The sequence below is a fragment of the Salmo salar genome, chromosome 12, assembly GCF_965601325.2.
Source record: "Salmo salar chromosome 12, fSalSal1, whole genome shotgun sequence".
Lineage (NCBI taxonomy): Eukaryota > Metazoa > Chordata > Actinopteri > Salmoniformes > Salmonidae > Salmo > Salmo salar.
Window position 1 is genome coordinate 82,254,022 of NC_138302.1, and position 144,179 is coordinate 82,398,200.

The 144,179-nt window shown below is 44.5% G+C and overlaps 5 protein-coding genes across 7 annotated transcripts in view; 3 read left to right on the top strand and 2 right to left on the bottom strand.

Moving 5' to 3' along the window:
• Positions 1 to 9,359: 9,359 nt before the first annotated feature.
• On the bottom strand, positions 9,360 to 20,701 carry LOC106565805 (RNA-binding protein 38). Its single transcript, XM_014133360.3, has 4 exons — positions 20,197 to 20,701; positions 17,351 to 17,489; positions 15,376 to 15,430; positions 9,360 to 11,019 (listed from the first exon to the last, which is right to left on the bottom strand). The coding sequence occupies exons 1-4, from the start codon at positions 20,407 to 20,409 to the stop codon at positions 10,704 to 10,706; spliced, it is 723 nt and encodes a 240-aa protein (XP_013988835.1). The 5' UTR covers positions 20,410 to 20,701; the 3' UTR covers positions 9,360 to 10,703.
• A 42,901-nt stretch (positions 20,702 to 63,602) lies between these two features.
• LOC106565804 (bone morphogenetic protein 7) lies at positions 63,603 to 79,607 on the top strand. The gene is made up of 7 exons (XM_014133359.3): positions 63,603 to 64,161; positions 76,294 to 76,483; positions 77,580 to 77,734; positions 77,893 to 78,099; positions 78,286 to 78,362; positions 78,565 to 78,675; positions 78,939 to 79,607. Exons 1-7 carry the CDS (start codon positions 63,762 to 63,764, stop codon positions 79,086 to 79,088), a joined length of 1,290 nt encoding a protein of 429 aa, XP_013988834.1. The 5' UTR covers positions 63,603 to 63,761; the 3' UTR covers positions 79,089 to 79,607.
• On the bottom strand, positions 79,578 to 86,140 carry LOC106565947 (uncharacterized). The gene is made up of 3 exons (XM_014133638.3): positions 85,795 to 86,140; positions 82,738 to 83,991; positions 79,578 to 82,428 (listed from the first exon to the last, which is right to left on the bottom strand). The coding sequence occupies exons 2-3, from the start codon at positions 83,812 to 83,814 to the stop codon at positions 82,072 to 82,074; spliced, it is 1,434 nt and encodes a 477-aa protein (XP_013989113.1). The 5' UTR covers positions 83,815 to 83,991; positions 85,795 to 86,140; the 3' UTR covers positions 79,578 to 82,071.
• Positions 86,141 to 88,247: 2,107 nt separating this feature from the next.
• Positions 88,248 to 110,999, top strand: LOC106565802 (dysbindin). Of its 2 annotated transcripts, none has more exons than XM_014133351.2 (4): positions 88,248 to 88,605; positions 108,478 to 108,630; positions 109,878 to 110,021; positions 110,194 to 110,999. In XM_014133351.2, the coding sequence occupies exons 1-4, from the start codon at positions 88,563 to 88,565 to the stop codon at positions 110,451 to 110,453; spliced, it is 600 nt and encodes a 199-aa protein (XP_013988826.1). In that variant the 5' UTR covers positions 88,248 to 88,562; the 3' UTR covers positions 110,454 to 110,999. The 2 variants fall into 2 exon arrangements, with proteins under 2 accessions (XP_013988826.1, XP_013988825.1); XM_014133350.3 differs by having other exon boundaries at positions 88,252 to 88,605; positions 109,878 to 110,027.
• A 22,355-nt stretch (positions 111,000 to 133,354) lies between these two features.
• Positions 133,355 to 144,179, top strand: part of LOC106565801 (transcription initiation factor TFIID subunit 4) — a 13,638-nt gene continuing 2,813 nt past the window's right edge. Inside the window, exons 1-11 of one of the 2 annotated variants that reach the window (XM_014133347.3) lie at positions 133,355 to 133,895; positions 134,025 to 134,828; positions 136,023 to 136,177; positions 136,324 to 136,470; positions 137,060 to 137,173; positions 137,412 to 137,534; positions 139,788 to 139,877; positions 140,023 to 140,217; positions 143,568 to 143,703; positions 143,794 to 143,914; positions 144,021 to 144,179. The exon at positions 144,021 to 144,179 is cut by the window's right edge and continues 11 nt beyond it. In XM_014133347.3, coding sequence (XP_013988822.2) covers positions 133,424 to 133,895; positions 134,025 to 134,828; positions 136,023 to 136,177; positions 136,324 to 136,470; positions 137,060 to 137,173; positions 137,412 to 137,534; positions 139,788 to 139,877; positions 140,023 to 140,217; positions 143,568 to 143,703; positions 143,794 to 143,914; positions 144,021 to 144,179 — 2,516 coding nt within the window. In that variant the 5' untranslated portion in view covers positions 133,355 to 133,423. The remainder of the gene's footprint in view (positions 133,896 to 134,024; positions 134,829 to 136,022; positions 136,178 to 136,323; positions 136,471 to 137,059; positions 137,174 to 137,411; positions 137,535 to 139,787; positions 139,878 to 140,022; positions 140,218 to 143,567; positions 143,704 to 143,793; positions 143,915 to 144,020) is intronic. The other variant, XM_014133349.3, reaches the window with a different exon arrangement.

Genomic DNA, 144,179 nt, shown 5'->3' on the forward strand with positions numbered 1-144,179 from the left:
TCCCACACGCACACACACACACACAGATGTGCACACACACATACATACACACACACAAGCTAATTTTTGCATATAACTGAAACAATTATAGTCACCATAGGGTGCCTAAACGATCCAGGAGGTGGAACAGAGTGGAGATGCCTGTCAAGGGGGCAGTAGAAGGACCCATGAGAGGTTGATAATACGTGCCCTGTACTGACTTTCTCCATCCCACCAGGCCTCTGGGAGGCACAGCACACTGATGGAGATTTTGATGACAGCCATTGAAGAGCTCCCAATATCCCAGCTAACAAGAAATATTCCCAAAACATTAGTGAACGTTCCCTTAAGAGTCTCATTAGGTCATTAACTAACATTTTCATAGGAATGTTCTTGTGATGTACAAGGAAAGTTTCCAAGAGACCATTCCCTTAATGGCAAATATAACTTACTGAGAACATGGTTACCATGTTCTCAGAACATCAGATATTAATGTTCTAGACACGTTTCATGGGAACATTGCAAGAACATTCATGTGTTCAGTTTTCTGTTAGGAGAATATTCCATCAACCTTCCACCAAACATACACAGAACATGAATAAGTCAAGGGGTATAAATACTTTCTGAAGGCACTGTACATATTTACCTCAATTACCTCGTACCCCTGCACATCGACTTGCAGTTGTTGTTACTCATTGTGTATTTATTTATTGTGTAATTATTTGTTTTTTATTTTTCTATCTGCATCTTTGGGAAGGGCTCGTAAGTAAGCATTTCACTGTTAGTCTATACCTGTTGTTTACGAAGCATATGACAAATACAATTTGATTTGCATTCACCCTATTGCTTACACCTATCAATTTGTTTAATCTACATACACTGAGTGTACAAAACAATAAGAACACCTGCTCTTTCCATGACATAGACTGACCAGGTAAATCCAGGTTAAAGCTATGATCCCTTATTGATGTCACTTGTTAAATGTAAAAAATAAAAATAAAAAGTGGAGGAGACAGGTTAAAGAAGGAGTTTTAAGCTTTGAGACAATTGAGACCTGGATTGTGTGTGTGCCATTCAGAGGATGAATGGGTAAGAAAAAATAATTAAGTGCATTTGTACAGGGTATGGTAGTAGGTACCAGGTGCATCGGTTAGTGTAAAGAACTGCAACACTGCTGGGTTTTTCACACTCAACACTATACAGGGCCAAACTATCCTGGCCCAATAAGTGCAGCCCTAGAAATATCTGTTATTGGGACAGTGGTTGGTCGTTAGACATTGGTGCTGGCGGCTTGGGTTTGAGACCCGCTAGGGGAATCACCCTACTCCAACGTTCTTAGCAATATATGTCAATGTCAGTATTGGCAACAGTTACAACTAATTAGATCAGATGGGTGTGTTGTCACTGTTGCCAGATATTGACATGATGTTCTGCTAAGAATGTGAAAGTAGGGTGATTCCCCAAACGGGACTCAAATCCAGGCCATCCATACCAATGTCGAACACCCTAAACACTGTCTCAATAAGGGATGTCTCTAGGACATGTACTTATTGGGCCAGTATTGTTAATAATATGCTGTCCAGCAGAAACACTACCCCTTCTTCCATACACACTTGTGTAATTCTGAAACAACTTGATATGCACTTTGAAGTAAATCTCATCTCTGTTAAAAGTACTGTACACTCAAAAAACACTTTATTGATCATAGTGATTCAGGAGTATTATTAAAACAGGTTAACAAGCCCCACCAACATTAGATAACTATTCTGAAAGCCCTTAAATTGCTCAAATAAATAAATGAAATCATTGACGAGAATTGTCAGAATAACCAACACGTCTTGGACATAGTGGTGTAGCAGGAAGATTGGCATACCTTGGACCAAGAGGTTGTTAGTTCAAAACCTAGGTGAGAACTGTTGACTAATAATTAGTGTATAAATGAACATGCACAATGAGCACAAGTGTGAAATATGTAAGTTGAAAACACTGTATGTTAAAAGTGCTGTGTGTGAATATCCTTAACCTTGCAGAAAAAGAGCTATGAATGGACAAATGGTTCACCAATCAGGGCCTTGCTTGCTTTGGCAACAGTAATAATATGTAATGAAAACATTTTGGGGGGGGGATAACATTTCTTTGATTCCATCAGGCGACGTCCTGACAACTGATACACAGAAATGTTCTTGCAACGTTCTCATGAAACATGTCTAGAACATTAGTATCTTATATTCTGACAACATGGCAACTATGTTCTGTGTATCTTCGGTGGGACGTTGATGGAATATTCTCCTAACCCTCAGAAAACTGGACACTTGAATGTTCATGAAACATGAATAGAACATGAATATTGTATTTTCTGAGAACATGGTAACCACGTTCAGTGTATGTTCTGTTTGACATTAAAGGAATGTTCTCCTAACTCTAACGTCAACATGCTAAAACAGTTCTCAGAAGGTGTTTGCTAACATGGATAGAATGTTCCCCTAACTGACGGAAAACTGGACACATTACGGGTAACATTACAAAAACGTTCTCTCTTCCTAGGATTATAGGCTGGGATGTGAGGCACAGTGACACCCACTGTGACTATCTCTCTCCTCCTCTTTCTCTCTCACACTGTCTGCCTGCTCTGTTATTATCAACAACATTATTATTCTCCCTCTCCCCTCTGTTTTCCGGGAGGGAAAGGCCTGCCTGCCCGCCCACATGGCTTTGGTGGGATTCCTGACAGCAGCAGAGGGGAAAAAAGAGACAAGAGGCTCAATAACGTCTGTCTAAATATAGAGGCTTAAGGCCTTTTTTTCTCTCTCTTCTTATAATGAGCTGTGGTGAATCTGTGTGGAGTATACTACTCACTCCTGAGAGAGCAGAGCAGAGTGCTCCACCTCGGACTGGGAACACTGCCACACTGCCGATGCACATGATTTTTTCATGTTTTCTGTAAAATATCTTAACACAGTTTTTATCTTTACCTGAGAGAGGGCAAATAATATTAGGCGGAACATACTGCACTAAAATAGGAGAGGTTCAAGGGAGACTGAAAAACAATTAAGAAAAATAAAGGAGGGGGGGGTGTAAGGAGTTATGCCTCACAGAGGATGATACTGTGACAGATTAGGAGGTGGCCTTCAAATGAACTTCTGTCCACGAATACTGACCACGTATCTTTGATTCTATAGTCATGTTTGATCCTTTCTTATCTCATTTTTATCACCAAAACACCTTTCCCCTTTCTCCTTATTGGTTTATTTCTCCCTGCCTCCCTCAGTTGAGGTCACTTTGACTTTCCCCTAGTAGAATCTCTTGAGATTGAATCGAAATGGACAAATCTCACTTATAACACAGAGTTCTTGAGATAGTTGCACAAAACAGGTGAGAGAGACTAGATTTATTCTATAACCCCCCTCGCATCTTCACACTGTTCCTGTCTCTCAATAACTTTGATCAGTAATTGACTGCCCCGTTTTCCTCAGCCAGCTGTAGCATGGTGCCACTGTCAGCATGCAGCTGCTCTGTCACACCAGACAGTGTTATCTCAATCATCATTAATAACACAAGTGCCTGCTCGCTTATCAGCAGGATGAAATAAACACCCAGCCACACACACCCAAAGACACCACACACACACACACACACACACACACACACACACACACACACACACACACACACACACACACACACACACACACACACACACACACACACACACACACACACACACACACACACACACACACACACACACACAGAGACATATTGACACTTACATAGTGAAACAGATATTCATATACATGCCTTTACATACTAACACAGATGCAATATGGCTGATAGGTACCAACCTTACCTAACTCACAAAATACAACTCTTCATGCTGTTTCCAAGGGTGTTAGTTAACAACAGGCCATCTCTACAGCTGTCTCCATATGACAACAATGACAGCAGAGGGCCAAGATTCAGAAGTCACGGATGGACAGAGGGAGAGAAAATGCGTCATTGTGTGTTTAACATCCCCCTTACACCTGTTGCCTGCTCTCTCCTGTGGAGTGGCCACACACAATAGCCCTTATGAGAACACAAATACTGTAGAGCCTTCAAACATGGGTGGGAACTGATTGTGGAGCCTCCCTGACGCCCCACTGGGCAAAAAAACGGGTTGAATCATCTCTGTTTCCAAGTCATTTTAACAAAAAAACTCAATGTGAATCAACTTGGAAAACTGATTGGATTTGAAAAAAGTCATCAACGTAAAGGAATTTCATCTTTTTTATTACCCAACTTTTAACCTAAATCCAATGATATTGTGACAATTTTTGTCGATTTCAAGTTGAATTTGTGTTAGTTGACAACTCAAACAAATGTAAATCAAAACTAGACGTTGAACTGATGTCTGTGCCCAGTGGAACACGTCCGCATACACGAACATGCACGCATTCACATGCACACATATGCACACACACCCACACCCACACACACACACACACACACACACACACACACACACACACACACCTCATGCTGATATTGTACTGGCCGTCTGAAACAAGATCAGTTAGAATGCTTCAAAGGCCGGCCCTGGGAGGCTGAATAACATCCATGCAGAGCAGAACAGATAACAGAGACTCACCGTTACATAAACAGCCATTCCCTTCCACACTAACAACTCCACAGCACAGCCAGTCAGAGTCAATGTCAAAGTGTGTGTAAGAGCAAGTGTGTATATGTCTGAGTGTATGTGCATTTTCTTTTTATGTGTGTTTGTGGATGTGTTGGGGTGTCTGCCTGTATGAGTACATTTATGCTTGTGAGTTTGTGTGTCGAGTGTGTGTGCGTGTGGGCACACATCCCTGTTTGCGGCTGTGAATGACACACTGAATGAGGAAGCTCAGCTGTCAGAAGGCATCAGGCTTTCAGGCCTCTCTGTCTCTGTAAGTCCAGCCACAGAGCCTCTCCTCTCTTCTCGCTTCTCCTCTCCCCCCAAACAGTAGCTCTCTCTGGGGCGCTGCTGCGGGTTAGGGCAGGGGCCCAGCCCTGGGTGTATGCATGCTGACTAGAGATAAGGAAATCTAGCTTAAAATCAAGGAAACCCCCTTGTGGAGAGAACACGCGAGCGCCCTCTCACATTGTGAGTGTGTGGCACGGTATGGTTTGATCTTTAGCAGTAGAGTGTCATGTTTGGGGTGGGGAACGGGGGTTAGGAAGAAGCAGAGAGACACATGTTCTCTGATTCAGAGGGGTTGTGTTAAATGCGGAAGACACATTTCAGTTGAATGCATTTTGTTGTATAACTGACTAGGTATCCCCTTTTCCAGTTTGTTAAAAGCGAAACTAACAGTATCAGTGCATCCCCCTCACTCTAATCCTTCTTCCCTCCCCCCTCACTCTCTACTCTCACCCCTACTCACCCTAACCTTCAAGCCTCCCCCTCACTCTCTACTCTCACCCCTACTCACCCTAACCTTCAAGCCTCCCCCTCACTCTCTACTCTCACCCCTACTCACCCTAACCTTCAAGCCTCCCCCTCACTCTCTACTCTCACCCCTACTCACCCTAACCTTCAAGCCTCCCCCTCACTCTTTACTCTCACCCCTACTCACCCTAACCCTTCCTCACTCCCCCATACTCACCCTAACCCTTCCTCCCTCCCCCCCAACTCAAACCTATCATAAACGTTCACACAACTACACACCCCACCTCACCTCACCCTTCTCTTCTCATCCCTCCTCACGCTAACCTTTCACCTCTCATCTCCCCTCACCTTGTCGCTATGTGATCTCACCAAGAGGAAAGTATGTGTGCTCAGTCCATTCTACTGAGAGAGTGTTTGTGTGCATTGCTGAAGAGTGAGAGCATGTATAGCTGAGAAGTGAGTGAGTGTGAACCATTTAGGGCAGGTGAACAGCGCATATAGACTGGCGTGGTGTAAACAGAGTAGTGGACAGGGGAAAGATATGGAGATAAGAGGGTTTTGCATTCTTCGCCAGGCCTGGCCTGTCTGTCTGTCTTCTGGAGAGTGAGACAATGATTACACACTGATCCTGTCTGCCATCCCCAAGCTCTAACTGAGTGAGACAAACTCAGATCAAATTACAGGCCTGAAGACATGGAGGACCTGAAGGGAGAGAGAGAGTAAAACACAGACTCCACCACAAGGGTGATGGAGAGCACACACACACACTACCTCTCTCTCTCTCTCGCTCTCTGTCACACACACACAGAAATATATTTCATTGCTCTCGCTCACACTTCCTGTAAATTCGTTCATATTGACACTCCCAGGGCACAATCTGTGCAAGCAACAGTCTGTAATTAGCACCAAGATAATGAATATGTCCCAGTGCATCATGGATCTAGAATAAAACACGCATGACCTAGCAAACACCCTGCAAACACACAAACACACACATACCAATTAACCAACCTCCACCACCATTTAGTTTATCAGCCTTTAATGCACATGACTGACAGTATCAGCCTGCTATAGATACTCTGAATAGTAGCTGTCTTCATTATCACCACCCACCCATGCCTTTTAATGGCTATGAGTGTGAGAATCACACAGAGGTCCATTAGACCAACTGATAGGGAGCAAGCCTGTTTTTTGGGAACACACAATAACCCGCCACCTTCCCACTTAACGCTCTGCAGCCCCCTCTCCATCGCAACCTATCCTCTCCTTTCTAGATTATGTCCATGAAAGCAGGCTGCTCACAGGGACATCAAACCTCTCTGCCTTCCCAACAACCCCCCTGCCTGGCTACCCTCTCCCTCTATGCCCCCATCCCTATCCCCTGTTCCCAATACCGTACCACATATCAGCCCTCTGCCCCATCCGTATATGTTCCACATACCTATCCCCAACACTCTACCCCACTCCAGACATGTCCATGTAATCTCTCTGGGCTGGAACGGGAAAATGACACAGGTCAGAGCTGGATACTCAGCTCCCTCTGAGAGGGTGGGTAAATATAGAGCTGACCCTATCTGAAATGGCTGCTGATATTACCCAGGCCCCAGCAGGACCTCTTCAGACTGTTACACAGGACCACAGATACAGCTGGGTGGAGAGATGGACAGAGAAGCTGAATTTTTGTTTGGGGGAGGTGTGTGTTTACAGAAGAAACAGAATACAGAGTTGGAGTAGATGGGTCATTTTAATATTGCAACATTGCACAACATTCCAGTAATGGTACGCAATAGGATATAACAGAATGTCCACATTTTCCTGTTGGTGTTTTGCAAAGGAGTTTCCTTCAACCCATACTGTTCCATCATGAAGACAGTTAGTAAAAAATGTATTTAACAGAATACTGTTCCCTGAGTGTATAAAACATTATGAACACCTGCTCTTTCCATGACATAGACTGACCAGGTGAATCCTGGTGAAAGCTATGATCCCTTATAGATGTCACTTGTTAAATCCACTTCAACCAGTGTAGATGAAGAGGAGGAGACAAGTTTATTTTGTGTATCAAAAATGGTCCACCACCCAAAGAACATCCAGCCAACTTGACACAACTGTGGGAAGCACTGGAGTCAACAAGAGCCAGCAACCCGGTGGAACGCTTTCGACATCTTGTAGAGTTAATTCCCAGACTAATGAGGACTGTTCTGAGGGCAAAAGCAAGGGGTGGTGGTGTGCAACTCAATATTAGGAAGGTGTTCTTAATGTTTTGTACACTCAGTGTACATCTCTTACTCTTAAAAGCCCAGTCAAAAACGTGATTTTCCTGTGTTTTATATATATTTTCACACTATGAGGTTGGAATAATACTGTGAAATTGTGAACATTATAATGCTCTTCGAGTATAAGAGCTGTTTGAAAAGGCCGCCTGAAAATACAGCCTGTTTTGGTGGGATGAAGTTTTCGCCGTGAATTAGTTAATAGACCAAACCTCTGGCAATAGCAGCTAGTTTTCAGTTTTCCCCTCTACCCTAAAAAAAAAATTGCAAGAGACATCACAGAGTTGTAAAAGGTGTCTTGAGGGATGTTGTGGAAATTCACCTCAACATGAAAGATCAACACATAGTGAAACCAAGAGGGGTGAAGTGAGGGGGCAACTGAGCCAAGTGGGAAAAGTCCTTTAATTGGGAGGTTTGATGAAAGTGTAGCTGGGGGCTGATAAGACAGGACTGAGTTATGACAGTTCTGAGGAATCCCTTGACGTCAGAGGGGCACACGACTCAGAGTAGAGCGTGTGGAGTTAGATTTGAGAGTGCAGAGCAGCCTGCACTGTAGAATGTGTGTATGTGAGGCCTGATGGTGACTCAGCAAAACATGCTCCTCTGGGCCTGTATGACCTCGTTCATCAACCTGACACTCGGCTCTGTTCTCCCAGTGAGAGACAGTAAGGTGAAAGAGAAAGGGTAAGAATGAGAGGGAGAGTGTAAGATAATAACCACAGTGTGATGAGGAAAAACAGAGGCAATAGGAGGGAGGGAGCGAGATGAGGGAGAGTTCGAAGGCTGAGAATGAAAATGGAGAGTGACAATAAGAAACTGAGGAGAGTGAGGGAGCCAGACAATTGGGAGGAGAGATAGGGAGAGCAGGGAAAACAATGAGACATCCATACATTCACAGCACTAACTCAGTGCTCTCCAACACAGTAGTGTCACCTCAGACCACACACACTGGCCATAAACACCTAGGAAATGATTCAACAATGTAACTGTAACCCCTGAGACATCTATTCCATTACAGCACATTGCTTATTTAAATATGTATGAACCAGTACTGTTAAAATGTCCAGCATACTGCAAGAAAGCCATCTGGTATCCCTCTGCGCGCTTTAAATATACACATGGTCCTCCCTCAGATATACCTTCATAAGCCATGCCGGTGCTGCTTCACAACCTTGTACTTTACATGGTCTGCAGGTACAATAAAACACTGTGTTAAGGCCTCACAATATGCAGAAACCAAACCTTTTATATTTGACAACTAACAAAGTGCTTTTAACCACATACCAAACTCCTCCCGTTCTGGTTCTACAGTTCCAAGTTTCTCATCTCCCCAGCAACAGTGCTTGTGTTGGGTCTGGAACACCCCGTGCCCCTGGCAGGTTGTAGTGTTGTGGGCTGATAAAGCATGTGCCTCCTGCTCCTGACCCCCACCAAAGCAGACAGCACAGAACTGGGATAACAACATCACACACAGATACTGAACCCACTCACCCCAACAGGAGCTAGTTTGAAGCTCTTAGTTCACATTAGAAGTGACTAAAGGAGTCGACCCTAGAGATTAAGAACCCCATTCCTTTATACATCTATGGAATATGGCATTTACAAATAAGTATTTGTAAATGTTCTGCTCTTCATGAAGGTATCAAGTTTGAAAATGTTGCAAGTAAATCTCAATAGATCAGGAAATGAGTCAAGACTTTTTTTTATAAATACAAATTCTTTATTTTTCAAGATTTTTTTGGTATGGCTTCTTTGAAGGGCCTGGAAATGACATTTTTCTGAAAGTAACAGAGTCTGATCCCAGCCAGCAGCCGGAGAAACTAAAGCATCTAGAGTTGTGCATACAGGAAAACCCGATGGGTTCCCAGGAAAAATGGAAAACAAAAATGTCCATCAAATGAATAAAGACACATTTGTGGATTTGCACATACACTTACCAAGTTATAGGACTTCAGTGCTGCAACTATTTAGACCAAGTTACAAAAAACAATTAACTTAGAATTTCCTATAAATACCTAAACATAAATAGTATAATAAATGTACTTGATAATGGAAACATTTAAAAATACTGTACATGAATGTCCTTTGAGAGATCAACATTTGACAATCTTAGGTTAACAGTTGGACAAAATAAACAGGTAGTGGTTATCGGTGTCAGCTAACTGGCCCGTCAACGCCCAATGCTCTTTGACCCCTCCCACTTACTGCATATGATTATCTACTTCTGTCTCCAATAATCAAGATAAAGTGAGTCAATAGACTACAAGAGTGTCTGGTATAAATATGAAGAGCCCGGGCCATGTGAAAATTAGTGAGGACTCTCCCAGTTAGATCTGAGTTAAGGGGTTAAAAGGAAGTGTTTGTAAAAACAGGGGTTAAGGCCTCTTTAATAAAAAACAAATGTACCTCTAACGATTTCACAGTCTCGGAGGGGGGGGGGGGGATCCCAGAATCTCTGCTCTCCATTTAGTCCTTGATGAACTCTGAAAGGCCCAGAGAGAACCATGACCACCCATGGTGTAGGACCAGTATCAGACGGCTGAGTCCTCACCTCTGGTGTGGATGGAAACAGTTGGCACTGTGCCTCTCACCCAATGCCCAACCACTATGTATCCAAGCAGCAGTGCCTTCACTTAACCCATGCCCTGGCAAAGACGAGGGGGGTGAGGGGTCAATGTCCAGGTAAGCCCCCCCCTCGCTCTCTTCAAATACAAGTATGTAGCGTGGTTTTTGTTGTTGATTGAAACAAAATATAATTACATTGATAAGAGGATACTAACAACACTGATACAATAAAGATAGACCGTAATAATAATAATTTTAAAAAAAATCAAGTGTCTGCATCTGGAAGCCCTCAGTGACCACACGCTTAATTCTAGCCTTCCACCCGGTCATCAAAACCCTCCAAGACCCATGAGGGGGCTCATCCTGATGGTACCGTGCAATAGTCCCTCAGCCCATTCCCTGAAAGCCCTGGCTGTGGCATGGGCAGTCCAGGGTGACACCCCAGGCCTATAGGACTCCTTGCATCCTGCCTCTCCTCACTGCATGCGGTCTGGCTGAACATGCTGCTGGGGGGCGTACTGCAGGAAGGCGGGTGCTGGGCCGGCCCCTGTGGGGAGGGTCTGGTGAACAGTGGCTGGGGCGGAGGCCTGGGCGGTGGCAGGGCTGGGGGCGTAGCCGTAGCCCAGGAACCCTGGGGAAGCGGCGTAGGGGTAATGCTCGAAGGCGGCCTGGGCGTACTGGGTGTAAGCAGCACTGTAGTCCAGGTAGGGGGAGCTGACGGAGGACACCTGAGAAGGGAGCACCAGGCTGGGCTGAAGGTAGGCCTGGGGGTACACATACTGCTGGGTCAACCTAGAGAACAAACAGGACACAAGTTACATACTGGATACAATGAACAGGAGCAAAGAGAGCCAAGGACTGGGTTCTGTCATTTACATTCTCCAGTAGGGTTAGCAGGTCTGGAATATACATTAGAGTTGTGCTGTGTATGTGTCGTGTATCCACAGTAGTGGTGGTGGGCAAGAAACTGCCAGATGTCACACCACCCACTAAACGTGACAAAGCGCGAGGTAGGGAGAAGAGATCAACATCTCTCATCAGTTGAAAACCTACAGAACCTGTTAGGTAGGGCCCCCAGAGAGAAAGGGGGGGTGTGTGTGTGGTGGTGGGTGAGAGACAGCCGTTACTAGCAGGTTTTCAAGCCCAGACACCGAGTGTTTTAACAGCTGCTGCTCTCTTCACTCGCTGAGTACACACACAGAAAGTGTGATGACAGTAGCAGAGTTGTGGTTCCTGTTTTGTGCGGAAGTTACATTGGATATCAGTGGTAGAGGGCTTATCAAGGCAGGTTGCTAGCCAGTTGGGTCTGATGTGCTGTGCTCAAAACCCTCTCGTACTAGTGATTAGTGTTATGGAGTATGGGGACAGCTCATTCTCCCCCAGTCTGATGGCAGAGGAAGAGCTAGGGACCCCTCCCCCCTGCAAAACTGGTGCCGTTTAGAGACCCCCCCCCTTAATACTGCAGCTGGAGGGGAACAGACAAACTCCTCACTGCAAACAGCACACATTAACCAAAAACAGAGCTCAGGAGAGCGAGAGGAACTTTGTCACCCGTCTCATACGGAGTGTCTGGTAGGAAAAGGCAGTATGTTCGGTGAAAGAACATCAAGACAGTGAAGTCACAGCAGACAAATCAACACTTCTCAGCTGGGTTTCAATACTCTGATGGCTTCCTTTCCTTGTCTCCAACTTCACAGCCACTGATGGGTGAAAGGACCAGATGGGTTACCACCATGTTGTGTTTACCAGTTTCCATTCAGATCAATGGCCATGACAGAAGACAAGGGAATGAAGCGATGGAAGACTATTGAGCGGTGTCAACTCAAACACAGCAAAAAGGGAGAGTGCAGGGGTAAGGGGTGACAGGACCGACGCACAAAATCCAATTGCAACCTGCCTAACACACACCACACCCCCAAAACCTTCAGCCCCACACTGGAACGTTAAACAGCAACAGAAGTCACCACTGCAAACCCCAAACCATGCCATAATAGGAAAGAGAGGCACTAATCAGCATAACCTGGCACTCCAAGCCATTGCTGGCACCTTAGAGAGGGGCGGGATCAGTCACAGCTGCCTGCTACCCTCCTCCTGGGAGCCTCCAAACAAGGCAGCACGAAGCCTGCACCTCGGGTATCTTCACTCCCCCCTCCGGCATACTGTTCAGCTGGGAGTACAGAGCAACCATGAGGGGGTTGGGGAGGATAGTGGGGGTTAACAATAACATGCATTTATTATCAGATTCCTCATTAATACTATATTGGCGACACAGCACGAGATGGCTCCATCATATGGTGAGAGTGAAGCTAGTGGCTAAGCTTTTTCGCACCGTCTGAAGACATTATGCTGATAGGATACAGCAGTCTGTTGCCTGGGTCCACTCACATAGCACATATTTATTTGTGTAGGTAGGCATTGAATAGTTAGGACACTGTAGCCTGCTGAGTGGTATACAATAAGTACATGGTTGCTATAGATGAAGGTAATCGGAATCAGGAGCCCGTGGCAGAGGGAGCAGAGCAGGCGGATACGCACTGTCTACCCCTTTAACAGTCAGTTACTCACAAAGAACCATTCAGACAACCACCCCAGACGGATGACCATGCAAGACTGAGGCATACGCACATTCACATAGATGAGCCTTTCTGTGGCCTTGTAATAGTGTGGCCACAGGACTCTAGCTCTGACCTCCGGTTGAACTTTCAGGCACATTAGTAGGAAGTAAAACAAATTATGGGTCAACGCTGCAATCATCTTGATAGAAAAGTTAATAAAAATGACTAAAAGAGGATAAGCGCAGCAGATAGAAAAGGGAGAGAAGAGGAGAAGAAACAGGGAAGCAGAACAGAGCAGTGAGCTCTAACCTAACTGATGTCACAGGGCCTGTGGGGGTCTGGGGGACAGAGGTCAGCTGTTTTTTTGGATGACGGCCAGCGGGTGTGACACGTACCACTCGGCGGCTGGTAGGGCTGGTAGAGCAGAGGGACTGACGCCCCAAGCAGACAGACTGACTTCCTCTAGCTTCACATTTTAGTCATGGTGAACAAATCGAAGGTCTTCATCAAGTCAAGCTAAATGTAGCTATACGTTTGTGGTTAAACGACTGGATAAAACAGGTCAAGCTGCCCTTCATGGCAAATAAATCCACTGCCAATAAGTAGTTCCTACCTACATATGCAGAGGCTATTTTTCTACTTGTATTCTCGCCACATACCAGAACAAAAGGCTACAGTAAAACAAATTCTACAAAATGTCCTTATGGCATCTCAAATTCTGACCTGGAAGTACAATATAATATAAAAAGCGATCATGAATATTTTAAGGGAAAAAAAACGTGCGAATGCTGCAGGAGGTTTGGCGCCTGGTGAAAGCACAATGCCTCTTCAGAGAAAGCCCCCCTCCCCGTTCCCTCGGACTGCTGAGCAGAAGAAATATCAGCGTGCGCAGAGAATCACGAGATTAGAAAGTTGAATGAAGTTCAGAGTTTTCCCCCTTAGTTAGCACTATCACCGTTTCCTTTTACGGTGAGAATTGTGATCGAATAAACACAATATTAGCAACATACTGAAACAAAACAAACTATGCAAGAGATTTTGTTGTAGGCATGTTCAATTTTAATGGGATGCATTTTCCCCATAGTTTAAAAATGTTTTATAATGGTAGGCCACTCTGATAGGCCTACATTATGATCAACTAGCCACAGTAGCCTACTTGGCCACTGTCTGAAACTAACTTGAAGCAGGTACAGCCTCAGTGTTCACAGTAAACGCGAGCTGGAAGTTGCACAGAATTTTTACAACCGTGAAGTTTGCGCTCAGCAGACCTGAAATTTGCTCAGTGCCGTTAAATATGTTTGAGGGAACATTGCCTTCCCCAAACCCCTCACTCCAATCTACAGACCCTATTCCCTCCCCCAGTCTCACAGGGGTGTCAATTCAGTGTCCTTCAGACACCCAGCAGAAACGGTGTTCAAACAAAGCCCTGTTTCCTTTTCCTCCACAGGCAAGAGTGAGAGGGGAAGACAAGTAGACTACGGGAAAGTGAAGGAGAGAAGTAGTCCCTGGCCTCGGTAAGGGGCTCAGACACCAACAGCGTTTGCTGTACTTAGTACCTCTGAACGTAATTTGCAAACCGAGGGTGCACCAATTTTACATGTAACAGTCAGACATCTACAGCGGGTGGTCCCTAAAACGCAGCGCGCTGAACGCTCAGACAACCATTCACATTCAGTGTGATGTGTGCAAGCCCCAACCCTAACAGCTCCCCAGTCAATCTGCTGACAAGCAGAGGAAGAGGAGCACTATGCTACAGTCCAGTCTGGCCTACACAAATGCTCAACCACTCCCAACCATTCCACCACATGCGGTTTAAGGGTGTGAGCGGAAGGCTGAAAGAACAAGCGTGTGCTCTCCATCTTGGAGCAGCTTGTGTCTGTCACCAGCCCATATAGATCTCTGATCTCTCCTACTCGCTGGGGCTGCAGTCAATCACAGGGGATTAGGGGGTGTAAAAGGCTGTAATAAGAGCCAACACCTGTTACACATGCCCACAGAGCACGCTCCCCGGGGGGGGGGGGGGGGGGGGGGCGTGCCCGTTACTAAGCAACAAGCACATGAACAGAGGGGGGATTCTATGGACCCAAAGTCCATGGACACGATCTTATATTATTACATGCATGTAAGGGCTTGGACCTCTGGCTTACAGTAATTAAATCAAACCTAGGACTTGAGGGAGGGGTGGGGGCAGTGGTGTCTAACCCATTTCAGTGACATGGCCATTAAATGCCCAGCAGAGTGAGTGTCCTGGACACCCGTCACAGGCTGGCCTCCCTCAAGGCTGTTTCTACAACAGACAGACACTGCCCTGGTGCTTTGCTCAGTGAGAGAGCCCACTCAACCAGGTAGAAACCGAAGGGTCTAAAGAGGGGGTCGAGTGTCACATATGTCCATGGAATGTACCATGATACAACCATTTGAGAACAAAAAAGGGAAATTGTCCAACATCTGTAGAACGCTCACATAGATGTGCATGTCAGAGAAAACTGACATGCACGTTAAACAAGAGACCATTATTTGGCAGAAGTATGTGTAATTCAGAAGATGCATTACTGTGGTATAGAGGGCACAAAGAAAGTGCCCACTCACTCACCCATACTGCCTCTGGATGAGCGCTGGGTGAATAGGCTGCACTCCAATGGATATGCCTGGAAGACCGAGAAAACGACCCGTCAGACATTTGCAATGCATAAGAGGCAGCGAGACTAGAGTAGTGTGTAACTCAAGCAACATACTAATGATATAGAACACGTGCAGAGATGGCAAATTACACAGGTGTCTTTCACAAGTACCCAGTCCCCTAATATATACAGTTGAAGTCAGAAGTTTACTTACACTTAGGTTGGAGTCATTAAAACTCGTTTTTCAACCACTCAACAAATTTCCTGTTAACAAACTATAGTTTGACAACTCAGTTAGGACATCTACATTGTGCATGACACGTAATTTTTCTAACAATTGTTCACAGACAGATTATTGCACTTATAATTCGCTGTATCACAATTCCAGCGGGTCAGAAGTTTACATACACCAAGTTGACTGTGCCTTTAAACAGCTTGGAAAATTCCTGAAAATTATGTCATGGCTTTAGAAGCTTCTGATAGGCTAATTGACATAATTTGAGTCAATTGGAGGTGTACCTGTGGATGTATTTCAAGGCCTAGCTTCAAACTCAGTGCCTCTTTGCTTGACATCATGGGAAAATCAAAAGAAATCAGCCAAAACCTCAGAAAAAAACAAACATTTGTAGTCCTCCACAAGTCTGGTTCATCCTTGGGAGCAATTTCCAAACGCCTGAAGGTACCACTTTCATCTGTACAAACAATAGTAAGCAAGTAACATGGGACCACGCAGCTGTCATACCGCTCAGGAAGGAGACGCGCTGTCTCAGAGATTAACGTACTTTGGTGCGAAAAGTGCAAATCAATCCCAGAACAACAGCAAAGGACCTTGTGAAGATGCTGGAGGAAACAGGGAAACAGGTACAAAAGTCCTATATCGACATAACCGGAAAGGCCGTTCAGCAAGGAAGAAGCCACTGCTCCAAAACCACCATAAAAAAAGCCAGACTACGGTTTGCAACTGCACATGGGGACAAAGATCGAACTTTGGATAAATGTCCTCTGGTCTGATGAAACAAAAATAGAACTGTTTGGCCATAATGACCATCGTTATGTCTGGAGGAAAAAGGGGGATGATTGCAAGCCGAAGAACACCATCCCAAACGTGAAGCACGGGGGTGGCAGCATCATGTTGTGGGGGTGCTTGCTGCAGGAGGGACTGGTGCACTTCACAAAATAGATGGCATCATGAGGATGGAAAAGTATGTGGATATATTGAAGCAACATCTCAAGACAGTCAGGAAGTTAAAGCTTGGTCGCAAATGGGTCTTCTAAATGGACAATGACCCCAGGAAAACTTCCAAAGTTGTGGCAAAATGGCTTAAGGACAACAAAGTCAAGGTATTGGAGTGGCCATTACAAAGCCCTGACCTCAATCCCATTTAACATTTGTGAGCGTGTGCAAGCAAGGAGGCCTACAAACCTGACTCAGTTACACCAGCTCTGTCAGGATGAATGAGCCGAAATTCACCCAACTTATCATGGGAAGCTTGTGGAAGGCTACCCGAAACGTTTGACCCAGATTAAACAATTTAAAGGCAATGCTACCAAATACTAATTGAGTGTATGTAAACTTTTGACCCACTGGGGATACGATGAAAGATATAAAAGCTGAAATAAATAATTCTCTACTATTATTCTGACATTTCACATTCTTAATAAAGTGGTGATCCTAACTGACCTAAGACACCATTTTTACTAGGATTAAATGTCAGGAATTGTGAAAAACTGAGTTTATATGTATTTGGCTAAGGTGTATGTAAACTTCAGAGTTAAACTGTATATAGAGCAAGAAAGTTAATCCAGATTAATTTAAATGTTTGTACGATGTGGCATGAGTAACATATGGGATTTCTGAATGACCATTTACCAGCAAACATTTGTCTAAAACATGCCAATATGGTGTGTGACAAGTGTAGTGTTGGTGCATCCGGTGGTTGTACTCACCCCTGGTCGGCTCACCTATCTGCATACCGCGGGGCTTGGCGCCTATGTAAGCCAGGTTTACGTTGGCCTTGCGCCCGTCGATGATGGGGTTGGGGTCTTTACAGGCCCTCTCTGCTGCTCCCTGATCTAGCATTGTCACCTGACACAAAATCACAGACGTTGATAATATTAGCCACACACACACACACACACACACACACACACACACACACACACACACACACACACACACACACACACACACACACACACACACACACACACACACACACACACACACACACACACACACACACTATGAAAAAGTATTTCAAGGTTAAGGCCACCCTAACCCTACAAGCAGAACAACCCCTACTTGTCTGCCATCACAGAAATCTCCCTGTCCACCTTCCACCACTTAAATTCCCCTTTCTGAACAGAGGGGGAAACTGCACACAAAGCACAGTGATTATCACTTAGAAAAGACCCAGAACACTTGGTCAGCAGCTCAGTCAGAGAAGTCTGCTGAAATATGAAACAGTAATGAATAACAAGGGCTTATCCAATTAGGCAATAGAGAATAAGGAGATTGTTAGAATCTACCGCTCCCTCCCTCCCCTTTGAAGGCATTAGACAGCATCAGTCTGCTTTGATTGTTTTGGTCTTCTGCCAATTCAAGATCTCAGATGAGTACATATTGAGGTTTTATCCGAGTTATAGATCTATTCTAGCCTGTTGAGGGAAGTGTACCTCTAGACTAGAGAAGACGTTCTAAGCCCACTCCAGGCCATGCGTTGTGAACACACATGAGCATTGAGGCTGTGTTGACACTGGAACTCTATTGAAGGGGGTCTACTAATCCACCTCTGGAGTGTGTTTAAAGGTAAGCCTGGCTTTGGAGCCATTTTTCTCCTCCTGCTACTGAAGCAGTGAGCAACAGGATTATCGAGTTAGCCCTGTTGGGAAAACGCGGCTGGGCGTTTTTTTGCCCTCTGCTGCATGCAAGGTGGCAAACACCTCTTTCCCAACCTGGAACACCCTCATATGCCTGAGCCAGTCAGACCTGAAACACCAGACACGCTCAGCAGCAGTAACCGTTTATGACTGAGCCCCACTGTTTTTTTGGTCACCGCTGGTGTGTAAACAGAGTACCATTGTCTTACAGTTTTAAACTGGATGGGGAGTAAACACAGCCTCTTTGGAGACACCAGTTTTCCATTCCATCTTTGGCCTGTTAAATGCTGATTCACCTCTCCAAGTTTGTGGCAAATATTTGCATTTCTTCTGCTGTTCCTGTTCATTGTAACTATGAGAAGGTGGGTTTCTTTTTTTTCCTGCATCATACATACTTTGTTAATCTTTCCTGCTTGCAATGGCTGATTACCAGAGGGTCGTTAAGAAACCTGGCAGACAATCTGAATTTCATGAGCTGAAGATTTATTTTAAAAAAGTTACTTGAACCATCTATGGCGATAAAACCCCTCTGTGGTGATTGAAGCTGGAGACTCATATCTCCCTCACTAGCTTTAAGCACCAGCTGTCAGAGCAGCTCACAGATCACTGCATCACCTGTACATAGCCCATCTGTAAATAGCCCATCCAACTACCTCATCACCATACTATAGTTATTTATCTTGCTCCTTTGCACCCCAGTATCTCTACTTGCACATTCATCTTCACATCTATCACTCCAGTGTTTAATTGGTATATTGTAATTACTTCGCCACCATGGCCTATTTATTGCCTTACCTCCCTTATCCTACCTCATTTGCACACACTGTATATAGACTTTTTCTACTCTATTAATGACCATGTTTGTTTATAACTCTGTTGTTGTATGTGTCAAACTGCTTTGCTTTATCTTGGCCAGGTCGCAGTTGTAAACTTGTTTTCAACTAGCCTGGTTAAATAAAGGTGAAATAAAATAGGGAACGTTGACCCACTGGAGGGGGAAGTGCACCAAACTTCCATCTCTGACAGTTGCTACCACAACAAGGGGATGTGAGGTGTGTGTGTGTGTGTGTGTGTGTGTGTGTGTGTGTGGGGGGGGGGGGGGTCTGTACTTAGGCAGTGAACAGCAGTCCATCTTGGGATACAAAAGAACGACTCCCACAGCAGTTATGATTGTATAAACACCACTTGTAAAGCCTGAGTGCTTCGGTTCTTTACAATGGGAGGAGGGTCTTGGAGCGTCCCTATCGCGCCAAAATTACCATATAAAGCCAGCGAGGACAGCAGTTCGCACTTCCGTGAGTGCCCTTGCCGCGCTCATAAGCGATAAAGACTAGGTCGTTCATGGGCCAGCGCTGAGGGGTTGGTGGGGAGACGGTGTGTTCGTTCGGGGGTAGGCAGAGGGACATTAGACATGTGGAGATATCATCTTATCCGTCAACTAATGTGATCCCTCATCCTGATTAACGCTGTGATAGTCAGTCAGCAAGGCTAATTTTTTTTACTGAATTTGTGTTTAAGCAGCACATTATAAGAAAGGAATAATTTTGACATGGGTTTCAATGACCGCAATACGCAAAGTGAAACTTTGGCGACAGAATGTTATTCTGGATGGAATATTTCTAATTAAAAAAACACTTGGCGCAGCATCAAGTATTCTTATTTTCCTCTAGGCAAATAAGTCAGTTACATGTAACAATAACTTGGTGGTGGGAGGAAACGTGGCGTGCATGTGCCCAGAGACAGCACAGAAAACAAATAGTAGGCTATACCAACCATTAATCTTATAGGCAACTCAATTTCTAGCGCTGCCTATTGAGAATTATTCTCAAATGAATGCATTGGTAAGACACACGTGCTGCCACTGCAAGATGTAGGCTAATTGCATTACCGACAAGTGTCAGAATGTTACTTACAAAGCCATATCCTCGGGATTTCCCCGTCTGTCTGTCCGTTATCACCACCGCCTCGTCGATATCGCCGAAGGCCTCAAAATACTTTCTCAAGGAAGCATCGTTAGTGTGGTAGGGCAAACCACCAACGAAAATTTTTGTAAAAGTAGTGTCTTTTTGAATTGCTGTAGAATGCATCACTTCCAGGCCTCCGTTCATGAACTGATGCAAAAGCATTGGCGAGCCGGTAAGAAAAATTGGCTAAAGACTAGTGAACAGTTAGAAGATAGTTGGTTAACCAACTATTGATATTTGTCCAGCATTAAATGACTACGCAGCTGATCGGTTCAAGCGATGTCTTCAAATAGGCAACAGGGGTCTGTCCTCGCTTGTTTCTCCTTCCGTAATTCAGTCTTTGAACTTCTTGTTACAGCTGTATTTCAGTGCATTGCTTGCAATTATACACCCTGATCTTCTACGCCGTTAACTTGTTTGCTTCACTTGCCGCTACTGAAAAATTTCCGGGAGAGATTTTATACTCGCCAAGCCTGATCACGCCCATTTATATTTCTGGCCTATAGGCAATGATTCAGGATGACATTTTTTCTTCTTATCTTGTCAAGCCCTCCCATTCTCCCGACCCCACGCGTTCTTCTTGCACCTGCTTTTGTCCTTTACTACACAAAGACAAGTCACTACTGTACAGTCAGAAAGCGCGCCTCGCGCACATGTTACATTGTAGTAGTAAAGAAACAACTAGGCCTTTAACTCGTCTGTAAGATATCTTCAGTTTGAAACAATGGTGACATTTTCTATAATTACGTGGCGCATGTGATAATGATTTTAAATGCTCAACAATAGGCTTGCTGAAACGCATGTATTATGTACACACAGTATAACAGTTACTCGTGTCATTCTAGAATCTAGATACTTTTCATATAGTCATAAATGCCACATTACATTTACATTTTAGTCATTTAGCAGACGCTCTTATCCAGAGCGACTTCCAGAGCGACCACATATTCATTGTTTGGGCAATCCCCAGTAAGGTCGCAAGATAACGGTTTGCAAACACGTCATTCCATTATAGGCATGGCCGAAAATCTGATATCAACTTTGAACTTTTCTCAAGAGCAATTCCCGAGGGGGACACCAAAGTTAGTGCTGTAACACATAGCCTACGTTGTAATATGTTAAATGTATATTGAGGAATCATAATAACTACTACTGGATAATTGATAGTAGTTAACTGAAGGGTTGTCCCAACTTGTTCAAATGTTTAAATCATTATACTACTACTAATAATAATAGTTATAGCAGTGTTCCTTATCAGTCCAGTATGTATGCAGGTATTTTTATTTATAACCAGCAATATCAAGAAAAGCCAGTAGGTGGCGATGGTACTGTACACTGTGTATGGGTGCAGTTTTCGTAAATACAATGAGCATGGTGCGATCTCATCTAAAATAATCTCCATTGAGAACCATCACAAAGTTGCTCTCAGTATTGAATTGACCTTATTATTTTACTTTTCTGATACATGTATATAGTCATTAAATATGTACCACTGGCCTGAGTCTGTTACAATAGCTTTACAATAACAAAAAGCTCAAAATAAGTACAGTTCTAAAAGCGAAGTAACTACTTCATTGAATAACCGAAATAAATCAACCAAAATATCCTTCTAAAATACTTATTTATTGTTCAGTCAGTGTCTCAACTCTCCAAACAACAGCTATGGACAAGTATGTCACACAAAGTAAGCAATTTTAAATAAAATAACATAAAATAAATAATTAGTAAGTGTACTGTCATGTACTAAAAACGGAAAACGACTAAACAAAATAACAAATATCATACTTTTCAGCAGGGGTTCGCAAACAGGGATCCGTTGACCCCTAGTGGTCCCTGGTGTAATTGCAAGGGGTCCGTGAAATAAAAATGTGTAATGAACGTATTCAGTACCACAAGGTTTCCAGTAACTTTACATATAATATAGAGGGGGTGGGGGTCCCTGAGGAGCGCTCAAAACCTTGCCTGCCTTGCCTCAAAATATGTAGGGGTTCCAGTACCCCCAAAAAGTTGAGAACCACTGCTATACACACTACTGAACAAATGAACAAAAGAAACAAACATATGTTTGCGGGTTTCAATGGCTCCAACAAATTGCTGGCAGATATTTTCCCTCTTTAGACTGTCCAGACTGATTTTATGTACATTACAAACAACTACGCCGTTCAGTCTCTCTTGGTCCATGCTAGCCCGTAGCCAAGTCTTCAACCTGCAGAGTGCACTGAAAATCCTCTCAGCCTCACATGAAGACACTGGCACCACAAACAAAATTCTGATCAGCACCTCAACTTGGTCAAACAACCCCCGCACCTCCACTGGAAGCCTCCTGAGGACCTCTGCTGCCTCTCCACTGCTGCTACAGGGGTATTTGTTGCCAAAGAGAGGCAACTGCACTGAAAGAGAATCTATGTTCAGCTCAGGGTACTGATCTAGATACTCATCCAACTCCCCCGTGAGAAGCACTCTTTCCAATTTTTGCAGGACGTTTAGACTGTCCTGGTCAAAACAGTCGCCAAACTGAACCTCCACACCATCCAACACTTAAAACAATTCTGCCCTATAGTGATCCACTGCTTTGCCAGCAAATCGTCATGAGTGTGTCTCAATGGATTCAATGGATTCAATCTAGTCAATCAATGTTGTTGCTTTCTCATACAGTGCAAGGTAGCTTTCGTCATTTCTCTTGCCCCTAAGAGTTGACCGCACACACTCGACTGCAGCCTGCATACCAGAGACAGTCTGAGTTTTCTTCTGCTGTGGCTCTTTTCCTTTCACCACCCTCACTGACTCACAGTCTGTCTCCTAGAAAATAAATAAGGTGTTTGCCATACTCCTAACTACCGGTACCCAAAACTACCCAATTAATCACAACAGCAATTCCATTGCCTTTAAACAAATCTTGGTTCAGTCACCAGGTCAAGTTGAGATTGGGGGTATCCATGACATTGTCCAATTATGTCCATATTTTACAAGTCTAAAAAAGAGAGAACATTTCATGTTGCCAAACAAAGACTCAACAAATTTACCTGAGACTCCCTGTCTCTGCCAGTCTGTCCCTGCCTATCTGTCCCCAGCTCTGATGTCTGTGTGCCATCTGTTGCCTGCTCTGCCTAATGACATTATTATGAAACATTTCCACTTCTTTCTTATAAATTTTTTATCAACTAGTCTTTGAGATATTAGGCTACTAGGGTTCTTACTTTGCATTTTGGTGTACTGAAAAATGTTCTGATGTCTGTCTTTTTGATTTTTTCTGCCATTTTTCTACCTGGCTGGCTGGCTACACACACACACACACACACACACACACACACACACACACACACACACACACACACACACACACACACACACACTGTGTGCAGGTCATTTACAGTAGGAGATGGGCTTCTATCATCTATTATCTTCTATCATTCTATAATGAGCTTCGATCTACCAGGGCTTGACAGTAAGCTGCAACCTTTTGTAATTTTAATATACACTGCTCAAAAAAATAAAGGCAACACTAAAATAACACATCTTAGATCTGAATGAATGAAATAATCTTATTAAATATTTTTTTCTTTACATAGTTGAATGTCCTGACAACAAAATCACACAAAAATAATCAATGGAAATCCAATTTATCAACCCATGGAAGTCTGGATTTGGAGTCACACTCAAAATTAAAGTGGAAAACCACACTACAGGCTGACCCAACTTTGATGTAATGTCCTTAAAACAAGTCAAAATGAGGCTCAGTAGTGTGTGTGGCCTCCACGTGCCTGTATGGCCTCCCTACAACGCCTGGGCATGCTCCTGATGAGGTGGCGGGTGGTCTCCTGAGGGATCTCCTCCCAGACCTGGACTAAAGCATCCGCCAACTCCTGGACAGTCTGTGGTGCAACGTGGCGTTGGTGGATGGAGCGAGACATGATGTCCCAGATGTGCTCGATTGGATTCAGGTCTGGGGAACAGGAGGGCCAGTCCATAGCATCAATGCCTTCCTCTTGCAGGAACTGCTGACACACTCCAGCCACATGAGGTCTAGCATTGTCTTGCATTAGGAGGAACCCAGGGCCAACCGCACCAGCATATGGTCTCACAAGGGGTCTGAGGATCTCATCTCGGTACCTAATGGCAGTCAGGCTACCTCTGGCGAGCACATGGAGGGCTGTGCGGCCCCCCAAAGAAATGCCACCCCACACCATGACTGTCTCCTCTCCTTTGTAATCACAGCACTCCATGGTCATCGACACCAGAAACTCGGCAATCCTTCCCAGGACTATTAAGTGTCTATAATCAGCACAAGTGCTTTCATTGCGTATTGTTAATATTATTGAAATTACATAGTTATGTTTACAGTGATATATTGGGGGGGGGGGGGGCAAATCATATTTCTACCAGGATGGGGGGGGGTCATGTGTCTCCTGCCCCCCCTGGGATTTCCACCTATGTTTATAGGCTACGAATTACATGCATTTCAAGGTTACTATACAACAATAATGAAAGCCTTTAAGCCACATTTTACACTTCAGTAGCAATAGGTTAAACTTTGGCCCAAACATAGAACCCGGTTTCACAAGTTTGGACAGCACCGTACAGCACAGCAGAGACCAGTACAGTAGTGTATAGTACAATACAGTATAGTACAGTAAATAGAGATGGGCAAAAATGTCAAAATACTACAAAGATCAATGTATCAGAATAAATTACAAAATACTTATATTTTGTAATGTATATAATTAAAATATTTTTATAAAAACAATTAAATACAAATATATATTTGCAAGTAGCTGGCCCAGACAGCAACAACATTCTCAGTAAAGGTTACCTAAACGTTTTACATGCTATGAATGTTATATGTTGTTGTTATTTTCTACATTGTAGAATAATAGTGAAAAAATCTAAACTATGAAATAACACATATGGAATGATGTAGTAACCAAAAAAGTTTTCAACAAATATTTTTTCTATTTTAGATTCTTCAAAGTAGCCACCCTTTGCATGGATAATGACTTTGCACACTCTTGGCATTCACTCAACCAGATCACCTGGAATGCTTTTCCATTAGTCTTGAAGGTGCTTTTGCTTCACTCTGCGGTCCAACTCATCCCAAACAATCTCAATTGGGTTGAGGTTGGGTGATTGTGGAGGACAGGTCATTTGATGCAGCACTCAATCACTCTCCTTCTTGGTCAAATAGCCCTTACACAGCCTGGAGGTGTGTTGGGTCATTGTCCTTTTGAAAAACAAATGATAGTCCCAGATGGGATGGCATATCGCTGCAGAATGCTGTGGTAGCCATGCTGGTTAAGGGTGCCTTGAATTCTAAAGAAATCACTAACAGTTTCACCAGCAAAGCACCCCCACACCATCACACCTCCTCCTCCATGCTTCATGGTGGGAACCACACATGTGGAGATCCTCTGTTCACCTACTCTGCATCTCACAAAGACACAGCGGTTGGAACCAAAAATCTCACATTTGGACTAATCAGAACAAAGGACAGATTTCCACCAGTCTAATGTCCATTGCTTGTGTTTCTTGGCTCAAGCAAGTTTCTTCTTGTTATCTTCTTATTATTGGTATCCTTTAATAGTGGTTTCTTTGTAGCAATTCGACCATGAAGACCTGATTCACGCAGTCTCCTCTAAACAGTTGATGTTGAGATGTGTCTGTTACTTGAACTCATTTATTTGGGGTGCAATTTCTGAGGCTGCTAACTCTAATGAACTTATCCTCTACAGCAGAGGTAACTCTGGATCTTCCTTTCCTGTGGCGGTCCTCATGAGAGCCAGTTTCATCATAGCGCTTGATGGGTTTTTGCGACTGCACTTGAAGACGTTTTCCGGATTGACTGACATTCATGTCTTAAAGTAATGGTGGACTGTTGTTTCTCTTTGCATATTTGACCTGTTCTTGCCATAATATGGACTTGGTCTTTTACCAAATAGGGCTATCTTCTGTATACCAACCCTACATTGTCACAACACAACTGATTGGCTCAAACGCATTAAGAAGGAAAGAAATTCCACAAATGAACTTTTAACAAGGCACACCTGTTAATTGAAATGCATTCCAGGTGACTACCTCTTGAAGCTGGTTGAGAGAATGCAAATAGTGACCAAAGCTGTCATCAAAGCAAAGGATGGCTACTTTGAAGAATCTCAAATGTAAAATATATTTTGATTTATTTAACACTTTTTTGGTTACTACATGATTCCATATGTGTTATTTCATAGATTTGATGTCTTCACTTTTATTCTAAAATGTAGAAAATTGTAAAAATAAAGAAAAACCTTTGAATGAGTAGGTGCGTCCCAAATTTTGACTGGTACTGTATGTGGAAATGAACACACCAAAATGAAATGCAAAGCACATTGGATATTATTATTGTCCTTATTTCAGGACTGAACTAATTAGAATAATACTCAGCATGCTTTGGAATTGTTCATTTTTAAATATACAATCAGTTCACTTAGCAGACACTCTTATTAAACAATAGTGCCATCAGACTTCTGATACCAATGTTGGGTGAAAGGGGGGCACGAAGTTGGGAACCGCTGTAAATAAAAATGGTATAGAAAATATATTCTGTATTATGAAAATACAAATTACAGGTATTTAACGTATCTTCTTACAAAATACATTGGAGTGTAGTTCAGCCCAGTGTAATACAAAATAGTCAAATGTAATTGAAAGACATATTTAAAATACATGTAACAGAAATACTGCCCATCTGTGACAGTAGAGCACAGTAAAGTACAGTATAATGTACTATTTTGTACCGTACCCCACTGTACTGTTCTTTACTGTACTGTACTCTACTCTGTGCTCTACTGTACTGTGCTGTACTGTACTGTACTGTACTGTCAAACTTGTGAAATATAGACGTCTGTGATTGGTTCAGATTTGGTTTGAACTGTCCAAATGTGGTTTTGTTTGGGGGCAGAGTTTATTAGAATAATACCCAACATGCTTTGCTCGTGTTCATTTTTTACATGTACATTTTGGGCTTTTAGCAGACACTCTGATCCATAGCTACTTAGTGCATTCAACTAAGGTAGATAAACAACCACATATTACAGTCATAGGAAGAACAACTTTTCTGTTACCTTTACTTTGTTCTGTTATTTTTTGTTGTTGTCTAAAAACTTTGAACATGATCACTGCCAGTACTAAAGCTTTTAAAAAAGCTAACATAAGTGCAAGTGACAGATGGTGTAACGCCCTGGCCATAGAGAGGGTTTTTGTTCTCTATTTTTGGTTAGGCCAGGGTGTGACATGGGTGGGCGTTCTAGGTTTCTTTTTCTATGTTGGTGGTTTTCTTTATTTTGGCCGTGTATGGCTCTCAATCAGGAACAGGTGGAGTTGGTTGTTGCTGATTGAGAGTCATACATAGGCAGCCTTTTTTTCCTTTGGGGTTTGTGGGTGAATGTTTTCTGTCTAGGTTTGTTAATCCTGACAGGACTGTTTGTCTGTCATTCCTTGTCGTGTTTTCTTTTTGTATAGTGTTCATTCGTTTATTAAAATCCTTAATATGAACACATCCTCCGCTGCACCTTGGTCTCAATCTGACGACGGCCGTTACAGATTCACCCACCAACAACGGACCAAGCAGCGTGAGAGGAAGGAGCAGAAGGTTCAGGATTCTTGGCAGTGGGAGGAATTACTGGACGGTAAGGGACCATGGGCTCAAGCTGGGGAGTATCGCCGCCCGCAGTGGGAGATCGAGGCAGCGAAAGCTGAGAGGCGGTGGTATGAGGCAAGGGAGCGCAACAGGCACGAGAGGCAGCCCCAAAACATTTTTTTGGGGGGGGCACACGGGGAGTGTGGCAGAGCCAGGATCGAATTCTGGGCCAACTCCCCGTGCTTACCGGAAGCAGCGTGGTACTGGTCAGGCACCGTGTTATGCTGTGAAGCGCACGGTGTCTCCAGTGTGCGCTCAGAGCCCGGTGCGCTATAGACCAGCCCCCCGCAAGTGCCATGCGAGAGTGGGCATCGAGCCAGGTTGGATTGCGCCAGCTCAGCGCGTCTGGTCTCCAGTGCGCTGATTCGGTCCAGGCTATCCTGCGCCAGCGCTGCGCACTGTGTCTCCGGGGCGCTGGGAGGGTTCAGTTCGTCCTATGCCTGCGCTCCGTCCGTGCCGGGCAAAAGTGGGCATTCAGCCTGGAGTATGGGTAGCAAGCCTACGCACCAGAACTCCAGTGCTCCCCCACAGCCCGGTTTATCCTGTGCCTCCTCCTCAGACCAGGCCTCCAGTGGGTCTCTCCAGCCTGGTCTATCCTGTGCCTCCTCCCAGGACCAGGCCTCCAGGGGGTCTCTCCAGCCTGGTCTATCCTGTGCCTCCTCCCAGGACCAGGCCTCCAGTGGGTCTCCCCATCCTGGTACATCCTGTGCCTCCTCCTCGGACCAGGCCTCCTGTGGGTTTCCCCAGCCTGGTGAGTCCTGTGCCTGTGCCTGCGCCCAGAGCCAGGCCTCCTGCATGTCTCCCCAGCCTGGTGAATCCTGGGCCAGAGCCGCCAGAGCCGCCAGAGCCGCCCGCCAGTCCGGAGCCCCCAAATCCTTAATATGAACACATCCTCCGCTGCACCTTGGTCTCAATCTGACGACGGCCATTACAGATGGGGGCAATAATAACTATTCCATACTGCAAACTTCAGTTTGATTAATCTTCCCATTTTAATTTAATTGCATATTTTTCATGTGATATAATGCTGTCTTCATTGACATGTAGACATTAGTGAATGTATGTTCGGTTGAAATTTGGCCATAGAAACAATGACCAAAAATATACGTATTTTCAACATCTGGAAAATACTTTTTTTCAACTGTCTGGAAAATATGGCTTTTCAACTTTCATTCAGACCCGAAAATGAACCTGATTTCAACTTCTGGAAAAGTCTTTTGAACATCTTTTCAAAGTAATTTTGCTCACTAGTATAGTATTGTTATAGGCTCGCCACTGCAAAGAGCCCTTTATTATATCAACAATATGGTTTTGCCAAAGCAGCCCCATCACAAAACAAATGCTTGGATCACGTTTGAGTACAAGCGTGAAAACAGCGTGCCAATACCTCATAACTCTGTTTACTTAAACATTGCCATTTTATGCTTCAGGGGGAGTTCACAGAATCCTAAATGGTGTCAGAGTCAGACAAGGTTGTATAACCAGGTATAGGGAGGGGGAGTAGAGCTATCAAATCAAATCAAATTGTATTCATCAAATTTAATTTATCCCATCCAGGTCCAGCGCACAGTGACGACTGTGTGATCACGCTCTCTGTAGCTGAGTAAGACCTTTAAACAGGTCAACATTCACAAGGCCGCAGGGCCAGATGGCCAGACAGATTACCAGGACGTGTACTCTGAGCATGCGCTGACCAACTGGCAAGAGTCTTCAGTGACATTTTCAACCTCTCCCTGTCTGAGTCTGTAATACCAACATGTTTCAAGCAGACCACCATAGTCCCTGTGCTCAAGAACACTAAGGTAATCTGACTAAATGACTACCGACTCGTAGCACTCACCGTAGCACTCCACACTGCCCTTTCCCACCTGGACAAAAGGAACACCTATGTGAGAATGCTATTCACTGACTACAGCTCAGTGTTCAACACCATAGTGCCCTCAAAGCTCATCACTAAGCTAAGGACCCTAGGACTAAACACCTCCCTCTGCAAATGGATCCTGGACTTCCTGATGGGCCGCCCCCAGGTGGTAAGGGTAGGTAACACCACATCCGCCATGCTGATCCTCAACACGAGGGCCCCTCAGGGGTGCGTGCAGAGTCCTCTCCTGTACTCCCTGTTCACTCATAACTGCATAGCCAGGCACCACTCCAACACCATCATTAAGTTTGCCAATGACATAACAGTGGTAGGCCTGATCACGACAACGACGAGACAGCCTATAGGGAGGTCAGAGACCTGGCCATGTGGTGCCAGGACAACAAGACAAAGGAGATGATTCTGGACAACAGGAAAAGGAGGACTGAGCACACCCCCATTCTCATCGACGGGACTGTAGTGGAGAAGGTTGAAAGCTTAAAGTTCCTTGGTGTCCAACAAACTAACATGGTTCAAGCAACACCAAGACAGTTGTGAAGTGGGCACGACAAAACCTATTCCCCCTCAGCAGACTGAAAAGATTTGTCATGGGTCCTCAGATCCTCAAAAGGTTCTACAGCTGCATCATCTAGAGAATCCTGACTCCAATATAATATAATTGATTGATATAATTGATTGTACAGAGGAACAAACATCAGTTAGGGCTGACTAGGGTCCGGAGAACATGCCAGTGCAAGTACAATTGAACTGAGTGTGGGTCACCACCTTTACACCTGAATAAAACATGACTTTGCCAGTATATTTATAGCACCTCTAATTACTACAGGAGCATGGTACAGCCTATTGACTCCTATGAATAATTGACACAATGACAACCACACGGATTTATGAAAAGATGGCGTGGAGAGGGTAATGAAACGTTGGGTTCTAGTATTTTTGTTGTTGTGTTTTATTAGGATCCCAATTAGCTGTTGCTGACACAGCAGCTACTCTTCCTGGTGTCATGACGTTGCCCTCTTTGGACACTGTGAGCACCATCCCCCTACCTCTGCACCATCTCCCTCTGTCTCCTACACCCAGGCTGCTGTGGTCAGAAGAGGTCATAAATTCCTATGAGGAGATCCTCTCCTCATGGCCACAGTATCGAGAGAGAGAGAGTTTTCATAGACCACACAAAGGAATTCTTCTACCTCACAGAACTTGACAACCGAACAATATTCAGGTTCTTGAGAAGGTATAAAAGATCGGTGAAGAATCCAGCTATGAACTGGTCCGTTTGGTAAAATTTTGTGAAACTCATGAGAGACAATACGGCCACATTACCATAATCATGTTTATACAATAGCCTCAGCTATAAGACTTACATATAAATGGTTGTATAAAATGAATGAATAAGGATGAAGCTATTTGTTAGATGATGGGATGCTATGTGATGATGTTAATGTGAGAGAGTTGTATTTCTGTTTAAAGTTTCACTAAGTCCTTGGCACGCCCCCAGGGACACAGACAGGACCTGGCGTCATGAGACAGCCTTTTTCTGCTCTTCCGAATAAAACCCCCACCTTGGTTTTCTATCACCAGACCGAGCTTACCTCAATTACGAGATGGCTAAAGGTTGGAGACCATGCATTTCTCTTGATTAACTTTTAACCATATCACGTGGTTAAACTCTTAGACTATCGATACCGACAGAATAAGAACAAGTCTTTGATATTAACTACTAGTCTGCAGCTAGGAATTCGGTATCATTGAGCACGAAGACCGACAACCGCCGAAAACAGCTATTCTATAACGACATGAATGAATGTCACTCTGAACTACCCATTCTAACCACGACAGAGAGAGAGAGAGAGGGCGGACAGACTCTCCAACAGAAACAAACTTTTCACCAGAGATCCCGACGACACACTGAGCGTAAATATATATATTGATTGCAATTGTTCCCGAATGAGTGAGCGTTCATGTGCAAAGGATTAGCATTTCAATTGTTATAATATTCAACTCTGTAGTGCCTTCTCAGCTGACCCCCACTTCCCTTTTGTCTAACAAGCCACCATGCCAGTTTAGCCCACTAGGGAACATTCTCCTATCATTTCCTTGTAAACATATGCATTTCTGTGAATTACCTAGTTAGTAAATAAATGATTTAAAGCCAATTGATGTATGGATGACTCATAGTGAAGACTGGGTTCGTGCAAATAACCAACAATTTATGACGTTTGGAATGAGACTGGCGTGAGGTAAATAATAATTCATTAATTCGAAGACTAATTAAGTTATATTAGGAAAATTATAACTTTGTAATCTGAATATTTTCCTTGGTGCCCCAACTTCCTTGTTAATTACAGTTACATGATTAATCAAGTTAATCGCGTAATAATAATTACAGAGAGTTATTTGATAAATATGTCTTCAGTTTTAACGATGTCAAAGACACGACACTGTGTTCAACCGTCCACACAAAACATAGAACATGACATAACACAGAACATCAATAGACAGCTCAAGGTCTGAACTACACACATGTAAAATAAGAACAATAGAACCAAATAAGATCCTACTACAGCCGATGTGAGTAAGACCTTTAAACAGGTCAACGTTTACAAATTTACAAAGTAATTTACAAAATGACTACCGACCTGTAGCACTCACGTCTGTAGCCATGAAGTGCTTTGAAAGGCTGGTCATGGCCCAGATCAACACCATCATCCCAGAAACCCTAGACCCACTCCAATTTGCATACCGCACCAACAGATCCACAGATGATGCAATCTCAATCACACTCCACACTGCCCTTTCCCACCTGGACCAAAGGATCACCTATGTGAGAATGCTATTTATTGACTACAGCTCAGCGTTCAACACCATAGTACCCTCAAAGCTCATCACTAAGCTAAGGACCCTGGGACGAAACACCTCCCTCTGCAACTGGATCCTGAACGTCCTGACGGGCCGCCCCCATTTGCAACACCTCCGCCATGCTGCTCCTCAACACAGGGGACCCTCAGGGGTGCATACAGAGTCCCCTCCTGCACTCCTTGTTCACTCATGACGGCACGGCCAGGCACGACTCCAACACCATCATTAAGTTTGCTGATGACACAACAGTGGTAGGCCTGATCACCGACAACGATGAGTCAGCCTATATGGAGGAGGTCAGAGACCTGACCGTGTGGTGCAAGGACAACAACCTCTCCCTCAACGTGATAAAGACAAAGGAGATTGTGGACTACAGGAAACGGAGGTCTGAGCATGCCCCTATTCTCATCAACGGGGCTGTAGTGGAGCAGGTTGAGAGCTTCAAGTTCCTTGGTGTCCACATCACCAACAAACTAACATGGTCCAAGCACACCAAGACAGTCGTGAAAAGGGCACGATAAAACCTATTCCCCTTCAGGAGACTGAAAAGATTTGTCATGGGTCCTTAGATCCTCAAAAGGTTCTACAGCTGCACCATTGAGAGCATCCTGATGGGTTGAATCACTGCCTGGTATGGCAACTGCTCGACCTCCGACCGCAAGGCACTACAGAGGGTAGTGTGCACAGCCCAGTACATCACCGGGGCCAAGCTTCCTGCCATCGAGGACCTCTATACCAGGCGGTGTCAGAGGAAGGCCCTAAAAATTGTCAAAGTCTCCAGCCACCCTAGTCATAGACTGTTCTCTCTGCGCCATGTCTAGGTCCAAGAGGCTTCAAAACAGCTTCTACACCCAAGCTATGAGACTCCTGAACATCTAATTGGCTACCCAGATTATTTGCATTGCAAGATCCTACAACGCATGGATAGGCTATCAGCTAACCACATCAGATAACTGTCACGCTCTGACCTAGGAGAGCTGCGTTTCTCTGTTTAGCTAGGCCAGGGTGTGATAGGTGGGTGGGCATTCTATGTTTTGTTTTCTATGTTTTGGCCGGGTATGGTTTCCAATCAGAGGCAGGTGTCTATCGTTGTCTCTGATTGGAAGCCATACTTAGGCAGCCTGTTTTTCCTTTGTGTTTTGTGGGTAGTTATTTTCCATTTAGTTTAATTTTTAAGTGTTCATTCTTCTTTCATTAAAACTACAAGATGAACATATTCCACGCTGCACCTTGGTCTACACATTTTGACGCCCGTGACAGAACTACCCACCACAAGAAGACCAAGCAGCATGCACTCTCCAGGAGGAAGAGCGGGACCAAGCAGTATGGCTCAGAGGAGTGGACCTGGGAGGAGATCCTAGATGGGGCAGGACCCTGGACATGGCCTGGGGAGTATCGCCGTCCACAATGGGAGATAGAGGCAGCGAAGGCGGAACGACGATACTGGGAGGAACGGCTAGGCAAGCAACAGGAGGCCGAGAGGCAGCGGCAAAACATTTTTTTTTGGGGGGGGCACACGGGTAGATTGGCAAAGGCCGTTTAAGACCTGAGCCAACTCCCTGTGCTTACCGTGGGGAGCGAGTGACCGAGCAAGCACCGTGTTATGCTGTGATATGCACTGTGTCGCCAGTGCGTACTCACAGCCCGGTGCGCTCGGTGCAAGCTCCTCACCATTGCCGTGCTAGAGTTGGCCGGCAGCCAGGAAGAAGTGTGCCGGCTCAGCGTATCTGGCCTCCAGTGCGTCTCTACGGCCCAGGATATCCTGCGCCTGCTCTACGCACGGTACCCCTCATTCACCAGCACAGCCCAGTTTGTCCTGTACCAGCGCTCCGCCCTTGCCGGGCTATAGTCAACATCGAGCCAGGACAGGTTGTGCCAGCCCTAAGCGCCAGACCTCCAATGCGCCTCCAAGGCCCAGTGTACCCTGTGCCTGCTCCGCGCACTCTCCCTCCAGTGCACCACCATAGCCCAGTACGTCCTGTGCCTGCTCCATGCACTCTCCCTCCAGTGCGCCTCCATAGCCCAGTACGGCCGGTGCCTGCTTTGAGCACGCGGTCCTCAGTGCGTCTCCCCAGTCTGGTGAGACCGGTTCCAGCTCCCCGTACGAAGCCTCCAGTGATGATCAATGGTCCGAAGCCTCCAGTGATAATCCATGGCACGAAGCCTCCAGTGATGATCCATGGCCCGGTGCCTGTAGGGATGATCCATGGCACGAAGCCTCCAGTGATAATCCATGGCGCGCAACCAGTAGTGATGATCCATGGCACGGAGCCTGCAGCGAAGGTCCCCAGTCCGGAACCTACAGAGACGCTCTCCTGTCCGGAGCCTCCAGCGACGCTCCTTAGCCCGGAGCCTCCAGCGACGCTCCTCAGCCCGGAGCCTCCAGCGACGCTCCTCAGCCCGGAGCCTCCAGCGACGATCCTCAGCCCGGAGCCTCCAGCGACGCTTCTCAGCCTCCAGCGACGCTCCTCAGCCCGGAGTCTCCAGCGACGCTCCTCAGCCCGGAACCTCCAGCTACGCTCCTCAGCCCCGGAGCCTCCAGCGACGCTCCTCAGCCCCGGAGCCTCCAGCGACGCTCCTCAGCCCGGAGCCTCCAGCGACGCTCCTCAGCCCAGAGTCTTCAGCGGCGGTCGGCAGTTCAGAGCCTCTGGCGCTGATCCACGGTCTGAACCAGAGCCGCCGCCAAGTATAGATGCCACCCGGACCCTCCCCAATAGGTTTAGGTTTGCGGCCGGGAGTCCGCACCTTTTGGGGGGGGGGGGGGGTACTATCACGCTCTGACCTAGGAGAGCTGTGTTTCCTCTGTTTAGCTAGGCCAAGGTGTGATAGGTTGGTGGGCATTCTATGTTTTGGCCGGGTATGGTTTCCAATCAGAGGCAGGTGTCTATCGTTGTCTCTGATTGGAAGCCATTCTTAGGCAGCCTGTTTTTCCTTTGTGTTTTGTGGGTAGTTATTTTCCGTTTAGTTGTAATGTACCTGACGGAACTGTCTGCTGTCATTTTTTGGTATAATTTTTAAGTGTTCATTCTTCTTTCATTAAAACTACAAGATGAACATATTCCACGCTGCACCTTGGTCTACTCATTTTGATGCCTGTGACAATAACATAGCAATCTGATGCCTGACTACACAGTCGATGACGTGGCACACAACCATTGGGTGATGCAATTTAACACCTGCGTATCTAGTCGGCCAGGAACTCAACCAAAAACATGACTGACAGTAACCCCTCCCCCATTACTATGACCTCATAACATGCTGACCACACCGCTCGCATAGCAAAATTAATTTACACATACATGTTATTCAATCATTGCACCCACACTGCTTGCGCACCTCAGTGAGCGTCTGCGTGTCCAGGCGCTAAAATAGAAATAGGTTTGGCCTCTCCCATCTCCTCATTAGTTTTTAAGAGCATATACCCACGTGGGTGATTGAAAGATGAATTTAGATCCACACTCCGTTAGGTTGTAGTAATGCTGTAAAGTTGGTTACCAACCGTCTTATAAAGTCCAAAGAAGAAAAATAAGCCTCAAGGAAGGAGTAGAGATGATGAGCAATGAATTCGGTTTACCGTTTTATCTGTGGATTAATTGTCGGAGTTGAGGACCTTGTGCATTTCAGGTAAAATAACAACCCAATGTTTATATACCAGGACAAATTAGCTAGCAACAGCAAGCTAGCTAGCGACGCAAGCAGTGTAGTCAGGGTATTAGGGACGGTCTGCACATTGTCCTGCACCTCCCAGCACTGCACCTTTGGTTAGAGGGCACACAGAGAGCAATTAAGACAGCAGTCACCAACCGTGGTCCTGGAGAGCTATAAGATGTGCATACTGTTGTTCCAAACCAGGACTACTTCCAACCTGATTCAACTTATAGGGACAATCACTCACGTCATTGGCCCAGGATCCTTGAATGTGGAAGTTTCCTGGCATGGTGGGCGGAATGAAAGCCATGCAGCTGGTACCACAGCCGACCCAAAACAACGCCGGCGAAGGAGATGCACTCAGAGCGGTCTTTTAGTCCGATTTAGGAGGCACGAACCCCACCCACCACTTCCGAGTATATTACTCGCTAGAGTAATTACAGACCAGAGCAAAGGATCCTAATTTCAAACTCTCCAAAAAAGTATTTCAAATTCTAAAAACGGGCAATATTTATAGTAACTGAAAAAGGATCTTATGTAGTTTGTTGCAATAGCCCTCTGACTTTAAAGAATATTTATATTAAGACGTGATTCCTAAAAAAATTGTCCAGAGATTTAGCCAATTCAGCTATACTATAAGGACCTCTTCTTCATGGTCTGTAAAGTCCTCTACTTTTGATAGATTTAAACAAACAATATATCACCATGGTCACAACCATAAACTGTAAACTCCATCTCCCTGATAGATTAAGATAGAATATGAATTGTCAAATATGTTTATTTTAATTAGGTTTTAAAGTTTTAAAGCAACTGAGGAAAAACTAAATTGCTACTGTGTATGCCACTTGAGTGAAGAAAAGAAATGTGGCAACTCCATAAAACATAAACTCCGTCAGATTTTTGTCTAACGTCAACTCCGTCAGAGTGCTGAAAGATGTGATTGAATGGTTGTTTTAATTGTGGATTTCTAATTAATAATTTTCTATATTTTACAAATGTTTGTATTGAACATGTATTTTTAGAGGCTAAAATATGTCTGTTTTTGAGTAGGCCTATCTGTTGTCAACTCTGTCACTGATGCTAACCCCCATAAAATCTTTTTTTGTTGTTGTTAATATTCATAAAAAAATATTTTAATCAATCTTCTGCAACATATGGTTAAATTATTGAAGTATTTGCTATGCTAGATGTTTGTTTTTATAAATGTTGTTTTATGTTCTGAATCTAGAAAAACATGCCAAAATGCTAACGAGTTAGTTGCATTTTCTGAAGAAAAAATGTATGTACTTCAAAATATTTGTGAAACAATAGTTGAGATTGTCTTGTCTTTTAAGAGTCCCTGAGGGGTGGAATCTCAGAATAAATGTGTAAAGTGATAAAAACAAATGTAGCTAGTTGTGCAAGACATTTTATAGATAAAAGGATAAGTAGTATATTGTATTTAACTGTGTGCATGCTTGTCTCCTTAGAGAAAACAGCTGATTCAAAGGGGGTGTGTCGGATTTTAAAACACTTCCGTGCGATGTTACCCTTGTGCACCCTCTGTCGAAGTAGGTAATCGAGGAGGGGAGCAGACTTCTTTGTTCGCCTACTAACGAATTGACACTCTCCTCAATCCCTCAACCACTTAGCGGTTTCTGGGTCACGGAGGAGGACGGAGGAGTTGAGATGACGGACTTCTGTCCAATTGATAATCTTCCATGGTCTATTTGATAATACTAACAAGTAACGTTACTGAATCAAAAGCGCTAGCACCAGCTACGGTGAACACCTTTCTTACGTAGCTACACTAGGAAGATTTTACCAGACACCCTATGATTTAACTAATTTACATGACCCCATATAGATATATTTCGCAACAATAGATGGATGGCTAATAGCCATGCTATGGAAATGTATCACCTGTGTGGTCATGATTAGAAGGGATGCAGCTAAGTCAAAGTGACATCAAAAGTTGCCTGTCCGAGTCTTGTCTGGGAGAATTTTAGTATTTTAGCTTTTCTGAACCTTAACCTAATGATGCTAACCTGCTACGAAAAGACACTTCTGACATTAGCTGCATCCCATGTAGCCAAAACCCACCTGTGCCAGTACTCAACTTCAACTGTCACAGACAGATGATGTAAGGTTTTGCATGTTGTATTGTTCATAGAAATTTAAATTATTTTGTTTTGCAATGCCCCCATACTATCAAATTATCAATATTATTTCTTATTATTTAAAATGGAAACTGCATGCAATGATACAAACTTCTGATATGAAATCTGACTGATAGTGTAGGTTACTTCGTTTTTAATGTTTTTAGAATTTTCCCAAATTACCTGACACTACTAACATGGTGTTGGGTTGATGATTACGTTCTATTAATTTCCATTTAATATGACTATAATTTCAGTAATATTACTGATATGGGTGGGTTTTGGGAAGCCTGCACACCCACAACATACTTTTACAGAAGTAACATAGAATAACAACTTTTCTCAGCATGTGATCACAGAATACAAAACTCTCAAGGTGCACATCTAAAGAGAAACCGAGGCGATAAACTTGCTCTAGCTTGCCCATTTCACATGTAAATCAAGATCAAAAGGGAAGTAATGTGCTTCAATTAATATTATAATGCAACATGTTTCCCCGCGGCTTTTTTGACGCGTTCACATGCTATCAGAGTTATCGCAAGCTCCTAGTTCCCAGTGGGAAATTTCACTTGAACGACCCTCCAAGTCGGAATTATTAGTGGGAAACTCTGAGAAAATGTTGTTACCTGAGTTGCCAAGTTGTGACGTTTCACCACTGATCTTTTACCTTTTCAACAAAAAGACGACAACAAATCAGTTTTTTGACAATTACAACGTTATCAATATGGAGAATGTAGCTAATCAAATCCAATCCAATGTTATTTGTCACATACACATGGTTAGCAGATGTTAATGCGAGTGAAGTGAAATGCTTGTGCTTCTAGTTCCGACAATGCAGTAATATCCAACGAGTAATCTAACCTAACAATTTCACAACAATTACCTTATACACACAAGTGCAAGGGAATTAATAAGAATATGTAGATAAAAAAAATATATGAATGAGTGATGGTATAGAACGGCATAGGCAAGATGCAGTGGATGGTATAGAGTACAGTATATACATAAGTAATGTAAGGTATGTAAACATTATATGAAGTGGCATTGTTTAAAGTGGCTAGTGATACATTTATTACATCAATTTTTCCATTATTAAAGTGGCTGGAGTTGAGTCAGTATGTTGGCAGCAGCCACTCAATGTTAGTGATGGCTGTTTAACAGTCTGATAGCCTTGAGATAGAAGCTGTTTTTCAGTCTCTCAGTCCCTGCTTTGATGCACCTGTACTGACCTCACCTTCTGGATGATAGCGAGGTGAACTGGCAGTGGCTCGGGTGGTTGTTGTACATGATGATCTTTTTGGCCTTCCTGTGACATCGGGTGGTGTAGGTGTCCTGGAGGGCAGGTAGTTTGCCCCCGGTGCTGAGTTGTGCAGAACTCACTACCCTCTGGAGAGCCTTACGGTTGTGGGCGGAGCAGTTGCCGTACCAGGCGGTGATACAGCCCGACAGGATGCTCTCGATTGTGCATCTGTAAAAGTTTGTGAGTGTTTTTGGTGACAAGCCGAATTTCTTCAGCCTCCTGAGGTTGAAGAGGCACTGCTGTGCCTTCTTCACCACACTGTCTGTGTGGTTGGACCATTTCAGTTTGTCCGTGATGTGTACGCCGAGGAACTTAAAACTTTCTACCCTCTCCACTACTGTCCCGTCGATGTGGATAGGGGGGTGCTCCGTCTGCTGTTTCCTGAAGTCCACGATCATTCTCCTTTGTTTTGTTGACGTTGAGTGTGAGGTTATTTTCTTGACATCACACTCCGAAGGCCCTCACCTCCTCCCTGTAGGCCGTCTCGTTGTTGTTGGTAATCAAGCCTACCACTGTAGTGTCGTCTGCAAACTTGATGATTGAGTTGGAGGCGTGCATGGCCACGCAGTCGTGGGTGAACAGGGAGTACAGGAGAGGGCTGAGAACGCACCCTTGTGGGGCCCCAGTGTTGAGGATCAGCGGGGTGGAGATGTTGTTACTTACCCTCACCACCTGGGGGCGGCCCGTCAGGAAGTCCAGGACCCAGTTGCACAGGGCGGGGTCGAGACCCAGGGTCTCGAGCTTGATGACGAGTTTGGAGGATACTATGGTGTTAAATGCTGAGCTGTAGTTGATGAACAGCATTCTCACATAGGTATCCTCTTGTCCAGATGGGTTAGGACAGTGTGCAGTGTGATTGCGATTGTGTCGTCTGTGGACCAATTGGGGCGGTAAGCAAATTGGAGTGGGTCTAGGGTGTCAGGTAGGGTGGAGGTGATATGGTCCTTGACTAGTCTCTCAAAGCACTTCATGATGAAGGAAGTGAGTGCTACAGGGCGGTAGTCATTTAGCTCAGTTACCTTATCTTTCTTGGGAACAGGAACAATGGTGGCCCTCTTGAAGCATGTGGGGACAGCAGACTGGGATAAGGATTGATTGAACATGTCCGTAAACACACCAGCCAGCTGGTCTGCGCATGCTCTGAGGACGCGGCTGGGGATGCCGTCTGGGCCTGCAGCCTTGCGAGGGTTGACACGTTTAAATATTTTGCTCACGTCGGCTGCAGTGAAGGAGAGCCTGCAGGTTTTGGTAGCGGGCCGTGTCAGTGGCACTGTATTGTCCTCAAAGCGAGCAAAGAAGTTGTTTAGTCTGTCTGGGAGCAAGACATACTGGTCCGCGATAGGGCTGGTTTTCCTTTTATAGTCCGTGATTGACTGTAGACCCTGCCACATACCTCTCGTGTCTGAGCCGTTGAATTGTCTCTATACTTTGTCTCTATACTGACGCTTAGCTTGTTTGATATGCGGCTGTGATTATAATCGAAGAGAATTCTCTAGCTAGTTTGACATATGTCAATGTTAAGTAAGCTAACTAACTTTACTATTAGCCTTTTTAGCTAGCTAACGACAATCTTACTGCTTGAAGAATTGTTCCGACTTCAAAGGCAAATGAACACATTCATGTCAGACTTACGACTTCCCACTTCCCCATAAGCACATGAAGCCACCCTTTGTCTTGAGGTATCACCCCCTCAGCATACATGGCATTGATCAAGCAATGGTGTCACAACTTTCAATTACCTGCTTTGTTAGATGGCTTCATATTCTGATCGATGAATGACAAAGAGGACAGAAGCAACCAATAGAAAGACACCCACCTTTCTAGATCCAGAACACCATATAAACCAACATTCAAGCCTTGTAATCTTCACATTCATTGCAGAGACAGACACAAACCCGGAGCATGTCAACTTTTAAGTATCATATTGCAGCAAGGTACAATGGCAGCAGCATAACATTTTTGTCATTTTTGTAAGTATCATATTTTATTTCATTTATTTTTCTTATTTTATCTTGTTGACACTTCCGTGAGTATTTCCTCTGTTGTTGAGGTTAGGTTGACATACCAAATTGTTCCATTGAAACCGATCTGCAGCTGGCTGAAAGGTGTTGCAGTAATACAACTCATTATATGCTCTAAAGGTTCCCCATGATGATGCAGAGACTTTGGCGCAGTGGATCTCCAACATGGGAAAAGATGCCTCTTGGTCTCTGGGTAGACATTCAATATTGGGCTCTGAGATTTTTACAGAGGACTGCTTTTATGTAGTTGACTCAGGATGTAGTTTATGACCTGGTGCCATCCCAACATGCACAGGTAAGCCTAGATTGGATGTACACTATCGGTCAAAATTTTAGAACACCTATTCCTTCAAGGGTTTTTCTTTATTTATACTATTTTCTACATTGTAAAATAATAGTGAAGACACTACTAAAGGACAACAATAATAAGAAGAGACTTGCTTGGGCCAAGAAGCACGAGCAATGGACATTAGACCGGTGTAAATTTGTCCTTTGGTCTGGAGTCTAAAGTGGAGATTTTTGGTTCCAACCACAGTGTTTTTATGAAACGCGGTGTGGGTGAATGGATGATCTCTTCATGCGTATTATCCACTGTAAAGCATGGAGGAGGAGGTGTTATGGTGTGGGGGTGCTTTGCTGGTGACAGTGTCTGTGATTTATTTAGAATTCAAGGCACATTTAACCAGCATGGCTATCACAGCATTACGCAGCGATACGCCATCCCATCTGATTTGCGCTTAGTGGGACTATCATTTATTTTTCAAAAGGACAATGACCCAACACACCTCCAGGCTGTATAAGGGCTATTCTACCAAGGAGAGTGATGGAGTGCTGCATCAGATGACCTGGCCTCCACAATCCCCCGACCTCAACCAAATTGAGATTGTTTTGGATGAGTCTGACCGCAGAGTGAAGGAAAAGCAGCCAACAAGTGCTCAGCATATGTGGGAACTCCTTCAATACTGTTGGAAAAGCATTCCAGGTGAAGCTGGTTGAGAGAATGCCAAGCGTGTGCAAAGCTGTCATTAAGGCAAAGGATGGCTACTTTGAAGAATCTCAAATATAAAATATATTTGGATTTGTTTAACACTTTTTTGGTTACTACATGATTCTATATTTGTTATTTCATAGTTCTAATGTCTTCACTATTATTCTACAATGTAGAAAATAGTAAAAATAAAGAAAAACACTTTTTGACTGGAAGTGTATTTTTGCTGATTTGTGTGCTAATACTCAATGATGTGACCCATAAGTCTATGGTGTGACCATGCCTTGAGGAACACACTATTGCCTGATTCACACTATTAGGTCAAACTGAGACAAGCTAGGCTGAGTTGTGTCATATCAAATCGTATTTGTCACATGCCGCGAATACAACACGTGCAGACCTTACCGTGAAATGCTTACTTACACGCCCTTAACCAACAATGCAGTTTTAAGAAAAATAAGAGTTAAGAAAATATTTACTAAATAAACTAAAGTTAAAAGAAAGTAACACAATAAAATAACAATAATGAGGCTATATACAGGGGGTACCGGTAGTGAGTCAATGTGCGGGTTACAGGTTAGTCTAGGTAATTGAGGTAATATGTACATGTAGGTAGGGGTAAAGGGACTATGCATAGGTAATAAACAGCCAATAGCAGCAGCGTAAAAAAATGGGGACCAATGCAAATAGTCTGGGTAATCAGTTGATTAACTGTTCAGCAGTCTTATGCTTTGGGGGTAGAAGCTGTTAAGAAGCCTTTTGGACCGAGACTTGGCGATCCGGTACCGTTTGCCGTGTGGTAGCAGAGAGAACAATCTATTACTAGGGTGGCTGGAGTCTTTGACAATTTTTAGGGCCTTCCTCTGACACCGCCTAGTATATCAAATCAAATGAAAATGTATTTGTCACATGCTCTGAATAAAACAGGTGTAGACCTTACAGTGAAATGCTTACTTACAAGCCCTAAACCAACAATGCAGTTTTAAGAAAATACCTAAAAAAAGAAAGAGATAAGAATAACAAGTAATTAAAGAGCAGCAATAAATAACAATAGTGGGGCTATATGCAGGGGGTACCGGTACAGAGGTCCTGGATGGCAGGAAGCTTGGCCCGAGTAGTGTACTGGGCGGTACTCATTACCCTCTGTAGAGCCTTGCTGTCGGATGCAGAGCAGTTTCCATATTAGGGGTGATGCAACCAGTCAGGATGCTCTCGATGGTGCAGCTGTATAACTTTATGAGGATCTGAGGACCCATGCCAAATCTTTTCAGTATCCTGTGGGGGAATAGGCATTGTTGTGCCCTCTTCACGACTGTCTTGATGTGTTTGGATGAGGTGGTCACCAGGGAACTTGAAGCTCTCAACCTGCCCCACTACAGCCCCGCGATCATCTCCTTTTGTCTTGATCACGTTAAGGGAGAGGCTGTTGTTCTGGCACCACACTGCCAGGTCTCTGACCTCCTCCCTATTGGCTGTCTCATTGTTGTCGGTGATCAGGCCTACCACCGCTGTATCGTCAGCAAACTTAATGATGGTGTTAGAGTCGTGCTGTTGCCTTCCCTTACCCCCTGGGGGCAGCCCGTCAGGAAAACCAGGATCCAGTTGCAGAGGGAGGTGTTTAGTCCTTGGGTCCTTAGCTTAGGGATGAGTGTTGAGGGCACTATGGTGTTGAAGGCTGAGCTGTAGTCAATTAATAGCATTCTCAAGTAGCTGTTCCTTTTGTCCAGGTGGGGAAGGGCAGTGTGGAGTGCAATAGAGATTGCGTCATCTGTGGATCTGTTGGGGCGGTATGCAAATTGGAGAGGGTCTGGGATGATGGTGTTGATGTGAGCCATGACCAGCCTTTCAAAGCACTTCATGGCTACATATTGTGAGTGCTACAGGGACTATGGTGGTCTGCTTGAAACATGCAGGTATTACAGACTCAGTGAAGACACTTGCCAGTTGGTCAGTGCATGCTCTGAGTACTTGTCCTGGTAATCCAAGATGGCGTAGCAGTCAGACGTCTTTGTCGTTGTCTTGTCGTGTCCCGTGTATAAATCTTTTTTTCTTTGTATATATTTTGTATATTTTTAACCTCAATTTGAACATACTCTCCTGCAACCCGCCTCACCCAATGTGGTATGAATCTGCTATTCCCTATACTTTAGAACCGGAACCCCCAACAGAAGCTAACCAGCTAACTAGCTACTAACTAGTAGTCAGTTAGCCACTGCTAGCAGTCATCAGCTAACCTCAGCCCGGTCAACCCCTGCCAGTCTGCACAGCGCGATTCATCCCAGAGCATATCGGACTACTTTTTCGCTACAACATCTCCACATCTCCGAATTCCTACCGCAAGCTCTGAACCTTTTCACCTGGATCATCACAGCTAGCTAGCTGCTATCCGAGTGGCTACTCCTGGCTAACATTTCTGTCCCGAAGCAAGCACCAGTTAGCCTGGAGCTAGCCTCATGCTAGGCCCATCTCCCGGCTAGCTGAAGACGTCCCTCAGCCACTCCTTGGGCTACAATACCTATTTTTCCAATTGGCCTGGACCGCTTTTACTGCCGACAAGGAGCTCCACCGATCCATCATGACTGGTCTACCAACGTAATCCGCCCGAGGGGGTTTCAACAGGCTTCTAAGTCATGACTTCCCTTGAATGCCCATCTGCTAGCCTGCTAGCCGTGGCCCGCTAGCTGTCTAGAGCATATCGGAATGTTTGTTTTCCCTCTACAACATCTCCACATCTCCGGATTCCTACCGCAAGCTCTGAACCTTTACACCGGATCATCGCAGCTAGTTAGCTGCTATCCGAGTGGCTACTCCTGGCTAACGTCTCTGTCCCAAAGCAAGCACCAGTTAGCCTGGAGCTAGCTCCGAGCTAGGCCCACCTCCCGGCTAGCTGAAGAGGTCCATCAGCCAATTTCTTGGGCTACTATATCTATTTTGCCAATTGGCCTGGACCCTTTTACTGCCTACACGGAGCCCTGCCGATCCACCACGACTGGTCTGCCGACGTAACCGTCCGAGGGGGCTACAACAGACTCATCCGTTGCAACGTCCCCCTAAGGCCGTTCTGTTAGCCTGCTAGCCCCGGCCCGCTAGCTGTCTGAATCACTGTGTCTCCAGTTCGCCTAGCTACTCACTGGACCCTATGATCACTCGGCTACGCATGCCTCTCCCTAATGTCAGTATGCCTTGTCCATTGCTGTTTTGGTTAGTGATTATTGTCTTATGTCACTGTAGAGCCTCCAGCCAGCCCTGCTCAATATGCCTTAGCTAGCCCTTTTGTTCCACCTCCCACACATGCGGTGACCTCACCTGGTTTAAATGGTGTCTCTAGAGACAAAACCTCTCATCTTCACTCGATGCCTAGGTTTACCTCCACTGTAATCACATCCTACCATACCCTTGTCTGTACATTATGCCTTGAATCTATTCTTCTGCGCCCAGAAACCAGCTCCTTTGACTCTCTGTTCCGAACGCACTAGACGACCAGTTCTTATAGCCTTTAGCCATACCCTTATCCTACTCCTCCTCTGTTCCTCTGGTGATGTAGAGGTTAATCCAGGCCCTGCAGCACTTAGCTCCACTCCCATTCCTCAGGCGCTCTCATTTGTTGACTTCTGTAACCATAAAAGCCTTGGTTTCATATATGTTAACATTAGAAGCCTCCCCACTAAATTTGTTTTATTCACTGCTTTAGCACACTCTGCCAACCTGGATGTCCTAGCCGTGTCTGAATCCTGGCTTAGGAAGGCCACCAAAAATCCTGAAATTTCCATCGCTAGCAATAACATTTTCTGACAAGATAGAACTGCCAAAGGCGGCAATCTACTGCAGAGATAGCCTGCAGAGTTCTGTCATACTATACGGGTCTGTGCCCAAACAATTCGAGCTTCTACTTTTAAAAATCCACCTTTTCAAAAACAAGTCTTTCACCGTTGCCGCTTGTTGTAGACCACCTTCAGCCCCCAGCTGTGCCCTGGACACCATATGTAACGGCCGGCGAAGGGAGTAGACCAAGGCGCAGCGTGTTGAGTGCTCATCATATAATTTTAATAGAACACTTTAAACAAAACAAGAAAAGGAAAGACAGCCAAAGAGTTCTGTCAGGAACATGAACTAAACAGAAAGTAACCACCCACAAAACCCAAAGGAAAACAGGCTGCCTAAGTATGGCTCCCAATCAGAGACAACGATATACAGCTGTCCCTGATTGAGAACCATACCCGGCCAAAACAAAGAAATATACAAAACATAGAAAAAAGGACATAGAATGCCCACCCTAGTCACACCCTGGCCTAACCAAAATAGAGAATAAAACCCTCTCTATGGCCAGGGTGTGACACCATATGCTAATTTATTGCCCCCGATCTTTCTTCAGAGCTCTTACTGTTAGGTGACCTAAACTGGGACATGCTTAACACCCCGGCCGTCCTACAATCTAAGCTAGATGCCCTCAATCTCACACAAATGATCAATGAACCTACCAGATAAAACCCCAAATCCGTAAACATGGGCACCCTCATAGATATCATCCTGATCAACCTGCCCTCCAAATACACCTCTGCTGTCTTCAATCAGGATCTCAGCGATCACAGCATCAATGCCTGCGTCCGTAATGGGTCTGCGGTCAAACGACCACCCCTCATCACTGTTAAACGCTCCCTAAAACACTTCAGCGAGCAGGCCTTTCTAATCGACCTGGCCCGGGTATCCTGGAAGGATATTGACCGCATTCCGTCAGTAGAGGATGCCTGGTTATTCTTTAAAAGGGATTTCCTCACCATCCTAAATAAGCATGCCCCATTCAATTCCTCACCATCCTAAATAAGCATGCCCCATTCTTATCTCAGCTCACTGTTCACCATAGCAGCACCCACCCGTAGCACGCACTCCAGCGGGTATATTTCACTGGTCACCCCCAAAGCCAATTCCTCATTTGGCCGCCTTTCCTTCCAGTTCTCTGCTGCCAATGACTGGAACGAATTGCAAAAATCACTGAAGCTGGAGACTCATATCTCCCTCACTAACTTTAAGCATCAGCTGTCAGAGCAGCTTACAGATCATTGTACCTGTACATAGCCCATCTGTAAATAGCCCATCCAACTACCTCATCCCCATATTGTTATTTGTTATTTTTTGCTCCTTTTTTACCCCAGTATCTCTACTTGCACATTCATCTTCTTCACATCTATCACTCCAGTGTTTAATTGCTAAATTGTATTTTTTTCGCCACTATGGCCTATTTATTGGCCTTCCTCCCTAATCTTACTTAATTTGCACACACTGTATATAGACTTTTCTATTGTGTTATTTACTGTATGCTTGTTTATTCCATGTGTACCTCTGTGTTGTTGTTTGTGTTGCACTGCTTTGCTTTATCTTGTCCACGTCGCAGTTGTAAATGAGAACTTGTTCTCAACTAGCCTACCTGGTTAAATAAAGTATATGTGCAAAGTTTTAGACTGATCCAATGAACCATTGCATTTCTGTTCAAAATTGTATCAAGACTGTCCAAATGTGGCTAATTGGTTTATTAACAACTTTTCAAGTTATGTGCACTTTCCTCAAACAATAGCATGGTATTATTTAACTGTAATAGCTTCTGTAAATTGGACAGTGCAGTTAGATTAACAAGAATTTAAACTTTCTGACAATATCAGATATGTCTGTGTCCTAGGAAATGTTCTTGTTACTTACAACCTCATGTTAATCGCATTAGCACACATTAGCTCAACCGTCCCGAGGGTGGGACACCGATCTGTAGAGATCCTTAATTATTACCTTTGCAATCGCAACAAATAATTCAGTTAGACCCCAAGCAAGGATTGTTAAAAGCTGTGCTATAAATTCTTGGACAACCCAAAGATTCCTAGATGCCCATGCAGACTCCCTCCACCTACCCAAGGACATCAAAGTACAAAAATCAGTTATCCACCTAACCAAGAATTTAAAACTTACGTAATACCATAGATGTAGTCGTACCGCTCAAAGCAAAAAGCAAACAAAAAAAATTGTCACAAGAAACTAGCTCCCTGGTATGCAGAAAATAACTGAGACATGGAAGCAAGCTTCCAGATTTCTTTTACGGAAATGGCACGCCACCAGATTGGAAGTCTTCCGACTAGCTTGGAAAGACTGTACGGTTGTAAAGAGTCAGTGTGTCGCGGGTCGGACGAAGTCAGGCGCAGGACACAGAACTGAGTAAAAACGTAACTTTACTCGAAATAAACCAACAATAAATTCCCCACTGGGAAACACACCAGCTCACAGAAGTACTGACCACTTCACAATGAATAAACACGCACAACCACCATGGAGAAAACAGAGGTTAAATAATGAACATGTAATTGGGGAATTGAAACCAGGTGTGTAAAATAAAGACAAAACAAAAGGAAAATGAAAAGTGGATCGGCAATGGCTAGAAAGCCGGTGACTTTGACTGCCGAACGCCAGAGCAAGGAGAGGGACCGACTTCGGCGGAAGTCGTGACAACCGTGCAATATTGAAAAGCCCTCACTGCTACTCGATCAGCCTACCTTTCCAACCTGATTGATGAGAATAAAAACAATCCAATATTTATTTTTGATACTGTCGCGAAGTTAGATTCCCAAGCAGCATTCCCCAAGTGAAGAGGGCCTTCACTTCAGCAGTGATGAATTCATTAACTTTTTCTACGAAAGATCATGATCAAACAAATTACGGACTCCTCTTTGAATATGCGTATTTCTCCAAAACTCAATTGCCCCGAGTCTGCACAGAACTGCCAGGACAACAGATCAATGGAGACACTAGAGTTTTTTAATCCTGTATCTTTTGACACATTCACTAAAATTGTCATGGCCTCTAAACCTTCCAGCTGTCTACTGGAGCCTATTCCAACTAAACTACTAAAAGAGCTACTTCCTGTGCTTGTTCCTCCTATGTTGAACAAAATTAACTGCTCCCTATTCTCCGGGTGTGTACCAAACTCACTAAAAGTGTCAGTAATTAAAATCTAATGAAAAAGCCAAACCTTGACCACAAAAAAAGAAAACAATTATTATTTTTTTCTTTATTCTACAAATATGAAAAGAAATACAAATAAAAAAATGTATATATCAACTCTCCCATCGCCTCTCAACATTTAAAAAATAATCTGTTGCCCGGCAACTCACTGCCTTCCTGAAGATAAATCATGTATACAAAACACTCCAGTCTGGTTTTAGACCCCATCATAGTACTGAGACTGCACTCGTGAAGGAGGTAAATGACCTTTTAATGGAGTCAGACCAGGGCTCAGCATCTGTCCTCGTGCTCCTAGACCTTAGCACCGCTTTCGACACCATCGATCACCACATTCTTTTGGAGAGATTGGAAACCCTAATTGGTCTACGTGGACAAGTTCTTGCCTGTTTTAGATCTTATCTGTCGGAAAGATATCAGTCCCTGTTGGAACTAGGAACACAACCATTTCGCTACACCAGCAATAACATCTGCATGTGACCAATACAATTTGATTTGGATGGTTTGTCCTCAGAAAAATCTATGGAAAGTTTTGGTGTTCCTCAAGGTTCCATTCTATACCACTATTGTTCTCACTATATATGCTACCTCTTGGTGATGTCATTCAGAAACACAATGTCAACTTTCACTGCTGTGCAGATGACACAGCTGTACATTTCGATGAAACATGATGAAGCCCCAAAATTGCCTAGCCTGGAAGCCTGTGTTTAAGACATAAGGATGTCGATGGCTGCAAATCTTTCACTTTGAAACTCTGACAAAACAGAGATGCTAGTTCTAGGTCCCAAGAAACAAAGAGATCTGTTTTCTGATCTGACAATGAATCTCAATGGTTGTACAGTCGTCTCAAATGAAACTGTGAAGGACCTTGGCACTACTCTGGACCCGTATCTCTCTTGACAAACATATTGCTAGGATTTTTTTGCTACTCTCGACTTGAGTGGGTTGAGGCAGGATCTTCCTGCCTGGTTTTCATGCAATACTACATAATTTTCCATAAAAGCAGAATGTTTTAATACCACTCAAATTATTGAAATTACAGGCTAAGAATGGACAGTGAGATAGGCCAATATGTTCCTCTTATCGTATTTCTCCAATGTCAAATCAGTGTGTCTGTTTACAATGAAACTTGCAATAATTACATCTGAGACATTATTAGGAATCTGAGCATGGTACTTTCAAAAGCTAGGCCTACTTTTACACCCTAAACAGTAGGCCTACCGACGCATAAAAATGTAAGCTATAGTTGCTGGCTACTCTTCTTCTGTGGGTTAACTCAACAAGAGAAGGTCACAAGTGTTTCCCTAAAAGCTGTCTGTATTACGTTTAAGGTATGACCCAGATGCAGACAGTGTCGAAGAAACAAACTTTTATTTCTAAAACAAGGGCACGCAAACGACAGGTCAAAGGCAGGCAGGGGTCAATAATCCAGAGAGGGTGCAAAGGGACCAGAACGGCAGGCAGTCTCAGCGTCAGGGCAGGCAAGGGTCAATAATCAAGTAAGGTGGGGTAATGTACAAAACGGTAGGCAGGCTCAGGGTCAAGACATGGCAGAAAGTCAAAACCCAGGAAGGGCTAGAAAACAGGAGCAAGAAACAGGCAGGAGCAGGGGAACAAACGCTGCAAAAGACTAACAGAAAACACAGGTATAAATACACAGGGGATAATGGGGAAGATGGGCGACACTTGGATGGGGGTGGTGACAATCACAAAGACAGGTGAAACAGATCAGGGTGTGACAGTCTGGGTTCAAACATCTTTTATTGTACAGAAAGTGAATAACTTAATTAATAAGATAGTGGTCCAATAGTCCAGTATTATGAGGAAAACCATTTAGATCCACAATATCTATTCCATGGCACAAAACTAGATCCAGGATATGACTGTGGCAATGCGTAGGTCCCGAGACATGTTGGATCTTTGGGACTTCTCCATGTGAATATTGAAGTAACCAAAAATGCCATACTACGAGGTCAAATAGAAATTCAGGGCACTCAGTGAGGAACGCTGTATACGGCCCAGGAGGCTAGTAAACAGTAGCTATAAAAAGCAATTGATAGGCTGCATAGATTTCATGACTAGAACCTCAAAAGACAAAAATGCAGTAATTATTTTTCTCGTAAATTTAAATTTGCTGTCATAAATGTTAGTAACACATCTGCCTCTGCGGGATATGTGGGACATATGGTAATTAGTGTAACCAGGAGGAGAGATCTCATTTATTGCAGTAAATTCATCAGGCTCAAGTCATGTTTCAGTCAGGCCACTCACATCGAGTTTATGATCAGTTATTATTTCATTGACTTTGGAAGTGAGGGATATAACATTAAAGGGATACATAGGGATTTTGTCAGTGAGGCTCTTTATTTACTTCCGTAGAGTCAGATGAACTTGTGGATACCAATTTGATGTCTCTGCATGCAGTTTTAAGGAAGTTGCTAACTAGCTCTAGCTTAATTTCTAACTAGCGTTAGCGCAATGACTGGAAGTCTATGGATATCTAAGTATTATTACGTTTTTCATGAATGACAGGAATGGAGGAAGTCTTTATTCCAGTGAGATTGTTAAGGCAAACACCACCATGTGAATTGGAAGTGGAAACGTCTAGGAGCAACAACGGCTCAGCCGCGAAGTGGTAGGCCACACAAGCTCACAGAACGGGACCGCCGAGTGCTGAAGTGCATAGTGAGCAAAAATCGTCCGTCCTCGGTTACAACACTCACGACCGAGTTCCAAACTGCCCCTGGAAGCAACATCAGCACAATAACTGTTTGTAGGGAGCTTCATGAAATGGGTTTCCATGGCCAAGCAGCCTCACACAAGCCTAAGATCACCATGCGCAATGCCAAGCGTCGGCTGGAGTTGTATAAAGCTCGCCGCCATTGGACTCTGGAGCAGTGGAAATGCGTTCTCTGGTGTGATAAATCACGCTTCACCATCTGGCAGTCCGACGGACTAATCTGGGTTTGGCGGATGCCAGGAGAACGCTACCTGCCCCAATGCATAGTGCCAACTGTGAGGTTTGGTGGAGGAGGAATAATGGTCTGGGGCTGTTTTTCATGGTTCGGGCTTGGTCCCTTAGTTCCAGTGACGGGAAATCTTAACACTACAGCATACAATGACATTCTAGAAGATTCTGTGCTTCCAACTTGGTGAAGACCCTTTCCTGTTTCAGCTTGACAATTCCCCTGAGCACAAAGCGAGGTCCATACAGAAATTGTTTGTCAAGATCGGTGTGGAAGAACTTGACTGGCCTGCACAGAGCCCTGACTTCAACCCCATCAAACACCTTTGGGATGAATTGGAACACCGACTGTGAGCCAGGCTTAATCGCCCAACATCAGTGCCCGACCTCACTAATGTTCTTGTAGCTAAATGGAAGCAAGTCCGCACAGCAATGTTCCAAAATCTAGTGGAAAACCTTCCCAGAAGAGTGGAGGCTGTTATAGCAGCAAAGGAGGGATGAACTCCAAATGAATGCCCATGATTTTGGAATGAGATGTTTGACGAGCAGGTGTCCACATACTTTTGGACATGTAGTGTATACAGTTGAAGTCGGAAGTTTACATACACCTGAGCCAAATACATTTAAACTCCGTTTTTCACAATTCCTGACATTTAATCCTTGTAAACATTCCCTGACTTAGGTCAGTTAGGATCACCACTTTATTTTAAGAATGTGAAATGTCAGAATTTCATCACATTCCCAGTGGGTCAGAAGTTTACATAAACTCAATTAGTATTTCGTAGCGTCGCCTTTAAATTGTTTAACTTGGGTCAAAAGTTTCGGGTAGCCTTCCACAAGCTTCCCACAATAAGTTGGGTGAATTTTGGCCAATTCCTCATGACAGAGCTGGTGTAACTGAGTCAGGTTTCTAGGCCTCCTTGCTCGGACACTCTTTTTTTTTTCTTTTTTTGCCGACAAATTTTCTATGGGATTGAAGTCAGGGATTTGTGATGGCCTCTCCAATACCTTGACTTTGTTGTCCTTAAGCCATTTTGCCACAACTTTGGAAGTATGCTTGAGGTCATTGTCCATTTGGAAGACCCATTTGCGACCAAGCTTTAACTTCCTGACTGATGTCTTGAGATGTTGCTTCAATATATCCACGTAATTTTACTCTTCATGATGCCTTCAATTTTGTGAAGTGCACCAGTCCCTCCTGCAGCAAAGCACCCCCACAACATGATGCTGCCACCCCCGTGCTTCACAGTTGGGATGGTGTTCTTTGGCTTGCAAGCATCCCCCTTTCTCCTCCAAACATAACGATGGCCATTATGGCCAAACAGCTCTATTTTTTTTTAATCAGACCGGAGGACATTTCTCCAAAAAGTTCGATCTTTGTCCCCATGTGCAGTTGCAAACCGTAGTCTGGCTTTTTTATGGCGGTTTTGGAGCAGTGGCTTCTTCCTTGCTCAGTGGCCTTTCAGGTTATGTTGATATAGGACTCATTTTACTGTGGATATAGATACTTTTGTACGTGTTTCCCCCTGCTCTTCACAAGGTCCTTTGCTGTTGTTTTTGCACTTTTCGCACCAAAGTACGTTGATCTCTAGGAGACAGAACGTGTCTCCTTCCTGACTGGTATGACGGCTGTGTAGTCCTATGGTGTTTATACTTGCATACTATTGTTTGTACAGGTGAACGTGGTACCTTCAGGCATTTGGAAATTGTTCCCAAGGATGAACCAGACTTGTGGAGGTCTACAATTCTTTTCTGAGGTGTTGGCTGATTTCTTTTGATTTTCCCATGATGTCAAGCAAAGAGGCACTGAGTTTGAAGGTAGGCCTTGAAATACATCCACAGGAACACCTCCAATTGACTCAAATTGTGTCCGTTAGCCTATCAGAAGCTTCTAAAGCCATTAAATACATTTCTGGAATTTTCCATGCTGTTTAAAGGCACAGTCAACTTAGTGTATGTAAACTTCTGACCCACTAGAATTGTCATACAGTGAATTATAAGTGAAATAATCTGTCTGTAAAAGAAGAGTAGATGTCCTAACCGACTTGCCAAAACTATAGTTCGTTAACAAGAAATTTGTTGTCACGCCCTGACCTGAGAGAGACGGTTTATTTCTCTATTTTGTTAGGTCAGGGTGTGGGGTGGGCATTCCATGTTTTATATTCCTATGTTTTGGCCAGGTATGGTTTCCAATCAGAGGCAGCTGCCTATCGTTGTCTCTGATTGGGAACCATACTTAGGCAGCCCTTTTTCCCTCCTTGAGTTGTGGGATCTTAATTTCGTACTGCTTGGTAAAGCCTGCAAGATGTGACGGTCATTTACCATTGTTCATTATTTTGTTTAAGTGTTCTGAGTAAAAATAAATATCAAGATGAACACTTACCACACTGCACCTTGGTGTACCCTTTTGGACAACCATTACAGAAGATCCCACCACCAAAGAACCAAGCAGCGTGGTCAGGAGGACTGGACCTGGGAGGAAATCCTGGATGGGGCAGGACCCTGGACAAGGCCTGGGGAGTATCGCCGTCCGCAAGAAGAGATAGAGGCAGCGAAAGCGGAATGGCGATACTATGAGGAACAAGCACGGGAACAACGGAAGCCCGAGAGGCAGTGCCCCAAAAATGTTGGGGGGGGGGGGGCGGCACACGGGGAGATTGGCGAAGTCGGGGTTGAGACCTGAGCCAACTCCCCGTGCTTACCGTGGGGAGCGAGTGACTGAGCAAGCACCGTGTTATGCGGTGATGCACACTGTGTCGCCAGTGCGCACTCACAGCCCGGTGTGCTCGGTGAAAGCTCCTCACAGTTGCCATGCTAGAGTTGGCAGTCAGCCAGGAAGAAGTGTGCAGGCTCAGCATTCCTGATCTCCAGTGCGTCTCTTTGGCCCAGGTTATCCTGCGCCAGCTCTACGCACGTTACCCCCCCCGTTCACCAGCACAAACCAGTTCGTCCTGTGCCAGCGCTCCGCCATTGCTGGGCTAAAATAAACATCCAGCCAGGACGGGGTGTGCCAGCCCTAAGTTCCAGACCTCCAGTGCGCCTCCACAGCCCAGTATACCCTGTGCCTGCTCTGCGCACCCAGTCTCCTGTGCGTCTCCCCAGTCCGGTGAGACCGGTTCCAGCTCCACGTAGGAAGCCTCCAGTGATAATCCATGGCACGAAGCCTCCAGTGATGATCCATGGCCCGGAGCCTGTAGTGATGATCCATGGCACGAAGCCTCCAGTGATAATCCATGGTCCGGAGCCTCCAGTGATGATCCATGGCACAAAGCCTCCAGTGATGATCCATGGCGCAGAACCTGTAGAGACGATCCATGGCACGGAGCCTGCAGCGACGGTCCCCTGTCCAGATCCTACAGCGATGCTCTCCAGTCCGGAGCCTCAAGCGACGCTCCCCAGCCCGGAGCCTCCAGGGACGGTCCGCAGCCCGGAGCCTTTGGCGACGGTCCGCGGCCCGGAGCCTTCGGCGACGGTCCGCAGCCCGGAGCCTTCGGCGGCGGTCCTCAGCCCGGAGTCTTCAGCGGCGGTCCGCAGCCCGGAGTCTTCAGCGGCGGCCTGCAGTCCAGAGTCTTCAGCGACGGTCGGCAGTGCAGAGTCTCCGGCGATGATCCCCGGTCTGGTTCCTCCGGCGACACAGAAGTGGGAGGATCAGCGGGCGGAGTGGGGGCTACGCCCCGAACCAGAGCCAAGAATAGATGCCCACCCAGACCCTCCCCTATAGGTTCAGGTTTGCGGCCGGGAGTCCGCACCTTTGGGGGGGGGGGGGGGGGGGGGGGGGTACTGTCACGCCCTGACCTGAGAGAGATGGTTTATTTCTCTATTTTGTTTGGTCAGGGTGTGGGATGGGAATTCTATGTTTTATATTTCAATGTTTTGGCCAGGTATGGTTTCCAATCAGAGGCAGCTGCCTATCGTTGTCTCTGATTGGGAACCATACTTAGGCAGCCCTTTTTCCCTCCTTGAGTTGTGGGATCTTATTTTTGTACTGCTCGGTAAAACCTGCAAGACGTGACGGTCGTTTACCATTGTTTATTATTTTGTTTAAGTGTTCTGAGTAAAAATAAATATCAAGATGAACACTTACCACGCTGCACCCTGGTCTACTCCTTTGGACAACCGTTACATTTGTGGAGTGGTTGAAAAACGAGTTTTAATGACTCCAACCTCAGTGTATGTAAATTTCCGACTTCAACTCTATCTCATACTAATTCAAGTAGAAGCACAAATATTTAAATGACTGACAAGAGCACATCAACTCCTCCTCTGTTTATTCTCATAATGGGTATCACATTTTAGACAAATACTGACACAAATAAAGTAAACAACCCCAACTAAATCATTGGATTCATGACTGTGCCATCATGGCACTCCTTGTCACTCCTTGTCATGCCAAATATTACGAGTAGTTGACATGATAGCACAAACAGATCTGTGACCCGGCTAACCAATCATAGCACCAATGGAAAAATTTCTGTAATATGATAAATCAATGCTGGCACTAAGACCGCACTCAGTGAGCTGTATAGGGCCATAAGCAAACAAGAAAATGTACATTCAGAGGGATCGTTTCTCGTGGCTGGTGATTTTAATGCAGGGAAACTGAAATCCATTTTACCTTCAATTTTACCAGCATGTCACCTGTGCACCTAGAGGCGACAAAACTCTACATCACATTTACTCCACAAACAGAAATGCATACAAGGCTCTACCTTGCCCTCCCTTTGGCAAATAAGACCATAACACCTCCTGCTTACAAGCAAAAACTCAAACAGGAAGTACCAGTGATGCGCTCAATACGGGAGTAGTCCAATGAAGCGGACCGTTTCACTAGCACAGACTGGAATATGTTCTGGGATTCATCCGATAACATTGAGGAGTTTACCACATCAGTCACTGGCTTCATTAATAAATGCATCAACGTCGTCATCCCCACAGTGACCGTACATACATACCCCAACCAGAAGCCATGGGGTAAAGTACAGGCAACATCCGCATTGAGCTAAAGGCTAGAACTGCCGCTTTCAAGGAGTGGGACACTGATCCAGACACTTGTAAAAAATCCCACTGCAACCTCCGACAAGTCATCAAGCAGGCTAAGCATCAATACAGGACTAAGATCGAATCCTACTACGACGTCGCTCGACAGAAGTGGCAGGGCTTGCAAACTATCACGGATTACAAAGGGAACCTCAGCTGCGAGCTGTCCAGCGACACAAGCCTAACAGATGAGCTAAATGCCTTCTGCAGTATGCTCGCTTCGGGGAAGCAACACTGAACCATGCATGAGACCACCAGCTGTTCCTGATGACTCTATGCCCACACACTCACTCATACTTACACTGACACCCCAACACACACATACACACTACATACACCCACAACACATGCACACATGCATACTTACGTCACACACACACACACACACACACACACACACACACACACACACACACACACACACACACACACACACACACACACACACACACACACACACACACACACACACATATACACACACATACACACTTTCACATTCACCACATACACTGTTGTTACTGTCTAGTGTCTATCCTGTTGCGTAGTCACTTTACCCCTACCTATATGTACATAGCTACTTCGGCAGGTAGCCTTGTGGTTAGAGCGTTGGGCCAGTAACCGCAAGGTTGCTAGATCGAATCCCTGAGCTGACAAGGTAGAAATCTGTCATTCTTCCCCTGAACAAGGCAGTTAACCTGTTGTTCCTAGGCTGTCATTGTAAATAAGAATTTGTTCTTAACTGACTTGCCTAGTAAAATAAATTCCCCTGCACATTGACTTGGTACTGGTACTCCCTGTATATAGCCATTTTATTTTTACTCCTTATTGTTATTCACTGTGTATTTATTCTTCACTATTTCTATTATTTTTTTATCTCCATCTTTAACTCTGCATTGTTGGAAAAGGACCGTAAGTAAACATTTCACCTGTTGTTTACAAAGCATGTGACATTTTTTTTTACATTTGATTTGTAGTCAATTTCGTTCTGAAATTATCTGAGGTCACAGACGGGCAGATAAACATCTTGATTCTATGTTTAGCAGAGATCTTCTGTGTATAAAGTGACGTGGAAGGGAAAAACGTTATGTAACAACGCACTTAGCTGTTCTACAAGTGGTCTGAGGCATTCGGTAAATAGCAAGGATTTTCAAGTGCAATTACAGTAACAATGGTTTGGGGAAACAGCGTAGAGATTTAATGATGCTCCTATGAAGGTTTTTATGATAAACCTAGCCTTAATTATAATGATTTGGGGAAACAGCGTAGAGATTTAATGATGCTCCTATGAAGGTTTTTATGATAAACCTAGCCTTAATTATAATGGTTTTGGGACAACGGGCCCTGGTCCATCGAATGCATCGGATTTGCTTCTGTGCTACGAGCTCATCTGTCACGGTTGTCGTTGGAAATGGAGGACCAAAACGCAGCAGGTATGTGAATGCTCATCTCACCGTTTTTAATGAATACAAAATGAACACCAAAATAACAAACAGAAATAACGATCGACAAAAACAGTCTGGCAAAGCATAAGGCTAACACAGAACAATCTCCCACAAAATACAAGACAAACACACCCAACTAATATAGGACTTCCAATCAAAGGCAACACCAAACAGCTGCCTTCAATTGGAAGTCCAACCCCAATTAACTCAACATAGAACCAGACACACTAGACTAAACATAGAAATACCTAGACATAAACCAAAACCCGGAAATACTAAATCAAACACCCTTTTAACAAACACACCACCCCGAACCACATAAAACGAATACCCTCTGCCACGTCCTGACCAAACTACAATACTAATTAACCCTTATACTGGCCAGGACGTGACATCATCTCTAATGGTCAATTATCAATTGAATAACTAGAATATTCAAACAGCCGTGTTCAAATGTTATTCACCAAATGTTAATTGTTGTAAATTAACCCATTAATTTGAATAGTCTACTGTCTAGTTTACTCTCATAGGGAGCGGAGCGCATTGCAAAAACCTACACAAGATTACAAAGTTTAACTTTATTTAAAATCAACTAGTAAGTACATGTGCTTAATTAATTAAAAAAATCGAATCAAATTGTATTCGTCACATGCTTCGTAAATAACAGGTGTGGATTAGGAGTGAAATGCTTACTTATGGGCCCTTCCCAACAATGCAGAGAGAAAGAAAATAGAGAAATAATAGAAAAATAAAACACATAATAATAAAAGTACTAATGGATACACAATGAGTGGCGGTAACACATACTGGTATGAAACATTTGCATTAGCCACTGTTACCTTAACCACATCAATTCCTGTGTAATTTAAAATTAAAACTTTCAGGACCATGTACAGTATTGTGGCAAATTATGATAAGCAACATTGTTGAGCTGACCTGACCTTCTTCTCAGTCATGGACTATTATCCGGCCCAAATATTGAGCATATACAACTTTTTTATTAGATCAGTGAGGAGGAAAGAAATATACTTCTGTAGTCTCGGTTCACATGCCCGATTACCACATTTATTCACAAGAGGGCAGCATGTGGCTATGTATGTATCACTGAATGCTACAGACGCTGCAGTAAGAGTTTAGGGAATTTTGTTTTTCCATGGTTGTTCTCAGCAGCTATAAAATATAAAACTTCCACAGCATCCTCTAACCCAACATGAAGTGGTTGAATTATAACCCAAATTAAAACATCTGAATGTGTGGTAGTTAGAACCCACTGGGCACAGAATTCAATTCAACGTTGGTTCAATGTAATTTCATTGAAATTACATGGAAACAGTATTTGATTGAACCAGCGTGTGCCGAGTGGGAAGTTGTTTTGGAATTATAACTGAAACTATTATTGTCAAAGGGCAAGATATGAGTTTGGCCACATGTGAAAACCATGTCTTTTGATATTTTCCTTTAGATTAATCCAGCCATGTGAATAAGGGATTATTTCCACCCCGAATCCATGAGACACAACTTCTGACTGTGACATGGTTTGGACTGAGGCAGCTGGATGTGGGTAACAACTGGCTTTGTTCTTGGCATGACAACATACACCACACACGTACCTTTGCATAGTTATTTTTGCTATTTTGGGTGTGAAAGTATGTATGCATGTTACTTAAATATAACTTCATTAGAATAACACAATGTTTATAGCCAGGAGGTCAGTTCAGTTCAGTGGCTCAAGGACTACAAATAAGGGGTTTTCTTTCTCCGTTGTGGATTTTCAGAAGTTACGTACAGTGCCACTACATTCAAATCAATCTGCAGTCCCATTTATTAAAAACCTGAACAATAGAAAAGATGGGTGTGTGAGTGTGAGTGTCTGTAAGGCTATGTGTGTGCTTTGTCTGGTTGGGATATTGCCACAGGTTCTCAGCCCTTCCACACCCTCCTCCCACACAAACAACCCCTCGCTGTGGGGTACTTCACACCTTGTCCTGTAATTCAGCGGCAGCATTAACACCTCCCTTGTCATGTGTCTCCACAGTGCTGCTGTTGATCACTCACACACAACAAGGGAGGACCCTGACTCATTGTTAAGGTTCAAAGGCGTCTGCTGGTGTGAACAACGGATTACCTTTTGATTGACCACAGGGGAGTAATGGGAACACTCATGTGACAATGAGTAGTGCAGGTTCGGGCTGCTCGTGCCCTAAAAAAATACTATTGGGATTTCTGATTTATTGACATCATATGCTGAAAAGGGCAGCAGGGGTGGCAGGTGCGGCAGGTAGCCTAGTGGTTAGAGCGTTGGGCCAGTAACTGAAAGGTTGCTGGATCGAATCCCTGAGCTGACAAGGTAAGAATCTGTTGTTCTGCTGCTGAACAAGGCAATTATCCCACTGTTCCCCAGTAGGCTGTCATTGTAAATATGATTGTGTTCTGAACTGACTTGCCTAGTTAAACAACAAAATTAAAAAAGCATGCCCTTCAGACTGATATTGTTGGAGGGATGTAAACTTCTCAGAGGGGTATAGAAGGAAAAAGAGATGTTTGTGTTCAGATCCCCATTTAACCGTTCAAAAAGAAAATAACATGTGTAGACCTTACCGTGAAATGCTTATTTACAAGCCCTTAACCGACAATGCAGAGTAAGAAAATATTCGGTAAATAAAATTAAGTAAAAAAATGAAGTAATACAATAAAATAACAATAATGAGGCTATATACAGGGGGTACCGGTACCGAGTCAATGTGCGGGGGTACGGGTTAGTCAAGATAATTGAGGTAATATGGACATGTACAGTAGGTAGGGGTAAAGTGACTATGCATAGATAATAAACAGCGAGTAGCAGAGCAGCCTAAAAAAGAGGATCAGTGTTTAGTCCGCTATAGTGATTGGGATGTATTTGAGCTCAGCAGCAGAGCAGTAGGGAATCCTGGGATGGCCCCCAGCAGGGGGGATGCCTGGATGCCAGGCCTGAGGCCTCTTGCTCTAATGGGAAAGGGGGGCACAAACACAGCAGGAGTTAATGCTGTGCCAAGAAGTCATCAAATATCCCTAACTGTCACATGCTTCACTTGCTGCCCAAAATGATGCTGGAGTAGAATCTTTGAGTCTGGATAGACCTATTGGAAACAGGTGCTTTCAGCTGTTGTAACTTTTACATTTGTGTCCTTTTGTTTGTGGATGTGAGTGCATAGGTGTGTGTACATACAGACCCTTACGAAGAAAGACTGAAGTTTTGAAACTGCAGTAAAACTGCAGTAATTGCAGTGAACTGTGGTATTTTGGACGCAGTAATTGCAGAATAACTGCAGTGTACTTCAGTGTACTGCAGTTGAACTGCCGTTATACTGCATTGTACTGCAGTTAAACTGCACTCTGCAATCTTTTCTCGTAAAGGGAGCTATAAGAAAATGTAAATATTCTCCATATGAAAGGCTTAAAGTAGATAAACCTGTGGTGATAATGATACACTGTTTGCACAACAGCCTGCAAGTTTACCAGGTGCACAATTTCAGTGGCGGAAAAAATACTCAAAGTACTCAAAAAGTAAAGATACCTTAATAGAAAATGACTCAAGTAAAAGTGAAAGTCACCCAGTAAAATACTACTTGAGTAAAAGTCTAAAAGTATTTGGTTTTAAATATACTTAAGTATCAAAAGTAAATTGAATTGCTAAAAGGTACTGAAGTATCAAAAGTAAAAGTATAAATCATTTAAAATTCATTATATTAAGCAAACCAAATTGCACAATTTTGTACTTTTTTTAAAATTGATTTATAGCCAGGGTCACACTACAACACTCAGACATAATTAACAAACCAAGCATTTGCGTTTAGTAAGTCTGCCAGGTCACAGGCAGTAGGGACGGCCAGGGATGTTCTCTTGATAAGTGTGTGAATTTTCCTGTCAAAATGTAAGGAGTACTTTTGGGTGTCAGGGAAAATGTTTGGAGTAAAAAGTTAATTATTTTCTTTAGGAATGTAGTGAAGTAAAAGTTGCCAAAATATAAATAGTAAAGTAAAGTACAGATACCCTAGAAAACTAATTAAGTAGTACTTTAAAGTATTTTTACTTCAGTACTTTAAACGACTGACTTCTTGTTTTAGTTAGACTACTAGTCATAATTCCAAAAGTTTATCAACTGTTGCACGTGTTGTAATCATGTCCAAACAAAGGTTTGATAGCACAATAAAGGTTTTAAACGGTTATCGCGGGTAAATTTGTACTCACCCATTATTCTATTATGAAGATAGAGGTGCAAAAATGTCCTCAAATGTCGTCGACCCCCCCCCCCCCCCCGACCCCGCCATAGGGAAATCCCATGCCAAAGCCCACCGACCCCTCCCCTCAGACACTGCAACTCAGTAAAGTCCGGTGGCAGGAGGGGGGCCTTGCCTGACATTGCGGTGCGCACCAAAGCTGATGATGCTTGGCTGATGTTTGATTCAGCTTCTAAAGTAGACTATCAGGGTCGAAGCTTGCTCTCCAATGCATGAGGACTTGGGACAGTAATTTTAGTTAGCATATCTCTATCTTGGTATCAATCAATTAATTACACGCATTCATTTGAAAATGGTGACTTTATTGCGTCGACGAGCTTCGGCGATGCTTCTTGCGTGGGGTTATTGTATTTTGGCTGAGACAACTTTTTCTAACATCACTCTTGATAACGAGGTTCACTCCAGCTTCATCCAGCGCCGTCTGAGGAGCCAGGAGCGCCGGGAGATGCAGCGGGAAATCCTCTCCATCCTGGGGCTGCCCCACCGGCCCCGGCCGCACATCTACACCAAACAAAACGCTGCCCCGATGTTCATGCTGGATTTGTACAACGCTATTTCCACGGACGGACAACAGCCAGCAGGTTTTTCATATTATAAGCCCGTTTTATCGACCCAGCGGCCCCAGATGGTGACCCAGCAAAACAGTATTTTCCTCAATGACGCGGATATGGTGATGAGCTTTGTCAATCTTGGTATGTCCTCCTTATCACCATATCCAGAGACGTATCCATTCATTTCGATGGATATTCATTGATAAGTTATTGTTTAGCCTATATGATATAAAACATATATTTCACGATTGTTCACTTTATTTTTAAAAGCAAAAAAAAGTTTATTTCACCTTTGCGCAACCGATGACCCAGTCTTGACACAGAAGCGCCTTTATCTTACAATACCTTCTAAATAGTTTTTTACTCAACACATCTCACATGAACATGACCTAAACACAATAATTAAACAGCTGCTTGTTTAGGTTTACTCTGATTTATCTGACACTGCACTGCAATGCTAATACACTCATTATGCTTACTTTGACTCATTCAGTGTCTCAATTGCGCATACACTCGTAGAAAAAAGGGTTTTCTGGCCATCCCCATAGGATAACACTTTTGGGTTCCACGTAGAACTCTCTGTGGAAAGGGTTTTACATGGAACCCAAAAGGTTCTACCTGTAACCAAACTACTATGGGACAGCCAAATAACTGTTTTAGGTTCTAGGTGGTACTTTTTTTTTTTGAGTGTAAAAACATAGTTTTCCAGTTTTTTAACAAAACTTCCTACCATGGTTTCTCTTTGGACCTGTCTGGTCTGTAGGAATACTGACCAGGAGAGCAGAGGTCAGGCAAGGTAAAGGGTGGTTGTGTTGTGCTGGTCAGACAGAGCACTGCTGAGGATCCAGTAGATACTCCAGTTAGGAGTCAGTCTCTCTGGCTTAACCTTGACTTAAATCACAGGAGTTGACTGTAGAAAGCAGGCTTACTCCCAGTTTCCCTGTTGGCGTAAGTATTAAAGGGTGAAAGCTTTCTTCACTGCTGTTTTGTTGTTTGTAAGCACTTTGCAGAAATAACTCTACTGTTGAACTGAGTGCATGAGCTAAGTGTTTGTGTGTGAGTGATGTTCCATTTGTGTGCAGCTTCTAAACGTGGAGGCTTATGGTAACGTTCTCTTTAGATAACACTGTTCTGCATTCTGAGTTGTAAATGTTATGACAACATGGCTGTATCTGATTTCCCCTGAATCCCTTCAGTGTTCTGGGAGACCGGCTTTAGCAAGGCTTTGTTTAGCATGATTTGGACAGGTATTTCAGTACCCTGGGGAAGGCAGGACAAATCAACAGGGAGATAAAGACTAAAATCAAATTATATTTGTCACATGCACCGAATAGACCTTACAGTGAAATGCTTATTTACAAGCCCTTAACCAACAATGCTTTAAGAAGTTTTAAGAAAAATAAGTGTAAAGTAAAAAATAGAAAATAAAAGGAATAAATAATTAAACAGCAGCAGTAAAATAACAATAGCGAGGCTGTATACAGGGGGTACCGGTACAGAGGCAATGGTTAGTTGAGGTAATTGAGGTAATATGTACATGTAGGTAGAGTTAAAGTGACTATGCATAGATAATAAACAGAGAGTAGCAGCAGCGTAAAAGAGGGGTCTCGGTAACCCTTTGATTAGCTGTTCAGGAGTCTTATGGCTTGGGTGTAGAAGCTGTTAAGAAGCCTTTTGGACCTAGACTTGGCGCTCCGGTACCGCTTGCCATGCGGTAGCAGAGAGAACAGTCTATGACAAGGGTGGCTGGAGCCAGTGACAATTTTTAGGGCCTTCCTCTGACACCGCCTGGTATAGAGGTCCTGGATGGCAGGAAGCTTGGCCCCAGTGATGTACTGAGCCGTACGCACTACCCTCTGAAGTGCCTTGCGGTCGGAGGCTGAGCAGTTGCCATACCAGGCAGTGATGCAACCAGTCAGGATGCTCTCGAAGGTGTAGCTGTAGAACCTTTTGAGGATACCAAATCTTTTCAGTCTCCTGCGGGGGAATAGGCTTTGTCGTGCCCTCTTCACAACTGTCTTGGTGTGTTTGGACCATGATAGTTTGTTGGTGATGTGGACACCAGGGAACTTGAAGCTCTCAACCTGCTCCACTACAGCCCCGTCAATGAGAATGGGGGTGTGAGTGCTACGGGTTGGTAGTCATTTAGGCAGGTTACCTTAGTGTTTTGGGTAGTCATTTAGGCAGGTTACCTTAGTGTTTTTGGTCACAGGTGTTGCATCTAAGCTGGCTGTGTGTGTGTGTGTGTGTGTGTGTGTGTGTGTGTGTGTGTGTGTGTGTGTGTGTGTGTGTGTGTGTGTGTGTGTGTGTGTGTGTGTGTGTGTGTGTGTGTGTGTGTGTGTGTGTGTGTGTGTGTGTGTAAATCAAGGGGAGTAGGGTGGGAGGAGTAGGGGGGGCTTCCTTGGACATTATTGCGTTTATAAAACCCAAATCCTGCTTTTGTTTCCTTTGGAGATCTCACCGCGGGTCTAATATCACTATGGTGAAACAGCAGACAGTGTGGTGCCTGTGGCTCCCATCCGGCTGGGATTTTTCATCCAAAGTCAACCCTTTCCCCTTCGTTGTCCTGCCTCAAGGCTTACAGGAGGGATACAGGTTGGGCTTCATGGCCTATTGTGTGTGTGTAAGGTTCTCAATTTATCATCAGGAATAGATTTGGCACTTTTCACCTTCTATTCCCATTCATGTGTCTGTGTGAGCATGTATGTGAGGCAGGGTTGAGTGACCGGGATAGAGGAAAGGGGAAGAAGTAAGTGCATATAAAGTGCAGAGAAAAGAGAAAGAATGAGAAGGATGCAGGGTCCCCGTTCCTCTCATGAACCCATGGCCCCTCTCTCCATTTGATCTGCATTCTGTTTCCAGCTGTGGGTTCCACCATTTTGTAAAGAGCCAGTCCCGGTGGTCCCTGGTAGAGGTCGACCGATTCATCAGAATGGCCGATTAATTAGGGCCGATTTCAGGTTTTCATAACAATCGGTAATCAGCATTTTTGGACACCAATCATGGCCGATTACATGGCACTCCACGAGGAGACTGTAACAATGCCTCCTAGTAGGAGGGGGGTGTGTAGGAATCAGGAGCAGGAGAGCAGAGAAGTTCCAGTGGCACACAACGTTTAATCAGGCGGTCCCGAAGGCACAATACAAACAAATGGGAAAACACGCACAAACGTAGTCGCCACCCACAGGGAATAAATTACGCACATGGAGGAGAAACCTCGACTCCACAAACAAAGTCACGCAAGCACACAGTAAACATTTACCGAAAATATAAACGAAACCCCGTGGTGCAGGCACGCACCCCTTACATGCAAATACACAACAAATAATCCCGCGCAAAGCGTAGCCTGCAGCGGGGTGTATATAAACCCACCCAAATCAACTAAACTGAACACAGGTGTGAAAAAACAGACAGACACAAACGAAAAGGAAAATGGGATCGGTGGCAGCTAGTAGGCCGGCAACGACGACCGCCGAGCACTGCCCGAACAGGGAGAGGAGCCACCTTCGGTGGAAGTCGTGACAGTACCCCCCCCTGACACGCGGCTCCCGCAGCGCGCCTACGCCGGCCTTGAGGCCGACCCGGAGGACGAGTTGCAGGGCGATCCGGATGGAGGTGGTGAAACTCACTCAGCAGAGATGGTCCAAGACGTCCCCCACCGGCACCCAGCATCTATCCTCCGGACCGTACCCCTCCCAATCCACGAGGTACTGCTGGCCCCCCACCTGACACCTGGAATCCAGCATGGATCGTACTGTGTACGCCGGGGCCCCCTCGATGTCCAGGGGGTGCGGAGGGACCTCCTGCACCTCAGCTTCTTGAAGCGGAACAGCTACCACCGGCCTGAGGAGAGACACATGAAACGAGGGGTTAATACGATAATAAGGGGGGAGCTGTAACCTATAACACACCTCGTTAATTCTCCTCAGGACTTTAAATTTCCCCACAAACCACGGACCCAGCTTCCGGCAGGGCAGGCCGAGGGGCAGGTTTCGGGTCGAGAGCCAGACCCGATCCCCTGGCATGAACACTGGGGCCTCACTGCGGTGGCGGTCAGCGCTCGTTTTCTGCCGGCCTTCGGCCCGTTTTAGGTGCCCCTGGACAGTCTCCCAGGTCTCCCTCGAGCGCTGTACCCAATCCTCCACCACAGGAGCCTCGGTCTGGCTCTGATGCCATGGTACCAGGACCGGCTGATACCCCAACACGCACTGAAAGGGCGAAATGTTCGTAGAGGAGTGGCGGAGCGAGTTCTGGGCCATCTCTGCCCATGGAACATACCTCGCCCACTCCCCTGGCCGGTCATGGCAATACGACCGCAGAAACCTACCCACCTCCTGGTTTACTCTCTCCACCTGCCCATTACTCTCGGGGTGAAAACCAGAGGTCAGGCTGACCGAGACCCCCAGACGCTCCATGAACGCCTTCCACACCCGGGACGTGAACTGGGGACCCCGATCAGAAACTATGTCCTCAGGCACCCCGTAGTGCCGGAAGACGTGTGTAAATAGGGCCTCCGCAGTCTGTAGGGCCGTAGGGAGACCGGGCAAAGGGAGGAGACGACAGGACTTAGAAAACCGATCCACAACGACCAGGATCGTGGTGTTCCCCTGGGATGGAGGGAGATCGGTCAGGAAGTCTACCGATAGGTGTAACCAAGGCCGCTGTGGAACGGGGAGGGGTTGTAACCTCCCTTTGGGCAGGTGTCTAGGAGCCTTGCACTGAGCGCACACCGAACAGGAGGAGACGTAAACCCTCACGTCCTTGGCTAAAGTGGGCCACCAGTACTTTCCCCTAAGGCTTCACACCGTCCTATCGATACCTGGAGGGTAACGTATGCGCCCACCGAATCAATCTATCGCGGACACCAAGCGGGACATACCTCCGTCCCGCAGGACACTGAGGCGGAGAAGGCTCCGATCGAGATGCCCGCTCGATGTCCGCATCCACCTCCCACACCACCGGCGCCACCAGATAAGAGACCGGAAGTATGGGGGTGGGATCGATGGACCGTTCCTCTGTATCATTCAAACGGACAGTGCGTCTGTCTTAGTGTTCTGGGAACCTGGTCTATACGAGATCGTAAATCTAAATCTGGTGAAAAACATGGCCCAGCTTGCCTGGTGAGGGTTCAGCCTCCTCGCCGCCCGGATGTACTCCAGATTACGGTGGTCAGTCCAGATGAGGAAAGGGTGTTGAGCCCCCTCGAGCCAATGTCTTCACACTTTCAGAGCTTTTACGACAGCTAGCAACTCCCGGTCCCCCACGTCATAGTTTCGCTCCACCGGGCTGAGCTTCCTCGAAAGGAAAGTGCAGGGGCGGAGCTTCAGTGGCGTGCCCGAGCGCTGTGAGAGCACGGCTCCTACCCCAGCCTCGGACGCGTCCACCTCCACTATGAATGCCAAAGAGGGATCCAGATGAGCCAATACGGGAGCCTCGGTAAACAGAGACTTCAAGCGACCAAAAGCTCTATCCGCCTCAGCCAACCACCGCAGATGCACCGGCCCTCCCTTCAGCAGTGAGGTAATGGGAGCTGCCACCTGCCCAAAACCCCGGATAAACCTCCGGTAGTAATTGGCAAACCCTAAAAACCGCTGCACCTCCTTTACCGTGGTGGGAGTCGGCCAATTACACACGGCCGAAATACGGTCACACTCCATTTCCACCCCTGATGTGGAAATGCGATACCCCAGGAAGGTGACGGACTGTTTGAAGAACACGCATTTCTCAGCCTTGACGTATAAGTCATGCTCCAACAGTCGCCCAAGTACTCTGCGCACCAGAGATACATGCGCGGCGCGTGTAGCGGAATATATCAGAATATCATCGATATAAGTCACCACACCCTGCCCGTGCAGGTCCCTGAGAATCTCGTCTACAAAGGATTGGAAGACGGCTGGAGCATTCTTCAACCCATACGGCATGACGAGGTACTCATAATGGCCGGACGTGGTACTAAATGCTGTCTTCCACTCATCTCCCGCCCGGATACGCACCAAGTTATACGTGCTCCTGAGATCCAATTTTGTGAAGACGCGTGCTCCGTGAAATGACTCCGTCGCCGTAGCGATGAGAGGTAGCGGGTAACTGTACCCCACCGTAATCGAATTTAGACCTCTATAGTCAATGCACGGATGCAAATCTCCCCCCTTCTTCTTCACAAAAAAGAAACTCGAGGAGGCGGGTGACATGGAGGGCCGAATGTACCCCTGCCTCAGAGATTCAGAGACATATGTTTCCATAGCCACCATCTCCTCCTGTGACGGGGATACACGTGACTCTTGGGAGGTGCGGCGTTTACCTGGAGGTTTATCGCACAATCCCCTTGTCGATGGGGTGGTAATTGGGTCGCCCTCTTTTTACAGAAGGCGATAGCCAAATCAGCATATTCGGGGGGAATTCGCACGGTGGAGACTTGGTCTGGACTCTCCACCATCGTTGCACCGATAGAAACTCCCACACACCTACCTGAGCATTCCTCTGACCACCCCTTTAGAGCCCTCTGTTGCCACAAAATAGTGGGGTTGTGAAAGGCCAACCAGGGAATCCCCAGCACCACCGGAAACGCAGGAGAATCAATGAGGAAAAAACGAATTCTCTCCTCATGATCCCCCTGCGTAACCATGTCCAGTGGAGCCGTGGACTCCCTGACCACCCCTGACCCTAATGGTCGACTATCTAGGGAGTGCACCTGAAAGGGTTTGTCCATCTGAAACTGGGGAATCCCTAACCTATGCGCAAAACCACGGTCCACAGCCCCTCCAGCACCGGTCGGCAGTGTGCCCTCTATGACCACATCCGGTCCAGGAGGAGGATCCTCCTCCGGTCGCCCTCGCTGCAGCACCTCCTAACTCCATGGGGGTTGGAGCGGAGGTGCTGGGGGGTGGAACCAACCGGACCCGATCCGGACGCCCGCGTGTAGCCAGCAAGTTATCCAACATGTCCACTAGCTGGTCCAGGGTGAGGGTAGCGTCTCTCCAAGCTAGCTCCCTGGGGACGTCCTCATGTAGGCTGCACCTATAGTGGTCAATCAGGGCCCTGTCGTTCCACCCCGAGCCAGCGGCCAAGGTCCTGAACTCCAGCGCGAAGTCTTGGGCGCTCCTCATCTCCTGCTATAGATGGTACAGATACTCTGGGTAATTGTCCCTCGCCGAGTCTGGTCCCTCCCAGACCGCGTTGGCCCACTCCAGAGCTTTGCCTGACAGGCAGGAGACGAGGGCATTCACGCTCTCACCTCCCGAAGGAGCCGGGTGAACGGTTGCCAGGTACAGCTCCAGCTGGAGCAGGAAACCCTTGCACCCGGCAGCCGTCCCATCGTACTCCCTCGGGAGCGCGAGCCGAATACCGCTGGGCCCGGATGACGCCGGCGAAGGTGGTGGTGTAGGTTGGAACGTGGTGGGTGCAGGGGTAGGCAGGCCACCCCTCTCCCATCTCTCCATCGTTGCCATCACCTGATCCATGGCGGTCCTGAGATGGTGGAGAACGGTGGTGTGGTGTTGTACGCGCTCCTCCATGGACGTGGAGAGCACGTCAGCTCCTGCAGACTCCATTGTCGTGGTGCAGGATTCTGTAACAATGCCTCCTAGTAGGAGGGGGGGGGGTGTAGGAATCAGAAGCAGGAGAGCAGAGAAGTTCCAGTGGCACACGTTTAATCAGGCGGTCCCGAAGGCACAATACAAACAAATGGGAAAACACGCACAAACGTAGTCACCACCCACAGGGAATAAATTACGCACACGGAGGAGAAACCTCGACTCCACAAACAAAGTCACGCAAGCACACGGTAAACATTTACCGAAAATATAAACGAAACCCCGTGGTGCAGGTACGCACCCCTTATATGCAAATACATAACAAATAATCCCGCACAAAGCCTAGCCTGCAACGGGGTGTATATAAACCCACCCAAATCAACTAAACTGAACACAGGTGTGAAAAAACAGACAGACACAAACGAAAAGGAAAATGGGATCGGTAGGCCGGCGACGACGACTGCCGAGCACCGCCGAACAGGGAGAGGAGCCACCTTTGGTGGAAGTCGTGACAGAGACTGCGTGGCAGGCTGACTACCTGTTATGCAAGTGCAGCAAGGAGCCAAGGTATGGTGCTAGCTAGCATTAAACGTATTTTATAAAAAACAATCAATCTTAACATAATCACTAGTTAACTACACATGGTTGATGATATTACTAGTTTATCTAGCTTGTCCTGCGTTGCATATAATCGATGCGGTGCCTGTTAATTTATCATTGAATCATAGCCTACTTCGCCAAATGGGTGATTTAACAAGCGCATTCGCGAAAAAAGCACTGTCGTTGCACCAATGTATACCTAACCATAAACATCAAAGCCTTTCTTAAAATCGATACACAAGTATATATTTTTAAACCTGCATATTTAGTTAAAAGAATCCAGGTTAGCAGGCAATATTAAACTAGGGAAATTGTGTCACTTCTCTTGCATTCATTGCACGCAGATTCAGGGTATATGCAATAGTTTGGGCCGCCTGGCTCGTTGCGAACTAATTTGCCAGGATTTTACGTAATTATGACATAACATTGAATGTTGTGCAATGTAACAGGAATATTTAGACTTATAGATTCCACCCATTAGATAAAATACGGAACGGTTCCGTATTTCACTGAAAGAATAAATGTTTTGTTTTCAAAATGATAGTTTCCGGATTTGACCATATTAATGACCTGAGGCTCGTATTTCTGTCTGTTATTATGTTATAATTAAGTATATGATTTGATATTTGATAGAGCAGTCTGACTGAGCGGTGGTAGGCAGCAGCACGCTCGTAAGCATTCATTCAAACAGCACATTAGTGCGTTTGCCAGCAGCTCTTCGCTGTGCTTCAAGCATTGAGCTGTTTATGACTTCAAGCCTATCAACTCCGGAGCTAGTTAGCTAATAGCGTTTCAATCGGTGACGTCACTCGCTCTGAGACCTTGAAGTAGTTGTTCCCCTTGCTCTGCAAGGGCCGCGGCTTTTGTGGAGCGATGGGTAACGATGCTTCGAGGGTAGCTGTTGTCGATGTGTTCCTGGTTCGAGCCCAGGTAGGGGCGAGGAGAGGGACAGAAGCTATACTGTTACACTGGCAATACTAAAGTGCCTATAAGAACATCCAATAGTCAAAGGTATATGAAATACAATTGGTATAGAGAGAAATAGTCCTATAATAACTACAACCTAAAACTTCTTACCTGGGAATATTGAAGACTCATGTTAAAAGGAACCACCAGCTTTCATATGTTCTCATGTTCTGAGCAAGGAACTTAAACGTTAGCTTTTTTACATGGCACATATTGCATTTTTACTTTCTTCTCCAACACTTTGTTTTTGCATTATTTAAACCAAATTGAACATGTTTGATTATTTATTTGAGGCTAAATTGATTTTATTGATGTATTATATTAAGTTAAACTAAAAGTGTTCATTCAGTATTGTTGTAATTGTCATTATTACAAATAAATAAATACACAAAAAAATCGGCCGATTAATCGGTATCAGGGGTTTTTGGCCCTCCAATAATCGGTATCGGTATCGGCGTTGAAAAATCATAATCGGTCGACCTCTAGTCCCTGGAGTGATAGCTTAAAGCCAAACTGGATTAAGGCATTTCCCCTTGATAGACCGTAGCTTTCAGTGAGGAAAATATAACTTTTCTACCCCCTCTTTCAATGTGCAGGTATTTAGGTGGCCAATGTTGACGCATCTCGGAAATGATGGAATCAGTTCAGTTTTATTAGTCTTGCTTCCTTCATTTCCTAAACTAATTAATGGTGGAAAAAGCTTTGGCTTCTCATGCCTTGTTCTTGTGGAATGGTAGACATATTTTTTCTTCTTTCCCCTAAGTGAATTAATATATTGAAATGAAACTGCTGTAGGGTATCCTTTTTTACTCATTTGTTTTGTGTGAATATATACCATTTCCCCACATAGAGTCAGTACTGTTAGAATCCCCAACCACCATCCAGTCTGCCCACTATCAATATGTATTAATTTAATGTCCATGACTATGCAACACATCTGACTATACAGCTGCAGTTTGACCGCACACATCTGTAGCTTGCCTGCACATCTGTGTCGTTATAATGGAGCTATAGCCATACTGTGGAGTGGAGAGCTCAGGTCTGACTTTACACTGCTGAAGCAATCTGACTATAACCTGACAGCATGGTTCCTGGTTGGACTTAGTTGACCTGCATTCCTGCACTGCTAGTGCCTCTTGTGGGCATAGGCAGACACAGATGTCTTTGGGATGTTCTTGCTTCCATGAGAACACACTTGCCACATATGGGAATAAGAGACAGGTTTATCAGTTATCTTTCACATTGCTCCATGTGAAATGAAATTAAGAAGATGGTGCTGTATGGTCAAAGTTTGCCTTGTAACAGGTTTGTGAACCCAACAGGCTAAATTGAAAGCTGACTGTCATAGTAATCTGATTTGGGGAGGAAAGCATGCAGGGTATTTGTTCTCGATACTCAAAATTGTATAATTCCTCTAATCATTTTTTAATCCCTTCTTTAAAGATGGTTTCCTTTTTTTCTAAGACGTTGTTTCAATTGAAATGCTTAGCAAGGTGTAAGGTTTGTTAAACAAGGCCTGTTTTGGTAAATAAAATAATCTGAACATAAGCCACTGAATGTTGTCATACTTCCATATCAACATTTTTTTAATGGAACCTAAGACAGGGTAGTTGGAGAGGTTAAAGAATAAAATGTTTTATTGTCACATACACCACCGGATAGGTGCTGTGAAATGGGTTATTTTAGACATCTGATTAAGAAAGTGTTTTTTTCATTAGGCATTTTCATTGTGTTCCAGCTTACTTTATTTTATACCAAGTAGATTTTCTAGGTTTTAGTTTTGCCTCTGATGTAGAATATTCATAAACTTCACCAATATATTTTGATTGGCAGCTGAAAATGATTCATTATAAACAAACAGGCTATTGATTGTGCCACGCCAGCGCTGCACGTTGAACCCTGTGTCATGAGCTAAGAAAAGTGTTGAAATGCTTCACAGAGAGAAGTTTGCATATCTGAGGGCTGATCTCTGGAGCTAATGGTCCCTAACGTAAACACACCAAGACCTTACGAGCAATTATTGCCTTCATAAAAACGCCATGGTTTCTTTCCATCGTTTAATAAATGACTAGCATGGTTCAGAATGCTCTTTACGGTGTGTGTGTGTGGTTAAAAGTTGTTTTCTGGGCTTTAATGTGTTGGGTGCATGTGTGCTGCATTAAGTTGTGTGTGTGTGTGTGTGTGTGTTATTCGGTACTGAAACAATACCAAGGCACCAGTGAGACAGACGTATGATGTCATGGGGGCTGCTAGTGGGCAGGATGTGTTTAAGATGGGTAATCATCGCTCCACTCTGCACACCTCCAGTGTGGGAAGTCCCCCATTGCTCCGGAGACCTCCACTAAGCTTTCCAAGGACAAACACATTGGGTAACGCTGTAAAAACACAGCGCTGGAAACCTCCAGGAAATCTTTGGCTCTGCCCCACCACCATTATTGTGGAAACTCTGAGAGTGGCTCAGCTGTTTCAGGGCAGGGTGGGACACCGTGGATCTCAGTTAGGGGACTGATATCAGGCCTAGCCTACTCTCAGAAAGACCATTCACATAAATACTCTATTATCATTCCCCTCCAGAATATAGTACTTCATGTATAGTGGTTAAATGTATTCTCCTATGGTGGATTATGGATAACATTTTGAGGATTATGACATTAGGATCATAGTGTTTCTGCAGGGTGTATGTATGGACATTGGATTGGCTGCTGTGGTTTTTCTGGCATTGCTTTAACAGGGCTTTTCTTGTGGTCAGCACGTGTGCTATTTAAACATGGAGCCCCCCATTGGCGCTTTATGCAGACTGATGTTCAGATCAATCAGCTCTCTCATGGAAGCAGGAGTCTGCTATTTTTGACACAGTGCTTCTGAGATGTGTGCAGAGCAATGTGGATCAGAAGACTTTGATTCAGCAACATTTTTGGCAGAATTAAACCACCACCTGGCTGCTGATCTAAGTGTATTCACAGCACTGTGTGTTGGTACACATGCACCCCCCACTGTTTCAACAGACCAGGGGTTATGGGGAGAAAAGGGATGTGCCTTTAACCCTCCAGGGTCAGTGTTCATTATGTTAGTTGTGCAGCTGTTAATGGGTGAGGTTAGCTGTTGGAAAAAGCTGATCAGGGATCAGTTGGTATGGGTAGTGAGTAACCTCTTTTCTCCCACTATCCCCTCTCAACAGTTGAGCTGGATCAGAACGTCCTGTCTTCTCGGCACAACAGGGAATTCCTCTTTGACTTGTCCCATATCCCAGAGGGAGAAGCTGTCTCCGCTGCAGAGTTCAGAATCTACAAGGACTACATCGGAGAACACTATGAGAATGAGACCTTCCATGTGAGCGTGTACCAGGTGCTACAGAAGCCCCCTGACAGGTGACACCTCTTCCATTAATCTTTGTGTGTGTGGCCTTATAAAACAGTATACTACTCCCTAAAACTGCAGAGACCCACCTTGACCATATAGAACACCCCTTCAAACATCACCCTCACTCCCCACGCCACCATCATTCACTTAATCCCCCTTCAGTAATACCTGGCAACCCTCCCCTCCCTCCACCAACCCCTCTCTTCTTGGCCACACTACGCGTTTTGATTGTAGTGAACAGCAGTTTGATTTGTCCACCTAGGAAACACACACACACACACACACAGACACACACACACACACACACACACACACACACACACACACACACACACACACACACACACACACACACACACACACACACACACACACACACACACACACACACACACACACACACACACACACACACACACACACACAGCTTGTCCTGCTAGGTGACATCAGAGCCCAGTCATGTGTAGGCATGGCCTGTCCCACAGAGGTGACAGTGAGGCTATGTCGGTGCTAAGAACAACACCATTGTCATTTAGAGACACACATGCCTTCCATACAGACAACAAGGCGGCAAGAGAAAGAAACAGTCTGTGTTGTGGGCCTGGGGGCCTGAAACTCAATCTGTAAACAAATCCATTGTCTGTGAGATCTGCCCCAGAGCTGTGATATCTGCTTCAATCAGTCTGGGAATTTTCATCTGTGATAAAGATACCTCTTTTAATAATGGCTATCGGTGGGGTTAGATCGACACTGCATGTCCTAGCCCATCTTGTTTTGGATTTACTGGATCCTGGGTTCTCTCTGGGTGGCTAATCTCTTCAGTCTCTACTATTTATTGGAATATGTATCAGCTATCTAGATCAACTTTTATATACCTACTTTACTTTTACATACTGCACTACATAGCAGCATCCCAAACTGCCACTGAGGAGAATGGTTTGAAATGCAATGTGAAGTGGCAAGGCTATACGTTTATCCAGACTTGAGGCAACTGATGTTAGAATTTAGAAGAACACACTTCCTAGGTCTGTAACTCTTTGTTGTGTATCTAACTGAGACTTTATGTGCTGTGTATCTAATGTTAGTAGTCAATGTGCCCCTCAGTGAGGAGGACCTGTTCCTGCTGGACACGCGTGTGGTGTGGGCTATAGAGGAAGGCTGGCTGGTGTTTGACATCACAGCCACCAGTAACCAGTGGGTGGTGAACCTGGACCAGAACCAGAACCTGAACCTGCAGCTGGGCCTAGAGAGCATGGACGGTGAGTCACTGTCATAAAGTTATAGGAGTACTGAATGGCCGCTGGTCCAACAGAGATAGATCTCTAGGGCTGGTACACCCACCACATAACATTGAATTTAAAAATATCAACATATACACTGGACTGACATGTGCATGTATTTCTGTCTCCCTCTACAGGCCAGAGTGTGAACCCCAGGCTAGTAGGGCTGGTGTGTGGCAGTGGGCTACAGGACAAGCAGCCCTTTATGGTGGCCTTCTTTAAGGGAACTGAGGTTCGCCTCCGCAGCGTCCGCTCTGCCCACGGTCACAAGGGGCGCAACCCCAACCGCTCTAAAAACCCCAAGAATGCTCAGGACGCACTGAAGGTTGCTGAGGCTGCAGCAGGTACACAAATTCCCCACTTGGAGTTTAATGAGTCAGTCAACATTTTATAAACTTGTAAACTTCATATTCAGGCTATGAATAATATTTAACTAGGAACACCTCTATTTTACAGTGTTTAAGTGGCAGTGATCACAGTGGATTGTGTTGATTAATCTGTATGCTGTTAATTTCCCCCTTTGTCTTCAGAGACCCTCAGCACAGACCCGAAACAGGGCTGTAAGAAGCATGAGCTGTATGTCAGCTTCAGAGATCTGGGATGGCAGGTACAGTAATATGACGACTCCTTCTATCACACCAGGTCCTGATATCTCTGTTCTGTACTGTAATGATCTGAGCACCCCCTCTTCTTTCTCTATTCACCCACTTAGATAGGAGTATGACTTGAATAGATTCAATATGACATTATCTCCATCTCCCATTTGTTGGATGTTGTTATGAAATTCATTTTTTCAATTGTCCCCTCAGGACTGGATCATTGCACCAGAGGGCTATGCAGCGTACTACTGCCAGGGCGAATGCGCTTTTCCCCTCAACTCCTACATGAATGCCACCAATCATGCCATTGTGCAGACTCTGGTAAGAATATTTATAGCTTACATATTATTATATACATTTCTGAGGGGGTTGAATATGGCATTTTATCAGGGTTTCACTGTAGAGTCTTTACTTTAAATTGTAAATTATTTTCATTTTTCAATTTCTTTATCAAAGCACTCTTTGACGTCCTGCATCCTGTAAAGAAAACTGCTAAAGTATCAATGCACATTTTACCCCACACTTGAATATTTCTAATAACAGTGCTCTATTCTACCCCCCCCCCCCCCCCCCCCCCCCCCCAGGTCCACTTCATAAACCCAGAGACAGTGCCCAAACCCTGCTGTGCCCCCACCCAGCTCCACGGCATCTCAGTCCTCTACTTTGACGACAGCTCCAATGTCATTCTGAAGAAGTACCGTAACATGGTGGTCAGAGACTGCGGCTGTCACTGACTGCCATCAGACTTCCCCTTCTCAGGATACACTGGGGCTAGTGGAGGAAGATGAGGAAGAGGAGGAAATGGGGATTATGCAGCAAAACTCATTAATTTCCTGATCTATAAGGACCTGCTGCTTCAGGACTGGCAGGAAGACCAACTGCCTTTATTATTGGCTGCAAACTGACAAGTACTAGCAATACTGCCTTAGCAGTAGAGACATACTGCCCTAGCAGTAGAGGCATACTGCCCTAGCAGTAGAGGCATACTGCCCTAGCAGTAGAGGCATACTGCCCTAGCAGTAGAGGCATACTGCCCTAGCAGTAGAGGCATACTGCCCTAGCAGTAGAGGCATACTGCCCTAGCCCAACTACGAAGAAGATCTTTGGCATCTGGATTGTCTCCACTACATGGTGCATTAAAGATAGTGACAAGGCTACTCGTCTAGAGACCGCAATAGAATTCCCAGTCAGTACCATGGAGGAATGAAACATCACAGACACCGCACTGTCATCCATTTATTTATAATCTCATTTTACTTAAGTTAACAAAGAAAGGAAAGTATTGATGAATACAAAAAGATAGCCCCCTGGACAGAGGCACGAGACTCAAATGAAATGCTAAAGATGCTCCAAAACGGAGCAGAATTAAAAAGTTAGCAATTGCTTGTTTATCCATGAGTAGACATTTTAAGATGTGCCTTTGAACAAGATAAATCCTGTTTGGACAGTTCTGCTGTGTGCACACAGCGCATCTGTGTAAAACAATTGCTGGATAAAACTGCTGCATCTGATTGCATTAGACAGTCTCTGAAATGGGTTTACTTTGACACGTTTCTTTTTTACAGCATCATTCATTTTTTCCACAAACAGCTGGGTTTACTTTGATTTCGATGAGAACAAAATGGCTGTCTGTTTTTCCTTTGAACAGCATGTAGATGATGATGTATTTTGCGGAGCAGAGGTCAGGTGTAAGACATCTGGCTGTCTGTGTGCAGATTCAGAGGCTGCTACTATGAGAGATGGCAGAGCTGACGGTTAATACGAGACTGTGTGGGATTGATAGAGTATGCCCTTTTGGGTTGAGTTTCCTGGAGGAGGTGGCACAGACATATATCACCAAGCTCTACACAGCACAAGAAAGGCATGTGGTCCCAGAGATGCCATTGGTTTTGCCCACATGAGACCGAGAGAACTCTGAGCTATCATTCTGTTCCAGCTTCCTTTTGATGTCCTTCCAGACCTGCAGGTGGGCGATCGAGGCCATATTTTCTGTAAAAACTAAATGTGAGATTACAGCAACAAATTGCACAGAAACTCTCATAGACATAGCAGATGCAATACATTTATATCACTTGGCCAGAAAAGCATTTTCTCACACACTGACAACCAAAACATGGTAACTGAAAACGTTGATGGTTTATGTATAATCTATAATAGGCTCTATAAGCATATGTATATAAATATTGTAAACATCAGCTGGTGAGGTAAAATATAGTAAATGTAGCCTACTTTAGGGCTCTATTCAGTCTGTATAGCCGAAGCGTTACAGATTGCGTGCTAGAAATGTCATACCCCGAAGACATGCTAACCTCTCACAATTACAATAACGGCAGGTTAGCATTTTGTTTTTTTTGGGAGGGTATGATATTTGTGCGTCTGTTACTTTCTCACTCATCATTATTCATGATTCATTCAGGATTATCCGTAATCATGGTAGCATCCACATTAATTTAGAAGTGTTTAGAAAATACTATATTCTTATTTACAATAAAAGTTACTCCAAAATGACACAATACATTATTTACCATTCATTTCTATTGGTCACAAACTAATCTTAAACACAATCAAAACAAACAGGAAATGCATTCAACAAATTTGTAGAGTAACAAGCTTGATGTAGTCATTGTGTTCTATGAATATGGGACCAAATACTTAACTTTTTACTACTTTAATACACATACTGTATAAGTGAATTTGGCCAATAATTTTGGTCCCCTAAAATGGGGGACTATGTACAAAAAGCACTGTAATTTCTTAATGGTTCACCAGATATGAATGAAAATACCCTCAAAATAAAGTGCACAGTCTGCACTTTAACCTCCTAGTCATTTCAAATCCAAAGTGCTAGAATACAGAGCCAAAACAACAAAAATTATGTCGCTGTCCTAATACGTTTGTAGCTCACTATGCAGCATTTACCGTGAATACAGTCTCTGCTTCCGCAGAACATTCCATTATAAATGTTTATCACGCTGTAACGCTGAATTTCCGCCATACGGATTGAATAGAGCCCTTTAACATGTTTTATTCTTAATCAACAGAAATATTTCAATTAGAATTTCAGAACATAAAGGATTGTCAAACCGTAGCAAAAGTTGAGGTAAAAGAACAGACCGGACACCAATGAAGGGGATCTAGTGCATAATGTAATGCCAACAACTGTCAGCTATACAGTACAGCACACAGAGAGCCATTCACACTCACTGGGGCCTACTTCAACATTCACTGTTCTACATACAGAAATCAGTTCTGTCAATTAAAGTTGCTAATATAGAGGTAGCATAGAATGACATGTATTTCCCCTGAATGATCTCATTGATAAAATTAGGAGTGTTTATGTTTTCAAGTTTTAATAATATTGTGTGACACCTTTAAAATTGCAATTCTAGAGTTGGGTCAAGGTAATATATTGTGCCTGATATATTCTCTCTCACATCCCTGATAATCCATGGCTTTTAGACCAATAACTGCAATTGTACTCTGCTTATGAGTCTGTCTTAGGAGTCGCTGAGGGCACTGCTTAGGGCACTGTCGTTAGGAGTCAAATCTATATTTCTTTCCTCCTTGATCATAATTCACCTTTATATAAAACAGACAAGCAGAAACGAGCCAAAGACTGCCACAAAGACAGGGATGGAAGAGTGTGAGGTTGAGATAAAGATAATAAAACCAAAGTTAGGCTTTGCTGGCTCCCTTTCCATATGGTAGTGGTGTTTATCAGTACGGGCAGTTGGTGCCTGGGCCACGCAGCTCAGGGGCTGACCAACGCCTCTTCCGCGCTGGTTCCAACCCCCCTCTCTGCCCTGCTTTTGGCCTATCTGGAGCAGGGGGAAGGGGAGCCTGGGGGCAGGATGTTTGCAGGGGCTTAGGCCCTCTAGCTGGGGTACCAGGACCCTGGGGTTGGGTGGGTGGGGGAACAGAGGGTGATGTGGGTATGAGAGCCAGGCAGACGTCACCCACACTAAGTTGGTGGCAGCGGAGGCCACAAAGACGGACTGTTCTCTGGGGACAGCAGGAGGACCAGCCACGCCCGCGTACAAAGAACGGGTACTCCACATACACATCCAGGAATTCCTGTGGGAAAAAATACTGTTACAGTCACAATGCAGAACCTCTGTTTGTCTACTAAAGTGGTGTTAGTGTTCTGAAATTGGGGATTGGCATTGATGTAGTATCATAATGAGGGATACTGCAGGAATGTATTTCACTTTCTTTAGGGTTAGACTCATCAAGAATTATACTATTTGCAAATATTTATGATATCTTGTATATTGAATTCCATGTTATAAATTATGGAAATGTCAGTAGACAAACATACAATGACAAACACACTGACATGAGCTCATGTGATGTAATGATGTAGTAGGCTCAGGCCCAGCTCACCTGAGAGTGTTCCTCGTGTAGGAGGATGAGGAGGCGGGAGAGGGAGGGGGCTGTGGAGGGGGAGATGTGCTGCACAGTGCAGCAGCTCAGACGCAGCTCTGGACAAGCCTCCGCGCCGATTAGGAAGTCTTCTGTCTGCAAATCCTCAACCCTCCTCAGCCGCCCGTCTTTGAGCTCGATTAAAGAGCCTGCCGCAAAGTGAGGGAGCAACCAGGGCAGCTGGTCAGAAGAGGCGGAAGGGTAGGAAGAGTGATGGGAGGAGAGATGTGGAGGCACACATACTTTTTCTGTTACTCCCATGGTCCAATATTTCTCTGTTGATTGATCAATAAGTGACGGTCTTATGGGAGATTGTGCCTCAAACTCCAAAGGACTTTGCCCTGAAGCATGGTACTTGGGGGCTGTGGAGAGGTTTGTGTATACCAGTTCAGGGTGGTGGTGTAGGTTCCTGTTGGTGGTAGGAGATAGAGCTGTGTTCAGTGGGGCAGAACCTGTCCCTGAGCTGGGTCGTCGCTGGCCCCCCTGTTTTCTTCTTCTCATATATGGGCCGCTCTGTCTGCTTTGCTGTGTGGTGTGTGGACTTAACTTCTCCCTCACTTTTTTATTGAGGTGCCATCTGTACCCTGCTTCCACCCCACTGGGCTCCTCTGTAGGCAAGGCCATGTGTCTGCAGATAGAGGGGTGGCGTGGGTATTCTGAGGGGTGATGGAGAATGTAGGGAACTTCCCACCCTGAAGGCACTGCAGCCCAACGTCTGTAATAGTGCTCCTTCCACTCAGCCCAGCCATAGCTGTCGTTGACAGGAGAGGGGAGATAGGGGTTGACTCTGGTGGTGGAGGCTGTGGTGGGGGACTGGGTCCAGGGCTGGTATAGTGGGGGCACAGATGCAGGTGTAGGAGGGAGCAGGTCTGAGTAAGATGCATTGTAGGGCTTGACTTCATTATGGCTCTTGTAGGGGAAGGGGACCTTGAACGTGACAGCAGGAGGCTGCTCTGAGAGGCCTGGTCTGGGGTCCCTCTTCTTGGGCGGGAGACTCTCTCTGCCTAGGCCGGTCTCTGGGGTTAGTGTGGTGCTCATTGGTTCACACAGCCGTCACATATACTGACACTTCAGTTCCCTGGCCTACAGGTTGTTGTGGAGAGGTTAAGTCACATAGGCCTCATGTGAAAGAGGCACCCTAAGGGATCCCGTTACTCTCTGGTGAATCATCACTGACAGAGAGGTCAAAGGTGGTCTCAGTCTCAATGATCCAATCTGAAAAAAGACAGAAAGGTGTTTGTTTGACATAAATTATAATTTAACCCTCATCCTTATGTCAAAAGCCCAAGAGGAAGGTACACCAAGATAATTGTATACATTTCATAGCCTTGTATTACAGGCTGTTCAGCTTATAGTCATGTGACTTTTGATGATGCATTTCATAAACTATATTTCATTACGTACTGTCACAACGCCCTCTCTCTCTCATATCCCTCTTTTTCTCTCTACTCTCCCTCTCTCTTTAAAATTTGCTACATAAGTGATAGACAGAGCCTTTCTCTGCCAGTTCTCCCTGTCTCTCTTAGACCCCTATGGAGTTACAGATGGTGACTATGCCCTTGAAATCTCATCACTAATTTCTCCATCGCCTCCAAATTAGAGCCTTTCAAACCACAGACTGCTACATTGAGAGTGTGATTGACAGCTGAAGTCTGGCTCACTAGAACACTAAACTTTAACCGGATGTACTTAGGAAGAAGTTACTATGGTAACACAGTATAGTAGTGTGCATACTGTGGGAACGGTGTACATGAGGGGAGGTGTTGCACAGGGGTGCTGTGTTGTGCTTTCCAACACTAATCACAAATATCATTTTCATGAAAACTTAATGAATCTACTTTGTCTGAATAATATATCGCATTCTTACCCAATGATCAACACACATGGGATGTCATTGATTTTACCAACAACAGGAGTTATTCATTTCGCTGTAGCTGACCTACTATGCAGCACAGCAACAAAATGCATAATGCATTCATGTGAATCTGAGCAAAATACATGCAGATAAAACTGTTATACTTCTCAATATTGTATAAAAATAATGACCTTATATAGAAATGTAGCTTAACCTTGCATTTCCTATGTACAGCTCATACCATAAAGATATTTCACAATGCACACACTTGCCAGTAGTTGACCTATTCAAATCTACATGCTCTTTATTTAAATGATTTGACCGAAAGCCTGAAGAGAAGTGACAGAAGAAAACAGAGCAAGACTTTACGGTGCAATCTTATGCAAAGCTAAAGCCAAGGCCTGAATGGTGTCATCACACCACCGCAGAGCAGGCACCAGCTCCCTTGATTGCTGAATGATGCTCTTTCACTCTGACTAACAGACATGTCTCGCAAGTATGAGGCATAGCTTGGATCACACCTTCCATTGTGTGTACAGACTAGATGACCTCATAAGATTGGGACAGAATACACCCTCAAATGGAGAGACATTCCTAACACAGAGGGCTGTACTGACAGAGGCCAATCATTGGGCAAAAACTCAGAGCAGCAGACTGGTAGTATAACCTATTAAGGGTATCAATTGACCTCACCTTGCTGTGCATGTCATACTACGACTATGCAAATGCAATCTTCATAGAGTGTCTGTAGGTGTGTTGTATGTACACAATTGTGTTACTTTTAGTGGAACAGTAATTGCTATGAAAGTCCTGAAACATACTTTTCTTTTGGTATTGTTATCATTATGTGCAGAGCTCTTTTTCTCAAGCAACACATTTCCAAGTTACAAATTACACCCCAAACAGAACTGGTCATATCGCGTTGCGTAAGTTCTGACTGATGTGAAGCCTAATGCTCTAGATGGGTTAGATGCACTTTATCACTGATGCAATATTATTGCTATTGAGTTTTTACCACTTGGTGTAAATGTAACACCTCAACCGTAACATAAAGGAATACCATGCATATCTAATGACTACAAGGGAGATGAATACCTTCCTCCCACACAGTTACACACATATTATCACATTCACAAGATACATCTGAACACTTGCCGCCTTACCTCTCTTCTGGTTAAGGTGTGTCTTTAGTACAGCATGCTGCAGAGTGAATGGGAACATCCAGACAGCCTCACTATGTCTATCAGACAGATGCACTCTCTCTTTTTCCTCCCACTCTCTTTTACACCCCCACTATCTCCAGCCCTCTCGACATATCTACCAGATTTGCTCAGCCCTCTCCTTCCCTCCTTCCCTCACTTCCTCTCTGTTGCTCTGTCTCTTTCTCCGTTTCTAGCTCAGTCTTGACTCCCTCTCCCTCCCTTCTTCTTTCCCTTTCACAACCCTTCTCTCTGGTTTCTGACTCTCTCCATCTCTCTCTCTCCCCCCATCCCTCTCTCCTTCCCTCTCTCTCCCTCCCTCTCTCTGGGTGTATAATTAGACATGAGACCGCTGTGATACTCGTCAGCTGATAGTAGGCGTATGGCTGCCTGATGGGCTTGGAACTCTGCCCAGTTGTGGTGAGGGCGGGAAACTATAGCTTAGAATGTTCTGGGCATTACACATCTTTAGCTTTCATGCCTGTTCCACCAGTTGGAATGCAGAACCTTCTTGGGAATATATAGGAAGACACATTCTGAAAATGAAATCCCATTCTGAAAATACTTCCGTTGGCTTCACATTTATTGCAATTCTCAGTTGTTGAAAATGACAGTTGAAAATGACAGTGAATTCTCGAAACCCACTTCTCTATTACTGTGGTCATTAATACAGTCTTACAGTCTTCTCTTAGTTTTCTCACTGCTGCATATGTAGGATACATATCCGAGCCACTGAGCCAAATGCCAGACAGTGTGAATGTCAGTAAAGTTAGAAAATTATCAGCCTTAATTGCTTTCTATTCAGCAGTTAAAAGGATCAGTATTTAGACCTATATACATTCAGAACAAACACATTTTTTTAACTCAGGACACAAAAGATATGTTCCCTCTTTTACTATTCTTCTTTTCCCCCTCTCTTTGTATTTCTATTCAGCCCTACTCTCATTCTACAGAATAAAAAGTGATCATGGCCCTTGATTCAAGCATCTCCCATCTATAGGAAAGCAATCTGATTTACAGGTAGCTCCAGATGCCCCATGCTCTGCAGGGTGAAACCCCAGTCATGATGAAGCCCACACACACACATTAGAGAGAGGTGAAAAGAGCTTCTCATTTTGAGTCACATCATTCTTCCTCTGCCCACACACACTCTCTCAGACAGTACAGGACATGTCAAGAGTTAAAGCTGGAGGAGTCACTACCTCAAGCAACACTTCTCTGACATTTAGGAAGATCACTGTTGATACAAATCAACGTATCATTTTCTCACTCCCACGTCCTCCAAACACCCATTAGAGTATACATGCATCTGCAGTCAGTAGCTTACATCCGCACCCATGCATGGATGCCAAGACTTGTTATTGTTAAGGTTTCCACAAAGACAGATAGCTATTCATATATGTCCTTCCCCTCTCTCCATCTCTTTCTATATGTCTCTCTCTGGGTGGCAGCATGTCTGTGTGCTTTCATTTGAAAGAATGCCACCTCACAGGAAAACATCCTATACAATAAAACCCCATTGATATTACCACTTATATACCATATAATTCAAGGCTAATTAAAGGCCTATATAAGGCCTATTCAAATCAAGCAAATAAAACATTTCATATTAGCTATTTAAATGCAGAATAATATCTATTTACAACAGCTCAGGTTGCAATGAAAAGGAAACACATCCTTTGACCACTAGATGGGGTCAATTACTTTGATATTCACACAATGTTGTAGTACTGAGTGATCATTATTTCTGTATTTGCAGGCAATCAGTATTATCCCAGGCAACACATACATTTTATGGGACGGTACTACCCTTACATCTAAAATACCTACTGATACAATGCGGTATAAGTATAGTACGCTATCAAAACTGCCCTGCAATTAAGCAGTTAAGTATAATTTTAAGCTTTTACTTCTCTAAAGATTTCTTAAAAATAAAGGTATACATTTCTAGAAGAAATTGTTTGCAGTCTAGCTAAACACAATAGGTTATTTTGGAGGTGTTGGCTTCTAATGCTATTTTTGTGATGAAAAATGTCATCTTTGCCATGAACTGAATTATACATAAAGCTGCTGAAATCAACTGTTCCTCTGAAGAACAATGTGTGCTCTTTCAAAAAGGCAAGCCTAAAAAAAAGATTTTGATTTGTTCAATAACATCAATACTATTCCATTAACGGCAAGAAGATCTTGTATCCTGTCGCATTGCATTTTGTGCACATCAATTGAGCCTGGATGTGAGAGGGACACAGGAGAAAGGAGAGAGGGAGAGAGAGAGGATGACAAAAATAACAAAAGCAAGTGTCTGTCTACTGACTTGGTATCTTCCACTGTTACATAAAGGACCCTGCACTCTCCCCTATCCACCCCTCTCACACCAAGCTCCTCCCCCTGTGAATGACCATTTGGTATGCTCCACAAAGCCCTAACCTGCTGTTCTCATCCAAATACTGTAGTTGACAGAGTAAGTTCACTCAGAGAGAAGGGTCCTGTACTGTTCCATAGAGAAAGGAGAGAGTGTGTTTGAGAGAGCCAGTGAGTTTCTTGGGAGTGCTTTTACTCTCTGTCTGTCCCAGGAGAGGAGGGAGATGAGCTGTCCTGCTGAGGCTCTGGAGGGCTGACTGTTCCCCACCCCATCTCATCTCTGTGCCTGACTGTGTGACCTGACTCTCCAGTCCTCCTCAACAGCACACCTCATCTGATTCTGCAGCTCTCTCTCCGAAGCTGCCAGCACCATGAGCTCATCTGGGGCAAACCTCCACAACAAGCGTCTACCCTGTGAGTAACTTTAAAGCTTCTTTACCTCTCTTAAAAACTATTTGAATGTGTAGGACTTGGAAAGTCTACGTCACAATGGGAATATTCCATAAGTCATTACAGATCATTTTAGTCATTTATTCTGTAGTGTACTGTACTGTTTAAAAAAAATAATTTTCTATATTCAGATGTGAGCCAGTTTTCTACACAGGAAAATAATCCTGCAGCAACAGGAAATGTACATTATTATGTGGATTATAATTAATGGACAGTTTTGTGGGGATTGATACAAATAAACTGACATTTCAAAGTTCAAATTACAAACTTCAGAAGCTTTTTTAAACCTCAAATACACTACAGGTTTTACATTTCCTGCATTGCAGGACAGTTCTCCTGCAACAGGGTGATCAAATTAAGATCCTACATCTGTAGTTTCAATCACTGTAATCCCCTATTGCTGAGCAGAACGCTACATAGAGAAAATTCCTGTCCATATTTGGGTATCTGTAGTAGCTTTACAGACAGACAAACTCATTAAATATTTAGTGAAGAGAAACACAAACCAAGCCACAATCAACAGAACCTGTTCAAGTAATTATGGGTGATTACTGATTCCTGCTGTTGTTATTGTTGTTGATGTTGTTGTTGGTGTGTGTGTGTGTGTGTGTGTGTGTGTGTGTGTGTGTGTGTGTGTGTGTGTGTGCGTGTGCGTGTGTGTGTGTGTGTGTGTCTGTGTGTGTCGGTGTGTGTCGGTGTTGGCTGCTTTGACTGCTCAGCCGATGTGGTAAGGACCTGGTGTTTGTTGATGTTACTAAGGCTGACATACTGTATGTTCTGCTGGCCAAATAAAGTCTAGAATGGTGAATCATCCCCATGAGTAATGTACCATAATACCGCTGTAATCAGTGGAACTTTACTCAAGACATTGAGGGTTCTTAAAGGGATACAGTATATTCTCATTTTGGATTGGGGCCTTAAAGACATCCAATGCTTTCACTGACATGAATCTCTAACTCCTAAAAAAAAAAAACAGCAAGAAATAGAACCCTTGTAATGAAACGGAAATTTAACCATTTTGAATGATTGGACAGGAATTTAGCCTGTAAAAATGATTGAGAATTTTCTTCCAGTTTGAGAGCCACATAGGACAGAGTGAATAGGGAAAATTAACAGAACAGAGAATTATAGTGGGCATGGGTTGTGTCTGTATCTATAGATTGACTTCAGTGACATAGGGCTACAGACAGACTGTCCTACAGACGATGCTCTCACAGTGAAACACAGAAAGAGGAAATTGAATTTGTCACAATAGGGTCAGTCAGTCAGTGGCTAAATTTGATCAGACCATGACTGAGAGAGAAGACATCCTCTATCTGTGGGTAGACCGGTCCCAGTGCCCAGTGCCCTACCTGTAGGGTCTGTATTGTGTGGGAATGTTCTGTTTGGAGGGGCACAGTGGTGTGTGTTGGCTTGGAGGACTGTACAGCTGCTATCACACTGTTGAAAAGTTACATGACAGGTTGGGAATGATTCATGCGCAGTTTGTATTGAATGTACACCAGATAAGACATAACTGATTGCAAACACACAACTTATTCTCACATATTTTCTATGTTGTTGTGGACATGGTTTTGTTGTGGTGCCAACTATGCTCGGTGATCAAACATTGTGTGTCTCAGGTATCCCATTCAGGTATTCTACTCTTCACCAACCATGGTAGGTCCCTTCGTTTTCTGACGGGACTAACTCCATTATATAGATACGACTGGTGTCTCTCCCTGCAGCATTCCATGGAACTCCTATCTGTTCCCCATGTATGCTAGTGGCTCACAGGATTACTGTTGCCAGAGTGCTCATTTTAAACAGAGCCAGTCTCCCACTGAGGCAGACACAGCATAGTACATTTCTGATAAGGTGGTGCAGCTCACTGTAGGATGGAGAGGTGGCCACAACAAAAGCTTCTGGATTTATTCTACCTGTACTAATATTACTTTATGACTGCAACAGCTGCAGTGTAGATAATGTCGTTTTTTCCCCATGCATGGCTGACCAACAGCTTGATGAACACACAATATCCATGGATGCTGTGCACATGCAATGCCCCATGGTGTGTGTACATGTGCATGTGTGTGTATGTACATTATGTATCTGTACACACTACAGGCCTTGAATGAGCGTCTGTTCATATCTATTTCTACTTAGATCCTTTAATCTACACAGCCTAAAACCTTAGGCCTAAAACCAAGGCCTAAAACCAAGTCCTCCTAATTAGTTTGGATCAAATCTCCCATCATCCCATTCTCTGCTTGGTGAAAAACAAGCCCTGGTTCAGACCAGGTATACTTGTTAATGCCTACAGGCATATTGTAGTTCACTAAATACAACAACACAGTTATTATTCATTATTCATAAATCTGTCAGCATGTGCTGGACCCACAAAGCTCTTACACATCTCCCACATCAACACAGGTATCACAGGTATCATTAGTAATTGTATGGGAAATACATAGTGGTTTGGTTTCTGGTCTTTGCTGTTCACCATGGACCCACAACGATAGTGCAAAACTACTCAGGCTCATGACAGCACTCGATTTGAAAATAAGGGAGAGCCGCACACTCTAGGAGCTCAGATGCAAAAATGTAATATCCAACGTTTTGACAGCCAAGCTGTCTTCATCAGGGTATGATCACAAACACTGCGAGATGACTCGTTTATATAGTGTCAAAAGACACACAGGTGTCTGTAATATCATTGGTTAATTCTCAAATATAAAAATGGCATACAAAGAACAGCATACAAAAAACAAATGGATAGCATACGATCATAGATTCATTTTAGACTACACAAGCTTACAAACAATTACAATGGCAAAGTCACAATAATCACAAGAATGGCTTAAGATCAAAGTCTATGTTGAGACCGAAGGGAGCAAGGGTCTTTAAATTAAAGATCCAGGCAGCCTCTCGTTTTAACAATAAATTATCAAGGTCACCCCCTCTCCTAGGGAGGGTGACATGTTCGATGCCAATATAACGCAGAGACGAAATCGAGTGGTTTGCTTCCAAAAAGCACTAGATTTGAGAAATACCAACAACAACAGAATAGATCACTGTAAGGCCAGAACTATTCTATTGTGTCCAGCCAAACATTCCAGTGATGCTCTCCATTGATTTGAAAATAACAATGTGGGCTATTCATCACAAAAAGAGGATGAGCAACAAAGAGGTTCCAGGAACACCAGGAAAGGTGAACAATGTGATAGTTGATGTGTTGCCAAAGGGCATGATGAGTCATGATGGAGGGAACTCAGTTGACCAACAGTGTCACCCTATTGATGCTTTTAAGTACATCCGCTCCCTCACAACACTCCAGACAAATTCTGCTCATTCATGGTGAGTGAGTGTAGTCTAATGGAGACGTCTCTCAGTTTTCAGCTTCTTGGCTTCATTGTGGACGAGTAGTCTGCTTATGGGCCACGTAGAGGGCACTGGCACAGGAGACTGAGGCTGACTGACCTATAAATGGCACTATTGTCAGTCCGGAGTGTGAATGTTTGTGCTGGGAGAGGAGAGATGATGTCATTGTAGTATTTACAGAGTGGGCATGTGGTGGTGCCAGTCTGTGATTCAACCCATTGCAAGCTCCCCACACACACACAGTCCAAACACACACACGCAACGATCTCACACACACACACACACACACACACACACACACACACACACACACACACACACACACACACACACACACACACACACACACACACACACACACACACACACACACGCACACAGCTCAACTCTCAACATCAATAATTCACTCTCTTCGCAATTGGAACCAAGCCCAGATGGGAGGTTCAGGAGAGAGCAGGAGGATGAAAAAAGCCCAATAATAAATGGTGTAAACAAAATACGACAAGAGGCATCTTCTACATAATTGTTAATATTGTCATCTGTTTTATGTAAGGGAGGCTATTGCCTGCCACCCTGGTCAGTTTACATAGCCAGGGACGGTGCTTCACCTGCTAAACCCTTTCAATAAACAAAGTAATTGCACAGGGCTTCATATAATCTGATGTTGTTCTGAAGCAGTTTCTATGTTGCCCCCTTATTCACTACAATTGATCCAATGAACTTCCAGATACCTAGAGGCAGTCATGGCCAGCTGATGATCTCCATAGTGCCAGCTTTTGCCAGCCACTAGACTGTTGAGAGTGGAATTTGATGATGAGAGAGCAGTGGAAAAGACATCATGTTAAAACAGGAAGACATCCTCCTCAGCTAATGAGCTCCAATCAGTCGGTACATTCTTTCTCTGGCCTCTCCCTGTCTACTCATTCCTTCTCTCAGCTCTCACTATCTACTCATTCTTTCTCTCAGCTCTCCCTGTCTACTCATTCTTTCTCTCAGCTCTCCCTGTCTACTCATTCTTTCTCTTGGCTCTCCCTGTCTACTCATTCTTTCTCTCAGCTCTCCCTGTCTACTCATTCTTTCTCTTGGCTCTCCCTGTCTACTCATTCTTTCTCTCAGCTCTCCCTGTCTACTCATTCTTTCTCTTGGCTCTCCCTGTCTACTCATTCTTTCTCTTGGCTCTCCCTGTCTACTCATTCTTTCTCTTGGCTCTCCCTGTCTACTCATTACTTCTCTTGGTTCTCCCTGTCTACTCATTATCTCTCTAGGCTCTCCCTGTCTACTCATTACTTCTCTTGGTTCTCCCTGTCTACTCATTATCTCTCTAGGCTCTCCCTGTCTACTCATTACTTCTCTTGGCTCTCCCTGTCTACTCATTCTTTCTCTGGGCTCTCCCTGTCTACTCATTCTCTCTCTTCGCTCTCCCTGCCTACTCATTCTTTCTCTGGCCTCTCCCTGTCTACTCATTCTTTCTCTGGCCTCTCCCTGTCTACTCATTCTTTCTCTCAGCTCTCCCTGTCTACTCATTCTTTCTCTCAGCTCTCCCTGTCTACTCCACACCTAATCTTTTTTCTTCTCTTTTATATGTACATTCCTTTTTTTCACCCACCTTCTTTGCACTTCCATTGAACTTTTTAGTCTTTGGTTGACCTTTCTTATCTCACTCCTTTTAGTTTTTTTATCCACTTTTCCTCCCAACTTCTTCCCTCAAACACATCTCCAGAGCAAGCGGTGAGATGGTGCATGTTGAAATACAATCCCTCCTGTTACCCTCCCACACACCCGCAGCAACATGTCCTGTCGTAAAGGTTACCCAGTCTCATCTCCCCCAGTCCCAAACAGCATTACGTCACATCTTGTTGGTCCTGATCAATCTGATCAGGAGTCACTGTCACTGCCTGCTGTTGTCTCACTGCCTGGCGATGTGCCAGCAGGTGATTCATCTCTTATCCTGAACAACATCTAACACTGATCACTGGTGCCATGTTGTCATCCTGTGAAAGAGAGAGAGAGAGATAGAGAGAGAGCACAGGCAGTGCTCACTCTGCCCCCAAAGAGACGTGTGTATATATAGAGAGAGAGCTGCTTTTTGTCTTCCACCGCAAGGAAACCTACATTTTCATGGCTGTGTCTTTGCAGTTTACTATCAATTCCAAAGGATTATTTAAGTAGGATTACTTCATTATTTTGGAAATTAAGTCTGTCACTTTTATGAAACCAGTTATGCTTGGTGGTAGAGAATTCCCTTCAAATGACTCTGGCAAACTAGTCTATAATTAGTGTTTGCACTAAAGGAAGTGACCATTCCCATAGGGTTTTTGTGTTGAGAGCTGCCTCTGCTGGGGAATGTAGGAAGGCCACAAACCAGCAGCCCCAGTGAAAGATCTAAAACCCAAAAGCAACTGGATCATCTAGAAAGCTAATCGTCCATGTTTTGTTCCCAAACACTGTTTGTCTTTCTGAGGCCAGCTCTTCCAGTCACGAGGTCATCAGCCCTTCAGCTCTCACTATCTCTGTATCTGACTAGCACTAAGGTCTAATGTGAGTATGATACAGAGAGGGAGAGAGGTCCCTGTTGGAAAGGACAATGTGCTGATGATGTCATGGTGTACCCCTTCCTAACCTTCCCGACATGCCTATGGAGTAAAATAACTTCCTCTCACTGGCGTCATGTCTTTAGAATCACTCCCTTACATCCCTGCTTTAGAATCACTCCCTTACAGCCCTGCTTTAGAATCACTCCCTTACATCCCTGCTTTAGAATCACTCCCTTACAGCCCTGCTTTAGAATCACTCCCTTACAGCCCTGCTTTAGAATCACTCCCTTACAGCCCTGCTTTAGAATCACTCCCTTACAGCCCTGCTTTAGAATCACTCCCTTACAGCCCTGCTTTTGTGTTTGTCTGAAAGGGCTTTTTCTGTTTTTCCCGTCAGAGTGGAGGATCTGGGTTTGTCTTTGTGTGGGGAGGCAGAGTGGGAAAGCTGACACGTCCGGCTCTGTTCGAGTCCGACTCATTCCACACGTCCAGCTGGTACTGAGCCCTAATCCCGCACTCTGTCCAACCCCCAACTCATTCCCTGAGGGGGAGAGAGGGAGTGAGTAAAAACAACGGAAAAACCTTTCTGTAAGAAAGTCAGGTCAAACTTAAAGCCCTCTGACAATCTGCTTTCATCTGTTTTGTCCCAGTCTTCTCTCATCTGAGTCCCCCCTCTTCCTCCCTCCTGAATAGCCGCTCTGTGTTGCCCACTGGCTGCCACTCTGGGTGGCTTGTGGTGTGAAGTGGGGGGTTTGGGTAAGGAATGGAGAATGATTGTCCGGAAAAGTGATCTCAGCAATCCGAGATATTGTGACCCTGTCATTTTGTGACCCTGTTTTTTCCCTTGTGAAAAGGGAACTGGTCAAAGGTCAAAAAGGTCAGCTGTGAGTTCCCCAGACCTTATTGATAAAGGGGATTAGATGGTAACAAAATGGGATAGGAAAATCAATGGGAAGATTTGCATTGTTAACTACTTTCCCTTTAGCTCATGTATAAGTCAGGTACCAGGCCTCTTAAGAAAAATACATAAAGCATCAATCAATCAATCAATCAATGTCAACCTGGTTGTAGGATCTTTTGCACTAACATGAGGATGAGGAAAACACTGAGTGATCCAAAGTATGACCAAACTGCTGTTCTCCCAAACTGCAGCGACATACTGTACTGTTATCAGTCTTTATTACTGTGATACACATTTAGACATCAGTCATGCAACCAGTATTTTTGAGATATACCCTGGCATGTTTTGATATTCCTCATATGCCTGGCCTCAATTTCTGCTGGCATCTTGCTTTGTCAGCATGGCTCTCACACTGCCCTCATAATAAGAGAAGGCGGGGTCATGTCTGATTGCATACGACCATGAGAAGAGAAAAAGGAGTCACTCCCTCCCCGCAATGCCAAGTGTCAGCTCTGCTCTAAGCACACAGACCTCTCCAGTGACCTTGTTGAATGCCATCTATACCTGACATAGTAAAGCCACACTGCTCCATGGAGATGTCTTTTTCTTTCTGCCTTGTTTTGGGGGGACAAATGTTAAGAGCTAACATACAGTTTGTATTGTTGTGCTGTTGTGTCTTTCTTATTTAACAATATCTAACACTTCTCTTACACTAATACACTTACAGTTGAAGTCGGAAGTTAACATACACTTAGGTTGGAGTTATTAAAACTCGTTTTTCAACCACTCCACAAATTTCTCGTTAACGAACTGTAGTTTTGGCAAGTCGGTTAGGGCATCTACATTGTGCATGACACAAGTTATTTTTTCAACAATTGTTTACAGACAGATTATTTCACTTATAATTCACTATATCACAATTCCAGTGAGTCAGAAGTTTACATACACTAAGTTGACTGTGCCTTTGAACAGCTTGGAAAATTCCAGAAAATTATGTCATGGCTTTAGAAGCTTCTGATAGGCTAATTGACATCATTTGAGTCAATTGGAGGTGTACCGGTGGATGTATTTCAAGGCCTACCTTCAAACTCAGTGCCTCTTTGCGTGACACCATGGGAAAATCAAAAGAGATCAGCCAAGACCTCAGAAAAATAATTGTAGACCTCCACAAGTCTGGTTCATCCTTGGGAGCAATTTCCAAATGCCTTAACGTACTTTGGTGCGAAAAGTGCAAATCAATCCCAGAACAACAGCAAAGGACCTTGTGAAGATGCTGGAGGAAACAGGTACAAAAGTATCTATATCCATAGTAAAACGAGTCCTATATCGACATAACCTGAAAGGCCACTCAGCAAGGAAGAAACCACTGCTCCAAAACCACCATAAAAAAGCCAGACTATGGTTTGCAACTGCACATAGGGACAAAGATTGTACTTTTTGGAGAAACATCCTCTGGTCTGATGAAACAACAATAGAACTGTTTGGCCATAATGACCATCATTATGTTTGGAGGAAAAAGGGGGAGGCTTGCAAGCCAAAGAACACCTTCCCAACCGTGAAGCACGGGGGTGGCAGCATCATGTTGTAGAGGTGCTTTGCTGCAGGAGGGACTGGTGCACTTCACAAAATAGATGGCATCATGAGATAGGAAAATTATGTGGATATATTGAAGCAACATCTCAAGACATCAGTCAGGAAGTCAAAGCTTGGTCGCAAATGGGTCTTCCAAATGGACAATGACCCCAATGATACTTCCAAAGTTGTGGCAAACTGGCTTAAGGACAACAAAGTCAAGGTATTGGAGTGGCCATCACAAAGCCCTGACCTCAATCATAAAGACATTTTGTGAGCAGAACTGAAAAAGCGTGTGCGATTAAGGAGGCCTACAAACCTGACTCAGTTACACCAGCTCTGTCGGGAGGAATGGGCCACAATTCACCCAAGTTATTGTGGGAAGCTTGTGGAAGGCTACCCAAAACGTTTGACCCAAGTTAAACAACTTAAAAGGAACGTTACCAAATACTAATTGAGTGTATGTAAACTTCTGACCCACAGGGAATGTGATGAAAGACATAAAAGCTGAAATAAGTCATTCTCTCTACTATTATTCTGACATTTCACATTCTTAAAATAAAGTGGTGATCCTAACTGACCTAAGACAGGGAATTTTTACAAGGATTAAATGTCAGGAATTGTGAAAAACTGAGTTTAAATGTATTTGGCTAAGGTGTATGTAAACTTCCGACTTCAACTGTATCTTACACTAATACAGAATCACATCATAATTTATGATATGCATTTATTTGTAAATTAGAAATATTAAAATGACTAGGAGTTATCTTCCACTCCTACATGTCTTCATATTGTAGTTAAGGCTGGTTGGTTGGTTCGTCGGTCCGTTGGTTGGTTGGTGGCTGGCTGTTTGGTTGCTTGGTCGGTTGGTTAATCATCTGAGTTATTCTGCATCATGAAGACAGCAAGTTCCTTATTCCAGTCCCTCCTCCATGGATTCCTTGACCAGGAGATTGACCAGGAGCTTCTCGTGGTCATGTGTTGGGGTCCTGTTAGAGCTCTCTGATTGTTATCAGTGGCTGTGTCTTCCTGTTCATGCAGGCTTGAGGTGGTAGAGCTGGAATTTCCATAGTCAGTGGTGTCTCCATCAATTGCTTGTGTTGTGATATCATCCTCTGATTAATCCACAGGTGTTCTGGTGTTCTGACAGTCCCTGGTAGGGCTCTGGTCTCTGGTTGAGGTGTCTTGGGCATGCTTTGTCTCCCCCTCAGGAGTTTTAGCCTTAAAAGAGATGGGAGCAGAGGCATCATGCCCATAGCGGGAACAGGGGCACGTGCCCCCTCAGATTTGTCATGTTGTAATTTAATTTGTATTATTTATGTAAAAAAAAGGTGTGGTTGTTGTTTCTCGGTCATACTACTAGCCACCTAGTAATTTTATGAAGTTGGCTTTATCTATCCCCCAATCTCCCAGCCTCATGACTAGCTACCAAGAAGCCATCACAGTGCAGTTATCACAAAACATATTATTTTCAGTGTTATAGCCTAACTAGACGATAGGCTATTAAGGCCTGGGGAAGAGGCAAACTTTAGGCTACTTTGGATTTGCGAGACATGTAAAACAAGACATTGCGAGATACAGATTATCAAGACATATGAGCATGTTTTTTTCTGCCTGCCCCCTCCTCTCTCTCCCTCGCGCTGGAACACCTGCTCTTTCACTTTGCTAATCAAATCAAATTGTATTGGTCACACACACATATTTAGCAGATATTATTGCGGGTGTAGCGAAATGCTTGTGTTCCTAGCTCCAACAGTGCAGTAGTATCTAACAATTCACAACAATATACACACATCTAAAAGTAAAAGAATGGAATGAAGAAATATTTAAATATTAGATAGAGCAACGTCGGAGTGGCATTGACTAAAATACAGTGGAATAGAATACAGTATATACATATGAGATTTGTAAAGCAGTATGTAAACATTATTTAAACATTATTAAAGTGACTAGTGTTCCATTATTAAAGTGGCCGGTAGTTCCAAGTCTATGAATATAGGGCAGCAGCCTCTAAGGTGCAGGGTTGCGTAACCGGGCGGAAGATGGCTATTTAACAGTCTGATGGCTTGCATCTAGACATTCCGCTAGCGGAACGCCTCACCAATATCCAATGGTAGAGCGTGGCGCGAAATACAAAAACCTTAAATGCTATAACTTCAATTTGTCAAACATATTACTGTTTAACACCATTTGAAAGATAAGACTCTCGTTAATCCAACCACATTGTCCGATTTCAAACAGGCTTTATAGCGAAAGCAAAACATTAGATTGTGTCAGGAGAGTACCCAGCCCAAAATAATCACACAGCCATTTTCCAAGCAAGCATATATGTCACAAAAACCCAATCCACAGCTAAATGCAGCACTAACCTTTGATGATCTTCATCAGATGACACTCCTAGGACATTATGTTATACAATACATGCATGTTTTGTTCAATCAAGTTCATATTTATATCAAAAACCAGCTTTTAACATTAGCATGTAATGTTCAGAACTAGCATACCCACCGAAAACTTCTGGTGAATTTACTAAATTACTCATCATAAACGTTGACAAAATACATAACAATTATTTTAAGAATTATAGATACAGAACTCCTTTATGCAATCTCTATGTCAGCTTTTAAAATAGCTTTTCGGCGAAAGCACATTTGCAATATTCTGAGTACATAGCTCAGCCATCACAGGCTAGCTATTCAGACACCCGCCAACTTCGGGGCTCACTAAACTCAGAATTACTATTAGAAAATTGGATTACCTTTGCTGTTCTTCATCAGAATGCACTCCCAGGACTTCTTCTTCAACAACAAATGTTGTTTTGGTTCCAAATAATCCATAGTTATATTCAAATAGCTCCGTTTTGTTCGTGCGTTCAGGTCACTATCCAAAGGGTAATGCGTGAGCGCATTATGTGACAAAAAAATTCAAAATGTTCCATTACCGTACTTAGAAGCATGTCAAACGCTGTTCAAAATCAATTTTTATGGTATTTTTCTCGTAAAATAGCGATAATATTCCAACCGGACAATGTTGTATTCATTCAAAGAGGGAAAGAAAAAAATGGCGAGGTCTCGTGAATGCACATCTCCAGTCTCTCTGTCACCAGGCAGTCCACTGACAAACTGTGCTGCTGTTATCTGCCCAGAGACAGGAGACGCGTCAATCCGGTTTCTGAAGGCTTTAGAGAGCCAATGGAAGCCTTAGAAAGTGTCACGTAACAGCACAGATACTGTAATTTTGATAGAGATGCAACAGAAGGACTACAAATTGTTAGACAGGCCACTTCCTGCTTGGAATCTTCTCAGGTTTTTGCCTGCCATATGAGTTCTGTTATACTCACAGACACCATTCAAACAGTTTTAGAAACTTTAGAGTGTTTTCTATCCCAATCTACTAATACTATGCATATTCTCGTTTCTGGGAAAGAGTAGTAACCAGTTTAAATCGGGTACGTTTTTTATCCGGCCGTGAAAATACTGCCCCCTATCCCAGACAGGTTAAGATAGAAGCTGTTTTTCAGTCTCTCGGTCCCAGCTTTGATGCACCTGTACTGACCTTGCCTTTTGGATGATAATGGGATGAATAGACCGTGGCTCGGGTGGTTGATGTCCTTGATGATCTTTTTGGCCTTCCTGTCACATCAGGTGCTCTAGGTGTCCTGGAGGGCAGGTAGTTTGGCCCCGGTGATGAGTTGGGCAGACTGCACCACCCTCTGGAGAGCCCTGCCGTTCGCCACAGAACCTAAAAAGCAATGTGAGCAAGGCTTTGAAAGTTATTCTTGTTCTTCTTCTTTTTGAAAGCAATAGGCTTTTATAAGGACAATTATGATGAGTTAGTTCTCCATAGAAACCAGTGATGCATTACACACTTAGAAAAATATAGAACCTTAAAGGGTTCTTTGGCTGTCCACATAGGAGAGCCCTTTGAATAACCCTTTTAGGTTCCATGTAGAACCCTTTCCACAGAGGGTTCTACATGGAACCCAAAAGGGTTCTTCTACCTGGAGCCAAAAATGGTTCTGCCTGAAACCAAAAAGTGTTCTCCTATCCTTGTATCTGTCTGTGGCCCCAGGCCCACAAGTTAACATGCTCTCTTAGATTGAGGCTGAAGAAAAGTGCCGCCGGCATGGCGAGAGTGCTTCAGTGCTCCCAATTTTACACCTTTATTATATAATCCTAAATTAATCACACATCGGGCTTTGCTTTCCGCAGGGGAGTAACCAGAGTGACAATATCCTACTCTCTCTGGTTACATAAACAGCAGCTCTGGGAGATTTGTCGTTTAGAAAAAACAGAGTTGGAAATGACAATGGAAAAAGTTTTAAGGATTGTGGACTGATTTTAATCACTTCATGGAAACAATTATGATGAGAGAGGAGGAGGAGGGAGAGGAGAGGGGATGAGAACAGAAGAAAGGAAAGGAAATGTGAAAGTGCTTCAGGAGCGAAAGACATCTCTGTCATTATATGGCCTTATTACGTGCCTCAATTTAGCTGAATTGGTCAGATAGCTGCCTACATCACTGCAAGTTACGTTAGAAAATAGATGTGACGGGACGAAATGATGTTGCTCATTGTACCGAGTTACATCATGTACATACACAGAGCTGTTGTAATAGCTAATGAGATCTGATATGTTGTGGGTAAAGTTGGCTTCATGAGGGTGGTTCAAATCAAATCCATCTGAATCATCACAGTGAGTGAAGGCAATAGAATCCACGACAAAGCACAGTCAGGGCCTAATTCCATGACTTCAAACTTGTAACTCATAGAGCAGACAGAATACTAATGTTATGAACAGACATAACTCATTGAATGTTTGGCAGGATGCAGCAGACTTTCTCACCAGCTCTTTATTTTTTCTGTCATTTTGGTTTTGTGCCTCTGGAGCGCTGAGAGTTTGCTTGGGCTGGTGTCAGAGGCTGTCCCCCACATGGATCAGTGTCTTAGTGTTTGCCCACAGATGCCCAGTGATTCCCAATGGTGCCCAGTGGTGCAGTCAGACAGAGAGTCAGGCCCAGGAGGTGAGGTGAAGCCTCTCCTCTGCTATCTCTCCTCCCCTTCCCGGATGGCCCCAGGACAGGGCTTCCAGACTGGGGGAGACAGGGAGTTGCTGTGACAGGCCTGCCTCCTTTTGTCACTAGACAGAGGGCTCCACAGGACCCACGGGGTGTTTGGGGCTGACACAGCAGACTGGACTGGGGGGGGGCGTGTTTGCCCTTTTCAGATAGACTTAAATCGTTCTGCATACAAAGGAAAACCAGGAACACCATTGGTATTACCATTATACCATTTGCTTACTGTAATGTTAGAGAAGCATGGGCAAAACAAAAGCAACACTGCTTTATGCGGTTACTTGTCATGACTCAGCAAGGATTAAAACAAATTCAGCAATAAAGACGTTGTCACGGTGACAATACTATTAGACATCCACTTGGAGCTTGCAGCCCTGTGGTCGGAGGCCAAGTTCCTCTTCCCCCTATTATTATTTCTGCCCTGATACCTCTATCTGTCCTCAGCTTCTTAGAGCCTCATTACTGTCTGAGCATGATCAGTGATCACAGCACAGGCCACATAATCTTTACATTATTCCCAATTTAGATCAGGATTAAAAGCCTCATACAATTAGCCCAATCCCTGCCTGTAGCTTCTCACTATGCCTAAATCCCCAGACAGTTTTGTTCAGTAGGAGGTCAATATATGGATGTGTTGAGAGGCGAGAGAGGGCAATTCATGTTTTAACACTTACAGAACTGTGCTGAAAGCCCCAATGTAGCCTATGTCAGTCTGCTGTATGTAGGCTAATGTCATGACTCTCCTGTGAAGATCTGAAGGATCAGGATACAGTGGGTCCGCTCTACATTGCCCCCTCTCTCCCGCAGAGGGGGAGAGGGGTGAAGTTCTGGAGAGGGGTGAAGCAGCCTCTGGAACAAGGCAGAGTTCATCTCAGCCTATGCTACCCTCCAGTCCCTCGACTTCTTGGCGCTGACGGAAACATGGATTACCACAGATAACACTGCTACTCCTACTGCTCTCTCCTCGTCTGCCCACGTGTTCTCGCATACCCCGAGAGCATCTGGCCAGCGGGGTGGTGGCACTGGAATCCTCATCTCTCCCAAGTGGACTTTCTCTCTTTCTCCCCTGACCCATCTGTCTATCGCCTCCTTTGAATTCCATGCTGTCACAGTTACCAGCCCTTTCAAGCTTAACATCCATATCATTTATTGCCCTCCAGGTTCCCTTGGAGAGTTCATCAATGAGCTTGACGCCTTGATAAGTTCCTTTCCTGAGGATGGCTCACCTCTCACAGTTCTGGGTGACTTTAACCTCCCCACGTCTACCTTTGACTCATTCCTCTCTGTATCCTTCTTTACACTCCTCTCCTCTTTTGACCTCACCCTCTCACCTTCCCCCCCTACTCACAAGGCAGGCAATACGCTTGACCTCATCTTTACTAGATGCTGTTCTTCCACTAATCTCATTGCAACTCCCCTCCAAGTCTCCGACCACTACCTTGTATCCTTTTCCCTCTCGCTCTCCTCCAACACTTCTCACTCTGCCCCTACTCGGATGGTATTGCGCCGTCGCAACCTTCGCTCTCTCTCTCCCGCTACTCTCTCCTCTTCCATCCTATCATCTCTTCCCTCTGCTCAAACCTTCTCCAACCTATCTCCTGATTCTGCCTCCTCAACCCTCCTCTCCTCCCTTTCTGCATCCTTTGACTCTCTATGTCCCCTATCCTCCAGGCCGGCTCGGTCCTCCCCTCCTGCTCCGTGGCTCGACGACTCATTGCGAGCTCACAGAACAGGGCTCCGGGCAGCCGAGCGGAAATGGAGGAAAACTCGCCTCCCTGCGGACCTGGCATCCTTTCACTCCCTCCTCTCTACATTTTCCTCTTCTGTTTCTGCTGCTAAAGCAGAAACCACTCTAAATTCCAAGCATCTGCCTCTAACCCTAGGAAGCTCTTTGCCACCTTCTCCTCCCTCCTGAATCCTCCTCCCCCTCCACCCCTCCTCCCTCTCTGCGGATGACTTCGTCAACCATTTTGAAAAGAAGGTCGACGACATCCGATCCTCGTTTGTTAAGTCAAACGACACCGCTGATCCTGTTCACACTGCCCTACCCTGTGCTTTGACCTCTTTCTCCCCTCTCTCTCCAGATGAAATCTCGCGTCTTGTGACGGCCGGCCGCCCAACAACCTTCCCGCTTGACCCTATCCCCTCCTCTCTTCTACAGACCATTTCCGGAGACCTTCTCCCTTACCTCACCTCGCTCATCAACTCATCCTTGACCGCTGGCTACGTCCCTTCCGTCTTCAAGAGAGCGAGAGTTGCACCCCTTCTGAAAAAACCTACACTCGATCCCTCCGATGTCAACAACTACAGACCAGTATCCCTTCTTTCTTTTCTCTCCAAAACTCTTGAACGTGCCGTCCTTGGCCAGCTCTCTTGCTATCTCTCTCAGAATGACCTTCTTGATCCAAATCAGTCAGGTTTCAAGACTGGTCACTCAACTGAGACTGCTCTTCTCTGTGTCACGGAGGCTCTCCGCACTGCTAAAGCTAACTCTCTCCTCTGCTCTCATCCTTCTAGACCTATCTGCTGCCTTTGATACTGTGAACCACCAGATCCTCCTCTCCACCCTCTCCGAGTTGGGCATTTCCGGCGTGGCCCACGCTTGGATTGCGTCCTACCTGACAGGTCGCTCCTACCAGGTGGCGTGGCGAGAATCTGTCTCCGCACCACGTGCTCTCACCTCTGGTGTCCCCCAGGGCTCTGTTCTAGGCCCTCTCCTATTCTCGCTATACACCAAGTCACTTGGCTCTGTCATATCCTCACATGCTCTCTCCTATCATTGCTATGCAGACGACACACAATTAATCTTCTCCTTTCCCCCTTCTGATAACCAGGTGGCGAATCGCATCTCTGCATGTCTGGCAGACATATCAGTGTGGATGACGGATCACCACCTCAAGCTGAACCTCGGCAAGACGGAGCTGCTTTTCCTCCCGGGGAAGGACTGCCTGTTCCATGATCTCGCCATCATGGTTGACAACTCCATTGTGTCCTCCTCCCAGAGTGCTAAGAACCTTGGCGTGACCCTGGACAACACCCTGTCGTTCTCCACTAACATCAAGGCGGTGACCCGATCCTGTACGTTCATGCTCTACAACATTCGCAGAGTACGACCCTGCCTCACACAGGAAGCGGCGCAGGTCCTAATCCAGGCACTTGTCATCTCCCGTCTGGATTACTGCAACTCGCTGTTGGCTGGGCTCCCTGCCTGTGCCATTAAACCCCTACAACTCATCCAGAACGCCGCAGCCCGTCTGGCGTTCAACCTTCCCAAGTTCTCTCACGTCACCCCGCTCCTCCTCTCTCCACTGGCTTCCAGTTGAAGCTCGCATCCGCTACAAGACCATGGTGCTTGCCTACGGAGCCGTGAGGGGAACGGCACCTCCGTACCTTCAGGCTCTGATCAGTCCCTACACCCAAACGAGGGCACTGCGATCATCCACCGCTGGCCTGCTGGCCCCCCTACCTCTGAGGAAGCACAGTTCCCGCTCAGCCCAGTCAAAACTGTTCGCTGCTCTGGCACCCCTATGGTGGAACAAGCTCCCTCACGACGCCAGGACAGCGGAGTCAATCACCACCTTCCGGAGACACCTGAAACCCCACCTCTTTAAGGAATACCTAGGATAGGATAAAGTAATCCTTCTAATCCCCCCCCCTAAAAGATTTAGATGCACTATTGTAAAGTGGTTGTTCCACTGGATATCATAAGGTGAATGCACCAATTTGTAAGTCGCTCTGGATAAGAGCGTCTGCTAAATGACTTAAATGTAAAATGTAAATGTAAGTTGGCCGTTTTATGACAGTCGGGTCCGTGTGTACTAAAAGAACAATTATGTCAGATCAGTTGTTGTTTTGGGATCTCATTAAGGACAGTATAACAACATAACTGTATCTCTGAATGTGTATATTTCCCAGTTATCAGATTTACATCTAAATGTTGTGGAACTTATATGATTAAATTTGAAACTCTTTGTGAGAAGATGAAATGTAATGTTAGCCTTCTAAATTAGAATTGTTTTTCATAGAAAGGTTTTAACTAGTCAGTGACCACACCCACGTGAGCACAGACATTATGTCAGAGTCATGGAATGCCCCTTTTTCCATAGTTTATAAATGGACTCACTAACAAAATTTACATTAGACCAGAGAAAGTGAGGATGCAGTCCACACGCTGAAATGGTTGCCATTTAAATGGAGACCAGTTACGTGCAGCACCAGCTGAATATGTTGCAAATGGTTAAGAAAATTAACACATTAGAACAAGCAGGCAGACGGTGTTGAATTGGACATTACGAATGGTTAGACTCTACATGACCAGCGGGGCCTACAGTGTGAGCTGGAAGGTACAAAATGGTTAGAAACTCTGAAACTCTCTCTCGAAGAAGACTACACAGGAACATTCAGTCTGTAGCTGTTTGAGTACTTCAGTCTAGTAAACTCGACCGAGAACCACCAGGTGGTATTTTGAAAGATTCATTCTAACTAACACTTCCTCTGGAAGATACGTTCTCACAGACACCTGAAACCAAGCTATGACTACAAAAGACATGGTGACCTCTGGTGGACAACCAGAGACTTACACAACCCGAGACTTTCTGTCCACTTACTCCCCATAGATGGATTGAGTGTTTTCAACAGAGAGACAGCAAAGTCATACACATGAAAATGTACATTGCAATTCTTTCGAATGAGCGTCCGTTCATGTGAAAAGTATTCGCATTTCCATGAGCATATTTATCAGCTGTATGTACGTTAGTAGAATTCCTTTGTCTCTCCCTTTTCCTCTCTTTAGAATCTGCCATTTTGTGTAACAAGCCATCATATCGGTTTAGTCCACTAGGGACTTTTCATTCCATTGGGTAGTAATCAATGTGTAAGCTATCCTGTTTGTGTGTTAATGTAATTCTGTGTGATTATTTAGTTAGTTAGTAATAAATATTTAAGCCAATTTGATCCAGGCTGCATCACATCTGGCCATGATTGGGAGTCCCATAGGGCGGTGCACAATTGGCCCAGCGTCACCTGGGTTTGGCGGGGTAGGACGTCATTGTAAATAAGAATCTGTTCTTAACTGACTTGCCTAGTTAAATAAAGGTTAAATAAAACTAAACTAAAAACTAAAAAAATTGTGTATCGCTGATTCATCATTTATGATAGGGTTCGTGCAGATATCCAAGAGTTTTGTGACATTCAGAATGAGACTGAAGGTAAATAAGAATTAATGAATTGACTGTGACTGATGTAAGAGATATTTATATCTTTAGAGTTTAGTCAGGAGATAGTAACTTGTTAAATAACTTTTCCCGTGGTGCCCCAGATTACTACTTAACTAATTGTTATATGATTAATTTAATCGCTTAATAATTGAATGTGGTATGTAATTATTTTATAAAATAACAGTCAAACACATTAATGATAGTCAAGACACGACACTACACATCACTTTATGATCTCACAGTACTTGTTCCATATTGCATCGCTAACCCATTAATGAGTGTGTTTACAGATTGAGTTATATGTTAACAGTGGAAGAAGACTTTTTGACATCTGTATACATGATGTGTTCAGGGAGCCCACCATAAAAAGGTGATGTAAACTGGAGGGTGGTTTACTCTGTGCCCAGAACACCCTGGCATTCTTCAGGTCATTCTGGGTTCTTGCATTTCTCTTTCCTCTCTCCCTGTGTATACACTTCAGTGCTGTCCCCTCCCCTGGCTCTAGCAGCACTCTGCTTTATTACAATGGTTCTGATGAGGTGGAAAATGTGATTGCATTCTGTCCTAAACAAGATTAATCTAGTAGGGGAATTGACAGCTGGCCTTTGCAAAGCAATTGGTGGGTGTGGAGGGATTGAATATAGTACACTACGGTAAAGTGTGAATATCGTATATATTGATCTACATCTCTCTGGCCATCCACACTGGTCAGGTAAGTTACGGACCTGCAACAGTAAAAGCATTAGCTGTATCTGGATTGAATCAGAATACATGGAGCTGTGGAGTTGACGTTTTTGAATCCCAGTGGATTGTCAATTGCATATTCTTCATGAACAAAGGAGAGCATTTATGATATGATATGGTTTACAGGATCAATCATCCAATCATATTTCAACGTAAGGCATCAGTATGAAATGTTGTACAGACATATGCTATGGTGCTAAAAGTGTCTGTTACACTTGGTTATACCAAGGAAACCAAGACTGCAAGAAGATATGAAAAGCCTAAAATTCTCAACCCCAGAATCTGAGATTACAGTTTCCTGCCGTTTCTTGTTCCCATGGCTCATTGTTGCCCCCTTCTGGTTATTGTTTGTTACAGATTTGGGGAGAAGTGTTGATTCTGCAGACCTGTTAGACTAGAGTTTCTGACTGGTATGTTCTGTTGTTCTATGTTCCAGCGGAGACAGAGCATGCTCAGAGAGTCCCAGAATTGGACTCAGCCCAGCAGCTGAAACTGAGAGAGAGACAGCGCTTCTTTGAAGAGGTATTTCAGCACGATGTGGACGTCTACCTGTCCTCTGCCCACCTGCAGATTCATGACTATAAGAGACGTGAGTGCAATCGGCATCACACACATGTATGCACACATGTACCCTAACCCTAATCTAAGCTTCATGTCCATTCCCCAGCTCAACCCTTACCCAAGCCATTACCCTAACCCCAGATTCAACTCCACAGCCTTCAAGTTCTCTCTCTCTCTCTCTCTCTCTCTCACTCTCTCTCTCAATTAAATTCAAATAGATTTTTTGGGGCATGGGAAACATGTTTATATTGCCAAAGCAAGTGAAAAAGATAATAAACTAATGTGAAATAAATAATCAAAAATTAACAGTAAACATTACACTCACAAAAGTTAGAAAGGAATAGAGACATTCCAAATATCTCTTTCTCTCTCTCTCTCTCTCTCTCTCTCTCTCTCACACACACACACGTGTGAAAGTTTCTGGGTCGTTCCACGAAATGAGTTCCTTTTGCATCCCTTTGATATTTTAAGTAGAAATGCTGAATTATAAAAAACCTGTTATGTCAAATGAAATGCCTGTTAATATAGACCACATGGAAAATTCTATAAATCCGATTTTTTACATGACTAGACTTGCATCCTCTATGATTTCTAGGAAGACTTTAACCCACTTAACCCCAACATTTCTCCAGGTTTTCACCATCATTGTAAAGCCCTATTTATTTTGTTGTCAGTCATTTCTGAAGATGATTAATTTGAAGGTAAAAAACATTTCATAGTCAAATCATAGTGTAAAGCAGGTGAGCTTGTTCTACTCCTTTTGGCCATTTTCTGGTGTTTTGGTGGACAACTGAGAGGGTCGAGCATAACACGTCAGCCCTGTTAGCCGTAGATAGAAGGCTAAAAATGTTTTAACAATGTACATTTTTTTGTGAAGCTTGCATTTACATACCCATCCCTGTTGCACACAACACGCTTCCATTCCTCCTGTCACAAGGGTATTTGGGGCTGATTTAAGATGAAGTCGTCTACTCTTTTACGGTCATCCCTGTTACTTCATTTGGCACTTAATAGTCACTTACTATAGTATATGTTTTTTTTAACCTACTGAGATGGGGAAACATTTTTTCATTAAGCGAACATGTGCTCTTTATGACAGAATGTTAAAATCAGGTGAAATAAAATGTTTATTTCCCACCAAGTTAAACTACTCGAAAGGCATCTAATTGGTGGAACAACCCTACTAAGTGTTACTAAACATTTCCTTTGAGAAGTGAAGCTGACATACAGTAAATGCCTCTAATCAACCACGTTTGTCTCTTGTGTTGTTGTTAGCTCCCATTGGCAGCGTCTCGTCCATGGAGGTGAATGTGGACATGCTGGAGCAGATGGACCTTATGGACATCTCTGACCAGGAGGCCTTGGATGTCTTCCTCAGCTCTGGGGGGGATGAGGGGGTGCTGGCCTCCCCTCTGCCAGGTAAAGGTGAGTGGAGGGGAGACTCGCATCTGAGGCAGTCCCGTGTTGATAGTGTAGTATTTGGCAGAGTCTAGGCTTTGTCCCTCCCCTATACTAGCTGGCAACATTAACTGCAATACTGAGTGCAGCACTGATCATCTGTGGCCTAACATCCCTTTCATTTCACCCACAGTAGTTCATGGCAACAACAACAACAATGAGGTCATCAGCCAGGGACGCTCTCCCCACAACACAGGCGGTTGCGTGGGGAAGTCCCGCATGTCCTCCACCTCCTCCACTTCCTCCACCAACAGCCAGAACACCAATGAGGATGGAAGGGAAACCCCTGTAGTCCAATCAGATGATGAGGATGTGAATGTCGGCACACTCTTGCTGAATGGATCAACCCCAGGGAAAGATGAGGAGAAGGATCGGCCCATCTTCTCTTCATAGAGGCCTTGCTTCACTTACAATATTCACTAACATTTTGGACATACTGGTGCTGACAAGTATCACTGAAACGGGACACTCACACAGAGAGGTGTTCCATGGACTGGCAACTATCACTTACAACATCATTTTCTTTACTCTTCATTTAGTTTTGTCTGAACTGTAAATATAAGGCCAAATCCTCTCAAAGCTTGCTTATCTCCATATATACTTCTGGCATATAGATAACAAGATACTTATTTTTATTTCCTCATTTGAGAGTCTAGTAGGGTCTGGCGATGTGTGATACAGACATTTGAGGAAGTACATTCCTGTGTGTACTCTACAGCCAGGATATGTACATAATAGAGTTGTGAAATATGCAACCATGTAAGCATGCTTTACTGTACTACAGACAGGGATTTACAATTGTGCAATTACACACACAAAAACATTATTTAGAGAGTAACTGCAATGCTGAGTAAATCTGTCCCTTAGTTCCCGTATTCTCCAAAATGTTGAACCAATCCCAAAACACCTGCCACAAATAAAAACTAAGGATGTACTGTACATATTGCATAGTGTTGCTTTCATTTTGATATATACAGTGCATTCGGAATTCAGACCCCTTCTCTTTTTCCACATTTTGTTATGTTACAGCCTTATCCTAAAATGTATTACATTTAAAAAAAATCCTCATCAATCTACACACAATAACCCATAATGACAAAGTGAAAACATTTTTTTGACATTTTTGCAAATGTATTAAAAAAATAAACAGAAATACCTTATTTACATAAGCATTCAGACCCTTTGCTATGAGACTCAAAATTGAACTTTCTATTGATCATCCTTAAGATGTTTCCACAATTTGATTGGAATCCACCTGTGGTAAATTCAATTGACTGTACATTATTTGGTAACGCACACACTTGTGGTCCCACAGTTGACAGTGCATGTCCGAGCAAAAACCAAACCATGAAGTCGAAGGAATTGTCCGTAGAGCTCTGGGACAGGATGGTGTCGAGGCACAGATCTGGGGAAGGGCACCAAAACATTTCTGCAGCATTGAAGGTCCCCAAGAACACAGTGGACTCCATCATTCTTAAATGGAAAAGTTTGGAACCACCAAGACTGTTCCTAGAGCTTGCCGCCCAGCCAAACTGAGCAATCGGTGGTGAAGGGACTTGGTCAGAGCTCCAGTGTTCCTCTGTGGAGATGAGAGAACCTTTCAGAAGGACAACCATCTTTGCAGCACTTCACCAATCAGGCCTTTATGGTAGAGACGGATGCCTCTCCTCAGTAAAAGACACATGACACACTACTTGGAGTTTGCCTAAAGGCACCTAAAGGACTCTCAGACCATGAGAAACAAGATTCTCTGGTCTGATGAAACCAAGATTGAACTCTTTGGCTTAAGTGCCAAGCGTCAGGTCTGGAGGAAACCTGGCGCCATCCCTACGGTAAAGCATGGTGGTGGTAGCATCATGTTGTGGGGATGTTTTTCAGCGACAGGGACTGGGAGACTAGTCAGGATTGAGGGAAAGATGAACGGTGCAAAGTACAGAGTGATCCTTGATGAAAACTTGCTCCAGAGCACTCAGGACCTCAGACTGGGGAAAGGTTCACCTTCTAACAGGACAACGACCCTAAGCACACAGCCAAGACAACGCAGGAGTGGCTTCGGGACAAGTTTCTGAATGTCCTTGTGTGGACCAGCCAGAGCACGGACTTGAACCCGATCAAACATCTCTGGAGAGACCTGAAAATAGCTGTGCAGTGACGCTCGCCATCAAACATGACAGATTTTGAGAGGAACAGCAGAGAAGAGTGGGAGAAAATACTTTGCCATTAACGAACGAATACACTGAGTGTATAAAATATTAGGAACACCTTCCTAATATTGAGTTGCACTCCCTTTTGCCCTCAGAACAGCCTCAATTCGTTGGGCATGGACTCTACAAGGTGTTGATAAGCATTCCACAGGGATGCTGGCCCATTTTGACTCCAATGCTACCCATAGTTGTGTCAAGTTGGCTGGATGTCCTTTGGGTGGTGGACCATTCTTGATTTACAAGGCAAACTGTTGAGCGTGAAAATCCCAGCAGCATTACAGTTCTTGACACACTAAAACCAGTGCTCCTGGCACCTACTACCATACTCCATTCAAAGGCACTTTTGCCTTTCTCATTCACACCTTCTGAATGGCACACACAATCCATGTCTCAATTGTTTCAAGGCTTAAAAATCCTTCTTTAACCTCTCTCCTCCCCTTCATCTACACAAGGGATGGGCAACTTTGATGGAGTGGGGGCCACAAAAAAATGGAACTCATCATGAGGGGCTGCAGTGGCTTGTGGGCCATGGGGTGGAGAGAGGATTTAGCAATTTTACAACTCATTTCATGCAATTCTATTCATTTTGCCATCGGCGGAGAGAAAATGTTGCAGTTTAACATCAAATTTCCTGATGTTTTTACATATTTTGCCAAGGGTGGAGGCTAATGTTTGCAGTTTTTAATATGATAATTGATGATCAATGGGCCCTACGCCAGTTGGTAATTCGACCATGCTTACTAAAAGTTTAGATAGCTGGCTGCTAGGCCTATCCCTGATCTACACTGATTGAGGTGGATTTAACAGGTGACATCAATAAGGGATCATAGCTTTCACCTGGATTCACTTGGTCAGTCTATGTCATGCAAAGAGCAGGTGTTCCTAAAGTTTTGTACACTCAGTGAAGGGAGTTACTGCCTTCAATACATGTAAAATTGTTACCTGGGTCATGTTTAGCACACTGTGCTAAAACAATTGTAAAAACATCTACTACAGTGTGCCCTACTAAACATGACCCCGATGATCTTTGCCATCTGGCTGTTTACCCAAAATGTATAGGAAGACACCAGCTTTAAACTACAGTAGCACAGTAGTAGACTAATTACTCAAATAACAACATTTAATAATTCAGAAGCGTCAGCGTAAGTTTAATCTTTGGATTTGACTCCATAATTTTTACTTTGAATCATTGGCAGGTTCTTCAAAAATACTGTATGACCTTATCTTCAAGTTGTCTAATTATTTCTTAAAGTTTTCTCAATATATTCTCCTTACCTCCTCCTAAAGGCCTCCTCTTTCTCTCTCTCTCACACTCATACATGAATGCACACATATATGCACACATATGAGGCTCTATGTGTGTATTACATGAAAGGCAGCATTTCCTCTGTCAGTGCTCAGGACCTGCCAGATATTATCACACTCTCCCCTAGGCTGGTCATCCAGGTGTTGTGTCTGGCTTTACCATGACATCGGTCATATTTATCTCTACTGAGCTATGAAGTGATGGTACTGGTTTGGTATCTTGTAATTTCTTAAATGACCTGAATATGCTGTTAGCAAAGTGTACACTGCACATTCTGGACTTATTTTATCAGAGTTTGAAATCGACTATTGATGGAAGCTTGAACTTTAATGTATTCTACGTACTATTCTAATTTAGAAAGGGTATCTATGCTCTTCTGCAATGTTGACCCCACATATTATTATAAGATGTGAATGGTTTGCTATGAATTTTTTTTTTTGAAAATGTATGCACTCTACTGTCAGTCGCTCTGGATAACACTAACATGTCAAATGTAAATGTAGAATTATGAATCACATACAGTAAACATACAACATTGTTCATTTATGATGTTCAGGACAGGCTTACAACAGTGTAACTGACTCCTTTCAGTAAGGACCCGTTACCACAGAATCTTCATGATACACTTTAGGGTCAGTTAAAAGCTTGTAAAGGAGAGGTGTATCCAATTGCTGATGTCTGTCTTAAACCATCCTGCAGGTCAAAGTAACTCCATATTCCTACAAATAGTGATGGTTAATCGTGATGCCTTAAGGTATAGCTCACCCAAATTACAAAATGACATATTGGTTTCCTTACCCTGTAAGCAGTCTATGGACAAGGTATGACAGCAATCCGTGCTTTGGTTTAGTTTCCTTGGCATTGTTTCCACTAATAATAATAACAATTGTTATTATTATTTATTAAACTTCTATAGCGCTTTTCATAGAATCACAAAGCTCTCCAAGAGCAAAAAACAAACAAGCAATATATCATGACAGGTCAACCAATAGAGGCCAAGTCTTTGAATGCTGCATCCTCCAAAGATGGAGAGGGTCAGCTCATGGCTTGAGTGAAGGGAGCTAGCTGGTCAGAGGATGGTAGATGATGATGCAGCCTGCTGCTGATCTTGTAGAAGGCAATTCTGGTCTTATAGCCACTGGACTTCTCCTCTTCCACTCTGTGTAGCACCTGCCTAAAATGCAAACGTTTTAGCATTTGTGGCACAAATCCAATTCAAGTCATGGGACCAATATTAGCATTTTTCACACACCATGTTCAAATCATTTATACATGACTTTGTTGAGCTTCACTATCAATTTTAGATACTTTTGGATGATTTGGACATGATGCACGAAAAATGCTCATATCAGTCCCATGACTTGAATGGGATTTGTGCCACGAATGCTAAAAGGTTAGCACGTGGAAACAATGCAAGGAAAACTAAACTAAAACATGGATTCCTGTCATACCTTGTCCATAGACTGTTTTCAGGGTAAACCAATGTGTAATTTTGAAATTTGGGTGAACTATCCCTTTAACTGGGCATAATATGAAACCCCATGCTTATTGTGTTCTCTCTATGTGGAGTTGGGGTCTGTTTGGTCAAAACAAAATTTGGTCTAGTTCAACCTTACGAGTCTACTGTATAATCAGCTCTCAAACCATATAAAACACAAAAATCATTGTATTTGGGACAAATCATTCACTAAACCCTAAACCTCATCTAAATCTTATAATGAATAATGTGGCAATTTAACAAGTTGAGGAGACTAAACTGTTTAGTGTAACCCTAGACTGTAAACTGTCATGGTCAAAACGTATTGATGCAGCGGTAGCTAAGATGGGGAGAGGTAAGGCATTGCTCTGCTTTCTTGGCATCACAATCATTTAAATGAGTCCTACTGGCCCTAGTTTTATTACACCCGGACTACTGCCCAGTTACATGGTCAAGTGTCACAAAGAAGAACATAGGCAATTACAGTTGGCCCAGAACAGAGCAGCACGGCTGGCCCTTAAATGTACATGGAGGGCTAATATCAATAAGATTCATGTCAATCTCTCCTGGCTCAAAGTAGAGGAGAGATTGACAGCATCACTACTTGTCTTTGTGAGAGGTATTGATGTGTTGAAAGCACCGAACTGTCTGTTCAAACAGCTAACACGCTGCTCAGACATGCCACCAGGGGTCTCTTCACAGTCCCCAGAACAGACTCTAGGAAACACACAGTACTACATAGAGCCATGACTACATGGAACTCTCTTCCACATTAAGTATCTGAAGCGAGCAGTAAAATCAGATAAAAAAAAACAACAGATAAAATAATACCTCACGGCATAACGCGGACAGTGAAGAGACACACACACACACGCTGTAATGTTGTGGTATTGTTGTATTGTGGATTTAATATTCTACATTTGTAATATTAGAGTAATAATGTAGTAATGTCTTGTCAGATGTATTGTTTTATTTGTGATGTAGGCTGTTGTGTTTTGTTGTGATGTACAGTGGCAAGAAAAAGTATGTGAACCCTTTGGAATTACCTGGATTTCTACATAAATTGGTCATAACATTTGATCTGATCTTCATCTAAGTCACAACAATAGACAAACACAGTCTGCTTAAACTAATAACACACAATTATACATTTTCATGTCTTTATTGAACACACTGTGTAAACATTCACAGTGTAGGGTGGGTAAAAGTATGTGAACCCTTGAATTTAATAACTGGTTGACCCTCCTTTGGCAACAATAAAATCAACCAAATGTTTTCTGTAGTTGCGGATCAGACCTGCACAACGGTCAGGAGGAATTTTGGACCATTCATCTTTACAAAACTGTTTCAGTTCAGCAATAATCTTAGGATGTCTGGTGTGAACCACTCTCGAGGTCATGACACAATATTTTAAGTTGGGTTGAGGTCAGGACTCTGACTGGGCCACTCCAGAAGGTATATTTTCTTCCGTTGAAGCCATCCTGTTGTTGTTTTACTTCTGTGTTTTGGGTTGGTGTCCCGTTGCATCACCCAACTTCTGTTGAACTTCAATTGCTGGACAGATAGCCTTACATTATCATGCAAAATGTCTTGATAAACTTGGGAATTAATTTTTCAGAGTGAATTTTTCAATGTTTTATTTTTCAGAAAAGCAGCCCCAAACCATGATGCTCCCTCCACCACACTTTACAGTTGGGATGAGGTTTTGATGTTGGTGTGCTATGCCTTTTTTTCTCCACACATAGTGTTGTGTGTTTCTTCCAAACAACTCAACTTTAGTTTAATCTGTCCACAGAATATTTTGCCAGAGGCGCTCTTTTTTGGACAGCAGTGGCTTCTTCCATGGTGTCCTCCCATGAACACCATTCTTGTTTAGTGTTTTACTTATCGTAGACTCGTCAAAAGAGATGTTAGCATGTTCCAGAGATTTCTGTAAGTCTTTAGCTGACACTCTAGGATTCTTCTTAACCTCATAGAGCATTCTGCACTGTGCTCTTGCAGTCATCTTTGCAGGACGGCCACTCCTAGGGAGAGTAGCAACAGTGCTGAACTTTCTCCATTTATAGACAATTTGTCTTACAGTGGACTGATGAACATCAAGGCTTTTAGAGATACTTTTGTAACCCTTTCCAGCGTTATGCAAGTGAAACTATTCATAATCTTAGGTCTTCTGAGATCTCTTTTGTTCAAGACACGATTCACATCAGGCAAAGCTTCTTGTGAATAGCAAACTCAAATTCTGTGAGTGTTTTTTTATAGGGCAGGGCAGCTCTAACCAACATCTCCAATCTCGTCTCATTGATTGGACTCCAGGTTAGCTGACTCCTGACTCCAATTAGCTTTTGGAAAAGTCATTAGCCTAGGGGTTCACATACTTTTCCCAATCTACACTGTGAATGTTTAAATTATGTATTCAATATAGACAAGAAAAATACAATAATTTGTGTGTTATTAGTTTAAGCACACTGTTTTTGTCTATTGTTGTGACTAAGATGAAGATCAGATCGAATTTGATGACTAATTTATGCAGAAATTCAGGTAATTCCAAAGGGTTCACATACTTTTTCTTGCCAATGTAACTGTTTTAACCCTGTTTGGACCCAAGGAAGAGTACCCGCTACCTCGGCAGCAACTAATAGGGATCCTAATAAATACTAAACCGGTGTAAGAGTCATGAAATACCATCATCCTTGAAGAGATTAATCCACACTGACACAGCAACCGTCACAAAGGTCTTAGAACATGAACAAAGACTCTCTACTCTGCAAACTATAACACTTACAAATGATTGGGTTTCATGCAATAATAAGCACTACAGTGGAGAACAGGCCTACAGCCTTTAACCACTGTTATTCATTTGATGTTCAGAAGGACCGGCTCTAGCATTTTAGGGGTTCTAATCGAGCAAAACATTTTAGTGGCCCACCTCTTGACAGCAGAGAGACAAATTTACATTTTAAAGTTCATTTCCTAAAATTCTACACCTTGTTGCAGTTTTAAAGCAAATTTTCTGCAGTTCTACACACTTTGCCATGGGGCAGAGGGAACATTTTGCACGTGCCCTGTGTGCCCGGTCGGTATTCAGACAAGATAACTACAAGTTTAGATAACTGGCTAGAATAATAGTGTAACTGTCGGTGACTGACAAAATGAGCAAAACAGCTGATGCACAAACAAATATGTCACTTAAGCTTTGAGCTGCTGTTCAGGATGACCAATATTGACATAAAAAAGAACACAAAAATACAAACAAATATATGCCCCTGGGAAAGATTGACATATCTCTATTGACTGAATCTTGAATATCCATTCCCTCAGGTGTTTGGATTAGCCAGTATCTCCTGTTCAGTTGTTTTTATTTCTTCGTTTTTATTTCATTTTTATTTCTTTATTTACCTATTGTTCACCTAATACCTTTTTTGCACTATTGGTTAGAGCCTGTAAGTAAGCATTTCACTGTAAGGTCTACACCTGTTGAATTCGGCGCACGTGACAAATACACTTTGATTTCAGCCATCAGAGGAGGGTCTGGATCATGACTCATTCCATATTGAAGAGGGGCACCCTGGGCCTTTTCCTTATGAGCTGGGCAAAGGGGGTACAGACTCATAGTTTGGACATCTACAATATATTTCATCAGGTAGTTACTGACCCTGTAGCCTGTTCAGTGTTCCAGAATGCTCTTACTATTTCCCCATTTCTCCATCATACTGATTCTAAACTGTATATTCTCACCACTCTGTTTCAGATTCTTGTTGAGCGACAGTACCGTGTGGCATTTAAATTCTTTGGGGAGGGAGTGGACAAGTAGCCAAAGGGACTTCTCAGTATGACAAGAGACAGGCATGATGATGGTCCACAAGGCTGTCGACTATGAACAGAACCAGAACCTGAAGATTAGCAAATACTCAGAAATCAGCCAGCCTGGAAACATTCATCTATTTATATATTTCCTGTATTTCTTGACAATATTTACCAAATGTAATTGATCTGTCATATTTATCATAGATTGTATGCAGCTCAAACAAGGTACATAAATAAGTATTTCATTCCACAGCTTACATTTGAGGTAATAAAAAAGTCAGACTCGCAGGACGTAAATGAAAACCCACCAGTCTTTGGGAGGGATATGTATGAGGTCAGCATTGGAGTGGCAAATACACAAGGTAAACAATGTTGGTACTTGGTATAGAGTAGGAAACTCTAATAACTATTTTGTGTCACTATATACCAAAACCAAAATGTCTTCCTTTTGATACAGGATCCTTTCTAGTCAGATTCCCCAAACTCAACATTTCACTGTGAAATCGCATCGGTGACGCCAGACACACCAAACACTGAGTTCTTCATCGACAGCAATGGTGCCATCTCATTCAAGGGATGCTTGGAATATCAGGAAAGTCTCATAGAATGAATGAATGAAATAAATAATTCATTCATTGATGCAGTAGTTGTAATGGAGAAGAACATAGCTTAATATATATTACTTAACAACTTTGAAGTATGTTGACACATTTTGTTACGCCTTATTCTAAAATGGAGTAAATTGTCCCCCCCCCCTCAACAATCTACACACAATACCCCATAATAAACAATACCCCATAATAAACAGGTTTTTAGACATTTTTGCAAATGTATTAAAAATAAAAAACAGAAATACCTTATTTACATAAGTATTCAGACCCTTTGATATGAAACTCGAAATTTAGCTCAGGCACATCCTTCATTGGAGTCCACCTGTGGTAAATTCAATTGATTGGACATGATTTGGAAAGGCACACACCTGTCTATATAAGGTCCCACAGCTGACAGTGCATGTCAGAGCAAAAACCAAGAGGTCAAAGAAATTGTCCGTAGAGCTCCGAGACAGGATTGTCTCAAGGCACAGATCTGGGGAAGGTTACCAAAACATTTCTAAAGCATTGAAGGTCCCCAAGAACACAGTGGCCTCAATAATTCTTAATTGGAAGAAGTTTGGAACTACCAAGACGCTTCCTAGAACTGGCTGCCCGGCCAAACTGAGAAATCGGGGGAGAAGGGCCTTGGTCAGAGAGGTGACAAAGAACCAGATAGTAACTCTGACAGAGCTCTAGAGTTCCTCTGTGGAGATGGGTGAACCTTCTAGAAGGACAACCATCTCTACAACACTCCACCAATCAGGCCTTTATGTCGGAGTGGCCAGACGGAAGCCACTCCTCAGTAAAAGGCACATGACACATGACAGGCACATGACAGCCCACTTCCTAACTTCCACCCCAACACCCCAAATAGAGGTGTGCCAAGCTCGTAGCGTGATACCCAAAAAGACTCGAGGCAGTAATCGCTGCCAAAGGTGCTTCAGCAAACTGTTGCAGACCTATATCCATCCTGCCCTGCCTTTCTAAAGTCTTTGAAAGCCAGGTTAATAAACAGATCACTGACCATTTCGAATCCCACCGTACCTTCTCCGCTGTGCAATCCGGTTTCCGAGCTAGTCACGGGTGCACCTCAGCCATTCTCAAGGTACTAAACGATATCATAACCGCCATCGATAAAAGACAGTACTGTGCAGCCGTCTTCATCGACCTGGCCAAGGCTTTCGACTCTGTCAATCACCGTATTCTTATTGACAGACTCAATAGCCTTGGTTTACATTTACATTTTAGTCATTTAGCAGACGCTCTTATCCAGACCGACTTACAGTAGTGAATGCATACATTTCATACATTTTTTATTTTTTTCCCCGTACTGGTCCCCCATGGGAATCGAACCCTCAAATGACTGCCTCGCCTGGTTCACCAACTACTTCACAGATAGAGTTCAGTGTGTAGAATCGGAAGGCCTGTTGTCCGGACCTCTGGCAGTCTCTATGATGGTACCACAGGGTTCAATTCTCGGGCCAACTCTTTTCTCTGTATATATCAACGATGTCGCTCTTGCTGCGGGTGATTCCCTGATCCACCTCTACGCAGACGACACCATTCTGTATACATCTGGCCCTTCTTTGGACACTGTGTTAACTAACCTGCAAACGAGCTTCAATGCCATACAACACTCCTTCCGTGGCCTCCAACTGCTCTTAAACGCTAGTAAAACCAAATGCATGCTTTTCAACCGTTCGCTGCCCGCACCCGCCCGCCCGACTACCATCACTACTCTGACCTAGAATACGTGGACAACTACAAATACCTAGGTGTCTGGTTAGACTGTAAACTCTCCTTCCAGACTCATATCAAACATCTCCAATCCAAAATCAAATCTAGAATCGGCTTTCTATTTCACAACAAAGCATCCTTCACTCATGCCGCCAAACTTACCCTAGTAAAACTGACTATCCTACCGATCCTCGACTTCGGCGATGTCATCAACAAAATAGCTTCCAATACTCTACTCAACATATTGGATGCAGTCTATCACAGTGCCATCCGTTTTGTTACCAAAGAGCCTTATACCACACACCACTGCGACCTGTATGCTCTAGTCGGCTGGCCCTCGCTACATATTCGTCGCCAGACCCACTGGCTCCAGGTCATCTACAAGTCTATGCTAGGTAAAGCTCCGCCTTATCTCAGCTCACTGGTCACGATAACAACACCTACCTGTAGCACGTGCTCCAGCAGGTATATCTCACTGGTCATCCCCAAAGCCAACACCTACTTAGGCCGCCTTTCCTTCCAGTTGTCTGCTGCCAGTGACTGGAATGAATTGCAAAAATCGCTGAAGCTGGAGACTTACATTTCCCTCACTAACTTTAAACATCAGCTATCTGAGCAGCTAACCGATCGCTGCAGCTGTACATAGTCCATCTGTAAATAGCCCACCCAATCTACCTACCTCATCCCCATACTGTTTTTATTTACTTTTCTGCTCTTCTGCACACCAGTATCACTACTTGCACATCATCATCTGCTCATCTATCACTCCAGTGTTAATCTGCTAAATTGTAATTACGTCGCTACTATGGCCTATTTATTGCCTTACCTCCTCACACCATTTGCACACATTTTATATAGACTTTCTTTTTTTCTATTGTGTTACTGACTGTACGCTTGTTTATTCCATGTGTAACTCTGTGTTGTTGTTTGTGTCGCACTGCTTTGCTTTATCTTGGCCAGGTCGCAGTTGTAAATGAGAACTTGTTCTCAACTAGCTTATCTGGTTAAATAAAAGTGAAATTAAAAAAATTAAAAAAATAATACATCTTGTCTGTCTATGACAAACAGAAAGCATTTATTTAAAATCAGAATTATTTTAGATTATTGGATATAAAATCGATAAAACCACTCTCCTGTTGAGCTACGATGTAACGATTGCAGGCATGTGCTTTGTCTGTGGCAGTGATGTAGGGTTGTGTCGGCAGACAACCACAGGGTGCATGTGACGCGTCTAGTGCAGTAGTGCCTAGGTAGAGGTTAGTTGCATGCCCACTTACCATGTGCTTGCATACTCTCGCTTACAGCTCACTGCCACCGGCTAGCCCTTGTGGTGAATTGGGGAGCAGCTTCATGCACAGATTTCCCCTTGCCGGTACAAAGCCTCTCCATGACCAAGATTCCTGTCAGGCCTTTTCGCGGCGGCACACGTTAACTTGTTGTCTTAAAACTCCAGGCTAATCGTCAGGGGATCTCGAAGCAGCAGTGGGCCCCAGAGATGCGTCTGTACAGGCCCACCTCTGTGTGGACACGTCCTGGCAACCATCAACCACTGTCCCGCTGCCTTGTGGGTTAGTCTGGTACGACAAAGGCTAGGGGAGCACACCCTGAGAGAAAAGCAGTGTGCTGGCGGCGCGTGGCAGGCGCTCCGCTACCTCGGCATTGGCTACAGAGGTAGGAAACATCAGGACTGGTTCGATGAGAACGCTGACACCATCCCTACCTTACTGGACAATATGCACAAAGTGCACAGGGCTACTCTCAACTATCCCCACATCTGCTACCCTTCGCAAGCAATGGGATGCATCGTGCAAGGAAGTGCAAACAACCTTGCATGCTCTGCAGAACAAATGGTGGACGAATAAGGCACAGGAAATCCACATTTATGCTGACATAATGACTTGCACAATTTCTACAACTCAACTAAAGCCATCTATGGCCCTAGACGTCGCTCCATCACCCCCATGAAAACAGCTGATGGTCTGACTTTCTTCAAGGACCAAAACCAGATACTGATGAGGTGGGCTGACCAATTTGAAGCACTACTCAATCAGCATTCTCCTTCAGACCACTCCATCCTGGAAGAACTGCCTGTCTGTCAACCCATTCAAGACCTCAACCATTCGCCAACCTTCCAGGAGGTATTATCAGTTATCCGTTCCCTCAAGAACAACAAGACTCCTGGTGCTGACAGCATCCCGGTAGAGCTACTTAAGAAGGGAGGTTACTTCTGCACCAGAACGCTCCACAAGTACATCACTGAGGTTTGGGACCGGGAGATCGTCCCCCAATAGCAATGGGATGCAAACATTGTCACCATCTATAACCATCAGGACCTTCTCATTGCCTTTGTCGACCTCTCCAAGGCCTTTGACACTGTGAGCAGGGAACTACTATGGGGCATTATATTCAAAGTTGGCTGTCCAGACAAATTTGCCAACATCTTTTGCCAGTTCCATGATGGGATGATGGCTCGGGTGGCCATAGGAGGGCAGGAGTCAGTGCCCTTTGGAGTAAGCATCGGTGTGAGGCAGGGGTGTGTGCTGGCACCGGTACACTTTAACATCTTCCTCCTATGTGTCACCCAGCTTCTCCAGAAGGAGCTTGAGAAGAGCAGCAGTGTTGTGGTGGACTTCAGGCTGGATGGAAACCTATTCAACATCAGGAGGCTCCAAGTAACCACCAAGGTTTTGTGCTCTTGTGGCCCACACTCCGGAAGACCTTCAGTCCGTCCTTGTGAGGGTCTATTTAAAAAATAAAAATAATAAAATGTATTTATTTAGGCAAGTCAGTCAAGAACAAATTCTTATTTACAATGGACGGTCTGCACAGGCCAAATCCGGATGACGCTGGCCAATTGTGCGCCATCCTATGAGACTGCCAATCACGGTCGGTTGTGATACAGCCTGGAATTGAACCAGGGTGTCTGTAGTGATGCCTCAAGCACTGAGATGCAGTACCTTAGACCGCTGCGCCACTCGGGAGTCTGTAGCAGGATGGGACTGTCTATCAACACCACCAAGATAGAGGTGATCCAGCCCTCCACCCACCATGCCTGTCTTCACCATTGAACACAAATCACTGGCAATAGTTCCATCCTTCAAATACCTGGGCAGCATCCTCTCAGAGGACTGCAGCATAGATCTCGAAATTCAAAATGGGATCAAGCATCAGCTGTCTTCGGGAAACTCAAACGCAGGGTCTTCCAAAACAGGGTTCTCTACCTCCACACCTAAGACACTGTCTATCAAGCCGTCTGCATCACCACACTTCTTTACAGCTGTGAAGCCTGGGTCACTTACCGTCACCACAACAAGCAGCTTGAGCGAGTCCACATAAGATGCCTGTAGCGAATCCTGGGAATCACCTGGTGCAACCGTGTGCCCCATACAGAAATACTTGCTAAGACCAACTGCAAGAGTATGGAGGCCATGGTCACCCAACACCAACTGCGCTGGCTTGGGCATGTCATTAGAATGTCTCAGGAGCGCTTGCCGCGGAAGATCCTGTATGGCCAGCTACACCTTGGCTGGCGGTCTGCAGGGGGGCAGATGAAGCGCTACAAGGAGCAGCTAAAAACGTTGCTGAAGAAGTGCAACATCAAACCCACAGACCTAGACAAGGATGCTGCCGACCGTTCCACCTGGCGACAGCTCTGCCAGAGCGGTGTACAGTGGGAGGAGGAGAGGAGCACAAAGTCACAGCAAAAACAGCTCAGGAGACATACAACCATGCCTGCCCCTGCCAACACAGACTGCATATGCCCAACCTGCAATAAAGTTTGTGGATCTTGGATTGGACTCTACAGTCATCAAAGAATTCACGGTTAACTCAGAAGTGGAAGTCATCATCGAATACGATGGACTACCATAAGCAGTAAGCAAGCTGTAGGGTTCAGCCAGGAGTTGATGGACAGTCGGAAGAGAACATTAAAATGGTAGGAGGGATATCCCAGCTCGAAGTGGTTTCAGATTTCACAAGCTATGTCACATAGGCTCAGAAAAAATATATATATACTGTGTCCGTTGGAACCAGGACTATTGCTCAACGCAAGCCAGTTTGATCTGGGGTATCCACATATCGATTTATAAAGCGAAAATGTCAGTCGGAACAGGTACCAGAACAACGCAGGTCCTACATCTAAAAGGTTAACTTCCTAGTCATTCTACCATTTAAAATCCAAAGTGCTGGATTACAGAGCCAAAACAAACAAAAAATGTGTCACTGTCTCAATAACTTTAGAGCTCAATGTAGTTATCCTGCTCCCTAAAGTGATGAGAATTCATAAAGGAATGAAAACACAGAAGAACAGGTGTAACTCAAACTATGTACCAGGCTGTACCAGAAGCCCTCATTCCTGTTGTCTGAGCTTACCACTGGAGGCAGTCATCCTCTGAGACTGAGAATCATCTCTGCCAGAGTGTTAGGGAGGTTGACCAGACTCTGTTCTTTGCTGCTGGGAGGCAGACTGGCCACTTCTGTGGACAGAATTATCCGCTGGTACTGTCTGGACAGCCTGCTCTACCACCAGGCCTCTTCTCACTGGAAGGCTGTGAAGTCCTGCTCCTGAGGAAGGCCAGGGAATAAATGGGAAAGACATTTCAAGAGATCTGGTGACAGTTTCCCACAGACATCATTAGATGAGATGCTACATGGTGACAAAGTTCAAAGACATAACAGTTATGTACAAGGGCCTCATAACAGTTCAGGGGCTATTTTGACAAAAACTTGAAATAAAATACAACATGAAGGTGGTTGTGTGTTTGATAGGGTCTCTCTCCAAGACAGTTTCACTCACCCAGACCCAAGGCAGCAGTATACTGCTGGCAGCCAGCCGGTTATAGGAAGGCACCATACTCCTGTAGGGACTGTAGGGGGCCTGGGATAGGTATATGACAGAGTTGCTGCCAATGGACCTCTACAAAAAGCAAAGCAAACAAATGCTTATGGGTGCATTCCTCTGTCCAGGCATCACTGATGCCTGACAGATCTAACAACACCTGGATAGGTATTTAACGCATCAGTTAACCACATCATACGTTATAGCAATCTGTCAGTCGATGATGTGGCACGCAACAATTGGTTGATGCATACAACGACCAGTCTTAGGCTGTGTGATCATATGCATGGAATCCAATTATGTCATGTTTTTCTTTTGCAGAGCAGATGTATTGGTCCTTGTCTCCTGCCTGTACAATGGCTGGGTAGTGAGGTAAACCATGTTGTGGTTTAGGTGGCTCATACACATTTCTTTCCTTGATGCCACTCCCTCTGAAAATGATGTATTCATAAATTTCATCTTTGGGTGGCACTCGTCTGTTTGTAGTCTGGCCTTCTGTCCCAAATGATTTAACTGTGAAAATAAGATGACAATATTGTGGCTTTTGGAAGTAGAGTTAATAATTCATAAACGTGAAGCACCATTTAAATTCGGGGGGCAAAACCAATTGCCAAACAACACCTAAATTGAGGGAAAGTCACCCCTTGCCAAAGCCACCGTCGAGTTATCCGTGTCGAATGAATACAAAATGCCCTCATTTTTTATAATTTTTTTTATTTCACCTTTATTTAACCAGGTAGGCTAGTTGAGAACAAGTTCTCATTTGCAACTGCGACCTGGCCAAGATAAAGCATAGCAATTTGACACATACAACAACACAGAGTTACACATGGAATAAACAAAACATATAGTCAATAATACAGTAGAACAAAAGAAAACAAAAAGTCTATATACAGTGAGTGCAAATGAGGTAAGTTAAGGCAATAAATAGGCCATGGTGGCGAAGTAATTACAATATAGCAATTCAACACTGGAATGGTAGATGTGCAGAAGATGAATGTGCAAGTAGAGATACTGGGGTGCAAAGGAGCAAGATAAATAAATACAGTATGGGGATGAGGTAGGTAGATAGATGGGCTGTTTACAGATGAGCTATGTACATGTGCAGTGATCTGTGAGCTGCTCTAACAGCTGGTGCTTAAAGCTAGTGAGGGAGATATGAGTCTCCAGCTTCAGAGATTTTTGCAGTTCGTTCCAGTCATTGGCAGCAGAGAACTGGAAGGAAAGATGACCAAAAGAGGAATTGGCTTTGAAGGTGACCAGTAAGATATACCTGCTGGAGCGCGTGCTACAAGTGTGTGTTGCTATGGTGACTAGTGAGCTGAGATAAGGCGGGCTTTACCTAGCAGAGACTTGTAGATAACCTGTAGCCAGTGGGTTTGGCGACGAGTATGAAGCGAGGGTCAACCAACGAGAGTGTACAGGTCGCATTGGTGGGTAGTGTATGGGGCTTTGGTGACAAAATGGATGGCACTGTGATAGACTGCATCCAATTTCTTGAGTAGAGTGCTTGAGGCTATTTTATAGATGACATCACCGAAGTCGAGGATCGGTAGGATGGTCAGTTTTACGAGGGTATGTTTGGCAGCATGAGTGAAGGATGCTTTGTTGCGATATAGGAGGCCGATTCTAGATTTTATTTTGGATTGGAGATGCTTAATGTGAGTCTGGAAGGAGAGTTTACAGTCTAACCAGACACCCAGGTATATGTAGTTGTCCATGTATTCTAAGTCAGAGCCGTCCAGAGTAGTGATGCTGGACGGGCGAGCAGGTGCGGGCAGTGATCGATTGAATAGCATGCATTTAGTTTTACTTGCGTTTAAGTGCAGTTGGAGGCCACGGAAGGACAGTTGTATGGCATTGAAGCTCGTCTGGAGGTTAGTTAACACAGTGTCCAAAGAGGGGCCAGAAGTATACAGAATGGTGTCGTCTGCGTAGAGGTGGATCAGAGAATCATCATCAGCAAGAGAAACATCATTGATGTATACAGAGAAGAGAGTCGGCCCGAGAATTGAACCCTGTGGAACACCCATAGAGACTGCCAGAGGTCCGGACAACAGGCCCTCCGATTTGACACACTGAACTCTATCAGAGAAGTAGTTGGTAAACCAGGCGAGGCAATCATTTGAGGAACTAAGGCTGTCGAGTGTGCCAAAAAGAATGTGGTGATTGACAGAGTCGAAAGCCTTGGCCAGGTCGATGAATACGGCTGCACAGTAATGTCTCTTATCGATGGCGGTTATGATATCGTTTAGTACCTTGAGCGTGGCTGAGGTGCACCCATGACCAGCTCTGAAACCAGATTGCATAGCGGAGAAGGTACGGTGGGATTCGAAATTGTCGATAATCTGTTTGTTAACCTGTTGAGGACAGACGTTCTGCTAGCGGAACCCCGTTCCGCCTGCGGAACCCCTAGCCAACAGCCAATGGCATCGCACGGCGCGAAATACAAAACCAACTAAAATACCAGAATTCAATTTTCTCAAGCAATCAACTATTTTACACCATTTGAAAGATAAGACTCTCGTTAATCTAACCACATTGTCCGATTTCAAAAAGGCTTTAGAGCGAAAAAAAACCCCATTAGATTATGTTAGGAGAGTACATAGACACAAATAATCACACCGCCATTTTCCAAGCAAGCATATATGTCACAAAAACCCAATCCACAGCTAAATGCAGCACTAACCTTTGATGATCTTCATCAGATGACACTCCTAGGACATTATGTTATACAATACATGCATGTTTTGTTCAATCAAGTTCATATTTATATCAAAAAACAGCTTTTTACATTAGCATGTGATGTTCAGAACTAGCATACCCACCGAAAACTTCCGGTGAATTTACTAAATTACTCATGATAAACGTTGACAAAATACATAACAATTATTTTAAGAATTATACAGTGCCTTGCGAAAGTATTCGGCCCCCTTGAACTTTGACCTTTTGCCACATTTCAGGCTTCAAACATAAAGATATAAAACTATAATTTTTTGTGAAGAATCAACAACAAGTGGGACACAATCATGAAGTGGAATGAAATTTATTGGATATTTCAAACTTTTTTAACAAATAAAAAACTGAAAAATTGGGCGTGCAAAATTATTCAGCCACCTTAAGTTAATACTTTGTAGCGCCACCTTTTGCTGCGATTACAGCTGTAAGTCGCTTGGGGTATGTCTCTATCAGTTTTGCACATCGAGAGACTGAAATTTTTGCCCATTCCTCCTTGCAAAACAGCTCGAGCTCAGTGAGGTTGGATGGAGAGCGTTTGTGAACAGCAGTTTTCAGTTCTTTCCACAGATTCTCGATTGGATTCAGGTCTGGACTTTGACTTGGCCATTCTACACCTGGATATGTTTATTTGTGAACCATTCCATTGTAGATTTTGCTTTATGTTTTGGATCATTGTCTTGTTGGAAGACAAATCTCCGTCCCAGTCTCAGGTCTTTTGCAGACTCCATCAGGTTTTCTTCCAGAATGGTCCTGTATTTGGCTCCATCCATCTTCCCATCAATTTTAACCATCTTCCCTGCCCCTGCTGAAGAAAAGCAGGCCTTAACCATGATGCTGCCACCACCATGTTTGACAGTGGGGATGGTGTGTTCAGGGTGATGAGCTGTGTTGCTTTTACGCCAAACATGACGTTTTGCATTGTTGCCAAAAAGTTCAATTTTGGTTTCATCTGACCAGAGCACCTTCTTCCACATGTTTGGTGTGTCTCCCAGGTGGCTAGTGGCAAACTTTAAACAACACTTTTTATGGATATCTTTAAGAAATGGCTTTCTTCTTGCCACTCTTCCATAAAGGCCAGATTTGTGCAGTATACGACTGATTGTTGTCCTATGGACAGAGTCTCCCACCTCAGGTGTAGATCTCTGCAGTTCATCCAGAGTGATCATGGGCCTCTTGGCTGCATCTCTGATCAGTCTTCTCCTTGTATGAGCTGAAAGTTTAGAGGGACGGCCGGGTCTTCGTAGATTTGCAGTGGTCTGATACTCCTTCCATTTCAATATTATCGCTTGCACAGTGCTCCTTGGGATGTTTAAAGCTTGGGAAATCTTTTTGTATCCAAATCCGGCTTTAAACTTCTCCACAACAGTATCTCGGACCTGCCTGGTGTGTTCCTTGTTCTTTATGATGCTCTCTGTGCTTTAAACGGACCTCTGAGACTATCACAGAGCAGGTGCATTTATACGGAGACTTGATTACACACAGGTGGATTCTATTTATCATCATTAGTCATTTAGGTCAACATTGGATCATTCAGAGATCCTCACTGAACTTCTGGAGAGAGTTTGCTGCACTGAAAGTAAAGGGGCTGAATAATTTTGCACGGCCAATTTTTTTTTTTTTTTTTTTTTTTTAAAGTTTGAAATATCCAATAAATTTCGTTCCACTTCATAATTGTGTCCCACTTGTTGTTGATTCTTCACAAAAAATTACAGTTTTATATTTTTATGTTTGAAGCCTGAAATGTGGAAAAAGGTCGAAAAGTTCAAGGGGGCCGAATACTTTCGCAAGGCACTGTAGATACAGAACTCCTTTATGCAATCGCTATGTCCGATTTTAAAATTGGTTTTCGGCAAAAGCACATTTTGCAATATTCTGAGTACATAGCTCGGCCATCACGGCTAGCTATTTTGACATCCGCCAACTTCGGGGTCACCTAAACTCAGAATTACTATTAGAAAAATTGGATTACCTTTGCTGTTCTTCGTCAGAATGCACTCCCAGGACTTCTACTTCAACAACAAATGTTGTTTTGGTTCCAAATAATTCATAGTTATATCCAAATACCTCCGTTTTGTTCGTGCGTTCAGGTCAGTATCCGAAGGGTAACGCGCGAGTGCATTTCGTGACCAAAAAAATCAAAATATTCCATTACCGTACTTAGAAGCATGTCAAACGCTGTTTAAAATCAATTTTTATGCTATTTTTCTCGTAAAATAGCGATAATATTCCAACCAGGCAACGTTGTATTCATTCAAAGACTGAAAGAAAAACATGGCGAGTTCTCGTGACCGCGCATCTCCAGTCTCACTGTCCCCAGGCTGACCACTTACAAAGTCTGCTGCTGTACTTTGCCCAGAGACAGCAGACACCCCATTCCACTTTCTGGCGGCTTTAGAGAGCCAATGGAAGCCTTAGAAAGTGTCACGTTACAGCACAGATGATGTAATGTCGATAGAGATGCAACAGATGGACAACAAATTGTCAGACAGGGCACTTCCTGTATGGAATCTTCTCAGGTTTTGGCCTGCCATATGAGTTCTGTTATATTCACAGACACCATTCAAACAGTTTTAGAAACTTTAGAGTGCTTTCTATCCAAATCTACTAATTATATGCATATTCTAGTTTCTGGGCAGGAGTAGTAACCAGATTAAATCGGGTACGTTTTTTATCCGGCCGTGAAAATACTGCCCCCTATCCCAAAGAAGTTAACTTGGCTTTCGAAGACCTTAGAAAGACAGGGTAGGATAGATATAGGTCTGTAGCAGTTTGGGTCTAGAGTGTCACCCCTTTTGAAGAGGGGGATGACCGCGGCAGCTTTCCAATTTTTGGGAATCTCAGATGATACGAAAGAGAGGTTGAACAGGCTAGTAATAGGGGTTGCAACAATTGCGGCAGATAATTTTAGAAAGAGAGGGTCCAGATTGTCTAGCCCGGCTGATTTGTATGGGTCCAGATTTTGCAGCTCTTTCAGAACATCAGCTATCTGGATTTGGGTGAAGGAGAAATTGTGGGGGCTTTGGCGGGTTGCTGTAGAGGGTGTCGGGCAGTTGACCAGGGTAGTGGTAGCCAGGTGGAAAGCATGGCCAGCCGTAGAAATGCTTATTGAAATTCTCAATTATAGTGGATTTATCAGTGGTAACATTGTTTTCTAGCCTCAGAGCAGTGGGCAGCTGGGAGGAGGTGCTCTTACTCTTCATGGACTTTACAGTGTCCCAGAACTTTTTTGAGTTAGTACTACAGGATGCAAATTTCTGTTTGAAAAAGTTAGCCTTAGCTTTTCTAACTGTCTGTGTATATTTGTTCCTAACTTCCCTGAAAGGTTGCATATCACGGGGGCAATTCGATGCTAATGCAGTACGCCACAGGATGTTTTTGTGCTGGTCAAGGGCAGACAGGTCTTCGATATTAGATTTATTTTACTTCCACTATAAGGTATTCCAGTGCTCATTGTTGCTGTTAAGTAGCTTTTATTTCTACTTCTCAACACAAGCCGTCTTGTTTGAGCATTCCCTGAAGCAAACACCAAATTCGAATGTATCAGCAGGTGCACAATTTGTTAAAGCTGGTGCTTTATATTACAAACCCAATTGGGGGACACATGTCCATTAAAATTATAGCCTAGAAGACAAATTAAATGATTGTCGTATCACTGCAACACATCCCTTTAATATGCCTAGAGAGCAATGTTTAAGTTGGATTTAGGGAATAGCCTAAACATTTTCTGACAACTCAATATGGATTTAGGCTACCCATGGCACATAGGCCTATCATTGATGGGGCATCAAGTGTCCTATGCACTGTGGAATGTTAAATATATTTTTCAGTCATTCATGCATCTAAAAACCAATCTGTTCAATATGGGGTTTTTTTGTGCGCAATTTTCTCCTCTCCATCTTTGAGGGGAGACACACAACCCTATTTGTGGGATAAATGAACCACAAAAAAATCTGTAGCTGGTGCTCATCTTCGTCTATAACCACATTCAGTGACAATTTCCCGATTAATCATAGTCCTGGCCAAAAAAAAAATACACTTTCATTGGAGATTCTCAATTAAGTGTGCTTTTGAAAAATACTACTAGGCAGCTTTGTCTGGGAAACCAACCCTTTTAGGGCATGGGCTAAGGTTTTTAGGCAATGATGGCACAGATAAATAGCCTTCAACATATTGTCATAGTCTTATTTTTTTGTTTTAATTGTATATATATATATTTACATTTAGGTTACTTGTCTCCAAGATATGCATTGTCTGTGAGCTGTTTTTTTTTGTTCAGATATCTGAAATAAGACAAAAAGGATATATAGGCATACACATGCCTAACAATAGGAATTTCCTATCAAAAACAGCAAATTCTCAAGTTTTATCAATTCCATAAATGTATTTTACACAGAACCCAACTTTTCCTCTGTGTTGACACTCCCCATGTGGTTTTGACAGCATGCAAAAACTGTATTGTAAGAGGCGTGGCCAAACGCATTTCTACAGTGGCGCTCCAAACTAGCTGAACAAAAACAGCGTAGCCATCTTGAAGCCCCAGAGCACAGGACACAGTAGCACTCCACCTGGGAATTAGTCTAAATGTAGGGTTAAAATCCTGTCGCTACCCATAATTTCATTATCGAATATATAGCGTAGAGTAATTCCACAATCAGTTGGCTAGAATATGATCGCAAATACGCGTCATACAACATGTACTATCGAGTCGATTTTCTCCCCACTAGCTGTTGTTGTTCAGTGTTGTTTCAGCCCTTACATCCTTCGTAATGTCAGTCAGGAGCCATTTGTCCCGCCCTTTATCACCGGGAAACGACCAATCACAGCACTTTGGAATCTCTGTGGGGTGACGTTGCATGTAGTCTGCGCATGCGCGCGTCACTTTCGATGCTCCATAGCTTGCAGCAGTGTGAAGATGGCGGCAGGCTCCGATTTGCTAGATGAGGTTTTCTTTAACGCTGAGGTGGACGAGAAAGTAGTTCGTGATCTTGTGGGGTCTCTTGAGTCCGAGCTTTCGGGTCACGAGAGCCCTGAGGCAAGTAGCCAGACAGTCGCTAAACACATGGCCAGTTCCGGGACAGGGTTTAATGCTAATGTCCAGCAGAACAAACGGGGACTTGCTCAAGAGGTTGCAAAAGCAGGTATGCTGTGGTAACGTTGTTTTGCTTGTTGTTTCAAGTGTAAACGAAAGCAAACACTAGTTTATCTTGTGAGTACCTACTTAGCATTGTTCACCCCCTTCTCTCACCCTTGTTTCCGCTCCACAACAGGGGCTGGAGTGCAAGGGGGTGTCATTATTAGTAATACGAGGTCCCAGGGTTCAGCTATGGATGCCTCATCGAGTGAGTCGGACTCATCGGCAGGACACGGCCAAGGAAAGACTGTTGCTGTCAGTGCCAGTATAATAACTCCTCTCCCAAACCACGGGGGGAAAGTATCCTCTTCCGCAACTCAAACGTTGAATGGAGGCAGTTTATTGAACTGTCACAATTCAGGAAGCGCTGTCTCTCTCAGTGGGACACCGCTGTCAAGTAGTTGCACGAGTAGCGGCAATGCCTCGGTAGCTGTCACAGTTGTCAACAACGGGCCGGGGTTGTCAAAAGGACATGCGAGTGCAGTAATGCCACCTTCATTGAACACCACTATCATCCAGGCATCATTCGTGAACTCTCAGAATGTTGTCACCTCGTCTCACGCTGCGAGTCTGGGCACTGGACCTGCTATATCACATATTGTGAGGACATCTATGCAAACTGCGGGATCGGGTACAGCGATGAATGGTCCTAATGCGGGATTGCCTTTCGATTGCCTGAACAATGGTCAGTCGCCCACTTCTGTGGCTGTCAGTTCGGGGTCGCACATCATCATGGCAGAGGCGCCCAAAACAATCATACAGACTGCTCCTGGTGCTGTAACGAACCCGTCGTTCCAGAGCGCACCGAGGGCTTCCACTCCGGTGACAGTAGCTGCGAGCCCGGGAGGGAGCCGTTCTATCGCGCAACAGGTGTTGGCGCCTCGGCACCCCCAGACATCTCCGAACCAGCCCAACGTTCAGAACATCCAGCTTCCCCCAGGTACGCTTGTCTCGCTTTGAAATTAAATACTTACAAAAACGTAATATACGAAAACATAATATTGTTCTGGTATTTATAATTTTATGCCTACACATCGTTTTAAAGACAGTGAAATAGAAGTATATTGCAGACTTGGTGTTGTAATAGTATACTTGCTGCTTCATTGATTATTCTCTGATGATGTTGACCCGTCAATCAAAGGGATAAAACTTACTGGTTGTTCATTGCTTCATCATTTGCACAGAAAATCCCGAACTTTCCCTGCTGATCTGTCTTGGTTGTTCATTGAATTGATGTAGAGTGAGTGCCCTGTTGTGCCTCCCAAGCGCGCTCCTGTTGTGTCTATGCTGCGCTGTTCTCTGCCCGTGCACTGTTAACATTCCTGTCAACTCTTGTTAACACTCAGGAAATGGAAATTGATGTATGACAAGTAGATAATCAAATACTAGCTTTTCAATATATTTTCTGTTATCCCTATGCTTTATTTATTCTGTCATGTAACATTTAGCCTACACAGTAAAAAGTTTGATCACTCATAAACACCAACAGATATAAGGGAAGGCAAACAGGGATATGACATATGCAAGTACAGCATACCGTTCTGGCCTGGTAAGAGCACTACTACAGTATTACCTGTATGATAATGACGACCACCACCAGAAGTGGAGACTGTTGCTGCCCTATGTGCCAGCCTGTCTAAGAAGTGTGTGTATAATATCCTGTCCTCTGTGAGCTCTCTGTGAATACAGGACCAGCTGTGCCTGTAATGCAGCCAGTCTTTTTCTTGAGACCCTTCTTGTGGCGTAGTCAGTGTTGATCCCCCTGTGGCGAGGCACGGTGTCCCGATGCATTACCATGTAGATTACAGCGTGACTCGTTTACACTGCCGCCTCGGTCTGTATGGAACTCTGCCACCTTGTCTCGCCTTGCTTCTTTAGGAAGACTGATTAGCATGAAATGGCACAGTGTTTATGGCCCTTATCCAGCGCTCTATCTCTCAGCTAAATGTTAGCAGATGTGGGAATCGGAGCTAAACTGCTGCCAAGTACTACCTGTTCTATAGAATCCCTCTTCTGTTGATGTAGAGGAGTGTTGTTACAAATGTATTACAGTGTTACAAAGTGTTGTAAAGGGAATCTAACATTGTGACAGGACGGTTAGGGGAAGTCGAATGACCTTTTCTCTCTCCCACAGGTATGGTCCTGGTGCGCAGTGAGAGTGGGCAGCTGTTGATGATCCACCAGCAGACCCTGGCTCAGATGCAGTCCCAGTCCCAATCCCAGGGAGTCATGGCCCCCCGCCCAGCCACCCCCACCAGCACTCCTCCTTTCCAGATCACCTCAGTCCAGGTTTGTTCAATAGACAAGGTCACCTCAGCCCAGCTACCCCCAAAAGTACTCTCCAGATCAGACCACCAGCCACCCCCCTTTTCAGATCATTCCCTTCCAGGTTAAATTAGTCTTAAATTAATCTTAAACCTTCCTCTTTTCCTCAGGCTCCTGGAACGCCCATCCTCACTAGGCAGGTGACTCCCACCACTATCATCAAGCAGGGCTCGCCTGTGCCAACCTCTGCACCTGTCACCACCACCCTCCAGAAGCCTCCTGTCACCACCACACTCCAGAGGCCTCCTGTCCTACAGGTACAGTGGGGGACAGGCAGTGGGGGGCTACAGCAGAGCAGGAGAGATGTAGTAGGATGCACACAGTAGGTTATATTATACAGTAGGGCCTTAGCAGAAGGCAGAAACAGCACCAGTCATGTGAAACTTGCTTTTTTAAAATTCTCTCGAGGGGCACTTTTGTAACGTAGGCATCTCTTTTGAGCTTGAATCCCCTTTTGTGTGTGAGAGTGCTTTCCTGGTGTGTCAGTTTAGTGTGTGTGTATGTGTGTTTTCTGTGTATCTACTATGAGTGCAAGCTGCAGGCTCTCACACACTCATTATCACAGCCAGTGGTTTCAGTGAATGCCTGATTTGTCCCGGGCCAACAGTTTCTGACTCCTTTTCAGTTCTCTCAGGTCTTGTATGCACTGGGTCCTCTCTTAAAGGGATCTGAAGAGTGTTTGCTGTCGGCCAGTGCTGGATAGTATGTGTGTGGAGCCCCATGCTATAGCTCTCCTCCCCTTCAATGAGGTGTCTCCTGAAAGCTCACTATTTTAGTCATACATTTGATCTGGCTTATGGTGCATTGAATATAACAACCTGCATGATGTGTGTATTTCCCCCCCAGAGTCCCATGATTGTGGTAGGGGCTGCTGCAGGCACTTCTATGGGGACAGCGCTACCAGGGGCCACCCAGAGGACCGTCACCGCATCACCCGGGACCACTGTCACCTTTGCAACGGTGCGGAACTAGGTTCCACCCACCCCCATTGGTCAGGGCTAGGTCCTCTGTTCAGGGAATGCTCCTTTGCTAGACCATAGCTGTATTTCTAGTGCTTTGATGGTCTCTGGTAAACAATAAAAATACTGCAAATTTAGAAGGATATGATGGCTTTTGATGAAGTAAGAGCCCATGATGGTTCCTGAATTAAGGAGCTTGACTTTGTTTCTAAGGCTGCCCCCTGTTTATTTTGCTGTAGGAGACGATGGAGAATGTGAAGAAATGCAAGAACTTCCTGTCTACATTAATCAAGCTGGCGTCCAGCGGGAAGCAGTCCTCAGAGACTGCCGCCAACGTTAAAGACCTGGTCAAAGATCTCCTGGTGAGTGACCACACCAGGGCTGCCGGAGAACATGTAGCGAGGCGGCATTTGCCACCGCACTTTTCAATCAGGTGTGGCAGCGTCACACCACTTTTGATTTAGTTTAATAAAATATATTGATGCAAAGTGTTAAGTGCTGTTTTTTTGACGGTTTTGCCTCATGAGTTGACAACTCGCGCAGAATTTCTCTGGCCTTCACATCGGAATGCTGCTTCAGGCTCTTAACGTGTCTTGACCAATCAGATTCAAGTAAATTGCAGGTCGCATGGTCTGGGCACAAAGCTTAAGGCGTTATCTCAACTTCCAGTATTTATTTAGCAAGCGTGATAACACATCACTCCCGACAGACACAAGCAAAAACTCTGTGGGGCGGCAGGTAGTCTAGTGGTTAGAGCGTTGGACTAGTAACAGGAAGGTTGCAAGATCGAATCCCCGAGCTGACAAGGTAAAAATCTGTTGTTCTGCCCCTGAACAATGCAGTTAACCCACTGTTCCTAGGCCGTCATTGAAAATAAGAATGTGTTCTTAACTGACTTGCCTAGTTAAATAAAGCTCAAATAAAAGCAAAAACTCTTCCATAAATGTAGTAGCCTATACACCTAAACATTAGCCATCTGACATGCGGTATTGTATGGAAATAACACTATTTTTCAGTCTAATCAACTGTAGGCTACTAACAACAGCAACTGCCTACTATGCGCCCTGTCCCTCTGGCCAGGGTAAACAAAGTGGTAACGTTGTGTATTTGTAGCCCATTTTGTTTGTGAGAAATTGTGAATCGGATCAAATTTGGTTTATATACTGAACAAAAATATAAACGCAACATGTAAAGTGTTTGTCCTATGTTTCATGAAGTGAAAAAAAAGATCCCAGAAATGTTCCATACGCACAAAAAGCTTTTTTCTCTCAAATTTTGTGCACACATTTGTTTACATGGCTGTTAGTGATCCTGCCAAGATAATCCATTCACCCGACAGGTGTGGCATATAAAGAAGCTGATTAAACAGCATGATCATTACTCAGGTGCACCTTGTGCAGGGGACCAAAAAAAAATCTGCAGTTTTATCACACAACACAATGCCACAGTCTCAAGTTTTGAGAGGGTGTGCAATTGGCATGCTGACTGCAGTAATGCCCACCAGAGCTGTTTCCAGATAATTTTAATGTTAATAATTTCTCTACCATAAGCTGCCTCCAACGTCGTTTTAGAGAACTTGGCAGTACGTCAAACCGGCCTCACAGCCGCAGACCACGTGTAACAGCCAGCCCAGGACCTCCACATCTGGCTTCTTCACCTGCGGGATCGTCTGAGGCCAGCCACCCGAACAGCTGATGAAACTGAGGAGTATTTCTGTCTGTAATAAAGCCCTTTTGTGGGGAAAAACTCATTCTGATTGGCTGGGCCTGGCTCCCCAGTAGGTTGGCATATGCCCTCAGGCCCACCCATGTCTGCGCCCCTGCCCAGTCATGTGAAATCCATAGATTAGGGCCTAATGAATGTATTTCAATTGACTGATTTCCTTATATGAATTGTAACTCGGTAAAATCGTTGAAATTGTTGCATGTTGCGTTTTTATATTTTTGTTCAGTATATTAAAACTTGGGCTGACTAGTTTACCTAGACTTTTTCAATCCAAAATTATTAACTGGAATGAATCAATAAACACAATAGCTGACAGACTGAATACATCTTTAATTAGGCCTGCAGTTGCATAGGGCAGGACATACACAATGCAAACCTGCATGAAGCAAACTCAGCCCTGTGTGTTGTATTGTCCAAAGAGGTTGCTTTCTAAGAGGTTTCTGAATAGGAATCCCCCCTAGTCCTTCTTTAAAATATAGTTCTTATGAACAAGTACAAGGTTGCTGCAGTTTGACAGAGTTTTCATCCTCCCCAAGGCCAGGAGATTTCTTTAAACCATGTGACTTGATTTAGAAAAACTCTGGTCCCATCATGGCCCATATGAAACCTTTTTACGACAGATTAATCACATTATACCGTATAAGGTCTAGAGGTTTACCGGGTTAGGTTACCAGATCAGAAAAAAAACTACAGGCCCCAGAATTTTTTTCCGCTACACCACTCTGGGTGGTGCCACCTCTAGACCACACACACCACTGATGGGATCCAGGTAGAGATCAGGACTGTTGGTGTCAGCTGCTGAGAGTATCACAATAGACAGGGATTGCAATCTGATGATGAACATTTTGCATATTTCTTTGGAACTGATGGTCTGTTCTCATTTCCAACAGGAAGGGAAGATTGAAGTCGAGGACTTCACCAACAGGTTATACAGAGAGCTCAACTCCTCACCTCAGCCTTACCTCGTGCCTTTCCTCAAGGTAAGGAATCCTCCTACGTACCATTGAATAAACAAAACCGAGTTATGACCCAGTCTTCAGCACCCACCCACCAGTTTGCTTACCCACCAAACTATTCTGCCAAATGATCAAATTATCTCTGCCTTTCTGTCTGTTTGTCCTCCAGAGGAGCCTTCCTGCCCTGCGGCAGCTCACCCCAGACTCGGCAGCCTTCATCCAGCACAGTGGGCTCCAGCAGCAGGCCCCTGCCACCACCCCCACCACGGTGGTACTGGACAGCCCAGCCCTGCGCCCTGCAGCCCAAACCATCAGACCACACCTCCAGCCTGTCATCAGCAAACAGGGGCAGACTACCCCAATGGTACTATTTACATTTACATTTAAGTCATTTAGCAGACGCTCTTATCCAGAGCGACTTACAAATTGGTGCATTCACCTTATGATATCCAGTGGAACAACCACTTTACAATAGTGCATCTAAATCTTTTAAGGGGGGGGTTAGAAGGATTACTTTATTCTATCCTAGGTATTCCTTAAAGAGGTGGGGTTTCAGGTGTCTCCGGAAGGTGGTGATTGACTCCGCTGTCCTGGCGTCGTGAGGGAGCTTGTTCCACCATAGGGGTGCCAGAGCAGCGAACAGTTTTGACTGGGCTGAGCGGGAACTGTGCTTCCTCAGAGGTAGGGAGGCGAGCAGGCCAGAGGTGGATGAACGCAGTGCCCTTGTTTGGGTGTAGGGCCTGATCAGAGCCTGAAGGTACGGAGGTGCCGTTCCCCTCACAGCTCCGTAGGCAAGCACCATGGTCTTGTAGCGGATGCGAGCTTCAACTGGAAGCCAGTGGAGAGAGCGGAGGAGCGGGGTGACGTGAGAGAACTTGGGAAGGTTGAACACCAGACGGGCTGCAGCGTTCTGGATGAGTTGTAGGGGTTTAATGGCACAGGCAGGGAGCCCAGCCAACAGCGAGTTGCAGTAATCCAGACGGGAGATGACAAGTGCCTGGATTAGGACCTGCGCCGCTTCCTGTGTGAGGCAGGGTCGTACTCTGCGAATGTTGTAGAGCATGAACGTACAGGATCGGGTCACCGCCTTGATGTTAGTGGAGAACGACAGGGTGTTGTCCAGGGTCACGCCAAGGTTCTTAGCACTCTGGGAGGAGGACACAATGGAGTTGTCAACCGTGATGGCGAAATCATGGAACGGGCAGTCCTTCCCCGGGAGGAAGAGCAGCTCCGTCTTGCCGAGGTTCAGCTTGAGGTGGTGATCCGTCATCCACACTGATCTGTCTGCCAGACATGCAGAGATGCGATTCGCCACCTGGTTATCAGAAGGGGGAAAGGAGAAGATTAATTGTGTGTCGTCTGCATAGCAATGATAGGAGAGACCATGTGAGGATATGACAGAGCCAAGTGACTTGGTGTATAGCGAGAATAGGAGAGGGCCTAGAGCAGAACCCTGGGGGACACCAGTGGTGAGAGCACGTGGTGCGGAGACAGATTCTCGCCACGCCACCTGGTAGGAGCGACCTGTCAGGTAGGACGCAATCCAAGCGTGGGCCGCGCCTGAGATGCCCAACTCGGAGAGGGTGGAGAGGAGGATCTGATGGTTCACAGTATCAAAGGCAGCCGATAGGTCTAGAAGGATGAGAGCAGAGGAGAGAGAGTTAGCTTTAGCAGTGCGGAGCGCCTCCGTGACACAGAGAAGAGCAGTCTCAGTTGAATGACCAGTCTTGAAACCTGACTGATTTGGAGCAAGAAGGTCATTCTGAGAGAGATAGCAGGAGAGCTGGCCAAGGACGGCACGTTCAAGAGTTTTGGAGAGAAAAGAAAGAAGGGATACTGGTCTGTAGTTGTTGACATCGGAGGGATCGAGTGTAGGTTTTTTCAGAAGGGGTGCAACTCTCGCTCTCTTGAAGAGCGAGAGGTACTATACCACCATATTGCTATTATTAGTGATAGATTATAATCACATCTCATTGTTTACTCTTATTAAAATCGGTAGTATTAGAAGTACACTACATGAACAAAAGTATGTGGACACTTGCTCGTTGAACATCTCATTCCAAAATAATGGGCAATAATATGGAGTTGGGCCTCACTTTGCTGCTATAACAGCATCCACTCTTCTGGGAAGGCTTTCCACTAATGTTGGAACATTTCTGCGGGGACTTGCTTCCATTCAGCCACAAGACCATTAGTGAGGTCGGGAACTGATGTTGGGGGATTAGGCCTGGTTTGCAGTCGGCGTTCCAATTCATCCCAAAGGTGTTCGATGGACTTGAGGTTAGGGCTCTGTGCAGGGCAGTCAAGTTGTTCCACAACGATCTTGACAAACCATTTCTGTATTGACCTCGCTTTGTGCACGGGGAAATTATCATGCTGAAACTGGAAAGGGCCTTCCCCAAACTGTTTGCCACAAAGTTGGAAGCACAGAATCGTCTAGAATGTCATTGTATGTTGTAGTGTTAAGATTTCCTTTCACTGCATCGCAGTGCTTGAGGCGTCACTACAGACCCGGGTTTGATCCCAGGCTGTGTCACAGCCGGCCATGACTGGGAAACCCATGAGGCGATGCACAATTGGCTCAGCGTCGTCTGGGTTAGGGGACGTTTGGCCGGCCGGGATTTCCTTGGCCCATTGCGCTCTAGCGACTCCTTGTGGCGGGCCTGGGCGCCTGCAAGCTGACTTCGGTCGCCAGCTGGACGGCACATTGGTGCGGCTGGCTTCCGGGTTAAGTGAGCAGTGTTTAAGAAGCAGTGCGGCTTGGCAGGGTCGTGTTTCGGAGGACGCATGGCTCTCGACCTTCGTAGGGGAGTTGCAGCGATGGGACAAGACTGTAACTACCAATTTGGATATCACGAAAAAGGGGTAAAAAGTACAACAAACAAAAAATAGTTTCCTTCACTGGAACTAAGGGGCCTAGCCCGAACCATGAAAAAGAGCCTCAAACCATTATTCCTCCACCAACAAACTTTACAGTTGGCACTATGCATTGGGTCAGGTAGCGTTCTCCTGGTATCCGCCAATCCCAGATTAGTCCGTCGGACCGCCAGATGGGGAAACGTGATTCATCACTCCAGGGAACGCATTTACACTGCTCCTGAGTCCAAACGCGGCGAGCTTTACATCGCTCCAGCTGAAGCTTGGCATTGCGCATGGTGATCTTAGGCTTGTGTAAGGCTGCTTGGCCATGGAAACCCATTTCATGAAGCTCCCGTCGAACAGTTATTGTGCTGACGTTGCTTCCAGAGGCAGTTTGGAACTTGGTAGTGAGTGTTGCAACCGAGGACAGACGATTTTTACGCGCTTCAGCACTCGGTGGTCCCGTTCTGTGAGCTTGTGTGGCTTAGCACTTTGCGGCTGAGCCGTTGTTGCTCCTAGACGTTTCCACTTTACAATAACAGCACTTACAGTTGACCAGGGCAGCTAGGGCAGGGCCGAAATTTGACAACTGACTTGTTGGAAAGGTGGCATCCTATGATGGTGCCACGTTGAAAGTCACTGAGCTCTTCAGTAAGGCCATTCTACTGCCAATGTTTACTATGGAGATTGCATGGCTGTGTGCTCGGTTTTATACACCTATCAGCAACAGGTGTGGCTGAAATAATTGTTTGAAGGCGGTGTCCATATACTTTTGTGTATTTATAGTGTATATGAAAGGATTTCCCACCTACATCTTTCCAACTGCCCCATTGACCCCTAACCTTGAACCATCAGGTGCTCCAGCCTCAGCAGCAGGGGGCAATGGTAAGGCCTCTTCAGATGACCCCCATGGTGACCCTCAGAGGTCCGCCCCCCCACAGTCACATCATGCTGGGACAGCCACAGGTGCAGCTCAAACAGCTACAGACAGGTGAGTGGGGGAGGAGACAATGTGATACAAAAAGAGAAACCAATAAAACATATCTGTCTGATCTCTTTCTGACTCCTGTCTATCTCCCAGTCCCTGTGGTGAAGCCTGGAGTGTTGACTGGATCTAAGTCGTCTCCTGGTGCTGCCTCTCTGGCCACTGCAGTTCAGAAGAACAAGCTGAAGGAAGCTGGGGGCACGTTCAGGTCAGCTATGTATGTCACATCCACAAACCAGTAGGGGGACAATTATCACAACTAAAATGAAAGATTGAAAAGTTATGTAGCTGTTGCCTGGCTGACTGTTTTTTTGTGTGTCCAGGGATGATGATGACATCAATGATGTGGCATCTATGGCTGGGGTTAACCTGTCTGAGGAGAGTGCCCGTATCCTGGCAACCAACTCCGAGCTGGTGGGAGTGGTGACACGGTCCTGTAAGGACGAGGCCTTCCTCCATACCTCCACACTCACCAGAAGAAT

What these genes read in the sequence shown, in the direction of transcription:
- LOC106565805 (XM_014133360.3), bottom strand. Translation starts at nt 20,409, where the DNA reads ATGCTTTTGCATCAGTTCATGAACGGAGGCCTGGAAGTGATGCATTCT. An exon ending in GATAGGTGAGCCGACCAGGG is followed by an intron (nt 15,431 to 17,350) that starts GTGAGTACAACC and finishes TCGGTCTTCCAG; the next exon opens with GCATATCCATTGGAGTGCAG. An exon ending in CTCATCCAGAGGCAGTATGG is followed by an intron (nt 11,020 to 15,375) that starts GTGAGTGAGTGG and finishes TTTGTTCTCTAG; the next exon opens with GTTGACCCAGCAGTATGTGT.
- LOC106565804 (XM_014133359.3), top strand. Translation starts at nt 63,762, where the DNA reads ATGGTGACTTTATTGCGTCGACGAGCTTCGGCGATGCTTCTTGCGTGG. An exon ending in GGTTGCTGAGGCTGCAGCAG is followed by an intron (nt 78,100 to 78,285) that starts GTACACAAATTC and finishes CTTTGTCTTCAG; the next exon opens with AGACCCTCAGCACAGACCCG. An exon ending in TCAGAGATCTGGGATGGCAG is followed by an intron (nt 78,363 to 78,564) that starts GTACAGTAATAT and finishes TTGTCCCCTCAG; the next exon opens with GACTGGATCATTGCACCAGA.
- LOC106565947 (XM_014133638.3), bottom strand. Translation starts at nt 83,814, where the DNA reads ATGAGCACCACACTAACCCCAGAGACCGGCCTAGGCAGAGAGAGTCTC. An exon ending in TACACGAGGAACACTCTCAG is followed by an intron (nt 82,429 to 82,737) that starts GTGAGCTGGGCC and finishes TTTTTCCCACAG; the next exon opens with GAATTCCTGGATGTGTATGT.
- LOC106565802 (XM_014133350.3), top strand. Translation starts at nt 88,563, where the DNA reads ATGAGCTCATCTGGGGCAAACCTCCACAACAAGCGTCTACCCT. An exon ending in CCACAACAAGCGTCTACCCT is followed by an intron (nt 88,606 to 108,477) that starts GTGAGTAACTTT and finishes TCTATGTTCCAG; the next exon opens with CGGAGACAGAGCATGCTCAG. An exon ending in CTCCCCTCTGCCAGGTAAAG is followed by an intron (nt 110,028 to 110,193) that starts GTGAGTGGAGGG and finishes TTTCACCCACAG; the next exon opens with TAGTTCATGGCAACAACAAC.